Source organism: Arvicola amphibius, chromosome 1, assembly GCF_903992535.2.
Source record: "Arvicola amphibius chromosome 1, mArvAmp1.2, whole genome shotgun sequence".
Taxonomy (NCBI): Eukaryota; Metazoa; Chordata; class Mammalia; order Rodentia; family Cricetidae; genus Arvicola; species Arvicola amphibius.
Genome location: NC_052047.1, coordinates 111,374,722 through 111,518,580, shown reverse-complemented (window position 1 = coordinate 111,518,580; position 143,859 = coordinate 111,374,722). Strand labels below are relative to the sequence as shown.

The window sequence follows — 143,859 nt, the reverse complement described above, 5'->3', positions numbered from 1 at the left end:
CTCCTGATTCCTGGGAGTATATGTATATGTACAACCACTGCCTGGCTGATTTGTGTCTTTTGAGTCACGTTCTCTTAAATTCTTGCTGGACTTGAATTTAAGATCCTTCTGCCTCTGCTTCTTGAGTATTTGGGTTGCAGAAGTTTCCCACCATGCCCAGTAAGGAGATTTTTATATTGTGACTCTGTCTACTTGTGATTTCTCTTTCAATGTATGTTTTACATTTTCTGTAAGAGCTGAGAGTGTATGTATATGTATGTATACAAGTTTTTGAAGCAGAATTCAAGTTTTTATTAAAGACATTTTAAACAGATTTTACACACAAGATTAATAGAGGCTCTCAGGAAGAAAATGACATACCCACGTGGGATTCTCAAAGGAGAATTGCCTGTCTTTTTTATATTGTTAAGCAAATACTAAGTCTTATTTTTTTTTTTTGAGACAGAATATCCATCCATCCATCCATCCATTCATCTATCTATGTAGTCCTGGTTCTGGAACTCACCATATACTCCAGGCTGCTCTAAGGCTAACAGAGGTCCTCCTCTTTCTGCTTCCTGAAATGAATTTGATTTTAGATCCTTTCTGGCTTTTTATAGAGGAATAGGAAATAAAGAGGTGATTTCAAGTAATTTTTGCGTCCAATCTGTGTAGTAACATACTTACAGAAAATAATGTAGCTAGGTGCCTTTTCTAGTCTGCTCTTTTTCTGTATATTTGTGTATACATGTGTACACACTTCTAGAGTCTTTCTAGTTTTAAATTTCATCAGCAAGGAGCCGTTTTAATTGGGTATTTTTATAGTACTTAAGAAAGGTAGCATGCAGTTAGGTTGGTGGTATTAATTTGTAGTCCCAGCAAGCTAGCTACTCAGTCTGAACCGGAGGGAGCATCAGTTGATCCAAAAGCCCTAGATTAGCTTGAACATTGAAAAATAGGAGAAAAATAAGAAAGTAGCATTCTGCCATTATCCTGCAATGGAAATGAACATAAAAGTACATTAAATTCAAAGGTAACTCTAATTTTATTATTTATTTAATGATTGTTTGTTCTTTTGAGTTAGGGTCTCACTATGTAGCCTTGACTGCCCTGGAACTCACTAAGTAGACCAGGGTGACATTAAACTCACAGAGATCCATCTGCCTCAGCCTCTGGAGAGCTGATTAAAGGTGTGTGCCATCACCTTCTAGTTTAACTCTTTTTTCTGAGACAGTTTACTATGTAATCCTGGCTGCCCTGGAATTGTGCTGACCCTAGCTAGACTCTTACTTTGCCTCCCTCTGCCTCCTAGTGCTGGGATTAAAGGCATGTACTACTACATCCTTCTTACCCCATTTGGAGACAGTGTCTTCTAATGAAAACCAAACTGTCTTCCAACCCCTGCCTCAGCCTACCACTAATTGGGGTTATCTAGTAGCTGGTGTTATGGTCATGTTCCACCTCCCCTCGCCTTTTACTTTTCCTTGCTATTTTGTTTTCTATCTGCCTTCTTATTAAGAAGTAAATGATTTCTTACAAAAATTTCAACTGGGCGTTTGAGGTCAGCCTGGTCTATGTAGGGAATGGTAGGCCAACTAAGCCTACATGATGAAGCCCTGGATCAGAAGAGGTAGAAGGTTAACTTTCTGCCCTTTTCTTTTTGGTGGTTTGAGACAGGGTTTCTCCTTATAGTCCTGACTGCCCTGGAACTTTTCCGTAGGTCAGGCTAATCTAGAACTCACAGTGATCCGCCTGCCTTTCCCTGAGTGCTGGGATTAAAGGCGTGCACCACCACTGCCCGGCAAGTATGTTTTTAATATGTTAATACCCATGGCTCATTTCTTAATGTTTAAATTAAAATTAAAGCCAATAGTGAAAGAGATGTTTTTAATCTTTGGTTTGTATCATTTTGAATTTTAATTTGTATGTGTGTATGTTTATAGATTATTAAATCTAAAAAATGTGAATTTGTTCTTATTACGGATCAATTGCATTGCATCATTTTGGTTTAAAACTCCATGTTTTAAATTTGGCTTTGATTTTTTTTATCATGGAATTATGGCTTTTAAATTTTGTACATTGTTTTCTTTAGAGAAGAAAGAGTGAATATGAAGGTCCCAAGAGATATGGATGATGCCAAGGCTCTAGGAAAGGTCCTCTCTAAGTACAAGGATACCTTTTACGTACAAGTATTGATCGCTTACTTTGCTACATATATTTTGTATCCTTTTACCTGAAAAATGTTTTCTAATTTGCTTAAGATGAGGTTCTAAAGGTCTCCTGTTTAAGTAATGACTGTTTTCCTTTAAAATGTTAATTCAAGGGCAGTGAGATGGCTCAGCGGGGAAAGGCGCTTGCTACCAACCAAGCAAATCCTGGATTTGATTCCTAGAACAACATGGCAGGAGAGAACCGGCTCCCGAAAGTCGTCCTCTGACCTCCATACATCCCACTGTGGTCAACAACTACACACACAAATAATTTAATTTGATACTCAAAAATAAATAAAGCTGGGTTTGTTTTTGCTTTTGAGGCAGGGTCTTACTGTGTAGCCCTTGCTTACCTGAGCTGTAGAGCAGGAGTTCCAGGACAACCAGGACTATTACATAGATAAATGCTATCTCGAAACAAACAAATAAGAATTTGGGTGTGTCTCTTTTTGTTTGTTTTGCTTATTTAAAACAGGTCCACATGTAACCCAGGCTGCCCTTAAGCTTGAAATGTAGCCAGTAATGACAGTGAACCCCTTATCCTTCTTGAATCTACCTCCTAGATGGTAGGATTCCATGTATTTGCTACCATGCTTGGCTATTCTTTTTATTTTATTTTATTCTCTTTTTGGATATAATTTTTAAAGTTTCTTATTTTAATCCTAGTGTTCATTCATTTAACCATTTTTTTTGTTTGTTTGTTTTTGTTTTTTGAGACACGGTTTCTCTGTAGCTTTGGTGCCTGTCCTGGAACTAGCTCTTGTAGACCAGGCTGGCCTCAAACTCACAGAGATCCACCTCCCTCTGCCTCCCAAGTGCTGGGATTAAAGGCTTGTGCCACCACCACCCTGCTTACCCAGTTTTTTTAAAAAGCAATAAGTCTATACTAAATATATGTTTTACGTTTGAATATTGAGTATTAAAAAGCAACATTACTAAGCAGCTGAAAGTTCCAGGCCAGCCAGGGGCTACACAATGAGATTTGTCTCAAAAACAGCAAAACAAAAGCATCACAGAAGACTTTGGCTGCTGTCTGATTTGTTTTTTCCCAGTGTCTGTTGGGTGTTTGTTCTGGAGTTCCTCTTAGCATACTCTTACCAACATTGCATTTATTTGCTTGCTGAAGTTTAGTATTATTAGTCAGTGGGTAGCTTGCTTAGAGCTGGAGGCATCCATTATCCTTTACTACAAGTCCCCAAACCAATATCCAGAGTCTCCAAAGTATGCACCTTGTTTTAGTGTGGATATGATACCACAGGTAGAGAAATCCACCTGAACTCCTGGGGCAGGTTTCAGTCCAACACAAAGTAATAATACTACATAAGATTACTTTGGGGTTATTGACATAATTTCTGTATTGTAATTTTCCCCAGATGTTGAGTTTGTCTTGTGAAAATTCCACTTCCTGATGTTTTGATCCTTAACTTAGAAGTTAACAGTCTGCAAACATTTGCTATTCCAGGCTCCATTTTCCTCAGCATACTCTCGGGGTTCCTTTACCCATTCCCACTAGCCTTGTTCCTTGTTTGCTTGGTAAGTATGAGCAGTGAATTGGGGTGAGGGTGATAATGGCATTTTAGCCCCACCAGTCTGTCTCATTCATCAAATTTAGAGGAGTTATTGGTAGTTAACTTGTTAATTAACAGGAATGTGGTTCCTGTTAAGTCTCTCATAAGGAACTGTTAAGAGTTTGGTTTTTTTGACAGGCAGTGGTGGCGCATACCTTTAATCCCAGCACTCCAGAGGCAGAGGCAGGTGGATCTCTGTGAGTTTGAGACCAGCCTGGTCTACAAGAGCTAGTTCCAGGACAGGATCCAAAGCTACAGAGAAACACTGTCTCAAAAAAACAGAAAAAATAAATAAATAGATAAAAATAAAAATAATTTGGTTTTCTTAGAATGGGATACTATAGACTTACTTGTAATTACGTAGCCTTTCGTTCCTGTTGTTTTTTGCAGTTCATATGGAAGTGTCTTTATGCATAGGTATAGGGGAGGATGGAAAGGACAACTTATTCTTTTGTTTTTTTGAGACAGGGTTTCTCTAAGTAACAGCCCTGCTGTCCTGGGATTTGCTTTGCAGACCAGGCTGGCCTCATACTCACAGGGATCTGCCTGCCTCTGCCTTCTGAGTGGAATGCTGTGCCACCACACCCGGCTAAGGTCCTTATTCTTTTTTTTGTTTGTTTTTGTTTTTGTTTTTGTTTTTCGAGACAGGGTTTCCCTGTAGTTTCTAGAGCCTGTCCTGGAACTAGCTCTTGTAGACCAGGCTGGCCTCGAACTCACAGAGATCTGCCTGCCTCTGCCTCCCGCGTGCTGGGATTAAAGGCGTGCGCCACCACCACCCGGCTAAGGTCCTTATTCTTAAACTAAGCAGTAATTACTGGATATGGTCACAAAGTTTCGTTGCAGGTACCAAGTTATTTTATCTGATCCTGTATTTAGTTAGAACTTGAGAAAGGACTAGATCAAATGGGTTCTTCTCCTCTAAATAAGAGATGTTATTTAGACTGTTCTGCCTGGCCCTGAGAGAGGTCAACTAAGTAAATACATCTGCAGGAATGAGATGGGAGGATACAAAGTACATTACATTTTGTTTGTTTGTTTTGTTTTCCAGTGTTCTGGACTTGGTGCCTCATTCTGCTACATGCTCTCCTATTTAGTTGGAAGACCTGTTGTATACAAATACCTAACAGAGAAGGCAGTAAAATGGTCGCAGCAGGTAGGCATGTACTTTTGGTTTTGTTCCTTTTTGATTTTTTTGGTTTTGTCATCATGTGATAAGAAATTTTTAAAACATATTTTTGTTCTTTGAGAATTTCATACAGTGTATTTTGATTATATTCACACATGCCTAATTTCTCACTATGTAGCCCTGGAGGGCCTAGATCTCAGTTTGTAGACCAGGCTAGCCTCAGATTCACCTTTAATATCTGCCCTCCTTTGCTTCTAAAGTGCAGGGATTAAATATTTCCTACAAGAAGTTTATTTTAAAGCATGTTATGGTTAGCTTAAGTTGTTGACAGAGTAAATTAACTTGGGAAGAGAGACTCAATGAGGAATTATCTAGATTGGATTGGTCTGTGGGATTTTTCTTAGGCATTATTTGAGATGGGAAGCCACCCTGTTAGTGGTCAGCACCATTTCAGGGGCCGAGTCCTGAACTGTATGAAAAGGAGAGCAAGCTAAGCAGTAGCTATCCATTCATTCATTGCCTGTCTTCGAAGTGTATCTTGATTATATTCAACCCCAATCTGACTTTACTCTCCCCATTCCTTCAGTACTTCCCCTCCTATAATATCTATCTCCAATCTACTAAGTCTAATTAATGTTGCCTGCATGCTCATGGGATAGGCGCATCCACTGGAACATAGTAATCTACCACCTCAGCAAAATGACCCCCTCTCCTAGCAGCTACCAAACTACCAGTAGTTAGTAACTAGGGGTAGAACCTCATAAGTCCCTCTTCGTCCATGCTGGAATGTTTATTGTGCAATTAAACATTGCTTAATCTTGTGTAAGTAGCCATAGCTGCTGTAATTCATGAGTGAAGTGGCCGTGTTATTTCCGACATCATTTCACGGTGTTCCTTCCCATCTTCCAGCTCTTAAATTCTTTCCGTTCCTTGCTGTGATGTTTCTTGAGACCCACTTAGGTCTGGCACTCAACAGTCACTTACTGCCAGCACTTTGGCCAGTTATGACTCTGCATTGCTGCCCACTGCAAAAGAAGCTTTTCTGAAAGCAGCACTAATTTACAGATAGAAACATGAAAATTTGGAAGGCTTTGACAGCATACACATTTAGCAAGACAGCAGTAGTGGGTTCCTTTCTAGCCACAGGCTTTGGTCAGATTTACAGTGCCACAGTTTGAGTTTTTTGGTTTTTTTTTTTTTGGTTTTTCGAGACAGGGTTTCTCTGTGGCTTTGGAGCCTGTCCTGGAACTAGCTCTTGTAGACCAGGCTGGTCTCGAACTCACAGAGATCCGCCTGCCTCTGCCTCCCGGAGTGCTGGGATTAAAGGCGTGCGCCACCACCGCCCGGCTCACAGTTTGAGTTTTTTGAGATACAACTTTGTTATGTGATATTTCATACATGTGTACATTGTATTTTGTTCATCTCCGCCCCCTATTTCTTCTTAATTCCCTCTAGATTCACTTCCCAACACATCCCCTCCCCAGTTCCCAGTTACATGACCGTATTTTCTTTCTGTCTGTCTGTCCTTCCTCCCTTTTTTCTTCTTCCTTCTTCTTTTTTTTTTTTTTTTTTTTTTTTTTTTTTTTTTTTTTTTTTTTTTTTTGAGACAGGTTTTCTCTGTATAACAACCCTAGCTGTCCTGGAACTCACTTTGTAGACTAGGCTAGCCTTGAGCCCACAGAGATTCTACCTGCCTCTACCTCCCAAGTGTTGTGAAAGGCATGCTCTACTACCGCCAGGGCTAAACAATTTTTTTCCTTTTTCTTAATATATTGCACTGAGTCCAGTTGATGCTGTTCATATGCCCATGGATGTGGAGAACCCTGGTTTATTTTTAAATTGTGGATTATAGCTTGAATCATAAGTAGGTCGTTCCTGTGAAAACAATTTGTACAGACTATACATTTATGTATAATTTTTACATATGAAATTAACTTAATTTATCTTTTGACAAGGATAATACTAGTGGGATGCAAATATGAGTGTTTATGCTTGTCATGATTATGTTCTTCTCTTTTGTTGGTGTTGCTGAGGATCTAGATCCTCCCTCATTTGAAACAAGCACTCTGCAACTCCTGACTTTGGTTTTGATTTTTGTTGTTTTGTTTGTTGGTTGGTCTATTTGTTTTGAGAAAAGGTCTCACTCTATAGCCTGGCTGGCCAGAAACTCACAGAGATCTGCCTGCCCTTGACTCCCAATGTTAGGCTTAAAGGAGTATGCCACTCTGCTAACTATTATTTTACTTTTTACATTTTTTTCAAATTTTAATTTTATTTATGTATATATGTGTGTCATGTGTGTATTTCAGTATCTGTGGAGACCAGAATAATGTCAGATCCCCTGGAGCTTGAGATACAGGTAGTTAGTTGTGAGCCACCTGATGTGGGTACTTTGGTCTGAACTCAGGTCCTCTGGATGAACAGCAGGTGCTCTTGACTATTGATCTGTTTCTTTAGCCCCTTTGATTTTACTTTTGAGACAGGTTGTCCATGTAATCCATGCTGGCCTTGAATTCCTGATCCTCCTGTGTAGAAGGCAGAACTTTTCTGTTCCAACCAACCAGTCCCAAATAATCACACAAAAGCTTTTATATTAATTATATAATGCCTTGGCCTAGAGCTTAGACTTATTACTAACTAGCTTTACAACTAAAATGAACCCATTTTTATTAATATATACTTTCCCACATGGTTTGTGGCTTATCTAGCATGTTTTGTTCTTCTTGCAGCTGGCTCACATCTCTCCCTGACTGCCCTTCTTCCTCACTGTGATCTTAGTCTCACTTCCCCACCTAGCCTTATTCTGCCTTGCTATAGGCTATATCAGATTTATTATCAACCAATGAGAATAATATATATTCGCAACATACAGAAGGATTATCCCCAACACTCCTATGTCTCCAACTTTTTTGTTTATTTTGTTTTGTTTTATTTGCTTGCTTGTTTTGTGAAATCAGTTAGCAGAAGTCAATGTCACTATGAAAGCATCCCAGAATTAGGCACTTCATGTTTTTGTGTGAATGTATGTAGCATATTGTCAGTGGGTAACTGAAAACCTTAACCTGACTGCTCTTAGGCATTTTAGTAGGAAAACTTCTGTTTCAATCAGGATCTCTGAAAAGACTAACAATGCTTAATACACTGTACACAGAAAAAAACTACCATAATCTTTGTGGTATATTAGACTCTCTTGTGACAAATGCTGGAGAAAACAGGCATGATTTTTCTGCAGGGCTCAGTTTTTCGTCTCTCTCTCTGTTAACTCCAGCCAGTGGTGGGACACAGCATTAGGCAGAGGGAGTTTGTTCCAGTGTTTCTTCACCTGTGGCAGACAGGAACACAACAGAGGGTCCTGGATGGAACCCTCTTCAACCAGGGTGTGGTGGCATTTAATCCCAAGCACTTAATAGGCAGAGGCGGTGACTGGCTTTGAGTTAGAGTTTGAGGCTAGCCTGGTCTATGTACATATTGAGTTCCAGGACAGCCAGGACTACACAGAGAAACTCTGTCTTTAAACAAATTAACGAACAAAAGAACACACTTCAAGTAGCCTGGTTCCTCCAGCTGGGCACCACCACCACCCAGTTTCCATAACCTTTGATAGTTCCACCAGCTAGAGACCTAGGCTTCAGCACATGTGACAGTTGATAGGGGACATATTACTTCTAAATCATAACAGGAGGAGAACTCTACTTTTATACAAAGATCAGAAGAAATAATTGCATCTTATAGGAAATAGAGAGATCATCCTTCTTTGGCCTCTTGTTTTAGATAAATGAAAGTTTTATATTTTACTTTTAAATTGTGATCACATTTGTAAAACATCTGAAATCTATTGGCTAGACTTTTAATTTACACTTTAAATTTAGTTCCTTTTTATTATGTGTACTGATTATGAATTTTTACATATATATTTTTATTTAGAATAGCTGTTTGTATAAGTGATATTACTAGTTATATAGGAATATAAGTAATTATTATTTATAGTTAATGAAAATGTTTTATTTATTTAATTTATGTGTTATAATACCATAAGATAAAGATTATGTGAATTTTTTAAATAATTAAGCTGGAGGCTAGCAGGAATGAGTTCCTAGGATCACCCATAACTGTAAAAACTAAAATAAGGGCTGGTAAGATGCCTCAGTCCTATAAGGTCATGGCCCGAAAAGCCTAACAACTGAGTTTGGTCCCTGGGAACCCATGTTAAGGTGAAAGGAAATTTTTTTTTTTAACTGTGCATGTCTGTGTTTTTCTGGTTATTTAACCCTGGGCTTTACACATGGTAGGCAGATGCTGTATACACATTGTTTTCTGTTGGGTAAACTGAGATGTATCAGGATGAGAATTTTAAGGTATTTTATATTAGCAGCTTACTTTCAATATTGGTCTTAACTTACACTGGTTCTTTTCTTACAACAGGTAGAGCGTCATAGAGAACATCTCATTAACTACATTATCTTTTTGAGAATCACACCATTTCTGCCTAATTGGTTTATTAATATAACATTCTCCTGTGATAAATGTGCCATTGAAAGTGTTTTTTATTGGCACTTTTTCTAGGTAAGACCTCTGGTTCCACACTGTGTAACAGCTCATCGTGTGCGTGTCCAGCTGTCTAGCTGGCCTAGATTGCCTGCTGTGTGCAAAATCACCAGTATCATATATAACCTTAAACACAAAGCCTGGCCTAGATCAGCAAGCTTTTCAGTGTGTTGTAATGTGTTACCTTTGTAAAGAATGAGCACTTTCTATTATGTGTTATTTTAATAATCTAAGATTAAGCAGAACCCTCACCACCTCTTTTTTTGTATCCTTTTTTGTTTGTTTGTTTTGTTTTGGTGATACTAGGGTTCAAACCTGGGGAATGTTTTATTTCCACCCCCAACTCTGGCCCATTAGCCCTTTTTTCCTTTGCCAGCTAGAGCCAGTTAGATCAAAGATCACAGGCTCTTGGGGACACAAACTCTATTGGTTGAGAACTCTTCTCATGAGCCTGGACTGCATGTTGAGCATCACAGGCTCCAGGTGCCCTCTGGGCCTTCCAAAGGACTTGGTAGGTGATGACTAGTAACTGGCCAAAGACAGCTTTTTCTTAGTACTTTCTCAGCTGCACAACTTCACTGTGTCCCCAGCCTGAACCTTTCTTTACTTTTCTTTTCTTTTCCTCTCCTCTCCTCCCCTCCCCTCCCCTCTCCTCTCTTTTCCTTTCCTTTTCTTTTTGGTTTTTTCGAGACAGGGTTTTGCTTGTAGTTTTAGAGCCTGTCCTGGAACTAGCTCTGTAGACCAGGCTGGCCTCAAACTCAGAGATCTGCCTGCCTCTGCCTCACGAGTGCTGGGATTCAAGGCGTGCGTCACGACCACACCTGGCTTCTTTCTTTTTTTGTGTTTTTGTTTTTGTTTTTCCAGATGGGTTTTCTCTGTGTAACAGCCCTGGCTGCTGGCTGTCTTGCAAACTCCTGTGGATCAGTGGATCAGGCTGGCTGTAAACACACAGAGATCTGTCTGCCTCTGCCTCCAGAGTGCTGTGATTAAAGACGTTGCACCTCCACCACCTGGAATGTTTTTTTTTTAAACACTCCACTGTCTCCCTCAGTAGATAGAAAACATTTAATTTCTGTTTTTGAAACTGTTTTTTGTATTTTAGTCAAATATTGAAATCCAATTAATGCAGATATCACCAGAAGTCTAGGAAAGTGAGATCAATAGGCATCAAGAAAATTTGATACCAAATTTTGAAGTTAATAAGTGGATACAACAATTATTAGTGGAGTTGAGTTCTTGCCTAACTACCATACACAAGGGCATGGGCTTGATCCCCAGAACTGAAAAACTAACTCCTCCCCATAAAAAAACCCACAAAACCTTAATTTTGAGAATTCCGCCCTTTATTTAGAAAGGACTGTTGCTTTTATTTGCAGTTTAAATTGCTTGGATTCCGCATGTGTGGATTTCATGTATTGAATATTTGCTAAAGTTTGACTTACGAGTTCTGATTTTATTTTTAAATATGTGTCTGAGTGAGAAATATGTGTGTGAGTGTAGGTACCTGTGGAGATCAGAGGCATCAGCTATCACTGGAGCTGGAGTTTCTAGGCATTTGTGGACCACCAACATAGGTGTTAGGAATTGACCCCTGACCTTCTGCAAGAGCCAGCAAGCATTCTTAACCACTAAGCAATCTTTCCAGCCCCCCTGCTTTACTTCATATCATAAACTGCTGTGTCTACTTAGACTTTGAGTATCTTCCCTCCTTCTACTTTTTTTTTTTTTTTTTTTTTTTGTGTGTGTGTGTGTGTGGTGTGGTTTGATTTGGAGATAGAGCTTGAACCTAGGACCTTTTTAAATACCTTGGATGGCATTCTATCACTGAGTTACGTTTCTAACCTTACCATTTTGATTTTAAAGTCTGTTCTACACACTATATTCAACCTAGTTTTTGTGGGTTTTTGGGGGGGTACTGGCAGTATGTGGGCTTGAACCTAGGGCTTCATACATGCTAGGCAAACATTGCCATTGAGTTAGCTTCCCAGCCCCCCCCCCCCTTTTTCACTTTTACTTTGAGACATTGCTTAAGCCAAAGCTTGGTCTCTAAAGACTTTCCTTGCCTCACCTCCCTAGTAGTAGTTGGAATTATGGGACTCACTGACATTAAAACATACTAAAGTTGTGTAAGTATTCTCTAGATGACATTGCTTTTTTTGTTTTCATTTGCCTTCTCAAGTTTTTCTGGCTTGTAAAATTTCATTATCCTGCGTCTGGAGAGATTAACTCAGGAGTTAAGAGCACTGGCTGCTCTTCCAAACGGTTCTGATTCCAAAGGTCAATTCCCAACATCCACATAGTGGTTCACAACCATCTGTAATGAGATCTAATGCCTTCTGTCCTGCAGGCATTCATGAAGGCAGAACACTGTATGCATAATAAATAAATCTTTAAAAAATGTTTTTCATAATCCTTAGGAGGTGACTGAAAAACTGAATTTTTTTTTAGGGGGTCTATACTTATGGGGCTTGAAGTTTTCTACCCCACTGAGCCATCTTGCTAGCTCTTCTTGTACTTTGGAATATTAAACTCTCTATGAAAAGGCATACTTGTAAATTGAGTGAACAACTGGGAGAGATTTGATCTTGGTGCATATAACAAAAGATTTTATTTTACTAGCACAGGGCTATTAGGACTGGGTGAGCAATCTAAGAACATCAAAAAAAAGGAACAACTGAAATTAAATTTTATTTCCATGTTATATTTGAGTCTGTGTCAGATAATTTTATCATTTCAAAATGTAATCCAATGAATCTGATAATCTGCTGGTGTGTGCTGGATTGATCCAGGGCCCCTCCTGTATGCTAAATTCTTGCATTAACCTTCTTAATCCTTGGTTCGCAATGCAATTGGCTGTGTTCCTAAAAGACTAATGCACATAGAATTTAACTTTAAAATATGATTTGGGGGTTCTGGAGTGATGACTCAGTGGCTGATAGTACTTGTGCTTATAGAGGACCTAGGTGCAGTTCCCAGTACATATATGGAGGCTTATACCTGTCTCGTGTTATTTCTTGTTCTAGGGATTGATGCCCCCTTTTGATCTTCATGGGCATGCCTGCACATAGTGCACTACTACATACATGTGAACCAAACATGCATACATATGAAAAATGGTGGTTTTTACTTTATTTGATTGCCATTGCTACTCACTGTTTTTTGTTTTTTATTTTAGGTGTTGCACCTCCCTCTTTGTAGCAATTAAGGCAGAACAACTCTATATCAACTTTACGACAGCAGGGGAAGCTGTTTCCTGGAACTCAGTATTTATTCTGATGATTTTGGCTCTTCTTTCTATTCTGCCAGCCATCTCCAAAAAAACTAAAACAGAAATTTGAGTAAAAATTGTGGGCTTTTGTTTACACTACCAACGTCACTACCACCACCACCATCATCTCAGGAATAGCAGGTGTATCCATTTATGTTTTGAAATCAGCTCTCCAGTAACTGAAAGAAGGATTTGTAAAGTAAACTGTCCTACAAGTTTTGTCAGACTATGAGAAGTGCTGTCATCAGATTTGTGGGTGTAACTTAAACATTCATTGTTCCAAGCAATAGCTCTGAGATAGCATCCGTGTGCCTGTCTTGGGATTCTTACATGAAATGATTCATTGAATTGAGTGGTTTTGTGTTTTGTTTTGTTTTTTTTTCTTTTCTGTGTGACTAATAACTAAAGTAGTGAACCGGGTACAGTGGCACATACATGTAATCCCACCTGCTCAGGAGACTAAGGCCAGAGGATTGCTCATTTGAGACCAGCTTGAGCAATGCCAACAAGACCCTATATTAATGTAAAATAAGGAACAGTGAAATTAAAATAAAAGTTTAGAGCAAAACTGAAATACTTGATGCAAATGGGAGGTTTTATTTTCTCTTTCAGACAGCACTTTCCATAGGCCAGAGAATGTAGCAGGGATAAGTATTTAAGTTTATAGAGGTTTATCATGAATAGTTTGATAATTTAAATTCTTGGCAGTCTGTTTTCATCCCTTTTACAGTATTTCTACCATACATATGTAAAATGAGACTTCTACTGCCTGTATCATATGGTGGTGTCGATAATGTATTTCAGATAATATTTGTTACAGTGTCTTATTATCTCCAAAAAGTTCTGAAAGTAAGTACTCGAAACAGTTTTTAGACCATTAATTATTTTTATAATGAAACATCTGGTAGAAGCATTAGTGTTTAAATCTAGTTTATTGTTTCAAAGCTATAATTTTGCCACACATTAATAATCTTGCTCATTAAAGAGTGTCTATTGTGTAATTACCTTTCATGCACGCTACATCTGTGAGATTGCTTGTTGCTTTTCTCTGATGACTCTTTGTTTTTTTTTATTTTTGTTTTGTTTAGTGAGACAGGGTTTTTCTGTAGTTTTGGAGACTGTCCTGGAATTCTCCTTGCAGACCAGGCTGGTCTCGAACTCACAAAGACTGCCTGTCTCTGCCTCCAGAGTGCTGGGATTAGAGGCGTGCGCCACCACCGCCCGGCTTGACTTTCTTTTGGGACAGCACTTGATTGGGTACAGTTTCCCAGCTGTAGAGCTTTTATTTTCTCACCTCACAAAGTGAAACAATTTCTACATGGTGATTATCGTCTCTACCATTTCTTGGGAGAGACTCCTTTTGACTTTATCCTTGCCAGGACAGAGTGATCTAAAGCACTCTAAGATCCAGTTGGTGTGTTGAACAATCGTTTTAGCAGTGTGCAAACCCTGTGTTTTTATTCATAGTCTGATCATCGAAGTCTGTTTCTCCTTCATAATCTTTTTCTGTCACAGTATTACATGTGGATGTATTATAAATATAGGAAAATAATATTGATTGATAGTGTAGTCTTGTGTCCTTTGTGTGAAATCATTGTTAGCAAAGGTCTTGCTGAGTGATCAAGCTTTGTTATTTTTACAAAATGAACTTAAACACATAGCTGTTTAGGACGAAGTTTACTAATATTATGTATAACTACCATGAAGCTGGACATGGGTAACATGCTTGCAATCCCAAGACTCTTAAGAAGTAGAAGTTCAGAGTTACCCTTGATGCCTAGTTTGAGGCCAACCTGGTCTACACATCGTGTGTGGTGGTGTGCTGGTGTGTGTGTGTGTGTGTGTGTGTGTTTTATCGGACCTTTAAGGGAAAGACCCTGCTGCTTATTTTGGCTTATATATGGTGCATAGTCTATGCTGAGAATATTCTCTCCATCCTCTATCATGTAAATTCTTTCCCTTTGCTATATTTTTCCCTACATACAACAGAGCTGCCACTTAGTTGGATATACTTTTTTCTCCCTAGAGAGAATAACCATGTTTTAACATTTCACCCTGACTGTCAAGAAAGGAATTGGGGAAGACTGGTGAGATAGCTCTGACTGCTCTCTCCAAAGGTCTGAGTTCAATCCCAGCAACCACATGGTGGCTCAAACCATCTATAATGGTATCTGTTGCCCCCCTTCAGGTATGCAGGTGTAATGCAGACAGAGCACTCATACATAAAAAATTATATAAATAAGTAAAAAAATTAAAGAAAAAATTCTTGGGAGTGGAGAGATATGGCTCAGAGGTTAAGAACACTGGTTGCTCTTCCAGATGTCCTGAGTTCAACCACTATGAGATTTGGTTGCCCCTCTTCTGGCTTTCAAGGCAGAACACTATATAGATAATAAATAAATCTAAGAAAGAAAGGAAGGAAGAAAAAAGGGGGCTAGAAAGATGGCTCAGCAGATTAGATCACTGGCTGCTCTTTCAAAGTCCTGAGTTCAATTCCTAGCAACCAAAGCACTGTCTCCTTTCTCTTTGGGTCAGGGACTGAACTCAGGGCCTTGCCCATGCTTAAGTATGCACCCTATGTCTGAGGTATGACAGTAGCTACATCTTTAAGAGATTTCCTAACCATAAAAGAGCATATTATTGGAACAGAGAGACAAGTAGGCTAACTAGGCCGTCTACATACTTAAAACTGTTTCCTTCTTAGTTCTGGCTCTTTAATGGTGTTTTGTTACTTCGAGTATTACATATCTATGATGCTTAATAAGTGTAAAACTAAAGTGTAGATTACACTGGAGAAAACATCATTGTCATGCTTTGGATTCATTTCATCAGAGTACGTGTGTGTGTGTGTATGTATTTTTTAACATTTTTTGATTAAAAGGATTTTGATTTTTGTTTTTTCAAACAGGCTTCTCTGTTGTAACAGCCTAGCTGTCCTGGAACTCACCCCTGTAGACCAGGCTGGCCTTCAGCCAAGATCCTCCTGCCCTCTGCCTTCCAAGTGCGGGATCAAAACATGCAGCACTACTGCCTGACTTTTATTTTAGCTTGGGACTTGAATTAACTTGCATGGCAGGCAAGAATTCCATCACTGAGCTATACTTGTGGTTCCCTCAAAGATTCTAAATACATTTTACATACATTTTGGAACAAAGAGCATAAGGGCTGGGATGTAGCTTAGTTGGTACTTACCTCGTATATTTTGAAGCTCTAGGTTCAACATTGCCATCCCCACCCTAGCTAGCATCTCATAAATTCTGGCACAGTGGTGCAAACCTGTAACCTAGGCAACTATAAGTTCAGCAAAAGGATCAGAAGTTCTTTGGCTTCACATCACGTTCTAGGTTAATGAGTTAGCCTTTATCTCAAAAAACAACAAAATATATGACTCTTAATATAAATCTAATATAAATCAAAATATAAGAATTTATATTAATTCTTCATGAAGCCTTGAGGAATAAGGACCAGGAGGGCTAGACTGCTCTAGGTCTTGGTATGGTGTCAGTATCTTGGTGGTGATGTACATATCTTTACAAGAAGTGTGCCTCTGAGTGAAATTGGGTACATAGGATTTCTCTATTTCTTAGAACATATAAATATTAAAATTGTCTCAAATAAAGATTGATTAGGGTGTGGTTACATAATATTAATACCCATCACCCAAGAGGCAGTAGATCTCTTTGAGTTCTAAGCTAATTAAAAGCAAATTTGGGGTTGAAGGGATGGATCAATGGTTAAGAACACTGGCCTGTTCTTCCAGAGAACCCAGGTTTAGTTCCCAGCACCCACCTGGCAGCTCATATCCGTGGGACAGTCTGTCAGTCTGTTGTGTGATATTTTGGAGTTGATTTTTGAAACAACTGTATTCAGATCTATTAAGAAAAAAAAGGACTTAAGGTTAGTAATATCGGGGTTGGGGAAATTACTCATACGTTAGGAGCACTTGTTTTCTATTGCAGAGGACCAAGGTTGATTCCCAGCACTCACATGGTGGGCCACAACTATCTGTAACTTCAGTCCAGAGGACCCCAATGCCTTCTTGTGATCTCAGTGGGCGCCAGACATGCATGTTGCATATACATACACAAAAGGCAAAATATACACATAAAATAAGTCTTAAATCATTGTGAGAACTAGCCAGAGTTTGGATTCCAGCAGCTATGTCCTGCAAACACCTGTAATTACAGCTCCAAGGGACACCTACCTAGACACAAAAAACACAAGAAAGTAAGTCTTTAAAACAATTATACATGACTGCAATCCTGAAAACTGATGGCAGCGGGTTTGGAGTTTCAGACCAACGCGACTACAAAATAACATCCTGTCTGAAGAATAAATAGGGGCTGTGGAGAAGTATAGTGAGCTGGATCCCTGGGTGGTGTAAGGAAACTGGGTGAGCCGTGGGGGTAGAGAGTGGTATCCTACACCTTTAATTCAATCTCTAAGGACCACAGGCATGTGAACTAAGGCTACCAAGTCCATAGCACCATGGCTACAAAGTGAGACCTTTTCCCAAACACAGTCTTCTATAACCCAGACTAGCACTGAGCTTACTTTTGCTGAGAATAACCTTTGAACTTGTAATTCTCTTATCTGTACCTCCTAATATACCAACAATCTCTTTTAAGTAATACTGAATAAGGAAGTATTAAATAAGAACTAAAGAGTCACACAGTAACTGAAGTGTTGGATTGTGGCTCAGTTGGTAGAGTGCTTGCTTGGCATACACAGAACCATGGGTTTAGTTTTCAGCTACAAAAATCTGTCGTGATGGTACCTGCCTGCTATCCTAGCATTTAGGATGTGTAGGCAGGAGAATTCAGAAGTTGAAGGTCATCCTCAGTTCCATTGTAAATTTGAGCTAAACCTATCTATATTGTGCCAAGGGGCTATGACCCAGCCCTTAACAGACTGGCAGACATTTCTTGTCGGATGTTCAATACTTTTTTGGGGGAGCAGTTGAGGATGTGGTTGCTCATCCTATACTGACCTTGTGTCCTCTGAACTTACACATATCATACTGGTGCTGGAATTCTCAAGATAGTTTTAAGAATGTTGTAAAGGAATGAAAGCAGAAAGAGTAGACACTTGGGGCTCACAGAGCTTCAGTTTCTATGTACAAGTCTTCTCATATTAATGTTTTTTTTGAAAGATTAGCATTTAAGATAGCATTACAACACCAAAGTGTGGCTGTAGATGGATTTTTCTTTTGGCCACTAGCTTACTAATAATGACACAGAGACTGATATATGGAAACTTGGCCTTAGTTTAGGCTTTTTCCTAACTAGTTCTTAGGAACTGAAATTAAATCCATATCTTTTCATCTATGTTCCCTTTACGTGGCCTTGGTACTTTTACTCTGAACTGTCCATCGTCATTCCTCTGCACCTGCGGTTGACTCTGCCTTTCTTCTTTCCAGAGTCCTCTATGTCCCCAGAAGTTCCACTTCTCTCTGTCTAGCTATTGGCCATTCAGCTCTTTATTATCTTCAAAGTGGAAACAATATGCTGCAGCATTCCCCCTTTTTGTCTAAATAAAAATGAAAGGGTTTTTAAATCGACATAGTAAAACTATAAGAACATCTATCAGGTAAGAATTACACATACAATAATTAGTTGCATTGCCAAATTCAAAAAAAAAACTACTTCATTATGCTATTATCTTGGTGAGCCAAAAATTTCATAGCTAATTTTGCTTCCTACCCTAACTTATCAACCCAAAACTTTATTTTTGGACCTCAAAACATTACTTAAACAATTTAACTTTTATGCCTCTCAACCTACACACCGTATACCCTCTTTTGTGAGTTTCTTTTCTGAAATTGGTAACAAAACTGACTATCTAGTCTTCAACCTCATCAAAGACCTGAGAAGAGTCTATAATATTATCTGAGTAACCAGGAAGTACAAAATAAACAACTTCAAAACTCTAAGAAATGACAGAGACATCTAATTGCCTGAACCCAAGGTTCCTCTGTAATGTGGGGCATCTATTTTTGTCTATTGGCCTAGAATATCTGACACATTTTTTGTGAAGGCAAATTTTTGACAGAACTGTCCTACCTTGTCTTGGCTAAGTTTAGCAGTCACCTTTTTTTGTGCACTGTTTATCCAATTTGGGGCAACATACTGTCAGCAGTTGAGGCAAGGGAATTTCTTACTAGTGGCCAACTTTCCTATAGTGAAAGCAAACTCCATGTGGAGATTCTTCAATGTCTGTCATCTTTTTTAAGGGAAATTGGTGCTGCCAGGAGCAGAATGTCTCACTGTCATAAAAAACCTTATGTATTAAAACATTTTAAATGTCCGATTCTGTAGTCTCTGAAGTGTTTGAAGAACATCTATATAAAACATCTGTTTAACTTAAAAGTATACCTAAGTGGACTACAAGTTTTATTGTTATAGATGACTAACCTACATTTTTAATTATTCTACACAGTTTGTAATAATAGCCTTTAAGGACTAGAACTGTACATTACATTTTTAAATGTTCTGTATAGGTACAATACCTTAAACAAGTAGAAACATATACAGTATTGATGGAGAAGTGTCTGTGTTGATTTCATTGGTTAATAAAGAAACTGCCTCTGCCCTTTAATAGGACAGAAAATAGGTGGCGGAGTAGTAGTAAATAGAACAGAATGCTAGGTAGAAGGCCAGTGAGGCAGACGCTTCAGGCAGTCGCCATAGTGAGTTGCCATGCCTCTCCTCTCCGGATGGATGCAGGTTAAGATCTCTCCTGGTAGCCGGGCAGTGGTGGCGCACGCCTTTAATCCCAGCACTCGGGAGGCAGAGGGAGGCAGGCGGATCTCTGTGAGTTCGAGACCAGCCTGGTCTACAAGAGCTAGTTCCAGGGAACAGGCTCCAAAGCTACAGAGAAACCCTGTCTCGAAAAAAACAAAAAACAAAAAACAACAACAAAAAAAGATCTCTACCTGGTAACGTGACCACCTCGTGGTGCTACCGGATTACTACATATGGTTAGTCAAGATGTGAGTAAGAGGCTGAAATTAATGGGCCCAGGCAGTGTTTAAAAGAATACAATTTCCGTGTAATTATTTTGGATGTAAAGCTAGCTGGGTGGGTGGGACGCAGCCCCACTGCATCCTTCTACACATATAACAAAAATAACATTAAATTTGTGTCAGTATACAAAAATCTATACAATGTAAAATATTTTTAGATTAATAGTTGCTTTTTAGCTTGAAAGTAGATCCAATACTCTACCCTTTTTATCATATCATTTCTCTATACCCCTTTTTCTTTTTAGAACAAGATCCTTGAATCTATCTAATCTCTTTTGCTTAGTTTTTCTCCCTGACTTTGACCAATAACAACAACCCTTCTAAACAATGATAAACATCCATAGTCCATCAAATGATTCAAACATCACCCACCCCACCTTTTGAGAATGTGAACATTGTATTCTTTAGAAATTGTTCCGTTGTCTGGGGGTGGTTGGTAACAGCATCTTTGCAGGACCCTGAAAAAATGACGATAATGGTCAATCCAGAAAAGAGATCGCTGCATTATTTTTTATTTAGTCTCTTTGTGATGGGAGAAATGTAGGGCTTATCTGAAGTCCTGGCTGGAGTAGTCTGTGAGACCTGACCATCTAAACTAGCAGCTTTGAAATTGTTCTGGATGCAGAATTATGAGAAAAATGCAACAGAGATATTTTAAAAGGATCACCTGGGATATTTGTCTTTATTAGTGTCTGGTTCTTTTGTTCTGAAAACAAACTTTTAACGGTAACATGTATATTTGCATTAACACAAGTATGGAATGTGTGGTGTGCACAAGTTAGTTAAAGATTTGTTTTATGGCCGGGCGGTGGTGGCGCACGCCTTTAATCCCAGCACTCAGGAGGCAGAGGCAGGCGGATCTCTGAGTTCGAGGCCAGCCTTGTCTACAAGAGCTAGTTCCAGGACAGGCTCTAGAAACTACAGGGAAACCCTGTCTCAAAAAACCAAAAAAAAAAAAAAAAAAAAAAAAAAACACACACAAAGGGTTGTTTTATGTTTGAGCAGGTAAAAGGCATCTGCTAACTTTGTAAGTTTGTTTGAACTGTATAACCAAACCTATCCATGACAGATGAAAGGATAGCATGTAATAATAAGTCATGAGGACTTTGTAGTCAAGAAGATTTATCAGTCTTAAAGCTGTTGCCATAGTAGAGGAATCAGTATATATATATATGCGTGTGTGTGTGTGTGTGTGTGTGTGTGTGTGTATCACCTGCCCTGTAGTCTTTCTTGTTCTTTTGGGGGTTTTTTTTTTGGGGGGGGCGGGGGTTGAGACAGGGTTTCTCTCTGTAGCTTTGGAGCCTGTTCAGGAACTCACTCTGTAGACCAGGCTGGCCTCAAACTCAGAGATGGCCTTCCTTTGCCTCCTGAGTGCTGGGCCCGGCAAGACAAATATTAAACTGCCGTAATAGCCACTGTGTGGCTCAAGTTTAGCCCATGGCTCTGTCAGTTGACTCAAGCCCGTAGGCAGCAGTCGGTTGCTATGACCCTGTACACTGAGCACCAGCCCACCTGAGAGTCTGCAGGACTAGGAAGTCATTCAACTTGTCTACAATTTTTCTTAACTTTCTCAGGCCTGATGTTTGAATATTCGAGTCTCCACACTGGATGCCATGTATAGATGAACTTTTCTTTTAGCCACAAATAATGACACAGAAACATTAATTGTAATAGCTCAGTCTTAGCTTAGTCTTGTTCCTAACTAGTTTTTAGAACCGAAAAATTAACCCATATATTTATCTGCATTCTTTTTTTGAAGCTCGGTTACCTTTACTCTGTACTGCCCATCCTGCCTCCTCTGAGTCTGGCAGGCAACTCCCCCTTTCTTCTTTCCAGAATCCTCTCTGTCCCAGAAGTCCCACCTAATTCTCTTCCTGCCTAGCTGTTGCCTTTCAGCTCTTTATTAAACCCATCAGAAGGCACCTTAGCAAAGACCCATTTTTACAGGTGTAAAAAAATAATTCCACGAACATTGTGGCCTCTTCTGAGGGCAGTGATGAGTGGAGTGGTTGTTGCAGGTGATCTTGGGCATAGAAGAAAGAGATAGACACTGCCTTCCCACTGACCTAAACAGCACTGGCCTGCAACCAGATGACGAGGGCCAAAGGTGAGAGAAGGGAGCAGAAAGCACAAAGAAAAGCCATGGTGGAAGAGCACAACTGATGTTGACGTTTTTAGCTCCGCAAACCTGTACTCTGCTGTTACCAGCCTCTGTAACTCTGCTGTTACCAGTCACTGTACTCTGCTGTTACCAGTCACTGTCCTCTGCTGTTACCAGTCACTGTAACTCTGCTGTTACCAGTCACTGTTACTCTGCTGTTACCAGCCACTGTACTCTGCTGTTACCAGTCACCCTGCTAGCAAATATCCAGCAGCCCTGCTAGTCGCGCAGATTGTGTATGGAAAAGATGCCTCTTCAGACACTTTACTGCCACCTATTGGAAGACTGTCAATAACTATTGCAAATTAAATGGTGCCCACAATGAGATCTATCTGATGGAACAATCTGTTACAAAAAGTAGTAGTGCAGCCTTCAGCGTGTTAGGAGCCGAGTCACAAATAATAATTTACATGAGTTGAGTTGAAGCCAGCCTAAGCAATATAAAACCCTGTCTCAAAAGACAAAACAAGCTGGGCAGTTATGACACACGCCTTTAATTCCCAGCACTCTGAGAGGCAAAGGCAGGAGGATCTCTGTGAGTTTGAGGCCAGCCAGGTCTACAAAGCAAGTTCCAGTACAGCCAAGGGCTACATAGAGAAACCCTGTCTCGAAAAGACAAAACAAAACAAAAAACAAACAAACAAAATCCTAAAATAGTCACTTAATAAATTGTATATGAAAAGGTGGTTTTTTGTGTTTTTTTTTTTTTTTTTTTTTTTTTTTTTTTTTTTTTTTTTTTTTTTTTTTTTTTTTTTTTTTTTTTTGCCAGGCAGTGGTGGTGCACGCCTTTAATCCCAGCACTTGGGAGGCAGAGGCAGGTGAATCTCTGTGAGTTCGAGGCCAGCCTGGTCTACAAGCGCTAGTTCCAGGATAGGCTCCAAAGCACAGAGAAACCCTGTCTCGAAAAAAACCAAAAAAAAGAAAAAAGAAAGAAAAGTTTTTGTGCCCTGATAAAATCTCTCAATAATCCCAAATCAGACCATATCAAACTGAATTAGACAAAGCTCAGATTTAATGGATACCAGCACTCCCAGATGGTATTGCACTCCCCAGAAAGGAGACAGGAAGGAAGACAGAAAAACATGTGCTTCTCTGGGGGGCAGTTTAAATACCCTGTGGGAGTGGCCTTGAACATCTCTTGGGAGGGATTTGGTGGGCTTCCGAAGGTGGGAGTCTGGACTGAGGCAACTCCCAGGGGAGGGGGCTTGGATGGAACTTCCAAACATTCCAGGCTCTTTGGATATATGGATGTCAGGGGCTGGGGTAAAACCTTAACCCAAACAGTATGTACTTCCATATAGTGAAATTAACTATTTTTAATAGGTAGTTCTCAATTTTGCCTATCATGAACCATAATGTAACCACCTCATAATGAAGATAAACCAATTCTAGCACCCCTGTCTCAAAAACTTTCAGAAGTGAGATGTGGTGCCATGTCTTTAAATCCCAGCACTCTGGAGCCAGAGACAAGTAGATAGCTATGAGTTTTAAACCAGCCTGGGTTATATAGAGAGTTTGAGGCTAGGCCAATCAAAAATAAATAGTGAGACCCTGTCTCAAAACAAAACAAAAATTTTTTCAGTGCTCAGCTACAGCTAAATATATCTCCCATTTGGGATCCGGTCCAGGGCCTCTCATTTCTTCCTCACTAGACCATACCGGCCTTTCCCAGGGAAGCTCTTGGCCCCAGGCTGATGAGAATAACAGTGCCACTGTTTTCACAGTCTAAGGAAAAAGCTGGTGCAGCACACAAGGGGCCATCTGGTCTGATTCTTGCGAAAGCTTTCTAGTCCATTGGGACATGGAGGAGGGGAGAGGGGCTAAGAGAAGCAACAATTCAATGTCTCCTGGGCTTGGAGAGCCAAAGATACTCGTCTGCCTTTTGGGTCTGATCACCCCACCTTACCATTAGTTACAACACACCACACACACACCACACACAACTATCAACATCTGATACTAGGCATTTTACCATACAAGGAATATTTAGGTCCTGAGCACCTGAATATTCACTCCACACAGAAAAAAACTCAGACGTACACTTATATAAACAATTCACATGTTCACACACTACTTTAGGGAAAGTTGCAACACTTGGGGATATTGTCAATATTTACTTCTGTTCCTCAACTTCATCCTTCCTCATTTGCAGCATCAGATACGGGTTGAGGCTGCCTGGGTTTTGGAGGCTTCTTTGTTTGCTGTCGGTATGTGACTAAAGGTGATGTCTGTTAATATAGCTGGAGCAGAGGTGGTTGCTGCTTCTGAAAAGCAGCTGACACATAATTGCCCTCCAGGAATCGCTTGTTAAGGGGGAAGCATCTCCACTTAGACTGTGCCAGGCTGTGGGGTGGGAACCATTAGAAAAAAAAAAAAAACAGCGCTAAAGATATGACTCATCATTTAGGAGTGCTTTCTGCTCTTTCAAGGACTTGGGCTTCTAGTCAGTAGCGCTAAGGTGGCTCAGAACTCCAGCTCCAGGCTTCTACACACACACACACACACACACACACACACACACACACCATATCAGAATTGTAGCATGACTGATAAAAACCCAGAGACAGATATTGGGGTTCAACCTGAAGAGCAGAAAAGCAAAGCAGCCAACAACTAGAGAGCTCTTTCCTCTGAAATCTTCATATTGAAGGAGACCAAGTTCCGTCTCATCCTGCCTATATTCCTCTCTACTGCTGGGATAAAGGTGTGCACCGCTACTGCCCAGCCTCTATGGCTAACTAATGTGGCTTCTGGGATTAAAGGTGTATGCCACCCAGTGCCCTGGTCTGTACGGTTGACTAGTGTGGCCTGTTTTGTGTTCTGATCTTCAGGCAAGTTTTATTTATTAAAATACAAATGAAATACTCACTACAGAAAAGCTTAACAGAGACTTCAAAGTTTCTCTTGAAACTGTCCTTAAAGTGGGAGAGGCGGCCAAGCATGGTGGTGCACCCCTTTAATCCCATCAGGAGGCAAAAGCAGGCAGATCTCAGAGTGTAACGCCAGTCTGGTCTACATAACTAGTTCCAGGCAAGTCAGAGCTACAACTATCATTCCAGTTCCAAAGATTCCAAACACCCTCTTCTGACCTCTACAGGTATCATAACATGTAGCACACCTATATGCAGACAAAACACTCATAAAATAAGTCTTTTAGAAAGACTCGAGAGGAGACTCACTAAGAGGCTTAGTTCAGAGTAAGGAATAAAAGTGACACTAAACAGAGCGGTCATCATCAGGGTGACAGAGAAAGGCTCCCCCAAAAGGCTTCCTAGAAGTCAGTGAACAAATGAAAATATCTGGCTGTGTACATCTGGGGCTCACAGGAAGTTTTCCGTCATGAGAGTTAGTCTGGAATTATATCTGACAAAAGAACATGGAGGATCCAGGCCCTGGCTAAAGCCATCAATTAGAGACATAAAACCATAACAAACATAGCTGCTTAACTTGTTCTGAGAGTTTTGGGAGTGTGGCCTGATTTCAAATCTTTCAGAACGGTGTGTTTGTGTTGAGAGACAGGAGGGCTGCTTTATAAGTCAAGGTGGGACAGAACGGTGTGAGAACGTCAAACAGGTACGGCTTCTTAGGTGGAAATCAGTCGGAGATGGCTAGGATTATTGAGCATGATGACACAGGCTTATAACCCAACGTTTTAGAAAACTGTTGCCTGCCAGTCTGGGCTACATAGTGAGACTCTGTCTCAATAAGGGAAAGAAAACACCACACTGTATTGGTGAAGGGTCAATGGAGTCCTTTGTTTACACAGTAGTAACTTTTCATTGAGCAAAGCAAATACTTTTTTTTTTTTAAAGACAGAGGTTCTTGGGTCTGGAGAGATGGCTCAGTGGTTAAGAGCACTGACTGCTCTTCCAGAGGACCTGGGTTCAATTCCCAGCACCCACGTGGCAGCTCACAACTGTCTGAAAAATGGAGTTTCCACGAGATCTGACACCTTCAACCCAATGCACATAAAATGAAGTTAAATAAGTCATTAAGATATTAAAAAAATAAAAGACAGAGGTTCTTTATGTAACCGCTCTGACTGTCCTGGAACTTGCTTTGTAGACTAGGCTGGCCTCAAACTAACTGCGATCTGCCTGTCTCTGCCCTCATAAGTGCTGGGATTAAAGGTGTGCACCACCATACCTGGCCAACAAATATTTTTTATTTTTTTAAATTAAAAAAATTGATTTTTAAACCGGGAGGTCAGTAGGCACATGCCTTTAATGGAAATACTCGGTAGGTAGAGGCAGGTAGATCTCTAAGTTCAACGCCAGCCTGATCTACAGAGTTAGTTCCAGGACATCAAGGACTACACTGAGAAACCCTGTCTTGAAAAATCAAAAACAGACATATAAATATAAGTAAATAAATCTGAACACTGAGCTCACATCTCAAAATGTCAACTCAATAGAAATGTACGTTTTAAACAATGACTTCCTTACTGGAATTAATGTTTGCTTGTCTTCTGTTTTGCAAGATACATAACAGTAACATTCTAGTTCACCGCCCTATTTCACTGAAAGCACTAATTTAGTAGCAACGTACTTAAAATTAGGCTTGAAAGAAAATAAGGCAAAGTCCTTCCTCTAACACTATTACCTGATTACAATGAGCTTTCTGCTAGTGCATCAATAAGTGAAGAAAAGATGGACCTTACTAGTAGACTCGTAGGGATTGTGAACATTTGTACTACACTGGCAGGGCAGTGATGGTGCACACATTTAATCCCAGCCACTGGGGAGGCAGAGGTAGGCGGATCTCTGAGTTTAAGGACAACCTGGTGTACAGAGTGAATTTCAGGACAGCTAGGGCTACACAAAGAACCCTGTCTGAAAAACTAAATATATATATTTTTATTTTATGTGTATGGGTGTGTACTGTCTAGTTTTATGTCACTTTGACACAAGCTAAATCATCTTAGAGGCACAAAAACTTTCTTTTTTTTCGGGCACAGGGTTTCTCTGTAGCTTTGGAGCCTATCCTGAAACTAGCTCTTGTAGACAGGCTGGCCTCGAACTCACAGAGATATGCCTGCCTTTGCCTCCCAAGTGTTGGGAATTAAAGGTGTGTGCTACCACACCTTGAACTCACAGAGGTCTGCCTGCCTCTGTCTTCCAAGTGTTGGGATTAAGATGTGTGCACATCTTTCTTTTTATTTTTAAGGACTTTAACCTTTTTACTTCTCTCCCAAGCCTGCATATATTTTTTAAACACACTATAACACCTGTTAGAGGCTTTTTCTTCTGAAACTATCTTTACTGGTATATCTCTTTCTGACCACATGAGTCTTTAATTTGCAAAATGATATGGCTAGGATTTAAAGCCTTGGCTTGATGGCTGGATCCAGCCCATTCTTTAGCTTTCTGAGATTCCAGCCCCATGGTGGCGGTACCAGCTGTAGCCATGTTTATTGCCACAACTCTATGATGTTTCAAGGTCCCCCACCGGCACGCAAGCTGCAGCAGTCTGCTCACAGACCACACTCAAATGCTCCGTAGTCGGACCCTCCTGCATGAAAGAGTCAGAGTTTGCGCTGGCAGGATGGCCCAGAGAAGCCGACATTTCAAAATGGTGCGGCTTTTTTCCTGCTATGGCTGAAAACAAAAAGCATGCGTTCAGCTTTTCATCAACATATTTAAGTGTTCATGGCAAGGTTTTACAACTAAAGCTGAGTCAGGACGCCTCTCTTAAATGAGAGCACTGCCTCTAGCAAGCAGAGCCCACCTGAGAAAATGCTGCTATCAATAAGCCGTGCTTCTAACTCTACTTTTTTCTGTCTAGAATAACTCCCCAAGCTCTCTTAGGCCTTAGTGGATGCAGTGTCCACGTGGGCACCATTTGTTGCTGAGGTTTTTGTCCTGCCCGGTCCATGCGTTTTGGTTTTCAGCTGTACCACATATGAGCCAATCTCCTAGAACTGGAGTTACAAACAGTTATGAGCTCCATGTGGCTGCTGGGAACTGAGCTCTTCCTCTACAAGAGCAGCAAGTGTACTTAACTGCAGAGGTCATCTCTTCAGTCCCTGGGTTTTTTGTTTGTTTGTTTGTTTTTAATTATAAATGTATGTGTATGGGCTGGCGAGATGGCCCAGAGGTTAAGAGCATTGGATGCTCTTCCAGAGATCCTGAGTTCAATTCCCAGCAACCACATGGTGGCTCACAACCATCTGTAATGAGATCTGGCGCCCTCCTCTGGATGGGGCATAACAGAGGCAGAATGTTGATACATAATAAATAATAAACCTAAAAAAATTAAAAATGTATGTGTATATGTGTATGTCTGGGTGAGTTGTAGTTATATGCCATGTGCACACAGGTATCCCTGAAGACAGAGGTCATTAGATACCCTGTAATGAGTTATGGGCTGTGGTTTGATGAAATGTCCCTCATAGGCAGGCTTAAATGTCCCCAGAAGGTAGAAGTCTTTGGGAAGGATTAGGAGGTGAGTAGATGCCTCACTGGAGCAGCCTTTGAGGTTTCAGAAGACTGGTGCCCTTCCCAGAGTACCTCACTCTGCCTTTTTATTTTGCAGATCAAGATGTGAGTTCTTAACTGTTCCTACCACTATGCCTTTGCTTGCCATCACGGACTCTGACCCTCTGAAACCATAAACCCAATTAAATGTATTGATTCTTGGTCACAATGTTTTTGTGACAGCAATAGAAAACTAACTAAGACACAGGTGGCTGTGAGCCACCTGATTCGTCTGCTCAGCCTAAACTCAGCTTCTCTGGGCACTCTTAACCACTGAGCATCTCTCTGGGCCCCCGTTTGGTTGTTGTTTTGTTTTTGCTGTTATTTATTTATTTCATATGGGATTCTATGTAGCCTAACTTGCCTAGCTTGTTTTCATTAATTAATATTTTTGTACTGATATGTTCCACATTAGTACATATTGGAATCTCTCTTCTCCCTTTATTTTTCTTTCTCTTCTTTGCTTGTGTTCCTATCTGTATAATATTCCCATGTTTGCATCAACTAGTTTTCTTTAACCTGTCTAGTGTAGCTGAGTAATTTGGGTTATTTTCAGTTTTTGCTTTTAGAATCTTTTCTGCAGTGCAATATGTAACTATACAGCTAGTTTTGATGCAAAATATGTCAGTAACTTCATTTTGGCTCACAAAAGCACTGTTTAGCTCTGAGTGGACCTGTAGAGCTTTCCTGTTAGTTCATTTTCCCTCTGCTCTTGACCACGTTTCTTCCTCCCCTCTCTTTTAGAGGTGCTCTTGCAAAAGTGTACCCATGCTGTTCTTTTATATCCCAGAGAAGATGTGAGACCGGAGATGATGTGAGGACCGAGAGGGGATAAGAGAAGCAATATCATTGTCCTTTGAACTGATATTGCGAAAGTATTTATCAAATATAGAAAGTCAGGGTCATCACTGAGCTACATCTCCAATCTTGGAATTAAAAAAATAATCTTGGGGCTGGAAAAATGGTTCTGGGGCTGGAGAGATGGCTCAGCGGTTAAGAGCATTGCCTGCTATTCCAAAGGTCCTGAGTTCAATTCCCAGCAACCACATGGTTGCTCACAACCATCTGTAATGAGGTCGGGTGCCATCTTCTGGCCTGAAGGCATATATTGTATACTAAATAAATAAATATTTAAAAAAGTCTTCTAGTTACCTTCTCATGCCCCCCCACCTTAAAAAAAGAAAGATTGTTCTGTAGTTAAGAGCACCAGTTACTCTTCCAGAGGACCTGGGTTCGATTCCATGACATGGACATGACCATGACATGACATAACATCAGAGCTCACAGTCGTCTGCAATTCCAGTTCCAGGGCGTCTCCGACGTCCTCACACATCCATACGTGCAAACAAACACCCAGTTTAATAAATAAATACATAATTTGAAAAGCTTATTTATTTATTAAAGATAGATCTCACTGTGTATCCCTGGCTGACCTTGAATTTACAAAGACCCACCTGACGTTCTCCCTGCAGAGTTAAGATCAAAGGGGAGCCTTACCACTAAGAAGTTCTCCTTTCTTAACTGTCCTGATCTAGGAGCTATAGGCAAACACTTCTATAAATTTTCCATTGGCTCGAACTAGCCGTGTGGAATCAGGAAAAGAGAAAATGTGTTCCTGTGCAGGCATTGTCTACACACAATGGGAGGAGAAATGTGCTTTTTATTGTGAAGTGCAAGCATGCTGACTATCTTCTCCCAGACTCAGTCCTCTCCAGCCACCCTTGCCTCCCTATTGCCCCCATGAACACTCCAGACACACTCTGCTTCACACCCTTATGTAATCATGTCCCCTTAGATAGCCACTTGCTTCATGCTGGGTTTGGGCACCCCAGATTGTCGTTAATAAAAAAAAAAAAACATTATTTTTGGGGGGCTGGTGAAATGGCTCAGTGGGTCAAGGTGCTTGCCATTAAGTCTGACAATTAGAGATTCATCCTGTGAACCCATATCATTGAAGACGAGAATGGATTCCCCTAGGGGGGGTCCTGAACTTCCACATGCTTATTATTGTTTGTACACACACTCTCTCTTTCAGGATATAAATAAATGTAACGAAGATAATATTATATATAAAAAGAGTATATTATAATCAAGCATGGAGGTCCATGTCCATAATCCTAGCACTTGGGAAGCTAAGGTAGAGCTTATAAAGGCCAGCCTGGGCTTATAGGCAATTTCCAGGTCAGTTGGGGGATATAGAGAGAGCCTGTCTCAAACAAAATAATACAAGTATACAATGCTCTCAGTATTTAAAGTTCCATTGTTCTTCAATAATTTCTGAATCTGCACTGTAATCTGCTGAGTGGTAAGATGACGGATGACTGTTCTTGGGGTCAGAGAGGGGCTCAGCGGGTGAGAGCACCCGCATGGCAGCACACACCTGCCTGGGACTCCAGCTCCAGGGGTTCTACAACCCTCACACAGAACATACATTCAGGCAAAACAAAGAATGACAGATCTTGCCCAGGAGGGGTTAACTGATGGGCCTCCTTTACCCAGGTATTAAGAGGAGTGGGGGGCAGAGATTGATCACTAACCAGTGACTTCTGACTCACTAAGAAACAATTATTCTCCCAAGCATATTTCCTACCGGGAAGGCAATCACTTTACAGTTGAGTATTCTGGGCCTCTGAGCAGCTACCATTTCTCAAGGTAAATGAATATAGTCATGGATTTGACTTGAGTCTTGTGGGTTTGAATTAGTGCTAGAGAGGTCTTCTAGGAGCTGGCTAGTCTGGATAAAATATTTCTGGACTTTTAAACTGAGGTCGTTTATTTTTTTTCCAAATCTCTTCTTTATTTGAATGGACCCCCGTCTCCCCTATATCACCCCTAAGCGATCCTTAATTTTACCTGCTCTGTACTCCTTCTAGGGCCAGTTTTATACCTGGCACTTGAAGTCTGTCTATTTGCCTGGCCTCCAGAATGCTGGGTTGCAGAGTTGCTCCATCATACCTGGCTTTCCCACCTTCCCTATTAGTGCATTCCTTGATGCCGCCTAAATGTACGGTCTTCCCACTCTTGTTGTGGCACATGTTATGTACTAAGAATTTCCTGTTGATCTGGAAATCCGGAAGCCTTTCCCTGACCGTGACCCAACATCAACAGACTTCCTTTTCCTTGCTCTGTTCAGCTCTCTGAGCTCCCTGCAGTCTGGGTCCCAGGTCAGCATGTGGGATAAAGTGGCATTACCACAGATGGACTTTATAAAGTTGCCCTCTCCTCTCCAGTTTTCTTCCAGCTGTTCAGGTAGGTTAGATCCACAGAGCAAATACTATGGTTTCCCAGTGATGTTGGTTGTGACCCTCTTGGTCATGCTCCCGAAGGGATCCAGTCCTTGAGAGAAATACCAGAGACAGAACCCAGGAGAGAGCCTAGGTTTCAGCCCTTGGGAATGCCAACTGCCTTCTATAGTCCTTACTTGGCTGCCTGCCAGAGCCAACTGAGCACACCGTTCTGCAACAACAAGGATGATGTGTGGTATTTCTGGAGTTCTTCTTCTATGTTCTGGATATTAATCTTCACCACTTTACCTATACATGGCGTTTGTTTTAGGTTTCACAAATACACACACACACACACACACAAATCTACAGATTACATAAATAGCTTGCCAACATCACACTGTAAATTATAAAAGCAGGGATTCAAACCGGAGAATTGCTTCTAGTGCCATGCTAGCAACCACTACAGTGTATCGCTTTCTTGGCCTCTGATGTTCCAGTAAAGACCCTCCAGAGCCTGGTGGTGTCGGTGCAGGCCCGTAAGCCAGCACGGAGGAGGCAGAAGTAAGAGAATCACTACACGTCTGTACAAGCACATAGCGAGTTCTGAGTTAGTCGGGGTTACACAGTGAGACCCCGTCAAAAAACAAAGAAATGACACATCTGTCTAGCTTCTGGGGAAAATAAAACCGAAGGGTCTGTTGTTGAGGTGAGAGACAAGGATCAGGAGGTTTCAGTCTGATCCACCGTTCTCCTCCGACACTGGAAGGCCCCGCTGGAAGGAGAAAGGAAGGAACCAGAAAGGAAAGGAGGAAAGGAAGAAAGGAAGGAAGGAAGAAAAGAAGGAAGGAGAATTCTGACACTGTGAAAAGAAAGTACTTCTAAGTGGCAGGGGCCTCTTTGAAGGTGTATAAACAGTTTGGTGCATGGACAAAGCCAGGCTTGTGGGGTGCGGGGCGGTGAGCTGTCTGCGAACACGGGGTTCTAAAGTAGTTTTTTTTTTTTTACTAAAGTAGGGTTTGTCTCTTGCTTTTCTTGAACCCCAGTTTCCCTATCTGCAAATTAAGGGTAAATTTATAAACTGATCCATCCTCTCCAAAGAACAGGGTTTCCTCAGATCACTGACACTGAGGAGCGGGGACAAGGAGAAGCTGCTGTATGGTGACATTAGGAGCAGGATCCGGTGGGCTTCACAGCTCAGTCGTGAAGCTCTATCCCAGTGACACCGCCAGCACGGGCCAGGGTCTCACTCTACCCCCATGGCCCACGCTTCCGCACACTCCCAGTCTTCCAACCGGCGTCGCAATCCCGTGAGGAGGCAGCAGTCGCGGGATCCCGCAGCCGGCCGCTGCCTACACTGCGGACACCGCTCTGGAAGCCCGGGCCCCCGGGGCCCAAAGAGCATCACGTCATCCTTTGCGCTCGGCGCCCCGCCCCTCCCCGACCGCGCCTGCGCACGGGGCGGCGGCGGGTGGGGGGGGCCCGCGGTGGGGCGGGGAGCTGACTCTCCGCCCTTCCTCAGGCTGCTCGGGCCCGCGGCGGCGGGCAGGGCAGCAGTCCAGGATGCGGCGCGGGGGGCCTCAGCGCCCCCCGCCCCCGGGCATAACGGCAGCGGAGGCCGCTGGGACACCGGCCCAGGCCCAGGGGACAGGCGGCCTGAGCCTCGGTAGCTGGGCCGGCACGGCGGGGAAGCGGCGGCCGAGGGCGGGGCGGTGCGGCCGGGGCGGCGGGCTCGGCCTGCCGCGCGGCTCGCCCGGCTCGGCCCGGCCGCCATGAGCGGCGGTGGTCGAGGGGGCTCGGCGCCCAGTCGCTTCGCCGACTACTTTGTCATCTGCGGGCTGGACACCGAGACCGGGCTGGAGCCGGACGAGTTGTCGGGTGAGTGCGCGCCGAGCCCGGGCCGGTGCCCACGGGCCCCGCTTTGTCCCGGGAGCCCTGCGAGGGTCGGGCCAGGGGACGGGACGCGGGGCCCGCGGGCCTGCTGCCCCACGCGCGGTGGGTACGGCGTCGGCGACCCGCGGAGACGCGAACACTGGTGTGCGCCCAAGGAGGTCGAGCGGTTTAGTGCAGAGTGAAGGGGAGCGTGCCTTCCAGCCCCCCTTTTCGCGAGGGTAGAAGTTAGGTCACGTCCTAGGGAGAGTTAGTCCTACCCAGACTTCATAGGAGCAAAAACAAAACTTGGTGAGCTTTTTCTGGCCTCTTCCCAAGAGCCCGTGTATACCAGTTCCTCAAAAACCGTTATAACTCCTGAGCAGGCCATACTTTCCCTCCACAGCTCTGCCCCTCTGGATAAGACACGAAGGGACACATTGAACTTTGAGTTACACCGAGAATGATTTCTCCCTTGGCGCTGGAAAAGAACTTGTATCTGGGGGTCATGCCTTTTTATCAAAGTTATGTCCTTTACCAGGAGGAGGGGTCATTCGTGAATAAAGGGCGACGTCTCAATTAGACAGGTTGTGCTGTATTGTGATGCCTCTCGTGTTTATCTTTTCAAAGGGGAAGTGGTGGAGGAGTGACTGTGAGGCCCTGACGAGATTTGGCACCCATTGCTTGAAGGTGCAAGAATTATAAAACCCCCGGTGAATTCCTCCGCGCCCGCACCGAAACCTTGAAGGTGCAACAGTTTTGAAAAGTTTTTGTATGGAGTGGCCAGTAAGCAGGTTTCAGTGTGTGGAGGCTTGTTGTGTCAGACTTTAAAGTTATGTCATGCCGATTTGATGAGGGAAACCCCTTTCCCCAGCTGTCACGATGTGGTCACAGCACCATACAGTTTCTCTTTGAAAGTGACTATCCTGTTGACTAATTTCACTCAGCTTAAGAGATGCTAAGACAGTTTTGCAATTTTTTTTGTCACCATAAAAATTCCGGTATTGCTTCTGAAAAACAAACCCACAAAGACCAAGTGCACACTTCAGATGACAAAAATGGCTTGTCTTTTTAAATACGAGAACTGATGCTCTATTAAAAATTATGAAGTAGTAATGGATTGATGCTAGCTGAGGCCTCCTGTTGGGGCAACTTTAGTATTCCAAGCTCACCTTTTCCTGTCATCTAATTCTTACTTACAGATGGATGTTGTCATCTGTTTCATATGTATCAACTTTAACCTTGGGATGATGTAGTTGTTGGAATTCAGTTCTAGGTTTTGATTGCCAGAGGACCTGCGAGGAAAATGAGGCCCAGAAGGAGAGCAGGGCTTATATTTCTTGATGCTTGGACCATTGCTCTTTTTGGTAACATTATGTGTATACAGTAGCCCCTCTGGAGGTCTTTAGAAAACAGTAACGTGGTCACCATTGTTGGTGTGCTTCTGTAATCCCGGCACTTGGGAGGCAGAAGCAGGAGTGCCACAAGTTTAGGGTCAGCAGGGCTGAGTAGTGAGACCCTGGCCAAAAAGAAAAGCAAACTAACATGTTGAGAAGAGCAAAAGAACAGTTTTCTGGATGTCTGAGAATAACAGTTTTCCGGATGAAGGATGAAGCTCAAAGACAGAATAACTATTGTTATTTCTATGTTGTACTATGGATGTCTGTTTAAATTGTGGAGATACTTGGTTTTAGAAAATAAACACAGCCTTAAGGGGTGGTGTAACTTGTGAGATTCCTGCACTTGGGAGGTGGAAACGGGATCTGGAGTTCCAGGTCATTCTCAGGTCCAAAAAAAAAAAAAAAGAAAGAAAAAGAAAAAAGAAAAGAAAGAAAAAGAAAAGAAACTAGAAAAGGAAAATATTTGTGCTAGGAGGCAAATTAAATAACTAGCACTGTAACTAAAATGTTTTTACTGAAACTTAAACTGAAGTTCAAAAGACCATTGTCTTTCACTAAAGAAATATTCTCTCTTTATGAATACCTGTTAATTATCTGGCTTCTCAGCAAGCTAAAATTATATCCCTGTGCAGGCTTATTGGGAGAATAAAGAAAGAGGCCTGAGTTGAGAAAATGTGTAAGAAGGGAATCTTGTGTATTTTTAAACTGGTTACAGTGCTGTAATGCCAAGACCATTTATCCGGTAGCTTGCCTTTGTTAGAGCAGACACTGATTGAGGATTTTTTTTTTTCACGCTTTTCATTTCTGGTGGTGTTGATTGGGAATCTGGATGACCCACAGGGACTCTTGGAGCACAGCCAAACAGAATACAAATAACTCCGCAGTCCATGCTGAGACTCCCTAGGGTGCATTTTCTCTCCTTTAACTTGCTTGATTGCTCCCCAAATGGTGATGTCATAGTCCGTGAAACTATATGAAATTAGGAATTGCGCTCAGATTCTCTGGGTAGGCACTGAGAGGAACCTGTGTTCTTTTTTTTCCAACCCAATTAAATTGTATTATTTCTCTGGTAGTTCTCAAATACTCAAACAAAACAAAGAAGCTGTTTCCAGAAAAAGCAAATCAAAGATGCATAGACAGGCCAGGTGTGGTGGTCCACATTTGTAATCCTAGCATGGGGGAGGTTCAGGAGAGCTAGAAATTTAAGGACATCCTTCTCTACTTAGCCAGTTTGAGTTAATCCTGGGCTACTTGGGACTTCTGTCTCAAAAAAAAAAAAAATGGCCGGGCGGTGGTGGCGCACACCTTTAATCCCAGTACTCGGGAGGCAGAGGCAGGCGGATCTCTGTGAGTTCGAGACCAGCCTGGTCTACAAGAGCTAGTTCCAGGACAGGCTCCAAAGCCACAGAGAAACCCTGTCTCGAAAAACCAAAAAAAAAAAAAAAAAAAATGGAAACTAAAATTAAAAATGCTTCCAAGTAATTCTGTCATCTGGGAGGTAGAGACAGGTGGGTGTGAATTCTAGACCAGCCTGGCTGCATAGTGAAAACCTGTTTTAAAAGCAGAAGTAAAAATGAAAATTAGAGACAAAAAGTCATTTCACATTCCTTTCTACGCTGATCAGTCAAGGATCATAGACGTCTGGAGATGCAGTGAGGAGTTGCTCTGACAGGAAAGGTCAGTGTGGGCTGACAAGGTTAGTCGTGTTAAAAAAAAAAAAAGGTGGTGGTGGCGCACACTTTTAATCCCAGCACTTGGGAAGCAGAGGCAGATAGATCTCTGTGAGTTCGAGGCCAGCCTGGTCTAGAGAGCAAGTTCTAAGACAGCCAGGGTGTTACACAGAGAAACCCCCGTCTCAGGTTAAAACAAAACAAACAAACAAAAACCCCCAAAACCCCTCCAAAAAAAAAATACAAAAAAGGCACCACATTGAAAGAACACACTGAAATAATCTCTGAATGTCACCTTTTTAAAAGTAATTTATTTTATGTGCATTGGTGTTTTGCCTACGTACGTATATATGAGGATGCTGGATTCCCTGGAACTGGAGTTAAAGACAGTTGTGAGCTGCGATGTGGGTGCTGGGAATTGAACTCAGGACCCTCTGGAAGAGTAGCTGTGCTCTTAACCATTGAGCTATCTCTCCAGCACCCTCAATTCCACCTTTTGAAGACAGGGACAAGTCTGCCTAGAAAGTCTAGAGCAGAGGACTTTTCAGGTGATAGATAATTCTTACATGTACCAAGAAGTGAGATTAGAATTGTTTTTGTTTTTGAAAATGAGGTCTTTGCCACTCGACTTCCTATGTAGGAAGCTCAGGCCATTCTTGAACTAGGATTTATGTGTGTGCCACTGCACCTGGATAAAATTGGAACTTTAAGGACACAGAATGTCATACAGAAGCATACTCAGAGACCATATAACCTGATTTTTTTTTTCTTCGAGACAGTGTTTCTCTGTTAGCTTTGGAACCTGTCCTGAAACTAGCTGTTATAGACCAAGTTGGCCTCAAACTCACAGAGATCTTTCTGCCTCTGCCTCCCAAGTGCTGGGATCAAAGGTGTACGCCACTGCCCGGCAATTTTTTTTTCAATATAACCTGATTTTACAGATGAGAAACCAGGGTCCAGAGAAAGGAGAGAGTAGTATTTGTTTTCCAAGCCACATTCCGTTCTCTCCTCTGCTACTTGAGTGGCTGTCTGTGTGCTCTGCTGTAGTCCAGTGAGGGTTGTGAGAAGTAAGGATTTGTTATGGTGGGAGAGAAGTAGCAGCCATTATGGCCTCTTATGCACGCTCAGATTCCTGTTAGCTCATGTAACCAAGGCTGGCCTTGAATTTTGATCCCTCTGCCTCTACCCCTTGCCTCCATCTGCTTGTGCACCACCACACCTGGCTCTGCTTTTTTTTTTTTGTGGCTGATTGATATTCTGTGTCATAAAACATACAGTTAGTGGATTAATATTTGAGTTTTTTAAAATTATTGTGAAATAATGTTGGTATGAACATTTCATACATGGTTTTTGGTTGGCATGTGGATCAGTTTCCTTTGGCTTCCATATGGAAACTTTGTTTAACCTTTTGAGCAACTGTTTGCTAACTTGTTTTCCAAAATTGCCCCACCAGCTAATATTTCCACCAGCATCCATGTCTTCCCAAAGGTAACAGTCTTTCTGTCTTGCTTACTTTGTTCTGAGACAAGAGTTTTACTATGTAGCACAGACCGACTGTCTTGGGACATAAGATATATTTAGCTCAGGCTGGCCTTGACCTTATGGTTATCCTCCTGCCTCAGCCTCCTGAGGTTAGGATTATAGGTGTGACCACCAGGCCTGGCTAAATATTTTTTTTGGTTGTAAGTCACCCCATCCTGGGTGTGCGATGTGGGTTTTGATTTCCTATTCCTGACTGCTAAAGAAGGACATCTTATTTAAAAGAAACAGTTTCTCATTTTATAGAGATGAAGCTTGAGACCTGAGTGTGGGGGTGCATGCTTGTAATCTCAGCACTGGAGGCAGAGGCAGTGCATCCCAAGTTCCAGCCCAGCCTGAGCCATAGAGAGACTAGCTCTGCCCCTATTCCCACTCTCCATCTTATCCCTGCCTCCCCTTTTCTTTCCCCCAAATTGATGAGCTGACTGGGGCAGTGAAGCAGTGGTAGAATGCTTGTTTAGCATACATGGAATCTGGGTTCAATCCCCAGAAAGTCCACCACCACAACAGAAAATGTTTGGTGAGTTTCTTCAAATTGGAGTCAATATGAATGAAAAGTATTTTGATCTTCCTCTACTAGTCTGTGGGTTCCAGATCAATTCTCTTATATTAATTCTTAGTGTCTCTGCCCTGAAGCCTAGCTGATTAGCTACAGGAAACTCCAATCTTGATGGTTCATCTCAGGCTTCTGATTGCCCAAAGTCAAGGCTGCTGTAATCGGGGGAGTTCTCCCAAGTAAGGTGTTGTACTTCTTTTGTAAGGTCGAACAAGGAAGAAGTCTGGAGAAGGCTAGCACTTAGGAAATAATGAAGAAGCAGCCCAAGGCAGTTTCAGGACACATACCAGATTTGTTTGGAGACAGAATTGGTACAACACAAGAGAGCCTTACTTGACTTCCTCAGGTGGTGAGGATCATATGGAAAATGAGTGGATTTCACTTTAATGATGGGGCTCTGCTCCTCTTGTGAGGACATCCTGAGTCAGTGTTGGTGCGTAAATCAAATTCTCCTTTCTTCTGTTCAGCCCCCTCCTTCTCATAGGTTAAAAATAGTTCTTTGCCTAAGGCCTCCTTGGTAAAATCCTTTTCCAGGCCATTTCTTTTAGAAATTTACATTTCACTTTTTGGTGAAGTCTGTAGAAGGTGTTAGTTGGGCTTTGCTTGGCTCCCTTGACTGATGCTTCTCCTGTAATTATGAGTGTTGAGCCCCCTGAGGACTTAGAAGGAACCCTGTGCCTTTAGTCCCTGAGGGTGTGGAACAGTGTTGTGAAAGGCTTGTCTTTCAGAAGCTGCTTACTTCTTGTGGAATTCAGTGATAAAATTTCGTTTGTCGTTCCTGAACTTTCAGGTTACATCTTCAAAGTTAGTGAGGTAGATATTAGAAGAATGTCCATACTCCAGGGTATTTTGTGATATTGATTTAAAAGTGTTTATTGCGTTTATTTTTGTATGTAATGGGTATACATGTATCACAGCATATATGTGGAAATCAGAGAACAACTTTTGGTAGTTGGTTCTTCTACCATGTAAATTTCTAGGGATCAAATTCAGATCATCAGAATTGGCAGCAAGCATCTTCACATGCTAATCCACCTTGCTGATCCACTTTTTAATTTAACTTATTTACACTTATTTATTTATTTATTTATTTATTTATTTATTTATTTATTTATTTATTTATTGTGAGATGGGTCTTACTATGTATCCTTGGCTGGGCTAGAGCTCAATATGTAGAACAGGCTAGTCTCTAATTTACAGAGATCCGCCTGCCTCGGGCTCTCGAGAAAAGCAAGCACCACTTTGCCCGGCCAGTTGTGATTTTATGTTTGGAGTATTTGAGATTGGGAGCCCCAGAACCTGGCATGGTGGACAGTAAGAGTATATGCCAGATCTCAAACTGGTTTTTTTTTTTTTTTTTTTTTTTTTGTTGTTGTTTGTTTTTTGGTTTTTCGGAGACAGGGTTTCTCTGTAGCTTTGGAGTCTGTCCTGGAACTAGCTCTTGTAGACCAGGCTGGCCTCAAACTCACAAGAGATCCACCTTGCCCCTGCCTCCCGAGCTGCTGGATGATTAAAGGCATGTTCCACCAAGCCCGGCCTTCAAACTCTTCAGTATGTTCTTTTTTTCTTTTTTTTTTTTTTTTTTTTTTTTTTTCCTTGGTTTTCGAGGACAGGGTTTCTCTGCCAGCTTTAGAGCCTGTCCTGGAGCTAGCTCTTGTAGACCAGGCTGGTCTCGAACTCACAGAGATCTGCCTGCCTCTGCCTCCTGAGTGCTGGGATTAAAGGCGTGCGCCACCACCGCCCGGCTCTTCTTGGGGGAAGGTAAGTATGCTTAAGATACTTGCTTGAAAAGCAGCTGAAGGAAAGAGTTTGTCTTGGCTCAGTCTGGGGCGATGCTGTCTATCATGGCAGGGAGGTTGTTAAGGTGGAAGCACAAGGCAGCTGGCCACCTCATCTGTAGCCAGGAAGCAGAGAGAGATGGTGCTGGTGCTCAGCTCACTTTCTCCCTCTGTGTTATACTCCGTCTGGGACCTGAGCTGAGGGGTGGTTCCACCTGCATTTAGGGTAGGTCTCCCCACCTCAGTGAAACCTCACTGGAAACATTCTCGAAGACATACGCATCTTTGTGTCCTAGGTGATTCTACATCCAGTTAATGAAGATAAGTACTGTAGTCAGGTCAGAACGTTGCTAGGCTAGGACAGGCGTGGTGATACCTGCCTGAAACAGAGGAAGAGAGATCTATGATTTCAAGATAGCCTGGTCTACATAGTGAATGCCAGACCCAGTCAGGGCCACATTATGAGACCACGACCTAAAAACAAACAAACAGAAAAAGATTGCTAGCAGCCAGGTAGTGGCAGTGAACATCTTTAGTCCCAGCACTGGAGGCAGAGGCAGGCGAATCTCTGTGAGTTGGAGGCCAGCCTGGTCAACAGAGCAAGTTCCAGAACAGCCAGGGTTACACAGAGACCCTGACCCGAAAAGCCAATACACCACACACACACACACACCACACACACACATGCTACTTTAGTCTGAATACTTCTGTGACTGCTGAGCGGCATAAGTAGTGATAAGGCAGCGGAGGACGCTGTCATTTTGCATACTTTGAGTTCTAAACTTCTCAGCGTGCAAAACATGATCATGCATTTGTGTATATTGGCCACAAAAGCAAAAAAAAATAGTCAAAAGTTAAGAACTAGAAGTCAGAGACTCCAGTCACCACTTTGGATAGACGGTAAAATGATTAATATTTCTAAATGATCTTATAGTTTCCAGTGTACTTTTAAACAGTTTTAATATTTTTAGTTTCACTTGAAGAAAAAAACGTCTTGTGCGGTGGTGGCGCACACCTTTATCCCAGCACTCGGGAGCAGAGGCAGGCAGATTCTCTGTGACTTTGAGGGCAGCCTGGTCTAACAGAGCAAGTTCGAGGACAGACTCCAAAGCTACACAGAGAAACCTTGCCTCAAAAACTGGAAAAGGAAAAAGTGCTTAGCTCGGGCAGTGGTGGCGCACACCTTTAATCTCAGCACTTGGGAAGTAGAGGACAGGTAGATATCTGTGAGTTCTGGACCAGCCTAGTCTACAAAGTGAATTTCAGGACAGCCTGGGCTGTACACAGAGAAACCCTATTTCAAAAAGCAAAACAAAACAAAAAAGAAAAAGAGGGGCTGGAGAGGGTGACATGACATGTGGGATTTGGTGGTTCAGTCTCTGGCTCATATCTGAGCAGATGGCCTGCTCCCTTCAGGCAGTTAGTGAGACGGCTTGTAGGGTGTCTTCTCACCCTCTCTTATTTCAGTGTTGGAAATCTTAGATCGGAAAGTGCGTAGACCTTTGCTTCTAAGAAGGCTAATGCTCCCTCCTCCCGAAGTCTCTCTGTGTTTTCAGGATGTTTCAGGCTTTTTGCATGTGGTCTCTTTTCTTTGGAAGAAGAAAAGGACAAGATTTGCATCTTTTAACCTCAGAAGTCCCTTGGTGTAGTGTGCAGTTTTCATTTTCTGTGTTGTTCGTCAGGGATTCTTGTGATTTCTGTGGTCTTATAATGAAATGATATAGAAATAATCAAGAAACTTTGAGGATATTTTAAGTCACGGAAACAAAAGAAAATGACTTAGAAATAATAATCACAGGCCAAGGTTCATAAGGTAGATGAATTTGCTAAGTTCACATGGCAAATTCTACTCATTTTAATTATAATACAGGAAAGTCTAGAGAATTAGTTCTGTTGGGGTGGAACAAATGGCTCAGTGGTTAAGAGCACTGGCTGGTCTTTCAGAGGACCCCTGTTTCTATCCCCAGCACTCAAATGACAGTTCACAAACCAGTTGTAACTCCAGTTCCAGGGCTTGTGATGCCCTTTGGCCTTTGAGCACACTATACAACATACATCACACAAAATTAAAGGAACCAATAGCTTTCTTATTTGAATGACAAATATACTGAACAAAGAAATCAGTGAAACTACCAAAAAAAAGAAAGAGGTTTAGTTTTATGCTGTGTATGTGTCTGCTTTTATGTTTGTGTACCTGCTTGTTATGTGCACCAAGTGTATGCCATATCTCCTGAGGCCAGAAGGGGCGTTAGATTCCCCAGAGCAGTAGTAATAGGTGCTTTTGAGCTGCATGATGGGAACCCAGATCCTTTGCAAGTGCCCTTAACACTGAGCCTTCTGTAAGCCTTGAGTTTATTCTTTTCTTGAGGTCAGAGTATCATCTCTGTTGTGGTTTGTTTTTTTGTTTTGTTTTGCTTTGTTTTGAGATAGGGTTTCTCTGTGTAACAACAGCTCAGGCTACTTCTAAAAGTAGCTGGTATTAAAGTCGAGCACCACCACTGCTGGACAAGACTCTGTTTTTGTGATTTGCAAATTATAACTATAATGTTGCTTTAGCCTAGTTATGTAGATAGGGATTAATTTTGTTATATACTGTTACATTTCTTAAAAAAAGACTAGAGATTTAATTTTTTGGAAAGTGTCTTTTCCCCATGCTTTTTCTACTTTTTATTTAACATGACCATTAGAAAGTTTTCAGTTTTTGCTGGACCAGTGGGAAAGTAAAAGTGCTTGCTGCCAAAGCTGATGCCAAGAGACCCACATTGTGGAGGAAAAGAATCAATTCCTAAAGTTGTTTGTTCTATGAGCCCCCCATAATAAATAAGTGCAATAAACTATTAAAAGAAGTTTAATTTTTCTCTTGATTGTAAAATCCTGATCATTATATAACTTCAAACATTAGAGAACTATGTTAGAAATTTCTCTTGACCCAGAGTCAGGTAGGCAGAGATCTTTACTTTGCTGGAGGTGGTGGTTTATATAGTAAGTGCTTGATGACAGTTTGTTGTGTTATTATGAAAAGACATTAGGTTCTTTTCCTATCTTAACCGGTTTCTGATGTAAGGTATAATACTTACCATCTTGGAACTTAATCAGCCGAACTTTAAACTTTCTTAAGTGCTGAAGTGAATGTAAGAAAGGTTTTGAGAGAGTAGCAAGACTGTGATGAAGTTCCTGAATGTCTAGAAGTCTGAAGGCCAGGGTCCAAACTTGAAACTGAGATGTTGATGGGAGGGATATTTTGTTTTAGAGTCTGATTATTTCATAATGTATATATTAAGGAGATGAATATGTATTTATCTTGCTACATAGCTCAGGGTTTACACTTTTCAAAAAAATTTATTTATTTATTTATTTATTTATTATGTATACAATATTCTGTGTGTCTGCCTGCAGGCCAGAAGAGGGCACCAGCTCTCATTACAGATGGTTGTTGAGCCACCATTTGGTTGCTGGGAATTGAACTCAGGACCTTTGGAAGAACAGGCAATGTTCTTAACCCCACTGAGCCATCTCTCCAGCCCCCCCTCAGGGTTTACTCTTAACTCTTCTATTTTCCTACCTTGGACACCAGAGTGCTGGGATTACAGGCATGCTCCATAAGGCCGGCTTTATTTTTTATGATTCTATTAGCCAGTTCAATTGACTCAATTACGTCTTCCACTCCCCCTGTTTGTGTACCACATCCCTAGCCCCATTCTGTTTTCTTGCTGAGAACTGTATAGCCTTTGGCATCTTGTCTACTCATTGGTACTGCTTAAGAGAATACTACAGAGGGAAGCGTTAAGAAGTGCACAGGATGCTTTACTTAGAACCGGCTAACTGGTGGAGGAGGAAGGGAAAGGGAGAGAGAGAGAGAGAGAGAGAGAGAGAGAGCGAGGAAAAAGAAAAAAGGAGAAAGGAAAGAGAAAAGGAAAAAGAAAAAAAAAGAGGAGGAAAGAAAGGAGAGAAAGAGAGAAAAGGAAGAAAGGAAAAAAAAGAGAGGAAAAGAGAAAGAGAGAAAGAGAGGACAAGAAGAAAGAAAAAAAAAGCAGGACCCTCTCCCTCTCTTCCCTCTCGCACCCTTCCTCCTCCCCCTCCCGCCCCCCCCCCTCTCTCCCCGAGACAAGGTTTCTCTGTAGTTTTGGTGCCTGTCCTGGAACTAGCTCTTGTAGATCAGGCTGGCCTCGAACTCACAGAGATCCCACCTGTCTCTGCCCCCGAGTGCTGGGATTAAAGGCGTGCGTCACGACCACCTGGCTTTGGGCATGGCTTTCTTGTTGCATTTTCTTGTGGAAGAAGGACAGAAGGACAAATGAGCTAATGCTAACTAAAGCCTCTTTTTTTTTTTTTGCATTAATCATATTAAAGAGAATGGCCCTCCTGGCCCAATTACTACCCATGTGTCTGTCTGTCTGTCTGTCTATATGTCTGCCTGCCTGCCTGCCTATCTATCTATCTATCTATCTATCTATCTATCTATCTATCTATCTATCTATCTATCTATCTATCTTTTCCTTTTCAAAATAGGGTTTCTCTGTGTAGCCCTGACGTGGAACTTGCTTTATATACCAGGGTGGCCTTGAATTCAAGAGATTCACCTGCCTCTGCCACATGACTGCTGGGATTAAAGGTGTGTATCACTACTGCCTGGTCATTATAATTTTTTTCTCGTTTTTTAAATTTTTTGTTTGTTGAGACAGGATTTCTCTGTGTGACAGCCCTGGCTGTCCTGGAATTCACTTTGTGGACCAGGCTGGCTTTGAACTCACAGAGACATTCCTGCCTTTGCCTCCTGAATGTTGGGATTACAGGCATGTACCACTGCTGCCTGACTGTTTTTAAATTTAAAAAAAAATTAAGAGATAATCTCATGTAGGTCAGGTGCATTGTGATGACCTTAAACTTCCGATCTTCCTGTCTGTTTCTTCCAAGAGTGGGGATTCCTAATCACCTGTTAATGGTCCTAGTTCTTTTGTTTGTTTGTTTGTTTTTTGAGATAGGATTTCTCTGTGTAACAGCCCTAGTTGTCTTGGAACTTGTTCTGTAGATCAGGCTGGCCTCACATTCAGACATCTGACATTCCCCCTCCCCCAAGCTAGACCTAAAAGTGTTTGTAGGCAAACTTTCTGGGCCACCAGCTCACAAAAATGACACAGAAACATATTATTAATTATGAAAGCGTGGCCTTAGCTTAGGCTTGTCTCATTAGCTCTTATAACTTAAATTAACCCATATCTTTTAATCTGTGTTCTTTTACATGGCTCAGTTACCTTTTCTTTGTATCGCCCAGCCCCTCCTGCTTCTTCAATATCTTTCTTCTTCCCTGAGCTCTCTCTGTCCAGAAGTCCCTTCTATACCACCTGCCTAGCTGTTGGCCATTTAGCTTTTTATTAAACCAATCACAGTGACATATCTTTACACAGTATGATCAATATCTCACAACAAACCATAGCAAACGTGATGCCATTTCTAGAGATACCATCTGTGAACTGACAGTAATTTGCTAAGCCCTGAAGTTCTGTACATCTAAATAGTATTCAATGCCTTTCTTTCCTAATACTTAGTCTGGTAACTGTCCACTTCTCCCCCATTTCTACTGATGTTTGTGAAGCATGCTCTTTCCCTTGAGATTCTATCTTTTGAAAAGCAGTGCACTTGTGACTCTATATGGAAGCATGTTTGTGTTTTGTGGAGGATTGTTGGTTGGCTGTGTTCCTTAGTTATGAGTGTGTGGTGCATTTAATAAGGGCAAGGCCGTTGCATTAGTTTCCGTAACAATTTTTGTTCAAGCCTCACTTGACCATTCTGCTCATGAGTGGACTGTAGATCCTAGGGTAATGAGAAAGTGAGGCTAACCACCTTGTTATCACAAGTAATTGACAGTGATTCTTATTGATCAGATGCCATCCATCCCCATGTTGAGGCCAGGAAAAGACAGGGAAGCAAATTCAAGCAAGCTGAGTTCACACAGAATTAGAAACGTGTACTGGTCTCTAAAATCTGCTGTCACAAACATTTGTGTTATTGAAATGCTAGCTTAGTGATGGAGCACTTGTTTGCAAAGCTGTGTGTGACACAGCCATGCTATTGTTTTTTTATGGGGGGGTGGAGTTTTGTGGGGTGTTGGTAGGAGTTTATAGTGTTCTTTTTTCCCTAACTCTAACCCTAAAACCCTAACCCTAACCCTAGTCCTAACCCTAACCACAACCACGTATTCTGAGGAGTTAGACATATTAACCAATAATTGCATGCAGTAATAGTAATGAAGATGTTGTCTTAGTTACTTTTCTGTTGCTGTGCTAAAACATCCATGACCAAGACAACTCACAGGAAAAGGAGTTTATTTGGAGCTTACAGTTCTGGAAGGTTAGAGTCCATGACTGCAGATCTGAGGTAGCAGCTGAGAGCTCACATCTTGAACTACAGACAAGCGGAGAGCTAGCTAGCCATGGCGTGAGACTTTTGAAACCTCAAAGGCCGTCTGAAGTGACACACTTCCTCCAACAAGGCTGTAATGCCTACCCCTTTCCAACCAGTCACTGCCTGGGGACCCGGTGGTCAAATGCCTGGGACTTATGGGGGGCATCTCATTCAAACAACCACAGATGTATTTCTGATTTAGAGTATCTTGTAGGCAGTGATTATCTAGAAGACCTCAAAGTTGGGCTATGGATATGTTGTTCACTAGTAGAGTATTTGCTTAGCATGCATAAAGCCCTAGGTTAATCTCCAGCACATGTCTGGGAATAACAGAGAACCTCAAAGTTAGTCATAATTTTGATTTTCGTTCCCTCGTTTAGCTGACACTTGTTGTAGTCTCTACTTGTAGGCATATATGGCTTGGCCAGCGAGTGAAATTCTCTCCGTGGAGCTCTTTTTTAAAAATTTATTTTATTTATATATATAATGTTCTGTCTACTTGTTTGCCTGAACGTCAGAAGAGGGCACCAGATCTCATTACAGATGGTTGTGAGGCACCATGTGGTTGCTGGGAGTTGAACTCATGACCTCTGGAAGAGCAGTTAATGCTTGTAACCTCTGAGCCACCTCTCCAGCCCCTGTGGAGCTCTTTTAATTGGAGACAGACATTAAAAATTAAACATAGTGGGGTATATGCCCTTAATCCAGCCAAGGCAGGAAGATCCAGGCTAGCCTGGCCTACAGAGAGTTCCAGGACAACCACGACTACATAAGAGAAACTCTGTGTCAAAAAACCAAATAAATAATAAATAAAATGAAAAATAACATAAATTTTAGGCCAGCCCAGGTTTCATAGTAAGTTCTAGTCTGGCCTCAGACTAAGAGTTTGTTTTGAAAAACAAAGTTCTAATTAATTAGAGTGTGTGTAAGTTGGGGAGGGGATAACAGGACCAAGGACCTTCGGCAAGGTGGTATGGGTATTCTACACTTCGTTTTGGTTTTTTCAAGAATGGGTTGTTCTCTGTAGCCTTGGTTGTCCTGGAACTTACTCTGCAGACCAGGCTGGATTTGAACTCAGAGATCCATCTGCCTCTGCCTCCTGATTTCTGGATCATCAGTACTGCCTGACCACACTTGTTTTATTTTGAAAAGGGGGTTGTGCAATCCAGGCTAGTACGGACTCTTGACCATCTCATATTGCATCCCCGAGAGTGCAGGCAGATGTTAACTTAACACTCCTCTCCCCCAAGACAGGATTTCTCTGTGTAGCCCTGGCTGTTCTGAATTTCACTCTGTAGACCAATCTGACCTTGAACTAAAAAGATTCACCTGCCTCTGCCCTCCTGCGTGCTGGGATGAAGTGCACCAGGCTTAATGTTACATTCTTCAACAGAACTGTTCATAAGGTTAATGAGGTTAGAGCTAGTAAATGAGATTAATAATGTGATAGGGGTTGCTGAGTGTTGTAGACCAATGTTCTTCAATGTGGGTGCTTTGGATCGGTGGTTACAATATCTCCTAGAACTTACTAAAAAATAAATATTAGTCCGTGACATGTCAGATTATGTATCTATCTACTACCCTTCCCCAACTTTTTTGGGGTGTGTGGGAGAGAGATGAGGCCACATGTTTCTCTGGCTACTGTCTTTGAACTGGAGACAATCACTGTGTTACCCTCCTGAGTTCCAGGATTACAGAGGTATGCCATTTATCTGGCCAGGTCATAATTTTTGCCTTTAGGATCAGAAATTCTGGGGGTTGGGCCTAGAAACTTGTATTTTATCAAACTAGCCTATCCCTGATGCATACTATACTAAATATTGAGAGTGCTCCCCCCCTTCAGTGTTAGGAGTTGAGCCCAGTACATTGTACATGCTAAGTAAGCACTCTGCCACAGTTTGGGCAACAGAGGGATTGAAGCTCCACATTTGCTAAGCAGCACGTTCTTCAGCAAGCCCTGGACAGAGCGAAGGCAGCACCGAGTAACTGCAGAGCTGGACTTTTGAGTGGTCACTCTGGCTTCAACTTGCAGTTATGGGGCCTTGGAGGATTGCATGACGGAGAAAATATAAGCAGATGCACACACACATACACACAGAATTGGGACAAGGGAGGCTGTGCTAAGTGAGCTCTATTCCAGCCTTAATTTTTTTCTTTTATTGTTTGAAATTAATGAATCATTCAACACCCATCCTACTTCCTGCCTTCCTCCATCAGCCTCTTCTGTGAATCTTAGCTCATCAGGTTCTGTGTTGAGAGCAGGAAAGAGAATGGAAGGTGCATTGTGAAACAAAGCAAAAAAGAGCCAGACAGGAGGATCTCTGAGTATCTGAGTATCACAGTACTCTGCTGTGCGTAGTGAATTCCAGTGCAGTGAATTCCAGGATAGCCAGAGCTACATATGAGACCCTGTCTTTGGGGTTGTGGGGAAGGGGAGTCATCATTGAATGAAATAACCTCTCTCTCTCTCTCTCTCTCTCTCTCTCTCTCTCTCTCTGGCACTCTCTCTCTCTCTCTCTCTCGCTCTCTCTCTCGCTCTCTCACGTTGTTGTGAATGCTTTGTTTTTGGAGACCTGGTTTCTCCGTGTAGCCCTGGCTGTCCTGAAATTCGCTCTGTAGACCAGGCGGAACTCAAAGATCTGTCTGCCTCTACCTCTGCCTTCAGAGTGCTGTGATTAAAGGTGTATACCACCACTACCTGGAGGGTAACACCTTTTTGATGGATTTTTTTTTTTTTTATTTTTAAGCAGAATCTTACTGTGTAGCCCAGGCTGGCCTTCAATTTGTAGCAGTTTCATGCTGAGATATTTCAGGCATTTACTATTAGGCCTATCTTATGTATCTTAAAAGGCTATTCCATTATCAATAAAAATATCTTCCTGAACTCTTGGAGTATTTACTTTTTAAAATATTCCTTTAAAGGTTTGACCAGTGATTTTTTTCAAAAAAATTTATTTATTTATTTATTTATTATTACATATACAGTGTTCTGCCTGAATGTATGCCTGCACTGCAGACCAGAAGAAGACATTGGAACATATTACAGATGGTTGTGAGCCACAGTGTGGTTTCTGAGAATTGAACTCAGGACATCCAGAAGGTGCTCTTGACCTCTGAACATCTCTTCATCCCTTAAAATATTTCTATACATTTATTTTTGCACAGTTGGAGTCTTTCTTTAGCATAAATTGCTAAAGTTGGTATTTGTTGAGTCAAGAAATATATATTTATATATTTTCAGGGTTTTTTATTTTATTATTTATTTTTTCGAGACAGGGTTTCTCTGTAGCCTTGTAGACCAGGCTGGCCTTGAACTCACAATTGCTGTTTTCTCTATGCTTGTTCTGGCTAGTTTTTTGTCAGCTTTACACAAATTAAGAGTCAGTGGAGAAGAGGGGTCTCAATTGAGAAAATGCCTCCATAACACCTGGCTTGTAGGTAAGCCTTTAGGGCATTTTCTTAATTAGTGATTGATCTGGGAGGGCCCAGCCTATTATGGGTGGGGCTGCCCTTCAGCTGGTGGTCCTGGGTTCTGGAAGAAAGCATGTTGAGCAAGCCCTGGGGGAGCAAGCCAACGATCAGCAGCCCTCCCTGACCTTACATCAGTTCCGGCCTCCAGGCTTCTGCCAACTTCAATGATGAACAGTGAAGTGGAAGTGGAAGCCCAATAACACTTCCCAAGTTGCTTTTGATCCTGTGTTTCATCACAGGAATAGTAACCCTAACCAGGACAACGCCTTTAATATGTATGCTTTTGAAGATCATTTCCAAGCTTGGGGAAGAAAATTGTCTGAATTTGGTCATTAGTGAAGTTGAACATTTTTGCTTGAATTCCATTACCATTTTTACATTTCTTTGTTAATACCTGTCCAGGTATTTTGTTCATATTTCTTTCTATTGTGGTTTTGATTTTTTCTGATTGATTTATGTAAAGTCTTTGCTAGGAATATTTTTCCTATGTTTTAAATATATTTCTACATGTTAAGAATGATGGCTGTTGGGTTCACAGAAGTCACGTAAAGATGGGGGACTGACCCACCCAAGTCTATTAAACCTGAAGCAAATTTTATTCCAGGAAAAAAAAAATAAAAATAAAAAAAAATAACAAAAAGCTTATTATCTATCTGAGACCCACAAGCCAGAGATGGACTTGTAAGGTCATGGCAATGGCTGTTTCTGAAGCCTCCCCCCCTTTTTTTGTTTTTCAAGACAGTGTTTCTCTGTGGCTTTGGAGCCTGTCCTGGAACTAGCTCTTGTAGACCAGGCTGGCCTCGAACTCACAGAGATCCGCCTGCCTCTGCCTCCTGAGTGCTGGGATTAAAGGCGTGCATCACCACCAACCGGCTCCAAAACCCCCCTTTTTATAGCAATAAGCAAACATCAGGCATGAACAAAAGAATTTTTACAACAACCTCAAGGTAAAATTCAGATACAGAAAAAAATTGCTTCCTTTTTTTTTTTTTTTTTTTTTTTTTTACAATTTCCATTAACGGGTTTTTAGCTACACTAGTATTTGTATTTAAGTCATTGTTCTGGCAGTTTCTGATGGTGTTTACTGAACGAAGCTCTACATTCCCCTGATTCTGCCACTTTTCCATAGCAGGGAAGGGTATGGGACAATGCAAAACCAAAGCGTCACGTACATCCCGTCATTTAAAAGTTAGCTCAGCTCACATTAGTTGCTGGTCACGAGTGGCGGGTATCTAAAAGCTGACCCTCAGTTTGCAGATAAAGCTGTCGGTGGTGCTAGAGCAGAGTAACCCACTGTTAACAGTTAATCCTTAAACTGCTGAGAAAGCTGCTGGCAGCCCACTCCCATTCTCCTAGGTTTACAACTTTGTATTTCTTTATTTCTGTATTCTTACTCTTGGACTCTCCAGTGACCTTAGGGTAAAGGCACTTTAGGCACTTGTTTTCACCTGCGTTTGAGCCTCAGGATCTGTGTAATGGGAAGAGAAAATCAACTTCAAGTCCACTCCCCCTGCTTATCCCCACTCCAGCACACACACACATACAGAGCTGAGCCTGGTGATACTTTCTTGTAGTCTTAGCAATTTGGGAGACTGAGGCAGGAAGCTTGTGAATTTGAGCCACGTTTGGGTAACAGTGAGATACTTGGCATTTTTATTGTGAATTGTCTATATATGCTTATTATAATTCCTCCTATTGCTCATGAAGAAGACTGAGTTGGTATGCAATTGAAGGGTAATTAAAGATCTCCCTTAGTTAGGAAGGCTCTTGAATTTGTTTTGGAAGTGGGGAGGGTAAAGGAATGTGGTTTGGAAGTCATACTAGTTTCCCATGGGCTGCCGCATCAAATGACCACAAATGGCATGATTTAAAACAATACAGTCATTGGGTTTGTTCCTACCTCCCCTACTCGAGGCTGCAGGTTCATGATGAAAGTGTCAGTGGGCCACCGTCCTCGGAGGCTCTTGGAGAGAAAGATTCCTACTGCTTCTAGGTTCCTTGACCTCTGATCACACCCCTCCAATCCCTTCCTCTGCCTTATTTTACCCTCTGAGCAATCTCTCCAGTTTCCCTGGGGTCCCTTACCTCTCTAGTCCTCTTGGGGTCCCGTAACTCTTAAATGACCCCCCCCCCATGATATAATGTGTAAATCTGTTTAAACTGTTAGAGAATTGCACTAAACATATCTTTATTCCTTCAAAGCTGAAGTCCCTCCTGGGATCTGAAGGAGACGTTATATCCTGGAACTTAGATCTGTCACCTGAGTTTGTGAGTTGGAAACTCAGCTCCTCCTGTTACTATTTGGGTGACCTTGGGCATTTTGCTTGCTTGTGTGTGTGTGTGTGTGTTTCCAGTTGCTTAATTTGTTTCTCTATGTTTCTCATAGAGTTTTTAAAAAATATTTATTATGTAAACAGTATTCTGTCTGTGTGTATGTCTGGCCAGAAGAGGGCACCAGACCCCATTACAGATGGTTGTGAGCCACCATGTGGTTGCTGGGAATTGAACTCAGGACCTTTGGAAGAGCAGGCAATGCTCTTAACCTCTGAGCCATCTCTCCAACCCCTCTCATAGAGTTTTGAGGATTAAAAGGAATCAATACACTAAATGGTTTGAAACAGTATCTGGCACATAGTATCTGTTAAATGATCACAGCTGATAACATTTTTATTTTCCATCCTTAACTTTAAGCCATTTTTTTAAAAAAAACTGCATTATGTACATATGTACATGTTTGCACACATGTCATGGTGTTTGTATGGCAGTCAGAAAATGCTCGCAGGAATCAGTTCTCTATAGGTTAAGATGGCATTGTTAAGTAACTTGCCTAAGTTTGCACAACTATGGTGGGGAAGAATGGGGTTTCAGATACAGACAGTAGAGAAACCGGAGTTGACTCTTACTTAAATTAAAAAGTCATTGAAATGGATACAGATTAAATGTACATTCTGGTAGTATTTTTGCAACCTGAGTAAAGCCAAGTTGCTAACCTTAGAATCTTAAACTGTGCACTCTTTTATGTTTGAAGTTTCTGAAACAAGGTCTCTTTTTATAGCTCTATTTGGCCTTGAACTTGTTTTATGTTTGTAGCCCACTGGACCTCAACCTTGATATTATTTTGCCTAGCTCCCTGGGTGCTGGGGTTAGAGGGCGTGTACCACCACACCCAGCTCTGTGTCTTGGATTCTTTTTTCTTTCTGGTCCTTGCTTTATTTCTAAATTGTCATGGACCTTTTCCCATTTTCTGGCAGTACCAGGGATTGAACCTAGGGCTTCCAGCATGCCAGGCAAGTGCTTGCTCTACACTTCAGTCCTTGTGATTTTATTTTTTTGTTTTTTTCAAGACAGAGTTTCTCTGTAGCTCTGCAGCCTGTCTTGGAACTAGCTCTTGTAGACCAGGCTGGCTTTGAACTCCAAGAATTCCCCTGTCTCTTCCTCCTGAGTGCTGGGATTAAAGGAGTGTGCCACCACTGCCCGCCTCCCTCTCCTCCCCCTCTTTTTTTTTTTTTTTTTTTTGATGATGTTGGCTGTTGTTTGGTGTTCTACACAAAGCTTTGATCTGACCAGTGCAGTGCTTTAAAGGAACATTTTGTAAAACAAGGCTGGTTTTTGTTTGATCACACCAATTCATAAAATTTAGTGGTTAGAAAACTCTGCTTTAAAAAATTATTATGAATTATTATAAAAGATGGTAAGGGTAAAGAAGGGCACATTAGCACCAGACCCTCATGTTCTTCTGGTTTTGTTGTTTTGAGACAAGGTTTCTCTGTGTAGCCCTGGCTGTTCTGGAACTCAGAGATCTGCCTGCCTCTGCCTCTCAAGTGCTGGGATCAGAGGTGTGCACCAACACATATAAATAAGATGTTGGCGACTTTGGGTTCTGCTTTGCTGTATGTTCTGTGAAGTGGATGTGTGTTGCCATGTTCATACCGTGGAGGTTTCTTTCTTGGGAAGTTTTTGGGAATTCCAAGAGCATCCCTGCTCTTTGTTTTCAGGCCTGCAGATGTGGCAGGGACATATCTTTGGGTGCTTTGCTTACTCTTACTCGTTTATTCTAGAGATATGATTGAGAAACAGCCAAGGAGAGCTGCAAAAGGCAGGGCAGAGGGAGGGCATGGAGCCTCCAGTCTTTTTCCAGGGCTGTCTCTAGCCCTCTTCTGTTTTCAGAGACTTGTTTTGTTGTTGTCATGTTGGATCACAGCTCTGGAGCTGTAGCTCATTTTAGGATAAACTGGCCAATGTGGCTCCTGCTGCCTTAAGAAAATTTGCATTGTTAAAATCTGTGCAGTTTTTTAGATTTGTTTTCATGAACCTAAAAGGAGAGGAAAAAAAACTTTATTATTCTGTTCAGTATTTCTTTAAGAAGTATATTTATGCTAGATGGCACTAAATGTGAAATCTCAGTCATGTTTGAAATCAGGGTTGTGGCAAATGCCTGCAGTTGCAGTCTTTGGGAGGTAAAAGCCGGAAGATCAGAAATTTAAGGTCATCTTTGACTATATAACAGATTTGAGGCCAGTCTGGGCAGGATACATAAGTCCCTCCCTCAAAAACAACACCATAAAACATATTTGAAAAAAAAGAAATCAAATCCGAAACTGCAATTTTTTCCCATTGTCAGGATAAGTTATATATATTTTGGAAAGAATGAATTGCTAAGAAAAGACTAACACTGAGATCTCTAAACACCAGAAACATTAAATTTTGCTATGAACGAATGGCAGTCTCTGACCCAGACATTGCTCCTTAGAATTCCAGAGTATTTGGGGATAAGATAATTGACTCACTGTTAGAAACCTCTAATGAACCAGAATAACCAGGAAAAAAGACATATTTTTAAGAACAAGAACAAAGTAAGCTTGAAGTATTTCTACTTAACATTTAGAATGGAACCCTTCTCTCTCTTCCTGTCTTACTTGGGGCCTGAAAAATTGCTCCTGCAATGTAGAGTGGTCAGAAGAACCATCGCGCTTAGAGGGAGGCAATGCGAGCATGTCCTGTTGATCCCAAGTGCATCTGTGGAGGGAGCTGCAGGAAGTGTGCCCAGGCTGGCTTCAAACAGCCTCCCAAGTGCAGGGTTGCAGGCATGAGCCACCATGTCTGGCTTATTTATAGTCAGTTTTCTCAAAGAGAGGAGGGTTTGTGTAGAGATGTGTGTGGGTAATTACGGAAAATGTGGTGTGACAGTGCCATGCTGACAGGAGGAAGAGTGCTTTACATATCTGACACGTAGAGTAGACAGAGGAAAGAAAGACTCTAAGCGTGACGTTTGAAAATCTTAGCAAAACACAGAAAATGCACAGTGGGTGAGAAAATCTGGGAAGGAAGGAATTGTTACTGTTAACTTTTGTTAATGGGCAGGGTGCAGTGGGTGAAAACTGACCTGAGTTTAATCTCATGTAAAAGTGGAAATAGAAAACAGAATCCACAAAGCTCTTCTCTGATTTCTACATGTATGTCATGGTATGTACATGCCAGCATAAGAACATACATCATACACACATTTTAAATATTTATTTATTATTGTTATATTTGTGTGTCTGTGTCTGAGCCTGTATGAATATATGTATGCATTGTGTGTGGAGACCAGAAGAGGCCTCAGGTCCTTTGTCATTAGAACTGTGATCTGCCCTGGGAGTGCTGAGATCCCAGTCTCACAGTTGCTAATGCTCTTAGCCATTGAACCGTTTCTCCAGCCGCCCACACTAATAAAAAAAAAAAAAAAAAAAAAAAAACTTAAATTTTACTTTTTTTTTGGTTTTTTTCAAGACAGGGTTTCTCTGTGGCTTTGGAGCCTGTCATGGAACTAGCTCTTGTAGACCAGGCTGGCCTTGAACTCACAAAGATCCACCTGCCTCTGCCTCCCGAGTGCTGGGATTAAAGGCGTGCGCCACCACCGCCCAGCAAATTTCACTTATTAAAGGACCCTGTTTTCCTCATTTCCTCATGGTGGTCTTGGAAGGGAGACTAGTACTGGCTCAGTTGGAAATGTAAGCCAGTTCTGGTAGACTTTATCTTATTTATTTGCTTATTATGTAGCCCTGGCAGGTCTGAATTTACAGATCTCTACCTGCCTTTTTCTCTCAAGTCCTTGGATTAAAGGCATGCGCCACCCGCACCTGGCCCCCACATGCTTTTATAGTACTAAATTAACTAAGTTTTTATAGTATAGAAATGAGGAATTAGTTTAATATTCTAAATCTTAGATGAAATATCCTTACACTAGGTTAGTCAAATTGAGCTAGGCACGGTAACACATGTCTGCATTCATTGCTCATGAGACTGGGGCACGAGGACCACCAATTTGAGGCTAGCCTGTGCTACATAAGCAAGACCCTGTCTCATAGGAAAAACACTAAATAAATTCTTATTATTTTCTTTGCCACAGAGATTAAGCACAAAACTTGTGAATTTAGTGTTAGTAGTAAGTAAAGTATAAAGAAAAATACCCTTGCCTTTCAAAGGTAATAGACTATTTTATTATTTCTGTTACAGCTGTGACAGAGTGAGCTGTGATGGGAACAGCTGAGGGAGAGTGCATCTGGCTTACCGTTTTATGGTGCTGTCCATTAAGACAGAGAGAGGGAGGTCATGGCAGGAGGAGCCTGAGGCAGCTGGTCACAGTGACACACACTCAGAAAGCAGAGCTGTGGAGGCTGGTGTTAGACTTGTTTGCTTTCTTAGATTCAGTCCAAGCACTTTGAATGGTGTCACCCTGCTTTAGTAGGGTTCTATTGCTGTGAAGAGACACCATGACCACAGCAACTCTTATAAAGAAAACATTTAACTGGGGATGGCTTACAGTTCAGAGGTTTAGTCCATTATCATGGAGGGGAGCATAGTGGCACACAGGCAGACATGGTAGCTGAGAGGTCTACTTCCTGATTCACAGGCAGCAGGAAGAGAGCTACGCTGGGCTCCTGACTTGAGCATTTGAAACCCTAAAGCACACCCCATTGACACACTTCCTCCAGCAAGGCTACACCTCCTAATCACTGTCAAGTAGTTCCATTCCTTAATGATCAAACATACAAATATATGAGCCTGTGGGGGCCGTTCCTGTCCAAACCACCTCACCTCATTTATGGTGAGTCCTTTTGCCTCAGTTTCCCTAGATGATGCAATTTCCAATCTCTTCAAGTATCAGTGTTTAACAGTTGTTGTTTCAGGACTATGGACACAGCACAGTGGCAGAATACTTGCTGATGTATAGAAGGCCAGTTTTACCCTCAAACCGAGAAAAGTTTGTTGGGGCCAATTGGCTAAGAACAGTAGGCACTCCTAAAGGCTGAGCCACCTCTCCAGCCCATGTCAAATTATGTAAAAATATGACATGTTGCAGGAAAATGCCACCCAGCACTTTTAAGAAAGGATAGGGGCCCAAAAGACATTCACTGAATTGTGACTCTTTGAAGCTGTCAGCTGTCAGCATCGAAATCTTCTCATCTTTTGTCCTCTTGTTTGTCCCCCCTCATTCTCTTCTGAAGTGAGTTGTAGACTCCAGAGTTCCTCAAGGCGAATCAAAAAAACCAAGGGGTCCATGCCCCCCCACCACCACCCCCATGAACTCTTGAAAACCTTGAAGGGCAACTCTTGCCTTTCTCCTTTTTCCCTGGCCTGGAAGAAAGGAGCACTGCATGGGAAGCCTTAGCACAGTCCTAACAGATGGGCCTCTCATCTGACGACACCCTTTCAGCCAGTTCCATTTCTGTGTGGCTTAAGCATAAAGGCAGACATTTTCTCCTGTGTTTCCTAAGGCTCCATGTCACAGGAAATTTGTTTAAATGTATGTGTGATGCTTTCAGGCTACAGAGATGGCTCAGCTGTCAAGAGTATATACTGCTTTTCCGAGTTCAGTGCCTAGTGCCTATGTCAGATGGCTTACAACTGCCAATAATCCCAGCTCCAGGGGACCTTACATTGCCTTCTGGACTCTGTGGGTACCTACACTCACATGTGCACAGATACACACATACAATAAAAATAAACTTTTTTTTTTTTTTTTTTTTTTTTTTTTTTTGGTCTGTGTAGCCCTAGCTATCCTGGAACTCTGTAGATCAGGCTGTACTTGAGCTCACAGAGATCTGTTTACCTCTGCATCCCCTGTGCTGGGATTAAAGCCATTCGCACCATGCCTGGCAAGCCTCGAATCTTTGTGCTAGCCCCATCAGTCTTGGGTTATTTGTTATGGCTTGCCAGGCTTACTGCACCAAAATCTTGGAATATCCTGCTTTAGAGACCATAACTTTGACAGCTTATCATATTATCTATTAAACATAGCAAATTCTCTGAACCTGAGATGCTTCCTCGTTGGATGTGTGTTCACTCTATGATATTTAGTTTTGATAAAAGGAAACAGTGTAGTCTTGCTAGTCAAGCTTTGTCCTAGAGGAGCATAGAGGAGCCTAGAGGAGCATAGAGGAGCACACCTATAGTCTCAGCATTTAGGACAGTGGCTCTCAACCCGTGGCTCTCGACCCCTGGGAGGTGCTGACCAACTCTTTCACAGGGGTCACTATTGGAAACGCAAACGTTTACATTATGATTCATAACAGAAAACAATCCAAAGAATCAATGAAACAAGAAGCTGGTTCTTGGAGAAAATCAACAAGATTGACAAACCCTTAGCCAATCTAATCAAACGGCAGAGGGAGAACACGCAAATTAACAAGATCAGAAATGAAAAGGGGGACATAACCACAGACACAGAGGAAATTCAGAAAATCATTAGATCTTACTACAAAAGCCTGTATGCCACAAAATTGGAAAATGTAAAAGAAATGGACAGTTTTTAGATAAATACCATATACCAAAGTTAAACCAGGACCAGGTAAATGCTCTAAATCGTCCTGTTAGTCGCGAAGAATTAGAAACTGTTATCAGAAACCTCCCTACCAAAAAGAGCCCAGGACCAGATGGTTTCAATGCGGAATTCTACCAGAACTTCCAAGAAGACCTAATACCTATACTCCTTAAGGTATTTCATAATATAGAAACACAAGAGTCACTGCCAAATTCCTTCTATGAAGCTACAGTTACCCTGATACCTAAACCACACAAAGACTCAACCAAGAAAGAGAATTACAGGCCAATCTCACTCATGAACATGGACGCAAAAATTCTCAATAAAATACTGGCAAACCGAATCCAAGAACACATTAGAAAAATTATCCATTACGATCAAGTAGGCTTCATCCCAGAGATGCAGGGCTGGTTCAACATACGAAAATCTATTAATGTAATCCATCATATAAACAAACTGAAGGAAAAAAACCATATGGTCATCTCATTAGATGCTGAAAAAGCATTTGACAAAATTCAGCACCCTTTTATGATAAAGGTCTTGGAGAGATTAGGGATACAAGGGTCATTCCTAAATATAATAAAAGCTATTTACAGCAAACCGACAGCTAACATCAAATTAAACGGAGAGAAACTCAAGGCTATCCCACTAAATTCAGGAACACGACAAGGCTGTCCACTCTCTCCTTATCTCTTCAATATAGTGCTTGAAGTTCTAGCAATAGCAATAAGACAACATAAGGGAATCAAGGGGATCCAATTTGGAAAGGAAGAAGTTAAACTTTCATTATTTGCAGATGATATGATAGTATACATAAGCGACCCCAAAAACTCCACCAAAGAACTCCTACAGCTGATAAACTCCTTCAGTAACGTGGCAGGATACAAGATCAACTCCAAAAAATCAGTCGCCCTCCTATACACAAAGGATAAGGAAGCAGAGAGGGAAATCAGAGAAGTATCACCTTTCACAATAGCCACAAATAGCATAAGATATCTGGGAGTATCGCTAACCAAGGAAGTGAAGGATTTATATGACAAGAACTTTAAGTCTTTGAAGAAAGAAATTGAAGAGGATACCAGAAAATGGAAGGATCTCCCCTGCTCGTGGATTGGGAGGATCAACATAGTAAAAATGGCAATTCTACCAAAAGCAATCTATAGATTCAATGCAATCCCAATCAAGGTCCCATTAAAATTCTTCACAGAGATTGAGAAGACAATAATCAACTTTATATGGAAAAACAAGAAACCCAGGATAGCCAAAAAAATCTTATACAATAAAGGTACTTCTGGAGGCATTACCATCCCTGACTTCAAACTCTATTACAGAGCTACAGTATTGAAAACGGCTTGGTATTGGCATAAGAACAGAGAAGTTGACCAATGGAATCGTATAGAAGACCCGGATCTTAAACCACAAACCTATGAACACCTGATTTTTGATAAAGGAGCCAAAAGTACACAATGGAAAAAAGAGGGCATCTTCAACAAATGGTGCTGGCATAACTGGATGTCAACCTGTAGAAGAATGAAAGTAGATCCATATCTATCACCATGCACAAAACTCAAGTCCAAATGGATTAAAGACCTCAATATTAATTTGAACACATTGAGATTGATAGAGGAGAAAGTGGGAAGTACTCTACAACAAATGGGCACAGGGAACCGTTTCCTATGCATAACCCCAGCTGCACAGACTTTAAGGGCAACATTGAATAAATGGGACCTCCTGAAGTTGAGCAGCTTCTGTAAAGCAAAGGACATTGTCACTAAGACACAAAGGCAGCCTACTGACTGGGAAAAGATCTTCACCAACCCTGCAACTGACAAAGGTCTGATCTCTAAAATATATAAGGAACTCAAGAGACTAGACGATAAAATGCCAATTAACCCAATTAAAAAATGGGGCGATGAACTGAACAGAGAATTCTCAACAGAAGAAGTTCGAATGGCCAAAAGACACTTAAGGTCATGCTCAACCTCCCTAGCTATCAGGGAAATGCAAATCAAAACAACTTTGAGATATCATCTCACACCTGTCAGATTGGCTAAAATCCAAAACACCAATAATAACCTTTGCTGGAGAGGTTGTGGGGTAAGGGGCACACTCATCCATTGCTGGTGGGAATGCAAACTTGTGCAACCACTTTGGAAAGCAGTGTGGCGGTTTCTCAGGAAATTCGGGATCAACCTACCCCAGGACCCAGCAATTCCACTATTGGGAATCTACCCAAGAGATGCCCAATCATACAACAAAAGCATATGCTCATCTATGTTCATAGCAGCATTATTTGTAATAGCCAGATCCTGGAGACAGCCTAGATGCCCTTCAGTGGAAGAATGGATGAAGAAACTGTGGAATATATACATGCTAGAATACTACTCAGCGGTAAAAAACAATGACATCTTGAATTTTGCAGGCAAATGGATGGAAATAGAAAACACTATTCTGAGTGAGGTAACCCAGACCCATAAAGATGAACATGGGATGTACTCACTCATATTCGGTTTCTAGCCATGATTATAGGACATCGAGCCTATAAGTTTGGGATCCTTGAGAAGATAATAAGAAGGTGAACTCCCAAAAAAGATATAGTAATCCTCCTGGATATTGGAAGTAGACACGATCGCCAGGCAAAATTGGGAACTTGAGGGTTGGGCAAGACTGGGCCAAGGGAAGATGGGGAGAGAAAAGTGTGAAGGGGAGAGCGGGGGGAGCTCGGAGGAATGGGGTGCTTGGGATATAGGAAGGGTGGATATGAGAGCAGTGAAGCATATATCTGAATTTAAGGAGCTACCTGAGGGTTGTCAAGAGACTTGACCCTAGAGGGGTTCCCAGGTTTCCAGGGAGACGCCCCCAGTTAGTTCCTTGGGCAGCTGAGGAGAGGGAGCCTGAAAAGGCCAGTTCCTATAGCCATACTGATGAATTTCTTGCATATCACCATAGAACCTCCACCTGACGATAGATGAAGAAAATGACAGAGCCCCACCTTGGAGCACTGGACTGAGCTCCCAAGGTCCTGATGAGGAGCAGAAGGAGAGAGAACATGAGAAAGAAAGTCAGGACCGTGAGGGAACCTCCAGCTGGCGACAGATGGGGAAGGTGACTGAGCCCCACATTGGAGCACTGGACTGAGCTCCCAAGGTCCCGATGAGGAGCAGAAGGAGCGAGAACATGAGGGAGAAAGTCAGGAACGAGAGGGGTGCGTTCACTCATGGAGACGGTGGGACAGAACTAATGGGAGATCACCAACTCCAGTTGGAATGGGACTGATGGATCATGCGACCAAACCCGTCTCTCTGAGTGTGGCCAACAGCGGGGGCTGACTGAGAAGCAAAGGAAAATGGCTCTGGGCTCTGATTCTTCTTCATGGACGGGCTCTGTGGGAGCCTTCTCAGCTTGGTCGATCACCTTCCTGGACCTGGGGGGAGTTGGGAGGACCTTGGTCTTAGCATAGAGTGGGGAACCCTGATGGCTCCTTGGCCTTGAGAGGGAGGGAGGGGAGGTATGGGTGGAGGGGAGGGGAGGGAAGGGGGAGAAGGAGGGGAGAGAAAGGGGAGAAGGAGGGGAGGGAGGGGGGAGGAGGAGGGAAGGAGATGGAAATTTTTAAATATAAAAAAAAAATAAACCATGAGAAAAAAAAAAAAAAATAAAAAAAAAAAAAAAAAAAAGCTGATAGAAGGTTTTGGAGGGATTCCAGATGTTTGATCAACTTTTTTCCCAAATAATCAGAACATTACTAAGTTAACTATAAGATGTCCTTTCTCTGCATTTAAGAAGTAGCTCAAAGATGTTAAAACATAAAAAAAAAAAAAAAAAAAAAAAATAAAATCTGATAGATTAGAGGTCTATGAATTGGCTTAAATCTGGAGCCTATAAGAAGTTAAACAGGCAAAGCCTCAACACAAGAAGTTACGTGACAAAGAAAACATACCGAGAGAGGAAGTGAACAAATCTGCCTTCAGGGGAAAACACAGGAGGAAACTTCAGGAGGAAAACACAGGAAAACACAGGCCTCTTGATTTTCCTTGGAAAGGCTTGGTGAGAGTGACCTTCTTGGGTTAGTGCCTGGGAAGGGGCCTCTGTGGGCTTTCTGGAGTAGGGGGTGGTTTACTGCCTGCTTCTGGGTATTCTTGAATGACCCCTGCGCACACAGCTGATGATGTAGACTGAGGTACAGGCTCTCTCTACAAGAAACAGCTTCACTTTATGTTATTACAAATACGCTTCAGTTTCATGTGAAGAGGAGATAAGGGAGAGGGAAAGTTTCCAAAACTCATAACCCTTATTGTGTGTGGCTTTTGTTGGTTGTTGTTTTCTTGGGACCCAGTCATGCTTTATAAAGCACAGGCTATCTTCACACTTGAGACCAATCCTGCTTCTGCCCTAAAGTGATGGATATACAGTTGGGCACCACCATGCTTGGCTTGGATATATGTTTTTAAGGTGTTATTACTTTAAAAGATATCTAATAGTAATCTCTAGGTTAATTTTCATTTAACTAATAATTTCCATTTCTTTCTAGTCTACACTGTGTCCCATTACACACAGATGATAGGATATGCTATTTGGTTTGTCTTGGGGTTCCCAAATTATTTGGAAGACAGGTACAATTGAAATACAGGGAACAGACATGTTGAAAACAAAAAAAAAAAAGCTGGTTCTTTAATGTGTCAAATTAACCAGACCCAAACTGTACATCTCAACGAACTTCTACTTTGTTATTACATTTATTTGGTTTGTATGTGTGCACGTATGTATATGTGTGTGTGCCTACATGTGAAGGTTAGAGGACAATTTGGAGAAACTTTTTTTTATTGCATCCATGTGGATTCTGGGCCTCCGACTCAGATCATCACTCTTAGCAACAAGTGATTTTATCTCCTGGGCCATTTTGCTGACCCCCTAAATATGGAATGCTTCATCAATTCCCACGTTATCCTTGAATTCAGTCTTCTCTCTGTTCTCCATGTTGGATAATAGCCTTATTGTTTCCAAGTTTGCTGCTTTGTCATTCTGCTGTCAAGCATGGTCACAATGATTTTGTCTGTTCCTCAGTTGAGACCTGTGTTTCATTCATTGTGACTATAACTGTTGTAAAAATCTTTCCTATTTCCTTAGGTCAACTCAAGGTTATCTGTTGGCTGATTCTTCTTTTGAGAATGGGTTATAGTTTCCTCTTTCTTTATATCCTGAGCATTTTTTTCTTTCTTTTTTTTTCTCATCTGAGCATTTTTTGTTTTTGAGATAGGGTCTCACTGTATAGCCTACCTGGCCTAGAATTTGCTGTGTAGACCAGGCTGTTCTTGATCTTGCAGGGGTTTTCTTGTCTCTGCCTCTCAGAATGCTGAGATTGCAGAAATACATGGACTTTTGAGTTTAATGTATTGGCAGACCGTATTCTGTTACCTTCCTTCAAAGGGCATTGCTTTAGTGTTTGTTAACTTTCCCTGAATCTTCATTTCTTTTAGTTTGACTGTGTGGTGTATATTCCATGTATATACAGTTCAGGGGCTGGCCAGGAATGTGGGCAGATTTTATGCATAGGTTTTAGATCCCCCTCTCTAGTTCTTAGAATTTCCTGTCTTGGCTTTCTAGCTGCTATTACAGCCTTCAGATTCGCCCTCTGGTGAAGATTGTAAGACTGGTGTGGGTTTTGTTAGAAATATGGATGCTTCTAAGGCACAATGGGACATGTTGGCTGGAAGCCATAGACAAAGAGAAATTTACCAGACTAATTCTCTTTTTTTGAAATGTTAGTTCTTTCCCTGTCAGCCCTGCCTGCTTTTCATTCTTCAGTGTTTTTAAATGGTTCCTGTTTGTTTTTCAATTAAATTTTGTCAAGTTCATGGTTATTTATAGAAAAATTGATGTGGTGATATGAGCTACTCTGTCATGTCTTAAGCAAAACCTCTCTAGAGGGTCTGGGGCCAGGAGGAAGGGCTGACAAAGGAGGCAGACCAGAGTCTCAGGCCAACTGTATTCAGAGCATCAGCCAGTTTATACTCTGAGGGCTAAGAGGAGTCACCTGAGTAAAGTACAGTCACTGCACATGCAGCACATGGCAAAAGTTTTTTCCATAGAGACGCATGAACACACAGCAGTAGGTAGTTGTAATCGCACCTCTCTCTGCTGCACTTGGGAGAAGGAAGCACAAAGGAAAATCCAATATTGGTTCTGTGTTTTTGAAGAAACTGAGGTCACAAGACTCTTGTTTTGGTTTCTTGGAGTTTTCTCACAAGCACTCAGAAATCTCCAACACTGTCTCTTCCCTCTCTCTCTTTCTTCCTTCCCATCCTCTCCTCCTCTCTCTTCTTTCTCTCTCCCTTCCTTTCTTTTTTCTTTCTTTTTTTTCTCTCTGTTTTTGGACAGGGTTCCATGTACTCCAATCTAGACTTTAGCTTATAGTGTAGCTGATGACCTTGAACTTCTGATCCTCCCCACCCCTACTTCCCAAGTACTGGGTTACAAGCATATGCTACTATACTTGGCTTCAATGTAGGCATCTAATGAAAGAAAAGAAGGGCTCAGAGGTAAATAGCACTGGCTGCTCTTCCAGAGGACTGAGGTTCAGTTCCCAGCACTGCACCTACTTGGCAGCTCACAGCTGTCTGTAACTCCAGTTCTAGGGGATCTGACACATACATGCAGACAAAACACCAGTGCACATAAAAAAATAAATAAATAAAAAGGAATCCCTAAAAATAAATTTTAAAAAAAAGGAAAGAAAATAATATTGCTCTAATTTGGGTCAGCACCAGCCTGGAAAGCGTTAGTTATGTAGTGGTGCATGTGTTTAGCATGTGTTTAGCATGCCCACCGAGGCTGTGTATGGTGGGATATTTCGTTCCCAAATTAAGAGAAATATTTGTAGCCGTGATTCATGGCTTTTTTGAGTTCTGGAACTTAGAATCTGATAGAAATTGTGGTTCCCTTCTCATGTCTTCATAAAACCACTGTAGAGAACTCAGGGATTCTTTGACACTTTCAACATAAGCCTCCCTTCCCCAATTTAGGGTGATTTGATCACGTTAATACCGACAGATCAATAGCAATACAAATATTATTTTGTTATTTGGCTTGGCCAAAGCAGAAAAAGTATACAACTCAGTAGATGTCCTAAGGCATGTAAGATTTTAAAAAAATTAAGGTTTCCTGAAATGTATCTCTGTAGCTTCACAGAGATAAAGGAGCACCACACCTAACATTTAAATTGTTGTTAGAAATGGAATTTAGTTCTTAAATCTGTCGCTATTATGGGCTTTTTGTTTGTTTGCATTTTGGTTTTGTTGAAACCCTTTGAAACAGAGTCTCAGACGTGGCTCTGGCTGTCCTCCAAGTCAATGTGTAGACCAGTCTGGTATCAAAATCATAGAGATCTGCCTGCCTCTACCTCTCGAGTGCTGGGATTAAAGGTGTGCTCCACTATACCTTAATTAAAAATTAAGGTTTTTAAATTTTTTTTGTACTTTATGTGTTTGAATGTTTTGCCTGCCTGCTTGTGTTTATGTGTACCATCTGCATGCAATACCAGCAAATGCTGGAAGAGGGAGCCGGATCCCCTGGTTAGCCTCCATGTAGGTGCTAGGTCTTAAATCTGGGTCTGTGGAAGAACAGCCAGTGCTCTTAACAGCTGAGCCATCATCTCTCGAGCCCCCTGTTTATGTTTGCTATATATATGTTGGGCAAAGAACTATCTGCCATTTCTAGAACAGCAGGAATTTATGGTGTGATGTCACATTCCTAGTATTGTTTGAGTTTCTAGAGGTTATATAGTAGAGTGACTAAGTGCACAACGGCTTCAGACAGTGATCTCTGTAAGGTTTCAGTTACTATTTTCTTACTGCCGCTTTTAAAAATGCAGCCCTCTATAAACAATAAAGGATTGAATCATATCAACAAAAATACCTCAGGTTTGTGAACTCCTTTTTTCTCTTATTTTACACTAAAAAAAAGGATTTACATAAAATATATAAAGAGGTTTGTTTATATAAGTTAAAAACTGTATATGAAATACTAAAAAATTATGTGTTTAAGTGTTTTGTCTGCATGTATGTATGTGTACCTTGTGGGTACCTGGTGCCCGAGAAGGCCCCTAGAATTGGAGTTATAGATGGTTATGAGCTGCTATGTAAGTGTAAGAACCAAACCCATGCCCATTACGAGACCAGTCAGTGCTTTTAGACTCTCAGCCCTCTCTCCAGCCTCTGGTTCCACTCTTTACCACTTAGGCTGCTGTTTTTCCATATTCTGTCTTTTAAAATTCTGTTATCTGAGTGCTCATCTTGTCTTAGGGAAGCTTCATAGCCATCTTAGGATAACTTTCTCCAGAAGTTTTTAGTTAGAACAGTGGTAGCCACCCTGATCTCTATGTATGTTCAGGTATTTTGTAGATTTCACTCTGGATTTTTTAGGTAAGCTAGGAAGAAATGAACTAACATAGCAAGTTTTGGAAGCTTAGAAAGAAGAAATAGTTATCTCCTTTCAGAACTGAGGTGGTTTAAAAATACCATCTGAGAATTTTGACTGTAGTCAGGATCATGATGTCAGCTACTTGCTGCTTGATTACTTAATGCCCTGAGTTCAGGCCTCCATGGGTGGATCTCAGCAGGTGCTGCTGAGAGCAGGGACTAGCTCTGCATAAGCTACAGTCCTTTCTTGTAGCTGTCGCCAGCTGCCTGCTGATTGTGACAGTCTTCCTGAGTGAAGATTAAGTATATTTTGAGAGATGAAGTACACTAAAAAAGAAAGTTTCAGAGGGATCTATTGGGAAGAAGGAGTAGGAAGATGAGAGAAATTGAAAGTGTGGTTGGTACTTGCTTTACTAACAGAAGGAAAGTTGTGTCTTGGCAGAAGTTGAAAATTACAGACTTGGACAAAACTCAGAGTGGATGAAAAAGATTTTAATTAGAAAACAATATGTCTAAGTAGAGTTTTTAGTTTTCTAAATAGGTGCCTTAGGATCCCCCACCCCCACCCCAAGGGTTTCTTGTAGCTTGGACTGTCCTCAAACTCTGTCGGCAAGATGACCTTATACTTAAAGTTTTTAAATTTATTTGTATGTATGTATGTATGTATGTATGTATGTATGTATGTATATATGTGTTATTATTTGTATGTGTACCATATGCATGCAGTGCCAGAAAGGGACATCAGATCCCCCGGAACTGGAGTTAGAGGTGCTTGTGAACACACTGTTGAGTCCTGACCTTGAACTTTGATCTTGCCTTTACCTCCAATGTACTGGGATAAAAGATGTGTAGTATCATAGCTGGTTTATATGGTGTTTTGTACATGCTAAGCAAACACTACCAACTGAGCTACATCTCCAGCTCTAAGAAAGAAACCTGTGACATGCCTGTGGGGTGATTTTTGGTGAGGAGCTTTCTATCCTTAGGTCTGTGTCATCCAGTAATGATGAGCAGTGCATTTCCCTTAATAATTTCTAGCCCCATGGGTGTGGTGCACACACCTTTAATCCCAGCACTTGGGAGGCAAAGGCAGGTGGATCTCTGTGAGTTTGAGGCCAGCCTGGTCTACCTAGTGAGTTCAAGGACAGCCAGGGCTATCAAAGAGACAATGTGTATGTGTGACACATGCAGACTAGCTAGTATGCACACACAGGCTCCCATGCCACTTTAGTCTCCCGAGCTCTGAGATTACAGGTATGACCTATAACACTCAGCCAGTCTGTGTTAGAATAGAATATCATATAAAGTAAAGGTAAGTATTATTTTGTGGATTTTTTGTTTTAAGCAAATATGTGTGTGTGTGTGTGTATACACACACATTTATACACATGTGTATGCATTTTTGGCTTTGTGACATAAAATGTGTCTTGTTCTGGAGTCATGGTCAAAAAGTTTGAATAATACTGCTTTATTGTAATACTCTGTTATTTCATTTATTATATAGCATTATGCCAGTACATTCAGGCTTCTAAAGCCAGGGATGGTGCCAGCCCTTTCATTTCAAGTACGACTGAAGGTAAAAACAAAACAAAATTGAGCACACCCAGAGTTTTCCGGTTCTCGGTCTTTCTAGTGGTGTTTAGACTCTTTGGCCTTTTAACCATCTTGTGCCTTTTTAAGCAGTAGATTTCTCAGATTTGTGTCTCTCTAGATGGCAGGTTTTTTGGCTCTTTCACTCCTCACTTTAATGCTATTACTTCAGCAGATGCTAGTGTTTTTATGAGGAAGCAGAAACTAAGAATTCTAGCAATTTCGGATGATTCTGAACTGATAAAATAACCCATTAATAGCATTCCTGAAGTCTTAATGTCTTTGTATTTTTATTATCACAGAAGTATATAACTTACTCTTAAAATGGTATGCTTCTGCAATGTTTCCAGTTGATTTTAGGCAAATTAAATGTGACTTTGGGGGAGTGAGGGATGGGCAATCCAGTTTGATTCCTTGTGCTTTCTCCCTCTTTTACAAGAAAATTAACCACTGGGCTTAAAGCAGTGATTTCATTTTGAGGGTAGTAGTGTCCACTATTAACTACACTATACTTTTTCAGCTTCTTATTGACATAGTAACTTTCGATGCCTTTCTTACTTAGGTGGCTGGCATACTAACCCTTTGCATTCATTTCTGTTCCTTGCTGGACTGCCACACTTTGTGTTCCTAACCCTGTGATTTAAGGGACTTTGAGGAAATGATTTGCTTCATTCTTCTTACAGGAGAAAACTTTGAGCAGACGCCATTGAGACGAACATTCAAGTCTAAGGTCCTTGCCCGATACCCTGAGAATGTAGACTGGAACCCCTTTGACCAGGATGCAGTGGGAATGGTTAGTGTATTTATTAGCCATGTAATTATGCACAGTAGTTTATGGTAGGGTTATGAATCCTGGGTGTCGTAGCAGTGCTTCTTCGTCGAGTACTTGTTTTATTTTATTTTTGGGGGGTGTTGTGGCTTAGTAGACTCATGGCCTTATTTATGTTGGACAAGCACATCATTGAGGTATACCCCAACAGTAGTAGTTCTTGAGGAAAGGATTATAGAACACATTTCTCATGGTTCTGTATTTGATTAATGTATTAAATTGGTAAAAAATTGTGTTTCTATTGTGTCAGACAAATATATAATAGTGAGTCAGTGTGTGTATTGTATTACTGTGGGAGAGCTTTTGGTAGATGGTGTCCAACACAGTAGATTCTTGCTAACTGATACGTGTTCTGAAGAGGACAAGGAATGCTCTCACTACTTGTTTTCCTGTTGTCTTTTGCAGCTGTGCATGCCCAAAGGGCTGTCATTCAAGACCCAGGCTGATCCCAGGGAGCCACAGTTCCATGCCTTTATTATCACAAGGGAGGATGGCTCTCGGACATTTGGGTTTGCCCTCACCTTTTATGAAGAAGTGACCAGCAAGCAGATCTGCAGTGCAATGCAGACCCTCTACCACATGCACAACGCTGAATATGATGTCCTTCATGCTCCACTTGCTGATGGTGGAGACCAGAGTGGTATGGAAGATGGTGAAGGCATTCCTGGAACCAAGCTGCAGCGCTTCAACTCCTATGACATTAGCCGGGACACGCTCTATGTTTCTAAATGCATCTGCCTCATCACACCTATGTCCTTCATGAAGGCATGTCGGAGTGTGCTGCAGCAGCTCCACCAGGCGGTCACATCACCTCAGCCCCCTCCTCTGCCCCTTGAGAGCTACATATACAATGTACTCTATGAGGTGCCACTTCCACCTCCTGGCCGCTCGCTAAAGTTTTCTGGGGTCTATGGGCCAATAATCTGCCAGAGACCAAGTACCAATGAACTTCCTCTGTTTGACTTCCCTGTCAAAGAGGTTTTTGAACTGCTTGGGGTGGAGAATGTGTTTCAGCTTTTTACTTGTGCCCTTCTGGAGTTTCAGATCCTGCTTTATTCACAGCGTAAGTTAGTGCTCCACACACGCGGGGTTCCCATTTTCTTTGTCCACATACAGTGGGCCTGACTGTGAATGTCAGGGGCAGATGCAGGCTTTACAGGTAGGAGGAGAATGGTTGGAACCCCTAGAAGCTATCTCCTGATTGGCTATCATCATGGTCTTTGGTAGGAATAGATCTAATTTGGGAGGGGAACACTGTCTCCACACAACCTGCTGATTGACGCTAAAACGGGTTAGGAGGTAATGGCCACCAGTAGTGATATGTTCTGTCATTCTGTCTCCTCCTCAGCCTGACAGTAAGATCAAGGATTTCCTAAAGGATGATTCTCTTATATTGAGAAGATGAATTGTTGCTTCTTTCTGTTGTTTGTTATCTGAATTGTTTCTCTAAGTGAGAGTTAAATGTGAACAGCAGATTTAGAAAGAATACTAAGGTAGATGAGAAAGAACAGTTGCTTACTGTGTGAGTCAGACTGGTATCATAAATTTCAGTACATACTTATTGAGAGTGCACAGTGTTCCAGGCATTGTTTCAAGGGTGCTGGATAAAAGTGATAGAAAAAAAATAGAAAAATATTCTTTCTGTAGTAGAATTTATAATTTAATGAGACAAGAAGAGTTAATAAATAATGCAGAATGTAAGGGAGTTCAAGACTTTGGAAAAAGATAAGCTAGAAGGATGATATTTGGGGAAGAAAAGTTCTGGTTGTTTTAAAATTTTTATTTCATTTTAAGTTTGTGTAGATGTGTGTGTTTGCGTGTGGGTATGTGCATGTGCGGGCAGGTGCTTGCAGCGGCTAGAGGCATCAAATCTCCCTTGAGCTGGAGTTATAGACATCTGTGAGGCACCTGATATGTCTGGGAGCAGAATTTGGGCCTCTGGAAAAGCAGCAAGTATTTTTAACCACTAAGCCGTCATTCCAGCCCAAGTTCCAGTCGCCCCTTCTCTCCCCACATGGTTTCTCTGTGTAACAGCTCTGACTGTCTTGGAACTCGCTCTGTAGACCAGGCTGGCCTTGAATGCACAGAAATCCACCTGCCTCTGCATCCCCGAGTGCTGGGATTAAAGGTGTGCACCACCGCTGCCTGGCAATAGAATGATTTTTTACAACAAATTTTATTTTCATTTTGGATTACAAATAGAGTCTTTTTTAACCCACAAAGATTTATTTTGTTTTTATTTATTTGTATGTTTGTGTGGGTGTGTGCATATGTATAGATGCCCATGGAGGCCAGAGACTTCAAGTTTTCTGGAGCTGTGGTAACAGGCAGTGTGAGTCTGATGTGGGTGCTGGAAATCACGCTTGGGTGCCCTGGACTAGCAGTATACTCTCTTACACTGAGCTGTTCCCAGCCTCCTGTTTGTTTGTTTGATCAAGATCTCACTGTTTCCCTGTCTGTTCTAGAACTTAGTATGTAGCCAGACTGACCCAGAACTTATGTGCAACTTAGTCTTCCTATCTTTGCTTCCCTAGTGCTGGGATTACAGGCACGATCCGTCACAGGTTGTAGAATATTTGAATTGAAGAGCACATACCCATCTAAAATAAACAGTCACTAGTTTCAGTTAATTTCTTGAGGTGCTGCTGGCCTGATGTTAGTAAATCTTCCAGTTTTTCATATGAACCCAGGCTTTCTTAGATGAAATCTCTAAATTTTAAATGATGGCAACAATGCTGTTAAGAAACAGTATAGGCCAAACAAAAGCATCTGTTGATGAATGGTTCCTAAGGCTTCCTTCTGTAATTTCTGATGAAAAGTACAGTCCTGCTGTGCAGTGGTGGCACACACCTTTAGTTCCAGCACTTGGGAGGCAGAGGCAGGTGAATCTTTGAGTTCGAGGCCAGCGTGGTCTACAGAGCAAGTTCCAGGACAGCCAGGACTACACAGAGAAACTCTGTCTTGAAAAATCAAAAAACAGCTTTCCGGTCTGTGGCAGACTGCTCACGTGGTCCAGTGGTGGTCCCACAAAATTGTCACCGTCACAGCTTTCCTACTTTGTGCATATATACTGTGTGGTGTGTCCTTGGGTTGCATTTCTTAGAACAAGTTACAAAGATGTGTTCATTTTTTTTTAGTGTCTCTAGTTCCAGTGGCTTTGAGTTATCTCCTTTATTAGAAGTAACTGCTCATTATAGTTACCTGGAGTTCAAGTGTTAATAGTTGAGGCATATAGGATACTATGGCAAAGGAGGTGCTGATCTTATTGTTGGTACTAGTGTACAGAAGAGGGTTTGTGTTCATGACTCCTGGAGTAGCTTATGTAGGCTTCACACTCTGGCTAGGGCAAGGGAGGGGAAGCTGTTGTTTTGTCTTCAACACAGTGGTTTCTCCTTAATCTACTGCTATTTCAGCCAGAAACTACAACTCTGCAGTTACTCGGTTGCTTCTCCAGTAGCAGCCAGGCCAGTCATACTGCAGTGTGGTGGGAATTCTGTTCCCACAGGGACAGCTCTGTCACTGGCTGTAGTGATCGGGAGCGGTGGGCTGCATTCCCGCCTGGCTCCCAGCTGCCTGGCTAGCTTATGCCCCGAAATAACAACACACAAACTGTATTTATTTAAACACTGCCTAGCCCATTAGTTTCAGCCTCTTACTCACATCTTGATTAACCCATATCTAATAATCTGTGTAGCACCACAAAGTGGTGCCTTACCGGGAAGATTCTAGCGTATGTCCATCTTGGGCCGGAACTTCATCACGTCTGGCTCAGAAAGGAGAGGCAGGGCAATTGTCTAAGCCATCTACCTTACTTCCTTCTTCCTGTTCTGTCTACTCCACCCACCGATGTTCTAACCTATTAGGCCAAGCAGTTTCTTTATTAATTAACCAATGAAATCATCAGATAGATAGAAGACACACCTACATCAACTGGCCTGACTCTTTTGCTGCCACTAAATCTCTATCGTTCTATTTATAAATAAGACTTGAGATTCAAAGGCTTGGGTGAAAAACTGCCAGCTCAGAGTGATTGACTAGCAACTAGCTAACCTTCTCTCTTTGTTAGTGTCTCCTGAAAGCACATTCTTCCTCTCCGCCACTCAGAATCCCTCTAGCTCTTCCAGATGCTCTCTGATGCTCTGATTACTTTCTGTCAACTAGTTGCTAACTCAGCGTCCTGACCCATGGCTCATTTTATTTAACACAAATACTAACTTGGGGTTCACAGTGTGATTGAATATTTCCAACCAAAGCTCTTTGATTTTCTTGTTAAAAAAAAAGGAAAGGCCCGCTGGGCGGTGGTGGTGCACGCCATTAATCCTAGCACTTGGGAGGCAGAGGCAAGCAGATCTCTGTGAGTTTGAGGCCAGTCTGCTCTACAGAGCTAGTTCCAGGACTGGCTCCATAGCTACTGATAAACCCTGTCTCAAAAAAAAAAAAAAAAAAAAAAAAGAGGAAAGGCCCCTGCTTGCTCCCTTCTCTCCTTTCTTCCCTCCCTCCCTCTGCTCCATTCCATATACCATATACCCAATCTTGATATGGTGTGTAGAATATTTATTCAGAATATATGTTTCAATACCAGTATTGGCAATAGTAGGACTGAATTTAAATAATCATCTAAAGGTTTTCTCCTATGTTTTAATATTCTTTTGATTCATCTTTTGGATTTTTTAAAAACTTAAAAAATGTGTGTTTTGCATCCGTGTATGTATGTTCCATGTGCATTTCTGGTGCCCTCAGAATACAGAAGAGGTGTTTGTTACCCTGGAACTGGAGTTAGGGATGGCTGTGAGCTACCATGTGGGTGCTGGTAACCAAACCTGGGTCCTCTGCAAGAACAACCAGTGCTTTTATGTACTGAGTCACCTCCCAGCCCTTTATCGTTTGGATTTTAGAATACATTTTTTAGATGTCTGAGAATCATTAAGACTATAGCTTTTATTTGTAGATGTTTGAAAGCAAGTACTAAATATTAAAATATTGAAAATATAAGAATGACCATCATCTGGAGAATTATTAGACTTTTTATTAGTAATACTTACTGGTAGTAGAGGACTGGACTTCATGGTACTTGTCTTAAATTCCAACACTCAGGAGACAAAAGCAAGTGGATCTTTGTGAGTTTGAGGACAACCTGGTCTACATAGCAAGTTTCAGGTCAGCCAGAGTTACATAATAATACCCTTAAAAAAATGTACCAGAGTAAGGGATGAATAATCTGGAGTTAGCTCAAACTGACAGATCAGGCCCAGTCACTCTTTAGATACTGATGGCCAGCCTGGACTCTCTGTATTTTGTGTAACTTTAAGATTCTCACAACTCCCTCTTCATATTGATAAACTTCTAGAGTAGATTATTATTTATTAGAAAAGATACAATTGAGACTGGTGTACTAGAACTGCATGGTGCACCCATGGCCCTTCTTTGGGTGTGCCTGACTCCAGTGTCTCTGTGTATACTAGCCCAGAAGGTCTTTGGATCTACTTTTTGATTTTATTTTTTTTAATTGCTACACAAGCCTTGTGCATTGGTGATTAACTTAAGTTTCTAGCATCTCTCCCCTCTGCCCTCCCTGGGAACCCGGCCTCTCCTCATGCCTTTCTGGTGATGAGCGCTCACTGTGAACGCTGTCCAGGCCTATCCTCAGTCACCTGTCATCTCAGTCCAAAAACATCCAGAATCCTTAGGACCTGTGTGCCGGGAACTGGGGATGAGACAAATGTATCAAACTGAAGATAAGTGTGACCTATAATTAATTTGCTATTAGTGAGTCTCACAGGCAAGCTTAAAGCTCATGGCAGTCTTTTGCTTCAGCCTCAGTGTCAGCATGAGCCCACCATGCCTAGCTAAACTTGCAAAGTTGTATTAGTGTGCAGAAGTGTCTGAGCGGTAAATGATCTTGTTTTGCTGTTTGGTGAACAGAATATCCTGACCACTGTTCTTTTTGTTCTAGCCTTCCTCACCCCAACTTCAGAGAGTATGCTTAACATATTCCAGAGTAGTAGCTAGAGAAAGATGCCATTTATTGTTTCTATTATTAAATTTTATTACTAGCTGAACCTGTGTGTGTGAGGGGGTTGTTTCAGCTGTGGTCTTCCAAGGTCAGAGTCACATGGCCCCTGGGTCAGATGGATTTTATTGGAAGTTTGAGCTTTCTCTGTAAGAAGCAAGTGTTCATTTGACTGCTTTGCTGAGTGTGCTTCTTTTTTCCTGACCTAGATTACCAGAGACTGATGACCGTGGCGGAGACGATTACAGCTCTCATGTTTCCTTTCCAGTGGCAGCATGTCTACGTCCCCATCCTCCCAGCTTCTCTCCTGCATTTCTTAGATGCTCCAGTTCCGTACCTGATGGGCTTGCATTCCAATGGCCTCGATGACCGGTCAAAGCTGGAGCTGCCTCAGGAGGTGAGAAGAGACGCTGAATTTTAGGTCACTGGAGGGACACGAATTCTGGGGGGTGAAGACAGGGGACATGAATAACTTTTTAGGAAAAAGTACAGTGAACCTTTTGTATCATATTTAGAGGTTCTTCATATCTGACATGTTCATTGTGTTTGTATATCTTATTTTTTTAATTGCCTTATTTAATAACATTTTTTCAAACATTGTGTTCCCAGTTTTATTGCCATCTTTGGCTTCTTGTGTACATGGGACAAGTTCTGTTCCATTTAGGACTCCTTATCATCATTCTCTGTTGGTTTCCGGTATGTGAGTGTATGAAGAAGTTCCTGGGAAGCCAGCAGTTTTCTTACTGGGACTGTTTGAGGAATTGCAGTTTGTGTGAGAGACTTCAGCATTCTTTGTTCTGGCTTCTCCATCGCTAGAACAGCCTTTGCTTCTGTGTCCAGCCTCTCGCTGTGGTCTGCTTAGATAGTGGGATTGAAGAGTACCAACGTGTCCTTCCTAAGCAGTCTGTGCTCTCAGAGTCTCATTCACCCAGGCTTGCCCTCTGAAGGGCATTTATTTTTGAGGGCAGTTACCTCGTTGGGTGTTTTCAGCCCCGATTTATAGCAGATAACCTCTGTGGAGGTGAAGAGCTGTGAGTTGCTCACATGATGAGGTCGGAGTAATGGTGTCCTTGAAACACAGTATTTCTTGTTTTCCCATAATGTGTGCCCATAGTTTTGTTTTATTTTGTTTTTATGAAAACTAAGAAGAATTAGCTCACGTTTTATTACCCAGAGATAATGTAATTTAGGTTTTTAGTTGGCGGTCTTTATACTATAAGACATCTTTAAACTCTGCTGTTAGAAGGAAGCATTGAGGCAGATGAGGGACATTGATGTGGGTCTGTGCGAGGTGGCATCAGGACATTGAGGTGGGGTAAGCTTGGTGTATAAAAGGGACTTTCTGTAGAAGGACAGAGAGTGTTCATTTCTTAGACCCTCAAATTAGAATTCATCAGTTGCAGCCGTATCTTTGGCTGTCAGAAGTCTGTAAAAAGCCCTTTGTTCTTTTTTGCACCAACACATGATCTCAGCTGGCCGTGAGCAAACGAGAGCCCAAGCTGCTCTTGTGAGGCGTCTTTTGTTCTGGCTTCTCTTTGGGGTTTCATTGTCTGAAGCCACAGCCATGCCAGAAAAGTAAGCTTGAGAGCATTGGAGCAAAGAAGGGGCTGTTACTCTTTGCTTGTCCCCTTTCTTTCCTCTCCTTCTGTCTTTCCCCCCAGGATCCCGTGTGCTGAAGTCCCCTCAGTGATGAACTCAAAGATGCACTGAGGGGCAGCTGACTGGGATTGGGCCTGGGAACTCAGGTTAGCAAAGGGCTTTGTGACCCTCCAAAGGAAGAGTTTGGAGAGTATTTGGGATGTGGAGGACTTGTGAGTTTACTTCCTTAGACAGTAGCTAAGTCTTCCCATGACCCCTTTAAACAAGGCAGGGTAAGTGGAGGAGGAGAATGGGTCGTAGAGCCTTCAGTGTTTCTTTTCTTTCTTTCTTTCTTCTTTCCTTCCTTCCTTCCTTCCTTCCTTCCTCTCTCTCTCTCTCTCTCTCTCTCTCTCTCTCTTTCTTTTTGGTTTTTCGAGACAGGGTTTCTCTGTGGCTTTGGTGCATGTCCTGTAACTAGCTCTTGTAGACCAGGCTGGCCTCGAACTCACAGAGATCCACCTGCCTCTGCCTCCAGAGTGCTGGGATTAAAGGCGTGCACTGCCACCGCCCGGCTGAGCCTTCAGTGTTTCTGACAGTCCTTTTATCTTCACAAAGCTGTCACACAGGTGGCAGCCCTTTAGGGATGCTAGAGTAGTTGGTCATAGGTTTATGAATTGTTTCGGTTGGCAGCCCCACTGTGTGCTGAGAGGAGACAGCGTAAGCCTGTTTTATGAGCCTAGAAATGAAATGGCCTTTTTCATTTTTTCTTCTCATCCTGAAGAGTCCAGAGCAGAGAGCAAAAGCAGCAGACTTGGAATGGCCAGGGCTGGGGAAGCGGGATTGGGAGAATAGTGCTTTATGAGGAGGACGAGGAGCAGTGGGAGGGAAGCCTGCCAGCTAGAGTAGGCCTAAGCATCTAGGGTGGGGGTGAGGAGGTCCAGGGGGCTAATGTGGAGATTTTGTAATGTGTAGTGGGTACATGTGAATGGGAACTGAAGGAGCCTGGAGGCTAGCGTGAACTTTGATACGCTAGTAGCCATAGGTATGTGTCAGTGGAGAGCTATATGTCCCTTCTGTCAGAGGTAAGGGAAATGACTCCTTTTGGTTGATGAGAACCTGTTTCAAAAGTTCCTGAGGAATGTTGACTTTTATTTAACCACCAGATATTCTTCTATAGTAGCTTGAATTGGGCCAAGACTCTCATTTCTGGATTTATATACTGCCTGAGACCTAACACAGGCAAAGCACCCATACAAATAAGTAAATAAAAAAAATACTTAGGGATCCTCTCTATTTGACTCACAGCATTGAGAGAGAAGCCACCAACCTTATTGGGTAAATCTAGTTATTTTTGTTGCCTGTGAAGATACTGCTTTCCCCCTCTTTCTTTTAAAGGAGTAAGAGGTGAAAATGCGTGCCTCTCATTCTGTCAGCTGTGTGCAAGGGCTCTTGACTAAATTGGTTTTTTTTTTATTTTCTTTTTTGATGGCTTAGCCGAATAGCATTTATTTATTTTTTTCTATTTTTGGTTTTTCAAGACAGAGTTTCTCTGTGTAGCCCTGGATATCCTGGAATTCACTCTGTAGACCAGACTGGCTGTAAACTCGGAGATCTGCCTGACTCTGCCTCCCTCGTGCTATGTTTAAAGGTGTGCGCCACTACCACCCAACTGTGTAATAACATTCGTAATGTTAAAATCTTAAAAGGACAAGTAAAAAGTAGTCTATTTTTAGGTTATAAACAGTTATTGGCCTTTTAAACAGGCAGGTACCAACGTTGTTATCTAGGAGAGAAACTGAGAGGTGTAGTTTAAAGTGACCCTTCTGTTTTTGAGGGTTTGAGATGGGGAAGCTTGCTTCCTTCCTTCCTTTCTTTGTTTCTTTCTTTCTCTCTCTCTCTTTTTTAAAGATTTCTTTAATATGTATACAGTGTTCTGCCTGCATATATGCCTATAGGCCAGAAGAGGGTACCAGATCTTATTACAGATGGTTGTGAGCCACCATGTGGGTGCTGGGAATTGAACTCAGGACCTCTGGAAGAGCAGGCAGTGCTCCTAACCGCTGAGCCACCTCTCCAGCCTGGGTAGCTTCCTTTTTATAGATATGAGTTGATAGGGCAACTTATGAACTCAGCATAAATGATACAGGAAGTGTTCAAAACATAGTTGTAATAGATTTAAGTTTATGAGATGGCTGTGTTAGCCAGCTGATCATGTTATCCCCTGGCTGCTTCTTCCAGAACATAAAGGTTATTGAGCTAAGGATAAATTTGTAGATCACTGGGTCAGCCTTTGGGCGTACAGTATCAGTGCCTTGCTAAAGAAGGACTCTTCCCTTTTGCCATAAGGTAAACTATTTCAGGTAGATTAAAAAGTTAAATGGAGGGAATATTGAAGTGGCTCAGTGGGTAAAGCCTTTGCCTGTACATCTGACAACCCGAGTTAAATCCCCAGAATCCATGTGATAGAAGGAAAGAGCCTACTCCTGAATATTGTTTTCTAACTTTGCTTGTGCATACACATTCACTCACACACATGTGAATGTACTATAAAAAACTTTGACATTATAAATCTCAAAACAACTTTGTAACATGTATTTCTTTTGTATAAATGAGACACACATACCCTGAGCCCCTTAGTAATCTGTTAGAGTAAAGGCAGTGTTACTTGTCTTGTGAGGACAGGTTAATAAGCACATGAACAGCTCTTAAATAGTGTAAGAAAATGAGCAGGAACAATTAAGTTGAAGAAGAATTGTATAAGACCTCTCAGGATCAATAGTGGTGTTAGTGAGCAGTTTAAGTATATGACTGAGTTCAAATCCCAGCTCTATCAAGTAGTGATTTTAGGTATGTTACTTAGTCTTAAAGTCGTAAAAAAAACCTGTATCAGGTTTTTAAAATTAATTAATTATTTAATTTAGTGAGTATGGGTGTTTTGCCTGCATGTATTGTATGTCTTTGGGCTGGTGACCATGGAGACCAGAAGAGGACAATGGGTCTGCTGGATCTGGAGTTAACAGACGGTTGTGAGCTGCCATATGGGTGCTGAAGATTGAACTTGGGTCCTCTGGCAGAGCTGGCAGTGCAACCAGTGTTTTTGACTGCTGAGCCGCCATCTCTCCAGCTCCTGTGTTGTGTCCTGTCCCCCTCTTTATTTTAAGTTTATCTTTTTAGGTTAGTCCAGGGTGGCCTGGACCTATGTATCCCCATGTTGATCTGGAACTCTTAGTGGTCCTCCTGCCTCAGCTTCCCCAAGTGCTGGGATTATAAACTCCTTCACCCTGCATGGCTTTTTGTCAATTTCACCTGTAAACTGAGACTAGCTAGATGTGTTGCTGACCGTTTGGCTTTGTGTGAGTGCTGGCTCCACTTCCTCTCTGAGGCAGTTGTAAAGTCAGAGGGAAGCCTAGGGAAGGACTGTGGCAATCAGATCTCACCAATTAGGAGTGACGCTGAGGAGGGGATGCTACTGGATGCACTCCATGCAGTCAGGGTCACACTGAAGAGGTCAGTACTGGGGCCTGGACTTCCTTACTCCTCTCACTGACTGTGGAGCTCACTCATGCGTCAGACCAGCATTCACTCTAAAGCTCTTGTGTGCTTAACGGTGATACCATCATGGTTTCCGTACTACTTTTAGCTATTTCCCTAGCATTTTACTTCTGAGGAAAGTGTCAGAGGTCATGTCACATTGCTAAGGCTTTAATCAGAAAGGGGAGGCTCTGAGCATAGGGCTGTCTCATTGCCTTGCTCTGTCTTCTTTGCGCCATGTCTAATATATATCATTTAGATGTATCCATTGTCCTTTCTAAAACTTCTCTCATGCCCCTTCTTGTTTTGATTTCCAGGCTAACCTCTGCTTTGTGGATGTTGACAACCACTTCATTGAGTTGCCAGAGGACTTGCCTCAATTTCCCAACAAACTGGAGTTTGTCCAGGAGGTCTCTGAGATCCTCATGGCTTTTGGGATTCCCCCTGAAGGAAATCTCCATTGCAGCGAGAGTGCCTCAAAGCTGAAGAGGATCCGAGTCTCTGAGCTTGTGTCTGACAAGAGGAATGGAAATATTGCAGGCTCCCCTTTGCATTCCTATGAGCTCCTCAAGGAGAATGAAACTATTGCCCGGTTGCAAGCATTGGTCAAGAGGACAGGAGTGAGTTTAGAAAAAGTAAGAAGCTGGAAATAAGTTTGTGACAGATTGGATCTTTGTTAGAGTGCTGTCCTTGGGAAGATGGATTTAGATGAGAAGGTACCCAGGTCAGGACAGTGCATACTCGTGAGCCTTGAAGGAAATGTTCCATATGGGAAATTGAGTTAGTGCTAGCCGCTAGTCTAGCACATGTTACTTGGTTGAGCCTGGGTGGCTTCTTGTACAGCTCAGGGAGAGTCTGTTGCCATTCTGTGTGACACTCCGCAGAGTGGTCAGGAAGGATGGTGATGGTAAGCCCCAAGTTTAGACCTTTCATATCCACTGTCCTGTGATGTCACAGCAGCCTGATAGAGATACATCTTGACGCTGAGGCTTAGAGACCTTTCAGCCTTAGATTCAGAGCCTTGCCTGGAGTTCAGCTGCAGCTTAGAACAGATTCTGTAATGCTGACTTCTCCAGGGATGCACTTGGCTTTCCAGTTTCTGGTTTTGATGAAATTAAGCTTTCTGTGCTTATTTGCCTATCTTTCTACCTTTCCCATTCCCATTGCTAAACAACTTTGGTTAGTTATATGTAAGTGTTAGGACAGTGTAATGATTTTGTTGGACTTCTCATTTTTAGTAGTGAGCAATTTCTTTTCTCTATTTTATTTTGTAAAGTACAGCAGATTAAAAAAAAAGCTATACCAGTTGATCAGAGAAATACTTAGGAAGATAAAATATATATCTCCTTTAAAAAAAAAGGATGATCTTTGAAAGGTAAGAAAAGTGACAACCCAATCCCACCACTACCCCCGCCCCCCCCCCCCCAAAAAAAAGAAAGATGATACCAAGAGGAGATCAGTGCCAGAGTTTGATCCACTGCTCTGACTTTAGCTCCCTCGTGCCCTTTGCCCAGGAGTGATTCTGCCCTTTCCTTCCTTGGCTGGACTGCACGCAGCTCACAGTGACTGCACCTCATCTTAGTGAGTTGCTGGATACCTTCAGACTGAGCTCTGTCTTTTCTTCACAGAATCTCCTCCCCTCCCCTATCTTTGCTCTCTACCTGCTTGCTAGGCAAGATTCTACCAGTAAGGTCAATCTCTAACTTCTAGAATTCCTTCCTTTTATATTTCTTCTCATTTTTCTTCCTTTTGTTCAGACCTCCTCACCATTTGCTGCTGAGTCCAAAATGAAAACAGACGAGTTGCATTTCTTTGGCATGAAAGTATAACTTTCATATTTCATATTTTCATCTTCTCTCTCTTTCTCTCCCTCTTTTTAGCTGGAAGTTCGTGAAGACCCCAGTAGCAATAAAGATTTCAAAGTTCAGTGTGATGAAGAAGAACTCAGGATTTACCAGCTAAACATTCAGATCAGGGAAGTTTTTGCTAATCGCTTTACTCAGATGTTTGCTGATTATGAAGTGTTTGTCATCCAGCCCAGCCAGGATAAGGAGTCCTGGTTCACCAACAGGGAGCAGATGCAGAACTTTGATAAAGTGAGTGAGTCCCTGGGGGCCGCGATTCAGAGCTATTTAACAGTGTGAAAGAAGAGAAGTCAAGTGGAGAAGCAGGCCTGCAGATGACTACAGTGATTCACTTCTAGACAGCTCCCTCCTTTGTTTCTGTTCTGCTTTGCAGTGCTGGGAAGGACTCTTTCTCTAGGCAAAGGTTTTATGAGAGTTAAGGAAGGGGAGAAGAGTTGTAGTTTTGGTTTTCATAATGACCTAGGAGGCTTCATAGAATTGTCCCACTTCAGCCCTTGGGGGTATTGCTGTTTTTGGTCAGGGCTGTCATGTTCTCGTCCCTGCTGATTGCTTCCTTTTGGTCGCACTAGGCATCCTTCCTGTCAGATCAGCCTGAGCCCTACCTGCCCTTCCTCTCAAGATTCCTCGAGACCCAGATGTTTGCATCTTTTATTGACAACAAGATCATGTGTCATGATGATGACGATAAAGACCCCGTTCTCCGGGTCTTTGACTCGAGGGTTGACAAGATCAGACTGTTGAATGTTCGGACACCTACTCTTCGGACATCCATGTACCAGAAGTGTACCACTGTGGATGAAGCAGGTGAGATGTCTTTCCTCTAGGGCTCCATCGCTAATGTGTCCCTTTTCCTAAACGAGTCTGCTGCTTTCTCTGTTTTTGCCTTTGAGTATGTTAGCACATGACCTGTGATGCTCTTCTTTATTATTTTATTTTATTTTATTTTTGTTCTTTTGAGACAAGACTTCTGTAGTCCTGGCTGTCCTAGAATTCACTATATAGACAAGGCTGGCCTCAACTCACAGAGCAACGCCTGTCTCTGCTTCTCAGCACAGAGACTAACGGTGTGTGACACCACTCTTTGCTTTCTTCCTTTTGTTTTGTTTGTTTTCTTTTGGCCTGGAAATCTTTTTTGTTTGTTTGTTTGTTTGTTTTTGGGACTGAGCCTTGACTGGCCTCGAACTGCTCTGTAAACCAGAGCTGGCCTTGAATTCCTAGAGATCCACCTGCCTCTCAAAATCATTTTTGTTTCTGGGTTTTTTTTTGTTGTTGTTGTTTTGAGACGGTTTCTATGTGTACCTCTGACTGCCTTGGAACTCACTCTGTCGACCAGGCTGGCCTTGAACTCAGAGATCTTCCTGCCTCTGCCTCCCTGTTGGGATTAAAAGGATGTGCCACCACAGCCTGGCTTCAAAGTCGTTTTTAAAGTCAGGATTCCTGTCCGGTGGTGGCATATGCCTTTAATTTCAGCATTCAAGAGGCAGAGGCAGGGGGACCTCTGTGAGTTCGAGGTCTACAGAGTGAGTTCCAGGTCAGCCAGAGATACACAGAGAAACCCTGTCTCAACAAACCAAAAGCCAAAAACAAAAGCAAAACAAAAGAACAAATGAGGATGCCCAGTCCTTTTCATCTTGCATTGTACTTGAAAATGGCCGTATTCAAACAGCCAGGGGCTGTGAAGGCTCTGCTTGTCTGCCCTTCAGCTCTCAGCCCATCTGTAGTCCGGGTGCTGCATTTGCAGTGTTCTGAGTCACTCTTGTCTGATATGTAGTCTCATGAGTCTATTAGAATACAGTGTTTAAGCTGTGGGATAAAGAGCTAACTAGCCCTCATTTTTAAGGTTTTTTCAGAAAAAGAGATGTCATAGTGTCACTTGAGGCAGTTTGCAGAGCCCAGAAATCCCTACAGATGTTCTAGAACAAACTCTTTGCCACTGTCCATATTGCCAGCCTTTGGGACTGAACCAGACTCTAAGGTTCCCCTTAGTGTGTCCCAACAGAAAATACTCAGGTCAGTTAGCTGAGCCATTAGTAAGAATTACCTCATTTATTTCTAAATTTTAGGGACTACTGTCCCTCATTGCCTGATGGCAAGTGTTTTGAAATCATATGTCTGTTTTCCTGCTTGTGTATATTTCAGGAAAGAAGGTAAAAATCATTTTTTTTCACTCTTATCTTGGCTAGAATTGAAGAGTAGTCACTTTTAAAAAAAAGTTTGACAGAGCCGGGCGGTGGTGGCGCATGCCTTTAATCCCAGCACTTGGGAGGCAGAGGCAGGCGGATCTCTGTGAGTTCGAGACCAGCCTGGTCTACAAGAGCTAGTTCCAGGACAGGCTCTAAAAGAGCTGCAGAGAAACCCTGTCTCGAAAAACCAAAAAAAAAAAAAAAAAAAAAAGTTTGACTTATTTATTTATTTTTTTAAAAATCTCATTCAGAAAAAGCAATTGAACTACGTCTGGCAAAAATAGATCACACTGCGGTTCACCCACATCTTCTTGATATGAAAATTGGACAAGGAAAATATGAGCCTGGCTTTTTCCCTAAGTTGCAGTCTGATGTCCTTTGCACTGGGCCAGCTAGCAACAAGTGAGTAAACCCTAGAGGTCCTCCAACCTCACTACCAAGCGGAGTAATCGGTGGCATCCAGAGTCTAAGCTAGTGTGGTTACTCAAGACCTCAGAAATTTTAAAAACAAATACGGACAAAACCCAAACTATTTAGGTGCCAAGAGTGTCTGTCAGTGTTTGTCTCCACTGTACAAATTTAAGATAACTATTCCCAGAACTCGGAGGCAGCCAGGATGCAGGTAGGTTAAAACAGCCTCATACCTGAACCCCATATAAATTGGAGATAAAATGGGTAACGTGGCCTGATGGTTCTTTTCTTTTGGAGATGAGTATATGTAGCCCAGACAGCTTTGTATCTGCATGTGAAGTTTGGTAGATATTTCAAGACAAATTCTCTCAGTCTTTGGAGCGTGCTCTCTCTTTGTAGCTGCTTATCCCTAAGGACTTCATATTGCTTCCAGTGGCTTTCTGTGCTTACCATCAACTGCTCAGACATTCTCATTCTCTTTTGTCAGTTGGCTTTACTTTTTAGTGGCTTTTTTTTTCTATTTTGAGACAGGGTCTCTCACTGTGTAGACTAGGTTGGCTTAGAACTCATAGAGTAGAAGATATTCTTAATGGCCTCTTTGATATTGTCAGGTGGACAAAAAGGAACGCCCCTGCCCAGTGGAGGCGGAAAGACCGGCAAAAGCAGCACACAGAACACCTGCGCTTGGACAATGACCAGAGAGAGGTATGGCACCTTGTGAATGGCAAGGACTCCTGCTCTCATGCTCCACTGATCTTTTGTGTGCTCTACCAGCAGTGACCTTTCTCCACAGAGAAGAGCTTAAGTGTGGACCTTGTATGTTCTCTCTCTGCTAACCCCCTGCTGAGTGTAATACAAACCTCAGAAGATGGCAAGCTGAAACTTCAGAGAAATGCCTTTAAGATTAGGACTTCTTGTATGTTAGGAAAGGAGCTAATTTTATTAAAATATAATGGAGGAAAGTGAACTGGGGTAAGTTCTGTGACACTGAGTCTGAAGGTGGAGGACTTCTCCCTGTGTCTTAGTTCTCTGGCTGACTTGACACAGTCCAGAATGGGCGGGGGGAGTCAATGTCTAGATTAGGTTGGCCTGTACGCATGTCTGTGGGGGATTATCTTGATTACCTTAATTGATGTGGGAAGATCCTTTTGCTGTGGGTGACACCATTCCCTGGGTTAGGGATCCTGAATCGTATAAAAGTAGAGAGAGCAAACCAAAGACCAGCCTGCATGCATCCTTGCTCTCTGCTGATTGTGGATATGATGAGATCAGCTCCCTCAGGTCCTGCTGCTGGGACCTCCTGTGTGATAAACTGTGATGCACATCTGTGAGCCTCAATCAACACTTTGTACCTAAGTTGCTCTTGTCAGGATATTTTATTGCAGCAATAGAGAAGAATGGAGATTGTGGACCTGGCTTTATTTTTGCCCCCTATGTGGATAAGGAGATGTAGTGGCATTTCAATTGTATTTTAATAATTAAAGACTACCTGAAGATCTGAGAGTAAAACAGTCACACTGGTCAGCCTTACAGACCAGGTAATAGTAACACACACCTTTAGTCCCAGTAGCCACAATGACACGACATGCACCTTTAATTCCAGTAGCCACACTAGTTGCCGTAGAAACCAGGCGGTACGTGCCTTTAATCCCCACACTAGAGAGGATTATAAAACAGGAGGAAACAGCTCTCAACACGCAGTCTCATTCTGAGGTTCCTGGAGGCAGGATTGCCACTTTCAGACTAAGGTTGAGTAAGAACCAGTAGCTGGTTGCTTTGCTTTTCAGATCTTTAGGTTGAATCCCAGTTTCTCTCTCTGAGCTTTTATTAATCATGCTTCAAGGAGAGGGAGGGATAGTGTCTTGCTTTGTTATTGTTCTGCTTTGAAGAGATGTCACAACTAAGGCAGCTCTTATGAAAGAAAGCTTTTAATTGTGGACTTGTGTACAGTTTCAGAGGGTTGATCCATCGTGGTGAGGGCCATGGTGGTAGGTAGGCAGGTATGGTGCTGGAGCGATAGCTGAGAGTTTACATCCTGATCTTCAGAGAAAGAAAAAGGGGGTGGGGAGAGAGCCTGGATTGGGCTTTTGAAACCTCAAAGCCCACCGCCAGTGACATTCTTCCTCCAACAGGGCCCTACTACCTAACCCATGGTTCTTAAACTGTGGGTCGTGACCTCTTTGGGTTGGGGGTTGCACATCAGATATCTTGCATATCAGATATTTACATTATGATTCCTAACAGTAGCAAAATTACAATTATGAAGTAGCAACAAAAATAATCTTATGTTTGGGGGTCAGTACAACATGAGGAGCTGTATTAAAGGGCCACAGCGTTAGGAAGGTTGGGAACCCTGTCCTGACCCCTCTCAAACAGCTCCACTGATTAGGAACCAAGCATTCAAATATAGGAGCCTATGGGGTCATCTTCATTCAAACCATCACAGTGGTATTGCAGATTATTGGATTTATTTCCTGAATCCTCTCTGCTGCAAGCTGAGTTACTGCTTCTTAGCATAGTCTCTAGTTTTAAACTAGCTGAAGACCATGCTTTAGATTTGTTGCAAAGCCTTTCAGGAACTTAAAAGACATTGTGATTTTTCATCTTAACCAATGAAATTCAGTCAGGAAGACTGTTTTCATGTGTGTCTAGCACCTCAGTAAGTTTGAAAATAGCTTGTTTCCTTGACTTTTTTTAAACTTTCTTTTTTATTCTTTGTGTCTTTCACATGATACATCTCTGTTCCATTAATTTTCCTGTCCCTTCATATCTGCCCTCTGCCTTTGCAGCCTTTCCCCCAAAATAAAATAAACTAAAATTTAAGAGAGGAGGAAAAAAAAAAGAAAAACCAATCTTATCATGGAAGTTATAGTATGACATAGTGAGTCATGCATTAAACCCTTTTATCCATACATTTTTACTTTTTTTTTTAACTTATTTTTACTCTTTGCAAGTGTTCATTGCAGAGTTCATTGGTCTGGTTCGAGGCCTCTGGTTTCTGCTACACTATCAGTGGTGGGCCCTCTCTGAGACTCTTTTTGGATATCCTGTTCTTGCCCTGTTTGTGGAGATCTTGGAGCCTGCAGCTTTGGGTCTGCAGGACTGGTCCTTTCACATGCTCCTTCAGATCACAGATGAGTGAATGTTGGGGTGGGACAACTTGTAACACACTGGTTCTGAGCCTGAGTAGTTAGTTGCAGGGTTTGTCAGCCCTCCAGGGTGAGCTCTCTTGCATTGCCCTGGCTAGTTCACTTCTTGCAGTCATGAGCAAGGGGCAACACTAGTTCCCCTGCTTCCATGTCCTCAGGGTCGGTTCTTCCACATCTACACCTTCAGGGCCAGCTCTACTAGGCATGGCGTAGGGGCCACATTTCCAAAGTGCTGCAGCTGCTGAGGGAAGGGACAGCTCTCCTGCTCTTATGACCTCAGTGGCAGCTCTTTCACATGCCTCAGCCATTGATGAACCGGGGGGGTGGGGGGAGGAATCTCCCCTACCCATGCTGCCACCTGACAGATGAGTAATAGGGACAGCTCTCCCATGCTCACAACTTCTGGGCTGGCTCATCCACACCTCCATCAACAGGACTGGCTCTATTGTGCTGCCCAGACAAGGTGTGGGGCCTGCTCTCCTGGTGGGGAGCAGGGACAGCTCTCCCACTTGCCTCAGATGTTGGTGGCTGTGCTGCTGTGTGACAGATGAGTAATGGGCACGACTCTCCCATGCTTAAAGCTCTGGGGCTGACTCACTCTTGGCTGTTTTTTAAAGAAGTAAGTGAAAACTTGAAAGGCTGGTTGTAGCTCAGTGCTAAGAACACTTGTCTTATAGGGGTAGGCCACTAGAGTTTCACCCCAGCACCACAAAATAATTTGTTAAAAAATTTAAGGTATAGTTATGAAATTTTTACTACTGGTCTATAAATTATGTTTAGACTTTTGTGCTGTTGGGATAGGTTAATTGATACTGGTGTTCTAAATCTCTCACCCCATCTTCTCCTGTTTTTAGCTGCGTTTGTTGTACTGTTGGTCAGAATCACTGACTGGGTGAGCATCTGAAATACTAAGATGACAAGGAGGCAGCCGTTTCCTCAGAGTATGTGTATTAGGGAGTTGAGACAGGCACACAAGTAATCAAGTAGAAAAATCTTTTGAAGGAGCCATGCGAAGGGCAGATCCTCTCACAATCATTGGTGAGAGAATGTGAAGATCATTTTTAGTGGGATAATCAACAAACAACTATTTAGAGGAGGAGTCAGTGTTTGTTGAGGCCTTAGGGCTCAATAGTTTTGTTACAGAGAACAACACTTCCAAGTAGAGGACAGGATCTAAAGCTGCGTGTTATATAAATCAGGCTGTGGAAGACTTTTGGAGGAGAGAAACAGAGAGAGAGGGATAGATAGCCAGTTAGGAGGCAGATAGCAGTTGGCAGTAGGGGTAGATTAATGGGTCAGAACATAAAATGGACAGTGTTGTAGTACTAGAGATAATATGGAGGGGGGCGCAATAGTAGGATAAAATGCTGGTCATAAACCTGAGATGTCAAGAATGCCCATATAGTATATGAAATTGATGTGGACTCTGTATTAAACAGCATACAAAGAAATAGCAATATGCTGTAGAAGAGTAGAAAGTATGGTTGTTTCCTTAGTTCCTGATTTAGCAAGATTAAGGCAAATAAATCCTTTTTATGTGGTGAGACTAGTTCAGTTTCTTTCATCATGGTGGATGAAATGATTATCACAGTCACATTGCGGTTTGATTGGATTTGTTCAGTGAGCTGTGTATGCAGTAGCAGGCATGTCCAACCTGTGGACTTCTGACTACATGCGCCCTGGGATGCAGCCTAACATAAAACATTGTGGGATCAGTTTGTTTACTTATTGTGATTTGTGACTCCACTGCAGGATTCTTAGGTACAAACTTTGTAGAGGACAATATCATGTCATAATGTCAAAAAGTTGAATATGCCTGCTAGTATGTATGCGTGCACTGTGCACAAGAACACATGTATAATAAGTCCCTCTTGTGACTTTAAATCAAAGGTAATTTATTATACCTGGTCAGCAAAACCAGAAATCGTATTATTTTGGTTTTTTCCCTTTAGTGCAAGAATGGTTTCTGTACACGGACATAAAAGGTCTTTGTTTTTTCTGTTTGATGTAGAAGTACATCCAGGAAGCCAGGAATATGGGCAGCACCATCCGTCAGCCCAAACTGTCCAACCTCTCTCCATCAGTCATCGCCCAGACCAACTGGAAGTTTGTAGAAGGCCTGCTGAAGGAATGCCGCAACAAGGTGGGCTGTGGACACCTGAGTGCTACTGCACCCTTGGCAGTGAAAAGGAGGTCATTGCTTGGCCCCAAGCACTCCTTTTTTAGTTAAAAAGTGTGTGTGTGTGTGTGTGTGTGTGTGTGTGTGTGTTTTGAGACAGGGTTTCTCTGTGTATCCCTGGAACTCTCTCTGTAGTCCAGGCTGGCCTCAAACTCACATAAAACTGCCTGCCTCTGCCTCCTGAGTGCTAGGATTAAAGGTGTGCACCACTACCGCCCAACTAAAGTCAGGACAGCTTTGTAAGTCACTTCTCTCCTTCCCTCTTCATGTGGTTTCTGATGCTCGAACTCCTATGATCAGGTTTGCTTGGCAAACCTTGCTCTACTCCTTATATAATGGGATAATACTAACCTTAAAATCTTGTGGCCTTATTAATTATTACAGATTGCTTTGCATATGTGGAAATGTTTTTGTGTCTCTATTGTGATCTGATAGCAATCACTTTTCATGTCTGAAAATAATAGTTTGTGGGATTCTTATTCCATGTTAACTCAATGTTTGTTGTTATTCAGTTTAAGCTTTAGTGGTTTGGATGTTTTTGTCAATACCAAAAGAAAGATTAATTTTTAATATTTAAGTTATAAATGTAATATAGTTGGGGGAAGATGCTTTTTCATTCCCAGCCACTTAGACCCGAAATAATCACTCAGAAACTTTATTATTTGCAATACTGTTTGGCCAATAGCTTAAGTATATTGCTAGCTAGCTCTTACATCCTAAACTAACCCATCTCCATTAATCTGTGCATCACCATGAGGTCATGACCTACTGGCAAAGTTTCAGTGTGCTCCAACAGAGGCATCTGTCTCCAGCGGCTACATGGCTTCTCTGAATGATTCTGCCTACTCTCTCTCTATATATCTCTTTCAGCCTGGTTTTACTCTGTTAAGCCATTGGCTGAAAGCAGCTTCTTTATTAACCAATGGCAATAAAATATATTCACAGCATACATCATGTCCCATATCACCTCCCTTTTTCTGTCTAAATAAAAAGGAAGGTTTTAACTTTAACATAGCAAGATTACATATAACAAAACAGGTATCAAGCAAGAATTATAGTTAAATCTTATATCTACAATATTTATATCTACTTTTTTTTATCATAACTAAGGAAAGCTATATCTATTCTTCAACTCTATGAAAGACTCCAGAAAGATATAGTATATTACCTAAGTAAACAGGAAGTGCATTGTAAGCAACTTCTAAAACTCTAGAATTGACAGAGACATATTACTGCCTGAATAGTCACCCAAAGTTCTTCTGTACCATTGGGGCACCCATCTTCAGCCTACAGGCCCATGATATCTGGCAGACTTTTCCATTAAGCAGGAAATTTTGAAGACAGTTCAACCTCTATTGGCAGTTTGTCGGTCACTTTCTACAGGATGTCATGCAGACTCTTTCATGAAGCAGGAACCCAAAGGACTGTCTTACCTTCTTTAGGCAGCTTCAGCACTCATTTTTCTATGGGTCCTGCAAGTCTAGTCAAACAGTTCAGGCAAGAGAAGTTTCTTGCCCAAATGGCTAACAAACTCTATGAGGAGCCTCTTCGATACCCATCATCCTCTTGAAGTAGATTGGTGCTGCCAGGAGCAGATATGTCTTATTGTCATGAAAAGTTCTAAGTTCTTTTTTTTTTTTCTTCTGTTTGTTTTTTGCTTTTGGAAACAAGGTTTCTCTGTAGCTTTGGGGCCAGGCTGGCCTCGAACTCACAGAGATCTGCCTGCCTCTGCCCCCTGAGTACTGGGATTAAAGGCGTGTGACACCACCTCCCGGCTTCCTAAGTTCTTAAAACATTTTAAATGCCATATTTTGTAGTCTTTGAAAGGTTTGAAGATTAACTGATATATATCTATATCTAGATATATATCTAGAAAACCTAAACTGATATATATCTAGAAAACCTAACATGGACTACAAGCTTGACTGTTATAGATGACTATTAACCTATATTTCTTTTTTTTTATTTTTTTAAAATTTATTTATTTATTTATTTGTTTGTTTATTTGTTTATTTATTATGTATACAATATTCTGTCTGTGTGTATGCCTGCAGGCCAGAAGAGGGCACCAGACCCCATTACAGATGGTTGTGAGCCACCATGTGGTTGCTGGGAATTGAACTCAGGACCTGTGGAAGAGCAGGCAGTGCTCTTAACCTCTGAGCCATCTCTCCAGCCCCTTAACCTATATTTCTTAATTTTACATTTTTTTTTTTTTTGGTTTTTCGAGACAGGGTTTCTCTGCAGCTTTTTTAAAGCCTGCCCTGGAACTAGCTCTTGTAGACCAGGCTGGCCTCGAACTCAGAGATCCGCCTGCCTCTGCCTCCCGAGTGCTGGGATTAAAGGCGTGCGCCACCACCGCCCGGCCTTAATTTTACATTTTTAAATGAGCTGTACAAACACAATATCTTAATTAAGAGCAGAAGTATACATATAACAAAATTATATTGATAAATGAAATTTCTTTCTCTTTTTTTGTATTTAAAAAAAATTTAAGATAGGGTTTCTCTGTGTATCCCTCACTGTCCTGGAACTCACTCTTTAGACCAGGATGGCCTCAAACTCAGAGATTTTTTGTGTCTGCCTCCTGAGTGCTAGAATTAAAGGCATGTGCCACCACTGCCTGGTCCATAAATGTCATTTATAATAAAAAAAAAATTCTTTTTTTTTTTTTTAGTATCATAATTTTTAGGACAACTCAGATGTTTATCTCTGCTGCATCCTGATAGTTATTAGTGAAATTAGAAGAAATTCTTACTTTAAGAAAGTTGGGCTGGAGAGATAGCTCAGTGGTTTTTAATTCCACTGAACAAGAGTCCAGATTTTTGGACCAAATTAAGCAAGCTTTATTTTTCTGTCACACAGGGCTATCTCCCTAAAGCAGGGTACAAGAAAATAGCATTGAACATAGGAGAAAGTGGTGTTTATATTAGCCCCCAAACTGCAAGACTATGGGGTTTTCAAGGGTTTTGGTTACATAGAATTTGGCAGAACATTTTAAAAATTTTGGTATAACATCTTATCAGGGTGGAGATTAGGGCATAGGGTGGGGAATATGTCAAATTTCAGAAAATTGGTCAAAATATGGTTTACTCCAAGTTTCATAGAAAGCAAGAATGAACTTATTTTAACCTTGTAACAAGATTTCTTTTAATCTTAGATGGAGTCAGGCTGGTTCATCAGGTGAAGACACACTGCCAAGCCATCTGATTTCACACATGTACCTTGGCACTTGTGCGCGCGCTCTCTCTCTCCTCTCTTACACACACACACACACACACACCACTAAAAACTTAAAAACAAACAAACCTAGAATAAGCAGGGCATGGTGGTGTGCAACCTTTATTTTAGTCTTAGCATCTGAGCCCTGAAGAGGTAGAGGCAGGCAGATCTCTGAGTTTGAGGCCAGTCTAGTTTACATAGATCCTGTTTCAAAAACAAATACAAAAAGCTAGTTTATCAGAATTGACATTTTAAATTCAGACTTTTTAATTTCAAGATTTTATTTATTTATTTATTTTTAGGTTTATTCTATTTTGTATGAGTGCTTTGCCTGCATTTATCTGTGCACCACATGCACACATGGTGCCTAAAGAAGTGGTGAGCCTCCGTGTGGGTGCTAGGAATTGAACCTGGGTCCTTTGCAAGAACCAGCACTCTTCAGCACTAAGCCAGCTCTTTAGCCCAGGATGTTTTTTTTTTTTTTTTTAATTATGTGTGTGTCTCCGAGATTGTGTGTGCTTGAATACAGCTTCCCTCAGATGCCAGAATCGGATATCAGTTCTCCTGCAGCTTGAGCTACGGGCTGTTGTGATCTGTCCAGTGTAGGTTCTGGAACTGAGCCCGAGCCCCTGCCTTAGCCCTCTTACAGGAGCAGTATAGGCTCTTAACCCTGAGCTTTTTGTTTCCAGCCCCTAAGTTAAAAAAATTGTTTTAAACTGACAGTTGGTTCTGAGTTACTTGTGATTCTCCCATATGTTTCCTTTCCTGCCCTTGAGAACATTGTTGATACAGTTCTTGAAAGGGTTTCTCAATCATCTTTGACACTGATGATGTTGTTAAGTATTTACAATAAGCATTTATAGAGTTTTACCTGAAATTATACTCAATAACTTCTTGTCTCCTTGAGGGTTATTTCAGATATATTTCTAGGTTATATGTGTGCTTGAAGGTTTGTTCAGCACATTTATTCAAGCAGTGAGAATGGGAGAATATCAGATGTGGGAATGAATAAAGGATTTTATTCAACTCTTTTTATCTCATAAAGGCAAAGGCTTGACTCCAGAGTGATGAACTCCCTTGCTAGGGTTACATGCTGATAGCTGTGTTTTTTTTACCTCCTTTCCTGGACTTTGAAAGCTTGCACTCCCCATACCTGACCTATATGTCAGTAAGTACACTGTCCCTGGGGCTTCTTCATACTGTCCTTCACAGCCCAGCACATGTGCCTTGCAGGCTGCCATAGCCCTCTGCAACCGTGTGTGGTTCTACTCACTGTAGGGCTCTATTCTGCTTTCCCACTCCTAGACCAAGAGGATGCTGGTGGAGAAGATGGGCCGAGAGGCTGTGGAGCTGGGGCACGGAGAGGTGAACATCACTGGTGTGGAAGAGAACACCTTGATTGCCAGCCTCTGTGACCTTCTGGAAAGGATCTGGAGCCATGGGCTGCAAGTGAAACAGGTAATGGTCTAGTGTCTGGTTTCACTTACTAGTCTCCCCTTCCCAGTGCATCTTGAGCTTATTAACACTCTGTAGCCCTTTAGTACACCTTATGTGGTGACCCTCTGCCATAAAGGTTTTTTGCTACTTCATAACTGTGATTTTGCTACTTTTATGAGTCATAATATAAATATCTGATATGCAGAATCACTATTTGACCCCTGTGGAAAGGTTATTTGATTCTCCCCCTCAAGGGGTCTCGACCCACAGGTTGAGAACTGTTGCCCCTTACTATCTGTCTAGCTTGGCTGGCTTTAAAGGCAGAACAAAGTGCTTCGAGAATGAGCCATGAGACAGCTAAACAAATGTGAATTCAGCTTTTTTTCTTAAGAATAAACTTTGTACTTTAAACTTTATACTTAAACTTTATACTAAAGAATAAACTTTAAAGTTTTTAAAAACTTTAAAAATGTCGTCTTTCTTTGGAGTAAGCTGCAGGTCAGCTGGGTGTATTCTCTAGCTGTTGGTGTGTCTGAGGTAGGATGGGTGAGCCTAAGCTCAGGAAGCACCAGGCTCGCACTGGTTTTAGAGCCCGAGTAGAAACGAGGCTCTCACTGAAGGGTAAACATCTCCTTGAGGAGGAGCTGAGTGGGTTTTGTTTTTTTTGTTTTGTTTTGTTTTTTGCCACATAATACTCAGAGAATTTCCTTATTTCAGTGATATTTCAGTGATGTACTTTTAAGTGGGTGTCAAAGTAGCATCTTTGTTTAATGTATTTGTTTTGAAGCAGGGTCTCATGTAGTCCAGGCTGGCTTTGAACTCTGTACACATTCAAGAGTAACCTTGAACTCCTGATCCTCCCAAGTGCTATTACAGACGTGTACCACCCCTGGCTGGTGCAGTGCTAGGAATCATATCCAGGGTTTCATGTGTGCTAAGCAAGCACTCCAGCATTTGACCTGTATCCCCAGCCCTTTATATACTTAATTTTTTTTGGGGGGGGGTGTTGTTTCTTGAGAAAGTGTTTCTTTGTGTAGCCCTAGCTATCCTAGAACACACTCTGTACACCAGGCTGGCCTCAAACTCAGAGATCTGTCTGCCTCTGCTTCCCAAGTGCTGGGATTAAAGGTGTGTGCCGGGGGGGCTGGAGAGATGGCTTAGTGGTTAAGAACACTGCCTGCGCTTCCAAAGGTCCTGAGTTCAATTCCCAGCAACCACATGGTGGCTCCCAACCATCTGTAATGAGGTCTGGTGCCCTCTTCTGGCCTGCAGACATACACACAGACAGAATATTGTATACATAATAAATAAATATTTTTTAAAAAAAAAGGTGTGTGCCGCCACTGCTCAGCCTTTTTTATTTTCTTCTTGAGACAGTGTCTCTCTCTGTAGCCCTTGCTGTCCTTGGATATCTGATCCTTACGCCTCCACCTCTGGAGTGTAGAAATTGTAGGCATGGATTGCTACAATGGGGATTTATGTGGTACTGTCTTGGTGTCTGCTGGGCAAGCACTCTACCAACTGAGCCACATCTGTAGCACTGAGATAGTGCTATCCTAGTAGTAAGTGCTGAGATATGATAGCATCTATCATTATCACTTTCATTAAATACAAAATTGAAAGACTTTGTAAGAGTATTATAAATTCTGTTACTAACATAATACATACTATATTTTTTATCAACCACATAGGAACATGACCATGAATGTGAAATATTTGTCATCTGTGATAGTTATGAAGGCTGGGGAGATGGCTCAGTTGGTAAAATGCTTGCTGTACAAGCCTGATGACCTGAGTCCAGTCTCCAGAACTCATGTAAAAAAAGCTAATGGTGGTGAGTGCCCATGAGGAGGAGGAGAGGCAGGCTCACTGGACAGCCAGTACTTGATGAACTCCAGGTCAGTGAGAAACCTGTCTTAAAAAACAGGATGGGCTGGGCGGTGGTGGCGCATGCACTTGGGAGGCAGAGGCAAGCAGATATCTGTGAGTTTGAGGTCAGCCTGGTTTACAGAGTGAGTTCCAGGATGGCCAGGAGTGTTTCACAGAGAAACCTTGTCTCGAAAAACTAAAACCAAACCAAAACAGAACAACTCCCAAGATGGAATTGGGTGTGGTGGCACATAATTTAATTCCAGCGCTCAGGAGGCAGAGGCAAGAGAATCTCTGTGACTTTGAGGCCAGCCTGACTTATTCATCCCAACCTGCAACGAAGGGCAAGAATGCCTTTAAATATAATAGGAAGTTTAGAAGCTGTTTATAAACTTTCATAGGCTAGGCATCTGTTCTATGGGCAAGAGCTGACCTATCTCCACCAGAGCATTTAGAGGTTGTCTTTTACTTTCTTAATCATGGGTCCTTTCCATGCCTTTTGTATTTTAGTTGGGAACCATTTCAGCTTGATGTTCTCTTCTGTTCTGTCTTCCTGGATTTTAGTAGAAGATGATTTGTGTACATTGTGTGTGTTTGAGGGAATTGAAACCAGACGCAGCACTAATACTTGTAGCAAAAGCTGCTGTTTGCGTGCTGAACATCATAACAGCTGTTCATCCCTCCCATTGGTTCCAGGGGAAATCAGCCTTGTGGTCTCACCTGTTACATTATCAGGAAAACCGGCAGAGAAAACTCACATCGGGAAGCCTCAGTACCTCAGGTAAGGCCTTCTGTTCACCTGCCCCTCGCTGGAATGATCTCGATTTCCCTGTCCAGGCCAGTGATGCTTTGGCTTTGAATGTTTTCTGTTTTAAAGATAAAGTCACCTGGCTGGAGAGATCTCAGCTCAGTAGTTAAAGAGTGTTTGCTATGGTGTTGGAGAGAGGCGGCTCAGTGGTCAGAAGCACTTGCCACTCTTCCAGAGGACCTGGGTTGGGTTCCCAGCACCCACATGGTTGCTCACAGCATTTGCGGCTCCGGTTCTGGGGAACCTGCACCCTTTTTCCCGGGCATGAATGCAGTGTGCATATGTGCAGACATGCAGGCAAGGCACTTGTGCACATAAAAGAAAAATAAAATCTTTTTATAAAAAAAAAAGTGCTCATTGTTGTTGCAGAGAACTAGAGTTCAGTTCCCAGCACCCATGTTGGGTAGATCACAACCTGTAACTAGATTTCCAGGGGCTCAAACATCCTCTTCTGGTCTCCATGGATACTCAAACACAGTGTAACCCCCCCACCCATACACACAAATAAAAATAAAATAAATCGTTTTTAAAAAATGGAGCTCCCAGGCTAACCAAACGACTGTACCACTGCAAAACAGGTTTGCTTTCATTATCTATTAGTCGACCCCATTATTTTATTTTCTGTTTTTTTCTGAGATGGGGTATCTCTGTAACTTTGGAGCCTGTCCTGGAACTCACTCTGTACACCAGGCTGGCCTCAAACTCAGATCTGCCTGCCTCTGCCTCCCAAGTGCTGGGATTAAAAGTGTGTGCCGCCATTGTCCTGCTTTTTTTCTTAAGATTTATTTATATAACCAGGCAGTAGTGGCACACACCTTTAATCTCAGCACTCGGCAGGCAGAGGCAGGCAGATCTCTGTGAGTTCGAGGCCAGCCTGGTCTACAAGAGCTGGTTCCAGGACAGGCACCAAAGTTACAGAGAAACTCTGTCTTGAAAAACAAAAACAACCCCCCCCCCCAAAAAAAGGAAAAGAAAAATATTTATTTATTATGTATATAGTGTTCTGTCTGCATGTTTGCTTGAAAGGCATAAGAAGGCACCAGATCTTGCTACAGCTGGTTGTGAGCCACCATGTGGGTGCTGGGAATTGAACTCAGGACCTCTGGAAGAGCAGCCAGTGCTCTTAACCTCTGAGCCATCTCTCCAGCCAGTAGACCCTTTTGATCAGTAAAAGCATACTATTTTGGGTTTTACTATGGTCCTGGTGTTTACAGGAAGTGTGCTCTCTCTCTCTCTCTCTCTCTCTCTCTCTCTCTCTCTATATATATATATATATATATATATATATATATATATATATAAATTTTTTTAAACATCATTTATTTCTCTGAATGAGCATGGAAATTATTCTATTAGCTAATTCTGTGTCCTTCCTTGGAACTCAAGTCAAGAGCCCAGCATGAACAAACCTTTATATTTCCTTTCTGTTTCTAATTTAATAAAAATGTCGAACTGGGAGTGCTGCTCCGTGATAGAGCCTTGTCCTGGGTTCAGTCACCAGCAGAGTGAAAAATATTGGAGTTGATTTTTTTGTTGTTTTTCGAGACAGGGTTTCTCTGTAGCTTTGGAGCCTGTCCTGGAACTCAGTCACTTTGTAGACCAGGCTGGCCTCGAACTCACAGAGATCCACCTGCCTCTGCCTCCCGAGTGGTGGGATTAAAGGCATGCTTCACCACTGCCTGGCTGGAGTTGATTTTTAAAATCTTTTAATTAATTTATTTCTCTTATCACATGTATGAGTATTTTGCCTGCATATGTGTGTGTGCACCACGTACATGCCTAGTAACTATGGAGGTCAGAACAGGCATTGTGTTCCCTGGAACTGGCGTTATAGCCAGTTGTGAGCCACCATGTGGGTGCTGGGTAAACCTTTGGTCCTTGTTGCAGGATTATTTGATCACACCAGTGAGCCCTGAGATTGTGTTATTTACTGGAAAAACCTGTTTCTAGTTGTGGTAGCTCAGCCCTAGCACACACCTTTGATCTAAGAGCTTTCTTCTTGAATATTCTAAACAGGACTAAATAAAGTCAACCATAGGTCAAAAGTCAGAGCAAGCAAGCAATTGACAGGGAGTGAAGGTAGAATTGTTAAGAAACAGTCACAGAGTAAGGGGGGTGTTAGGAGGACGTAGAGACACAGAGAAGAGAGGTGTTGGAGATGGTGTGGGAGAAGGAGGAGGCTTCTGGGATTTGGCAGAGAAGGTCAGCAGGGTGCCCTCTTTGCTTCTCTGAGCTAGCAGGTTTTTACCCCAGCATCTGGCTCCTGAGTCTTTATTGGTAAATTCAAACAATTGAGATTTTGTTAAAAACAACAGATTCTCTAGGAGAGTAGTCAGTGCTCTTTATTAACTGCTTAGCTTTCTCTCTAGATCCATCTCCACCCTGCAAAACAAAACAAAAACAAATACAGCCTGTAGTTTGTAAGGGACTACTACAGGGACCATCTAGTCCAGCTGTTTTACTTTATGAGAAAAAAACCTGAAGTCCCAAAAGGAGCAGGATGATTATAAGATCATCAACTAAGTTAATACAAGTCTAGGTTGGGAGCAGTCTGTCTACTCATCTAGGGTCCTTCATGCCATCACGAAGCGTTTCTTCCCATATGTATACTGGTTCCTTTACAACTCTCTTTATGTCCTCCTTTCCTCCTCCTCGCCAGAGGGAGTTTAGGGCTTTTTTTCTTTTTTTCTTTCTTTCTCTTTTTTTCTTCTAATTTTGGCTCTTTGAGACAGGGCTCTGTGTAACCCTGGCTGTCCTGGAACTTGCTCTGTACCAGATTGGCCTTGAACTCAGAGATCTGCCTGCCTCTGAGATTAAAGGCAAGCACCACCACTACCTGGCTTTTATTTATTTATTTTTAAGCGACAAGATTTCATTGTGTTCCCCTGGCTGACCTGGAATTTGCTATGTAGACCAGATGGCCTCAAACTCACTGAGATCCATCTGCTTTTGCCTCCCCAGTGCGGGGACTAAAGTTGTGCACACCATGTCCAGTCAGCTATTCTTAGTGGTAAAGGTAAGTTAAGTGGAATTTTAAAAAATGGACATGACCTTCATGCCCTTGAACCGTTGACCTTCAGGTAGCTCTGGATATAGGTAGATAATTGGCCGAAGACCAAGGACAGACATTCTTGAAGTAGCCTCTGAGGTAGTTTGGTGTACTTTGTGGGTGCGTGAGTCTCAGAGTCTTCTCAGGAAGTCTGTGACAGTTACTGCTAAGCAATAAATTGCAGCACAATATTCTCAACAGCTTGGTGATGGAAATGCTAAGCTTTAAACATAGGGCCTGGCACCAGGTCAGAGGTGTGGCTTTCCTTCTGGAGGTCCTAAGTGTTCTGGAAGAGGTTCATTCTGGAACATTCTCTTGGCACTTTTGAAGGCAGAATTGGAAGTGAGTGGTAGCTCCAGGTGGAAGTCCTGCTTTCCTGGGTCATGTTTTAATTGCACACGATGAATTGAGAGCCAGATCTGTGCTCAAGTCCCTTCTGCCACAAAATCAACTTTGCTGTGACTCACTGTGTTAAGTGGAAAGACTGCACCCTTTTTTGGCTTTCTTGAAAATTATTCAAGAATTAAATAATATGCAAAAAATCTAATCTCTATTAGAAATTTAAGAATGTTTGTGAATGACTGATTAAGCTATTAATGATATACCCCACTGTTTGCTGTAGAATTTGCAGTTTGAAATGTGAGAGAGTTGGCTCTTTGGATGCTCAGGTCTCTTTGTTGTTCCAGGAATACTTCTTGATTCAGAACGGAGAAAGTCTGATGCCAGTGCCGTCATGTCTCCCCTGAGGATCTCCCTAATTCAGGATATGAGGTCTGTCTGTGCTCATCGTGAATTAGCCACTAAAGTCTTGTCTCAGCTGTTGCTTGGGTGTGACACTCAACCCACAAGATCTTGGGGCTGTAAAGCATTTCAACTAACCCAGCTAATTAGGAAGTCTTCATTATTGGTCTTTGTGTAGTTTATGAAAAGGTGGTTTCCATGGTATTTTGGTGAACTATACCAGGAGAGAAAGAGTACAGGAGAACATTTCACCACCTTAGGGTTTGGGATTAGCCTGGTTTGTTGAAACCTGTATTCTCTGATCTTTCTCCTAAATTGAGAGAAATCTGTCTGGCAAAGCCACATGGGAGAATGAGAGTGGCTCTCTCTCAGGGTGGTAGGGTTGTCTTGTCTACCTTCTTTGGCTCACAGGTGAGGCTATGACAGTGAGTTCATTTTCTACCCCACTCTACACTTTTTCCCTTAGGCACATCCAGAATATTGGGGAAATCAAAACTGATGTGGGAAAGGCCAGAGCATGGGTTCGACTGTCCATGGAAAAGAAGTTACTCTCCAGACACCTGAAGCAGCTTCTTTCAGACCACGAGCTCACCAAGTAAGACCACTCCACTTGGAGGAGAACAGGGTTCCAGGGTTGGCAGGGGATGAAAAGGGGGAGTGCATGTCACTGCAGCAGCGTGCGGCATGTCACTGCAGCAGCGTGCAGTCAGACCCAGGCTGTGGACAAAGTCCCTATATCAGCAGAGGTATACTGCTTTCTGATCCCTCTCCTCTTGGTCTGCATGCCTAAAACCAGTGGGTCCTCCTCTTCTTCCTGGTACCTTTTGGTCATGAGGCGTTTTTTTTTTTTCTTTCTGTTTCTTTCCTGTCTCAAGAAGCAAAGGGTTGGAAAATTAAAAGGAAACTTCCAAGTTTCATCCCCTTATCTCTTTTCTGAGTCTGCGGTCAACCCAGAACAGCAGTTTCATTTGTTTCTTCCTTGACTGAGCCTTCCCAGAACTTTCAGATTGCCCCCAGAATCTCTCCCTCCACACCTCCCACTAGGATAGGGAGGGAGTCCAAGGTGCTCACACTTCCCAGAGACTCCAAACCCAGGAATAAGAGGTCCTTCTTTCTCTGCCTCTCAGATGACTCCCCCGTGTCCTTTCAGATACAGAACATCTGACTTTTTTGTAGCTTGTTGTTGTTAGTGGTGATGGTGGTGGAGATTAAGGACCTTACACAAGCGAGGCAAATGTTGTAGTACTTAGCTAGTAAGTCTTCAGCCCCAATCTTGTTTTTTTTTTTAAGCTCTAGCCCTATTAAAGAGGACGTTAGTTTAAAATTCACTCAGTATACAGTACTTTCTTACTGATGTTCTGACCCTTAAAGTATTCCAGTGACTAGAAAATGAGATTTGCTTTCACAGATTGCACTTCGGAATATAGGAGAGAGAAAAGAGTACTACATCAGCAGAGTCCCCTGGTGTTAGCCCACATGGCATTGCTATAACAGAATACCCAATGTTGGATATTTTATAAAGAAAAAAAGATTTACTTATTTTACAATAAATGGGATGCTGGAAGTTCAAGATCAGGCAGCCATATCTATTCGACCTATGGCAAGGGCTTCCCTGGCTACATTGCAGCACAGAAAAGGTAATCCCCACATGCAGAAGGGACACAGTGCATGGAGTGGTCTCGGTTTATGTTAACCTTCTGCTCTCGTGGCCCTCGCTCCACAAGAAGACCACCGTTAACCCCTGCTGAGAGTGCTGCTCCTCTGGCCCAGGTGCTTACCTCAGTATCACCACACTCGGGCCAAGCTTCAGCACCTAGGCCTTTGAGGGAGTTCAGTCAAACCATGCCCATCCTGTATCTTTCTCTCCAGTCACTCAGGGCTTCAACAACGTGCCATACGTTCCTCCTTTGCAGGTGTCTTCCGTTGTTCTTGTTCACCTGTGTGACTCTAGTCTCATCCTCTCTCCGTCTACCAATTGCTTTAGGACCTGGTCAGAAGTTTTCTTTACCAGAGCTTTCTTGGATGCCTGGGCTGTTTGTCCTCATGAGGCATTTGTGATAGCATTTGTGTGGTCCCTCCCTTACCACTTAAATGCTACGTTATCTATTTGTTTGCTGATTGTTAAAGTCTGCCTACATTGAGAAGGTGAGCTGTGTGCCTTTCCCAGTGCTGTTCTGGCTGCTGCCGCGTGTCTAGAAGAGATCAAGCTGTGTCTGTGAAATGTGTGCCTGACTGCCCGCCCAGGCAGGAGCAGAACCATCTTGGAAGAGTCAGTCTTGATAGACTATTCTTTAACCTCTGGCATTTTCAGCTAGCTACTAAGACCGTTGGTAGCTTGGAGACTGAAGAAGGTGGAGGGGGCCTTATATTCATGAAATTCATTGAGCCACAAACTCTAGAGGAACAAAGTAACATCCCTGTTCTGAGTCCAGATCTCCTTGACTTCTCCGTGGTGGCTTCCTGCTGCTGTGTCGTGCTTCCTTTACCTTGAAACTGTTGTGTGATGTTGTATGGCTGCAATTGTCCTTCTGCTCTTTTATTTTTCCTCCTTAAAAAAATTACAATATTCATTTATTGTGCCAGTGTGTGTGTGTGTGTGTGTGTGTGTGTGTGTGTAGGTCAGAGGACAACTTCTTGGTGTTCTGTTCTTTCACCGTGTAGGTGTCAGGGTGGAACTCAGATTTCAGACTTGGCAACAGGCCCTTTTACTCACCGAGCCATCTCACCACCCTGCCTCCTGTTTTCTTTCTCCCCCTGCTCTTTGAAGAACGTTGGCTTCAACAGTCTTCCATTCTCTGCATATGTGCCATTTCTTTGTCTCTGTCTTACTTGCTTTCTCTCACTTGATCTCACCCACTCATGCCTTTAGTCACCTCTGAGCAGGTGACTTCCATCTCTGCAGCTTGTAGCCCTGCCCATTCTTCTGAGCTCCAGTCCTGTATTTATTTCCATTAGACCATAGGAATAACTTGGAGAGAATAAGGCAGGCTTCACATCCCATGGTTAACTTCCTTCCCGGTTTGCAATGTCATTACTGTTCTCTATGAACATCTGCCATCTTCCCCACTCTCTCCCAACATCCACAGTCCAGAGTAAAGTCAGTTTTGATGCCACTGTTCTGTGCCCTCTAGAGAGGCCGAGTCCTTAGCTCCCACCTTCCCTGGCTCCTTGCCTTCCTTGCTGCTCTGTTTTATTTTAGTCATCATCCTCTTTTCAACCTCCCACCACACCAACTAAAGTTCCTAAAATTGGCCGTACTTCTCCTTTACTTCTAAGGCACAATGTAGAAACCCATTACTTAACAAAGCAAATTGCAAGTCATTAGCCTGAGGATGTAGGGCCTTCCTTTGTTTTGTTCTAGCCTAACTTTCCAGCCTTATTGCTACTTGATCATTTCTGGGCTCTCGGCTCTAACCACTCTGATTTCTACACTTCTTTTCCCTGTGATTTAGAACATCTGTCTGGTGCTGTTCTCTAGACCCCTCTTGATCTGAAAACATTGCGAGACTAAGCTCACTGTTTTTTAAATTCCTAGAAAGATTCTTTGATCTAGTAACTTATTATATGTATTGGCATTTACCCAATAGAGGGCAAGCACTTCCCTTCTTAGGGACCTTTGGGTGAGGTATTTCATAAACTTCTGTAGCTGGTGGTGATTGTAGTGTGGACAACTAGAATAGTTATCTCCCTTTTTCTCTGTATTTCTCTTTGACAAGGGCCTGAACACTATGCTCTCAGCATCTCCCTTTTTATGGAAGGTACCATTGTTGTCAAACCCCAAAGGGCCTAGAATTAGGCAAAGGAGTTGGCCTTTGGTGTGCTGTCTCTTACCTGTAAGCTGGGTCTGAGGTAGGAGCAGGACCCTACCCTGCACCACCTCTGGAAGGCAGTATTCTGACTCATACTTTCAGGTCTGGAAGGCTTGAGATGTAGCCTGGTAATGAATGAACACCACAGACCTTGTGCCAACAGTGTTGTGTTACCTCCGATGGACTGCAGACCAAAGGAGACTCCATGGCCTGCTCCATGTGACAGTCTAGTAACATCAGCATGTGATTTCGTTGGACCTGCTGCAGCTTAAGCTCTTTTCTTCTAGCCCCAGCCGTGTGAACTGGCTGGTCTCAGCCTTTACACAGTGATCCCGAGAAGCTTGAGACTTGACATCTCCTGCTTCCTCCCCCATCTGCTTGTAGAAATGAGCACGCTTAGCTTCTCTCCTCTCCCTGGCTGGGATTGATGTGTGGATGTCTTGCCTCTAACAGGAAGCTTTACAAGCGTTATGCCTTCCTGCGCTGCGATGATGAGAAGGAGCAGTTCCTCTATCACCTGCTCTCCTTCAACGCGGTGGACTACTTCTGCTTCACCAACGTCTTCACCACCGTCTGTGAGTAGCTCTGCTCCACTCCCACTGCCTGCGCTAGCCAGGTTTGCTGTCTTTGTACTTTATTTCCTTTTTTTTTTTTTTTTTTTTTTTTGAAAAAGAGTCTCACTGTGTAGCCAAGACTGGCATCAAAACCAAATTCATGACAATCCTCCTGCCTCTGCCTCCCGAATACTTATATGCACCTTCGCACCTGGCTTCCCTTGTATTTTCTGTTTGCTTGTGTGTCTGCGGGAGGAGTAAGGGGTGTAGCTCCTGGATGACTATTTTCTCTGAACTTTTGCTTCTCACATCAGTGTTGTTCCAGACTCTGCTCTTGGAGCTGAAGGAATGAAAGTGTGCCAGGGAGCTACATTTACCTCCTGCCCTACACACTAAAGAGTGGTGTCTCAGCATCACAGATTTGTGGTAGCCTCAAAAAGAAAGATCTCTTCCTTAAGTAGCAGGAAGAGCTCCAGTGGCAATAGGTGACTTTACTAGCCCTGCCCCTAACTCATTGTATTCCTGTGAGCATTATGTGTTCCTGCTGGGGCCTGACTCTCCATTCTTCCAGAGGAGGAGAGTTCAGAATATTCTAAGGTCTTTGACCCTCATCCTTGTCTGTTGCCAAAATTCTTTCTGTACTTGGTAGCCTTTAGGTTTGCTTCCCAGCTTGGCTGCCGTAACTCATGCTCTTGTTTCTGCCTTTGCCGATCTTCCCTCGCAGACACTGGGGCTGTGGGCTTGATAGGATTAGCACTGAACTGGAATCAGAAGACCACTTCCCTCTCTGTGGCCTGCGAAAGAGAAGTGGAAGCTGTGTAAACACTAAGATCATTATTGGTGTGTTATTAGGGTTCATGAGGCAGGAGACTGCAAAGTACTCTGAGATGGAATTCAGTTAGAAGTTGGTCACATTTAAAACTGAAATGGGCTTGCTTTTTTATTGGACAATAACCCTGGGAATAGTGAGAGCAAGGCTGACATTTGAAGCAGCCAGGGGCTGTGCAGTGCATAGCAGGTACTGCACTCATGCCAGTACACCTGGAGCGGGCCAGGGTCCCTCCCATCAGGTGGGAGATTCCCAATCCCCACCAGTACCTCTGTGACTTCTCTAAACAGTGATTCCGTACCACATTTTGATCGTACCAAGCAAGAAGCTGGGGGGCTCCATGTTCACTGCCAACCCATGGATCTGTATATCAGGAGAACTGGGGGAGACACAGATTCTGCAGATCCCCAGGAATGTGCTAGAGATGACTTTTGAGGTATGTGATATCTGGGGGTCCCAACCCAAGACTGTGGGGACCCAAGTTTGTAACACCTGAGGTGGGAGATTTCTACAGGACTTTGTGGAGGCCTTGTTTCACAGCCTGTGTGACAGCACAGGACCTGTTCTGAGACAGTCTGAGGCCAGGACCAGGCCTCAGGTTGACCTGAGGGAAGAGTCTGAATCTTGTAGTAGTCACTGGCTAGAAGGAGTTTGTGGGAACTCAAGTACTTCCTTGTTCTGGGACACATACTGGGGTGGACTGGGTGTTGTGAAATTCCCCAGAGTTCTTTCAGCTGTTACACACAGGTATTTGTTAAGCCTCAGGACCATGCTCTTGAGTGGCTTGACCCCAAACCCTGGTCTTCCTCTAAGGTTAGCATCTTCTTTCTCAGCCATGAGCTGCCTAGGAGACAAACCTGGCAGTATATGGAGCTGTGAGCTTTGCTCCTGCAGTTGCTGAGCCTGCCCCTGATGGGTAGCAAGCAGCCAGTCAGATTTGTGCCGCCAAGGATTGCCACTCTCCCCTCCTGCTTTTCTGACCCAGCTTCTTTTTTTTTATCCCCTCAGTGCCAGAACCTAGGGAAGCTCACCACTGTCCAGATTGGCCACGATAATTCTGGGCTGTATGCCAAATGGCTTGTGGAGTATGTGATGGTCAGGAATGAGATCACAGGACACACCTACAAGTGAGTGACTCTGAGTGCACCCAGGGCTGTCTTGTGTGAGCGAGGAGAAACTTCTCAAGGAAGCTCTTGAGGGTTGACTCTGCCTTGTGTACTTGAAAGGTACAAGATGGTTTCCAACTGAATAAACATTTGTAACATCTCTGGACACATGTTCCCAAGTCACCCAAGTGACTCAGGTAGTTCCAGTGATAACACACTGTGGGACAGAGAGTCTGGGGAGCCCTTAGTCTGATTTTGTAACATGCCTCTATGAATTGGCTTTGTTGATGGCACTGCTGAGCATCTAGGGAGGATCCTGGAGAAATGAGCAACTCTCATGGGCCATTGTTTTACTTCCAGGTTCCCCTGTGGCCGATGGCTGGGGAAGGGTATGGATGATGGAAGCCTGGAGCGAGTGCTGGTTGGGGAGCTCCTCACCTCCCTCCCTGAGGTGGATGAGAGGCCTTGTCGGACTCCGCCCCTGCAGCAGTCCCCCAGTGTCATCCGGAGACTTGTAACCATCTCGCCTAACAACAAGCCCAGTAAGTAGAGGAGAGTCTGGGAATGGGCAGATGTCCGCGAGTCCCAGTCCCAGCTGTGCAGCAGCCCCAGGAGCTACCACTACTGATAACACCACCTCCTCTCTTGATCATCATGTGTATGTGGCTCTTGCCTTGGAGACCTGGAAGAAGAATCTGATGTGCTCCTTTTCTTCATGTGCCTGTTGGGGAGCAGGTGTCTTTTTCTGGCCTCCCCTTCCTGGTGATCGTTCACAGCCAAGTCATGGCTCTCTTAAGGAAGCCAAGAATTCCAGAGTAAAATGGAAAGTAAACCTGGCCAACATCGCATGGGGAGATAGAGTTCTCTTAGTTATGACTTTGCCCCTAAGATTTTGGGAAGAGCTCTCTCTGCAGAAGTAGGTGGGCAAGAGTCTCTTCTTTCTAAGTTCCCACTGTCCTGCTTATCCATCCCATGGGCCTATCCCCTGTGTCCTCAGTCTCCTTCTTGGTAACCTCTGAGACTACTTAAGGATGTCTGCTTGATTTTCTCAGAGCTGAACACTGGGCAGATTCAGGAGTCCATTGGGGAGGCAGTCAATGGCATTGTGAAGCACTTCCATAAACCTGAGAAAGAGGTGAGCCTTCCTGTCCTCCAGCCCAGAGCCTTCTGAGTAACAGGGAGTCATCCTGATATTGCAGTTACCTTGTTAGGCTCTTCAAGGTCCATGTGCTGTGGTTAGTCCAGAGTCATCAACAAGGTCTTCTGGGATCCTGGAGTTCATTATGTAGCCCATCCTGACCTCAAAGTTGGGACCATCCTCCTGCCTCCACTTCCTGAGTGCTGGGATTATAGGCGTGTATTATTACCATGCCCAGCCAGAGTCCAATACAAAATTTGCCTTACCTTCTCAGGGATGGGGCAGACACCTTCCTTCCTCAGGAGCCTTCGCCTCAGTTGTTCTGTTTTTCCCTCCATGTTGATGACTGAGAGGAGTCTGTAGGGCTCCCCAGTAAGCACAGCCTCTTTCTGTCTTTTCTGTATCTATCCAAAAGACGACTACACTGGCTTTGTGCACTGTTGGGCCATGTCTTGTGTGTTACCCCACTCCATCACATGCCCTTCAGGGGGTCCTCACCAAGAGTATGCTGGCCACTATGGTCAGTGCTGGACAACAGACAAGAGTCTTGTGGTCTTTTGCTTCATCCTGGCCTGGCTGTGGTTTAGGTAGCAGTGGAGGGAGGGCAGCTCAGTTTAAGTCTGCCTGTTACTCACCCTGTTTTCTCTCTTAGCGTGGCAGTCTGACGCTGTTGCTTTGTGGAGAGTGTGGTCTTGTTTCAGCCCTGGAACAAGCTTTCCAGCATGGATTTAAATCACCCCGGCTCTTCAAAAATGTCTTCATTTGGGATTTCCTGGGTGAGCTGATCTAGTATCCAATAATGGGAAAAGCATGGAGATATGGAGGTCTTATCTGTAGCATGTAGTCTAGCTGTAGAAGCCAAGTTAGGCAGCCCTCAGCTCTGTTCTTTGTTAGCCCTGGTTTTCTTGGAGGGATTGCTGGGAGCACCCCAACTCCGTGCTCATCCTTTATGAGCTCTCGACAGAAGAGATTCTAAGCACCCTTCATCTAAAACTGGCTTTTTCCCAAGTCTCTCTGTCCCTGTAGGTCCAAAAGAACAGTAGAGAGTATTGAATCCCAAGTTCTGTGTGGTTCCCACTAAATAATTTTTTTATCCAGGACACAGTCCTTAGAGCTTTCTAATCTCTTCAGACTAGGGAAAAATACCATATTTATGCCAAGGGCTACATAAATAAATTTTAAAAACTAGAAACATTATTTTTAAATATGCACATTGACATCAGAATACTTGTTTTAGTCTCTTGAAGCTGACTGTATTGCCTTGGAGAGTCCCACAACACGTGACCTGTAGAACAGGTTTTGGGGAGCCATTGTCACAACTTTTCTATTCTTCACAGAGAAAGCACAAACCTATTATGAGACGTTGGAGCAGAATGACGTAGTTCCCGAGGAAAACTGGCACACAAGGGCCCGCAACTTCTGCCGCTTTGTCACTGCGATCAACAACACTCCCCGAAACATCGGCAAGGATGGCAAGTTTCAGATGCTGGTGTGCCTGGGAGCCAGGTACTGCAGGGACTGGAGTATTCTGCAGCCAGTCCTGAGATCACAGCGGCAGGTCTGCCGTGCGTGCAGGGTGGGCACTGAGGCACCTGGGAGGGCTCTGCTAGGCTGTTACTTCTGTCTGTATCCTGTGTGTTTGTGGGGCTCTCTGAAGGAGAATGTGGATAATTAGGGACAGTGGAGGGCTTATTTTGATGGAAGATTTAAAACCACTCCCTTGGGAGAATTAGAAGTAAATACAAGTAGTTATTTTTTTCAATAAACATTTGAGTGTCCCAGGCCGTATGGAAGTGGTAGGAAGAAAGTAGAACTGGGAAATTTACTTGATGTTAAAAAGCTAAAGGTAGGTGGCACATGCCTTTAATTTCAGCAGAGGCAGAAAGATCTTTGTGAGTTCCAGGCCTGCCTGGTCTACAGAGAAACCATGTCTCAAAAAAGTGGTGGTGGTGGGGGGGCAGGAATCCATGAGTGAAACCCTGCTAGAGAGGAGCTCCAGGGAGTGCAGGGAGGAGGTGGGATTGATGAGGCTCTCGTGGAAGGAAATGACAAGTAGGATGAGGGAAGGGCAGATTAGGAAGCACATTTCAAAGAAAGTTAAGGGCCTTCAAGGCCTGAGATGGAGAACATCCCTCCTGTATCAGGACCGCAGTGGTAATGAGGCCATGGGTAATGTGTGTCGCAGTGGACAGCACTGAGAGAGCAGGATGGCCAGGGGGACTGGGGGCTGTGGGTGTCGTGGTTAAACACAGACTCTCAGCTGAGCCCTGTGCTACACGGCTGTAACCCCAGCTACTGGGAAGCTAAGACAGGACGATTGCTTGAGCCTAGAAATACAAGGTCATCATGAGCAACAAATTGAGACCACTATCTCTACAGCACAAAAGTAAAATAAGATGCTGGAGAGATGGCTCAGTGGTTAAGAGCACCTTTTGCTCTTGGAGAGTTCCCAAGTTGGGTTACCAGTACCCACATGGGCACTTAACAAAAGTTCTAGGAGGATCCAAGACCCTTTTCTTTCCTTCCTGGCATTGTATACAGGGGGCACACAGATGTACATGCAGGCAAAATACCCATACACACATAGAAGAAAGTAAAAATAAAAAGTAGATTCTAGAGCCAGAGTTACCAGGTTCGTGTCTTACTTTTCTCTGACCTTGAACAAGCTATTCACTGTGTCTACGAGGTAGAGATGATAATATCCTTGGCTAGCCTGGCGGTGGTGGCGCACGCCCTTAATCCCAGCACTTGGGAGGCAGAGGCCAGAGGATCTCTGTGAGCTTGAGACCAGCTTGGTCTACAAGTGCTAGTTCCAGGACAGGCTCCAAAGCTACAGAAAAACCCTGTCTCGAAAAACCAAAAAAAAAAAAAAAAAAAAAAAAAAAAAAAATCCTGGGCTATCATAAAAACTAAACCTTACCAGGTGGTGGTGACAAAAAACCCTTAATCCCAGCAGTCAAGAGACAGAGGCAGATGGATCTTGGAGTTCGAGGCCAGTCTGGTCTACACAGAAAAAAATCCTGTCTTAAAATATTTACAAACCAACCAGCTAAACACCCACCAAACAAACAAACAAGTGCAAAAAAGCCCTAAACCTCTTGCAACTGTCCTGGCACATGAGAAATGTGTCTTAGCATTTCTTTCTGGTGGTGTTAGCTGGAGGGACAGAGGTGCTCTGGGACTTGTGTTTGATGGAGGGAAGGAACACTCACTTCAGCCTAGTAACTGGTATGTGCTAAGGTTGTCTAGGGAGAGTTAGGTGACATGGATAGCTGAGTTGGGTTGTTCCCAGGTTGTGCAGCTCCCAGCGGAAAGCAAGCTTCTTTAGGCGGGGGGATGTGGGGCTATGGGGAAGTGCTAGCTTCTTCATCTTCAGACTTAGCTCAAGGATCCCCCTTGGCCTTGTCCTGTTTCTCTTTTCTCTTGCTTTGGCCTGTCTGGACCACCTCACCCTTCCAGAGATCACCTCCTGCACCACTGGATTGCGTTGCTGGCCGACTGCCCCATCACTGCACACATGTATGAGGATGTGGCCCTGATCAAAGACCACACACTTGTCAATTCCTTGATCCGAGTGCTGCAGACCCTGCAAGAATTCAACATCACACTGGAGACGTCCCTCGTTAAGGGCATTGACATCTGACCTCCCAGCACCAGCCAGCAGCAGGACCCAGAAAGACTCCCTGCAGCTCTGCCTCTTCATCCCAAAGGAACCTAAGCATTTATAAGGGACAAGAAGAGATGTATACTTACTGTAAAAAGAAAACTAGAGGATTTTTGGAAAAAAAATAATCTATTTTAGAGTTTATTTGCTGATCTGCTTTTTACACACTTTCATGAGAAAGAGTGACAGGAAGAGGGAGCGAGGTTGGCACTGCTTATTTTGAAGCGGGTGCCCTCCCTTGCATGGCCACGCACTGGGAGCCTGTGGCCTCCTGGACTGAGCCTGCACACACGTGTGGGACTGTTCCACATGCTGCCCTGTCCCGTCGATGAGGCCATTCCACATGGTTTTTAAACTAATGTTTTCTATATTCACATTATTCTGAATATCTGGCTTTCATGGGCCATGCACAGGTGTGAGCGGGAAACTCTGTGCTCCAGTCAAAGGGAGTCAGCCCCACATCTGTTCCTCTGCCTTCCCCCTTTTTTTGGTCAGTATTATTTGGGAAGGAGACATACCAGGACATGCCATTGTGCCGCTGTCATGCAGAAAATCATGTTTCCTGTTGGCACAAAGTTGCACAGAAGTAAACATGAGCATGTTTTAACAAGTTTGTCTTTTCTTCATCTATCTTATTTATTTAACCTGCCATTATGTGTTTTAAGTATTTGTTTTTCTTTTTTTTCCTCTTTAAGAAAAGGAAAAGCTTGTCACAGTCTAACTGACTATGTTATTACTGTTAAATTTATGTTGTTTTGCAACTTAGAAACCAGCTACAGTATGGCCCACTTAATAAAACACCTGAGACAAACCTCACTGGTCACTGACTTTTGGGGGGGCTGTGGCCTGCCTGAGAACCAAACTCTGCATCTGGCTGGGGTCTGTGGACTGCCTAGGAGCCCCCTGAGGACCTGTGTCCTTGGACCTTCCTTCCCTCTGAGGTGTCTTAGGCTCTCAGCTAATTCAGTGAGCTGATGAAGGGGGATGTGGGAGGATTGTTTTCCCACTGCACAGAGGAGGAGACTTGGCCAACCTTACCAAATTGTCATGTGATTGAGTATGAGAGACTGAGTGGGAACAGAGAACACGGGTGGCTTTGTGTGCCCTCCGGTGTGTGTGTGTGTGTGTGTGTGTGTGTTTGTGTGCAAAAGCTCTTTCTCTAGTGAAGGGTTTGCTGTGTCAAGTGCGACAGTGGGAGAGCCTTAGGACCCTACTAACCAGCTAAATTTTTCTTTTTAAGTAGGGCTTCTTTGTCAGGATGTTCCAGAAGCATGGCCGGAGCACATACAGTTCTCATGGTTCTGCACATATGCTCTGCATTCCCTTTGCTGTCGTAGCCACACGTTGGGGCAGCATCTGTCAGTTCCTGCGTTCCAGGGTAGGGGTGTGTGGGTTAGAAAGGTCAGACAGAACAGACAGAGATACGAAAGAGATACAGAGACGTAGGACAGTACCGGGAGGGCAGTCCAGTGAATAGTGAATGCGCCACGCTAATTACAGTCTTTTTTTAAAAAAAAAATTATTTATTTATGTATTATGTATACAATATTCTGTCTGTGTGTATGCCTGCAGGCCAGAAGGGGGCACCGGACCCTATTACAGATGGTTGTGAGCCACCATGTGGTTGCTGGGAATTGAACTCAGGACCTTTGGAAGAGCAGGCAATGCTCTTAACCTCTGAGCCATCTCTCCAGCCCCCTTACAGTCTTTAAGTACCCCAGGAGGGGAAGAAAGCTAAGGACTTATTATGATACAATGAACACACAAAATGGTTGCCATCTTAATACCCTAAAACACCTACACCCTAGGTCAAGATATCCTGTTAGTAGCCACACCGTAAGTCAGATCCCCTGCCAATAACCTTGAAGGAGTAAGAGTAGGCTTGAACTCTGACCTTTGGTCCAGGTGGAGCGGACCCACTTCTGTGGGCTCCCACACTTTGCCACCACCTGTACATTGTGCAGTGTTTACTTTAGGAAGCACCTGCTATGATGTCATCTTCAGACTGTGGCAGACCCTAGGGCCATTCCTGGACTGAGCGCCTGCAAGGCAGAGGGTTCTCCAGCACCTCTTCACCTTCTGCCTGGCAGCTGAGATAAGGAAAGAGGAGACTTAGGAGAGCCACGCTGTGGTATCTTGCCAGCAGGGGGCATGAGCAGGCTACATATTGAGACTTCAGTTCTTTTGCACCTTAGGGAAGGAAAAGAGGAGAAGCTGTGTCTTTGGAGTGCAGAATTTCTGGCCCCCTAAAAAGGGTAGCATGAGGCTCAGATATGTGTGTGCATGCTGTGACCAGGCACACTCTGTAAAGCAAGTGTAAATTATTCCAGGTTTGGGAGGAAACCAAGGCCTGGAAAAGCTGAATTTCTTGCCCAAGGCCATTTAGTCCAGAAGTAGTTTGAGATTGTTAGAGCAGTTTTAACCTAGCTCGTGGTCATCCCCCCCCAACTACTCTCGTCTGAGCGAGCGCTCCATGCTTTATACTTTAGAAAAACCTACCCTAACTGGCCCCATCAGCCATTTCATTTTTCCTTCCTTTGCGTACAAGCATTACACTAATCATTTGCTTCTGAGTGTCAGCTTTATGAAGGTGAGACTTGATTTGCTTTGCTCACCAAATTGTGCCTGCTTATGGTAGGAACCCAGTAAGTGTCATTGGTCATAGGATTCAGACCAAGGGTAGGCTTCATTACTTCCCCAAACCTCAGAAGCAGAAATAGGCCAGTAATAGCGTCTGCATTCTAAGAATGCTGTAAAGTTTGAATATGTCAGGCATGGGCCAGTGACACGGCTCAGCAGTAAAGGTGCTTGCTGGTGGTGACCTGAGTTCAGTCCTGGGGTAGAAGGAGAGAACTGACTTCCGCTAATCACATACATGCCCTGTGGCATGCATCTGTATACGCGTGCACACACACAAGTAAATGTAATAAAAAACTGTGAGGTGTGTGCCAGTGTCTGCTCTTGCTGTTTCTTTGTGTTACATCCTGTCTTTTCCTGGTATAGAGATGACTGAAACTCAGGCGAGTGGTGGTGGGAATGTGACTCTGGGGAGAATCGGAACTCACTGTGGCATCTTCTCTGGGCAGCAGGTATCTGGGGAGTAGTCCTTACGTGCTGTGTGAGCAGTAGGAGCCAAGGGGTAAGGGAGCACCAGTGGCTGGAAGCTTGTAGCAGTTCAGAGGTCAGTCTGAGCAGGAGAGGGGTGCAGGTTCGTGGGCTCCCTCCCTGTCCACAAGGTCAGGGAAGGGGCCTGCAGGTATGGATGCTCAGGATCTGGGGACTGATGTGGAATTTCCACATGCTCCAGACCAGACACAATGCAAGGAGCAGCGTTCTCAGCACGTGTTTCCACCGTGAATGGTCCTGCTCTTGGCCCTCCTTGTTTCACACAGAAGCTAGAAATGGTAGCATGTGAAGGTGAACGTGTGGCTGCAGATCACAGACACACTTGTAACTGAAAGCTCTGGCTGAACACTGCCTATCAGGAAAGAAGCAACTTAGGGGGAAAGGTTTATTTAGTTCAGGTTATAGTTATGGTGGGGGAGGTACAGCAACAGGAGCTTGAAGCAACTGGTTATCCACAATAAAGAGCAGAGAGGGTTAGGTGGATAGATGGACGGACGGACAGACGGCAGGCACAGCAACCAGAACTCAGCCGTGAGTTTCAGTGAGGGAGTCGGTGGCCTGGGTCAGCCCCAAGCAGAGAGAGTTGCTGAGAAGGTGGGTGTGAAGGTTTCCTGAGTTAGGACGTTGCACTTCTTCTAAGAGCTGGTTCTGCTGTGTCGTACTGTGCTTTCATCATCCCTGGAATGAGCAGCTAGGTAACAGAGCAGCCACACCCAGTAGCTCAGGATTTCAAGGACGCTTGAGTTACTTGTCTCCTTCAGGGGCTGTCAGGCCCTGTAGCGGCCCTGGGTAAGCATGGATCCCATTTCCTAGCACGCAGCCCTGCCTGCCTGCGCATCTGCACCTGGTCATCCCATGCTTCCCTTCCCACATGCCAGGATTTCTGGGTAAGAAAACAAGCAGATGAGCTCAGTGAAGTACTAAAAGGCACCTTGTAATTACACACAGCCCCAGACTACATGCCCGCCGCTCCTACTGCTCTCCCTCTTTACAACTGGTAGACTTTTTTTTTTTAAATTTTAGCATTTTTAAATTAAATATTAGGGGCTGGAGAGGTGGCTTAGAAATTAAGAGCACTTGTTGCTCTGGCAGAGGACCCAGGTTCAGTTTCCAGCACCCACATGGTGGCTTACCACCATCCAGTTTCATGGGATTCTATGCCCTCTTCTGACCTCCACAAGCAGCAGGCTTGCCTTTCGTGCTTGTACATAATGCAGGCAAGCAAAACATGCACTACATAAAAAAAATCCTTAAAAAACGAATTTTGTGTGTGTGTGAGGTATATATGCTGCTGTGCATGTGGAAGGCAGATGGTGGCAGCTGTGAGTGGATGGGCTTTGGTCCCTCCACCTCCCGTCCCCAGTGCTCAGTGCACCTGCTCCAGGATGGCTGGTCTGCTCAGCTTTTAATTTTCCTTTGTGGCCCTGACTTCCGGTGAATGTTAATGTATGAAACAGAAATCTCCATGTTCTATGCCCTATTAATTATCGTCCCCCTGCATCCAAGTGCCTCTACTAGGTCTTGTTGGAAATCTTCCAGACCTTTTCCCTCCCGACGCCTGACTGTTCTGGGATCTGAAAGCCATAACCCATGTTCAAAGTCAGGATCATGGAGCTCACCTGACCCAGGATTGCGAAGTCTCCTGTGTGCACACAGCAGCTCTGTCTTCTCTCGTCTTTCAAGATGACCCTTCAGGGTGCTGGTCATGTAGCCACTGTCATGTGGCCACTGTCTGTCTGTCATGTAGCTGCTGTCTTGTCATGTTGCCGCTGTCTGTCATGTAGCAGCTGTTTGTCTGTCATGTGGCCACTGCCTGTCTGTCATGTGGCCACTGTGTCTGTCATGTGGCCGCTGCCTGTCTGTCATGTGGCCGCTGTCTGTCTTGTGGCCACTGTCTGTCTGTCATGTGGCCGCTGCCTGTCTGTCATGTGGCCGCTGCCTGTCTGTCATGTGGCCGCTGTCTGTCATGTGGCCACTGTGTCTGTCATGTGGCCGCTGCCTGTCTGTCATGTGGCCGCTGTCTGTTTTGTGGCCACTGTCTGTCTGTCATGTGGCTGTTGCCTGTCTGTCATGTGGCCGCTGTCTGTCTGACATGTGGCCACTGTCTGACCACTGTCTGTCATGCCATGTGGCCGCTGTCCATTTTGGGCCCTCTACTTAGCCCATCAGCAAACAGGCTGGGCACCATTTCTACCTTGGCAGTTCATAACAGGCAATTCTGGATGTCCTGACACTTTATAGTTAAGATGTTAAAAGGAGGGCCTAGTCATGTGATGAGAGCAGTTTCTTAAAAATCTCCTGCTGCAGATGGCCCAGCTTCTCTAGATCCCAGGGACTTTGCTAGTGGCTTTTGCTGGGGTGTACAGAGAGAGAGGGATCCATGTTGTATCATATTTCCTACTTCCAGCACATAGGGCTTGTTACATCTTAAGAGCCCAGTGCCAAGCCATTTACCCAGCCACCTGTGGCTCCAGGAGAGGCCTCACTGCAAGCTGACAGGTTTCTATGACCCCACAGAATTCTTAGTGGGATGTGCCCTCCAGAATGCAAGGAGGCATGCTTCCTTTCTAAAAGATGCAAGAGAATTCAGTTTACCTTTTGCTTCTCTTGATTTTTTGAACCAGGGGTCTAAACTCTAGGGTATGACCAGGGCATCTCTACCAGTTTCACCTTTCACTATGACTCTTACTTTGAAGGGGTGTTCTGGCAGAGGGTGAGCACTGGATGCCTGGAACTTCCATATGTGTTCTTATCTACTCTAATGGAAGAAGTTTGGACACATCTGGCATTCATGTGGAAAAGACAACAGTCTTTAATTTGGCACTAGAGCTGTGGTAACTCTCTTGGCTTCGGGCATTATTCAGAGAGATTGTGGCCATTTGGATGGCCTGTAGAACACCAGACATACATCATATTGACTACATCATGTGACTGGACAGGAAAGGCAAGTGGTACCCAATTTCTCAGAGCTGTTTTCAAGACATGTGTTTCCTGTGAAGTTGCAGGGACCTGCTGATTCTGCAAAGCTTCATAGTTGAGAGGCGACACCCAAGAGAACTACATCTTCCCCTTAGAGCCTGAAAAGTCACAGGGGGTTCCTGGAGAAGAGCGACGGGTTCAGGTTAGCACTTTGAGGAAGGATTGAGCATTCCAGGTAGTGCTCAAAGAGGGTGCGTGTCACCTGGGGGGTGGGGGGTGGGGGGTGGAATGGACTCCATAGTTGCTTAGAGGCAGAGGCTTTGTTGGATTGGATGTGGGGGTAAGTGGACAAGTACCCTGCTGGTGTATTGTCAAGATGTGTTAAACTTCAATTCTCATACTCTCAAAAGGAAGGTTGACTGGCTGACTTTGGAGAAGCTCCAGGAACTCGGGGCAGGTCCTTCCCTTTCACTGGTCCTGAAAGTGAAGCTGGCAGTTTCTGAAGTTTCCTTCCGGGAGGAACAAGCAGGCCCTGAAAACTTCCCCCTGGCCCTCTGGGGTCCCAGCGATCTCAGCTTCCTGAAGGCTTATTATAGGGTCTGACCTTTAACTCAGGCCACACAGGCTGCTCAGTTGCAGCAGCCTTGGAACTTCAGGATTAATTCCCCTGACCCCGGCACAAAGTTCTCAGCCACATCCTGGCTGCTGCTCCCAGCCCTACAGCTGGCCCAACCTGTCCCTTGACCAAACTTACTGTCTTGCTTCAAACTTTCCTTCCTGATCCACTGTCCTCAGGAAGTAGCTCTATCTTCCCCACCTGTTGGTTCCCTTTGGCTGTCAGCTCTTCATGCTCTTAGTGAGAATCTAAGCCAAGAATGCAGTAGGTCAGGCCTTCCAGTAAGCTGTTAGAGACTGGGGAGACAGCCCTTGGGTAAAGTACTTGCTGTCCAAACATGAGGACTTGAGCTCAGATCACCAGGACATGCTTAGGCTGGATATGGTGGTGTGTGTCTGTAATTCCAGGGCAGTGCCCCTAAAGTGAGATGTGCCGTAGGAGCTTTGGGGCCAGCTAGCCTGGCATAGCCTGTGATCAAGAGACCCTTGCAAACTGGTGGTTTGACTGACCTCCCCCTTAGGCTCATGTGTTTGATCCTTAGTGGAACTATTTGGGAATGATCCTTATTGGAGGAAGTGTTTCACTGGGGGTGGGCTTTGGAGTTTCAGATGTGAGCTCTCAGAAACTGTGTGCCTGCCTGCTACCATTCTTTCCACCATAATGATCATGGACTAACCCTTAAAAACTGTGAGTAAGACTCAATAAAATGCTGTCTTTTGTGAGTTGCCTTGGTCATGGTGTCCCTTCACAGCACAGTAACTGTAACTAAGACACGGAGCAAACAGAAGGCAGGGACCTATGCCGGATAGCGTCCTCTGGCTCCTATACATTTACACTCACACATGCACATTAAAACAAAACAGCCAGGCATGGTGGCACACGTCTTTGATTCCAGCACTCAAGTGGCAGAGGCAGGCATATCTCTGTGAGTTCAAGGCCAGCCTGGTCTACAGAGTGAGTTTCAGGACAGGTTCCAAAGCTACACAGAGAAACCGTGTCTCAAAAAACCAACCAAATACCGCTTAAAAAGACTACTTGTAAGATTGTAAAAAAACACACCATTCTTTGCTGGCCTTGTATCTGTGCCTCTTTTTTTTGCATTTGGGAGTTTGGGGGTCCCTCTGGGGAGACTGGAAATTGAGTGGCCTGGGCTGCAGTTGAGGTGCTGGCCGTGCACCTTGCAAAGCTCAAGCTTAAGCCACCCTGAGACTGGGTTTGTCCAACTTCATTAGCAAAAAGCCATGAGAAGGCTCAGTGAACACTGCTGCTCTGTTTGGTTCACAGAAAACCATGCTGGTTTTCCAACTGTGGGTCTTTGAGGGTGCTTTGAATTTACCAATGTTGATGAACCTCAAGGGCGGGCACTAATCTGAGACACTGAGTCAGTCAAGTTTTAGTCCTTGCCTATCGTAGAACCCACACAGCCTGGCCTGACTGTTCTCCATTTTCCATTGCTTTTTATGTATGGAGAAGCTCTTCAGCCCAAAGAAAAAAGGAACTAGCCAGTAAATGGCCTCTGTCTTCGTTAGGGTATCGATTGTTACGAAGAAACATAGCAACTTGAGGAAGAAAGGATTTATTTAGCTCACAGTTCCGTATAGCAGTAGTGAGGACAGAAACTCAAACAGGGCAGGAACCTGGAGGCAGGAGCGGATGCAGAGGCAGTGGAGGGGTGCTGCTCACTGGCTTGCTCCCCATGGCTTGCTCAGCCTGTTCGGACAACCAGCTAAAGGGTAGACCCACTCACAATGGGGCGGCCCCTCCCGCATCCATCACTATTAAGAAAGCGCCCTACAGACTTGCCAACAGCCCAGCCTTATGGAGCCATTTTCTCAGCTGAGGTTCCCTCCTCTCAGGTGACTTTTGCTTATATCAAGTTGACATAAAACTAGCCTGTACAGTCTCCAAAAATAAGCAAAGCAAATTAGGTAAGAAAATTAAATACAGGCTGGAGAGTTGATTCAGCAGTGAGGAGCTCTGCTATTCCTTCAGGAAACCCAGGCTGAGTTCTCAACACCCATGTGGTGATGCACAACCATCTGAAACTCCACCTCTAGGAGATCTGACTTCCTTTGCTGGCCTCTGTGGCCACCAAGCATACACATGGTTCACACACATGTAGGTAAAACACCCATATACCTAAAATTTAAAAAAAAAAACTCTAAAGAAAAAAGACACCTGTCATGGTATTTTGTTTGTAATCTAACAGTCTGCCTGATGATCAGAGTGCAGAGCTAAACTACTAGTTAATCATAGAGGCTGGGCAGTGGTGGCACACACCTTTAATCCCAGCATTTGGAAGACAGAAACAGATGGATCTCTGTGAATTCAAGGCCACCCTGGACTACATAAAATCAACCCAGTCTAAAAGAGAATTAGAGCCAGGCGATAGTGGCTCACTTTTAATCCCAGTACTTGGGAGTCACACACCTTTAATCCCAGCACTAGGGAGGTGGAGTCAGGAAGGAATATGGCAGAGTGGAGAGAGGAATATAAGGCGGGAGAAGACAAGAGCTCAGTTACAGTCTGAAATGCAGTCTGAGGATTGGTAGAGACAGGATTGCCCCTTCAGTCTGAGGATTTGGTAAAAGGTCTCTCTAGTGGCTGGCTGCACTGCTTCTCTGATCTCTCAGCTTTCACCCCCGAATATCTGACTCTGGGTTTTTGTTATTAATACCAATTAGAATTCATGCTACAGACACCACACCCAGATAATAAAAGAATTAAAAATATCTATTCGCAGATCCTGTGATTTGTGGTTGTTTAGTTCTGGTTTTCTGAGACAGAATCCCATGGAACCTGGTGTGGCCTCAAATGAGCTGGGTTACAGATGTGCACCATCACAGCTGGAGAAATGGCTCAAAAGTTAAGAGCATTTAACTGCATTTTCAGGGGACCCTGCTTTGGTTCCCAGCACCTACATTGGGCAGCTCACAACCTCCTGTGCCTCCAGTTCCAAGTAATCTGATGTCCTCTCTGGTCTCTGTGGGTACTACATGCACAGTGTACATAAACACATGGAAGCACACACATAGTAATCCCAAACTGGTGTGCAATACCACAGCCAGCTTTATGATGTGATCTTATATGTAGAAAATTCCAGATGATCTACTAAAGACTATTATTAGGACAAATAAGAGAGCGTAAGGTTGCAAGATTAGTACACAAAAATATACTTTCACACAATAGCAATAAATATACTGCAAATTAAGTTCCATTTACAATAGCATCCAAAATAAAGTGCTTAGGGAATGTAGCAAAAGCAAATGAAAAATGTGTACTGTGAAAATCACAAAAGATCATGGAGAGATAGGAAAAGGCCTTGGTAATATCTCATGTTCATGAATCAGAAGACTTAGGATTGGTAAAATATTACCCAACTGAGCCATAGAGTCAAGGCAGTCTCTTTTACAGTCCCACCCAGGGGCCGGCAGAGGGATCAGGAGGGGAAAGCATTAGATATGCAAGCCCACTAAGCCGATTCTGAGCCCCAGAACACACATTAAAGACTGGCTGTGGCACTGTGCATCTGTAACCCCAGCACTCCTTGGTGAGAGGGGAAGAGGACACAGGAGACTTGCCCAGTGAGGCTGGAACATAGCCCAGGAGCAGCAGACAGAGAGTGAGCGTCCACTCCTGAGAGGTGTCCTCTGACTTCAGCATGCACTTCATGGCACCAGTGCTCCCAAATACAACCCAGTCTGACTTCTTTGTATGCATCATAAACCAGTCTTGGGCACTGGAGAGATGGCTCAGCGGTTAAGAGCACTGGCTGTGCTGGGTGGTGATGGCACACACCTTTAATCCCGGTACTCAGGAGGCAGAGGTAGGTGGATCTCTGTGAGTCTGAGGCCAGCCTGGTCTACAAAATAAGTTCCAGGACAGTTAAGACTGTTTCACAGAGAAACCCTGTTTTGAAAAACAACAACAACAAAAGAAGGAGAAGAAGAAGAAAAAAGAAAGAAAGAAAGAAAGGAAGGAAAGAAAGAAGACTAAAGTTGAAATACTTGAATTTCCTCATTCTAAAACTTACTACAGTAATCAAGTTAGTGTAGTATTGGCATAAGGACAGACATATAGATCTGTGAAATAAAACTGAGTCTAGAAATAAATTGTCATGTTAATGGTCTGTCAATTTTTGGCAAAGGCGTCGAGACAGTACAATGGGGGAAGATAGAGTTTATCACAATGGGAGCCTAGACAGCTGGTTGGTTATCTCCATGCAAAGAGTGAAGTTGAATCCTAGCTCACAACACCTATAAAAAACAACTCAAGATGGATTGAAGATCTACATGTAATAGCTAGTGCTATAAAATTCCTGGAGAAAATTTAGTTACAAAATTTTGTGACCTAGGATTCGGCAATAGTCTTTTAGTTATGATATCCAAAACACAAGCAAAAATTTCATCCTTCAATGGATTGTTAAGTAAAAGGAACAACATAAAAATATTTGTAAATCATATATCTGACATAGGACCAATATCCATAATATGTAAAGATCTTATACAACTTAATAAGAAGACAATCCAGTTTGAAAATGGGTAAAGAAGCATTTCTAAGCTGGCATTCTGTTAGGACGAGGCCATGTTCAGCTTGAGCACCGAGGCTGTGAAGCCCAATGGCGGGAAGCTGGATGGGTTCGAATCTGGTGTCTCTCAGATCTGAAGGCACAGGTGCGGCAACTCAGCATCACTATGATGAAGGACCCTGAAGTTGGTGATCGGAAAGCTATCGTAATTTTTGTACCAGTTTCTCAGCTGAACTCTTTCTAGAGAACCCAAGTCTAGCTAGTTTGGAGAAAAAGCATGGTGAGAAGCACATAGTCTTATAGCTCAGAGCAAGGGTTCTGCCCAAGCCAACTTGGAAAAGCCGCAGGAAAAATAAGCAAAAGTGCCCAGAAGCCACACCCTGGCAGCAATGCATGATGCCATCCTTGAGGGCTTGGTCTTCCCAAGTGAGGCTGTGAGGAAGAGGATCCGTGTGAAGATGGATGGCAGCCGGCTCCTGGAGCTTCATTTAGGCAAAGCTCACCGGAGCAAGTGGGATGCAAGGTTGGAACTTTTTCTGGTGTGTGTGAGAAGCTCACAGGCTGCTGAGGACACAGCTCGGTGGTAGACTGTTTGTCTAGCATGAGCAAAGCCCCAATACAGCAAAGCCAAAACCCATAAAGAGACAAAAAAAATCCAGCCTATCTGTTGTTTAGATTATACCAGAACGATCTAACATGATCCAGGTGTGGTGCGGGTCTTTAGTCTCAACATTTGCATCTCTGTGAGTTCGAGGCCAGCCTGGGCTACACAGAGAGTTCCAGCCTGGGCTACATAGTGGGACCAGGTCTTTATTTTTTTTAAAAAATACATCTCTCATTTATGTATGGGCTGAAGAGATGGCTCAGTGGTTAAGAGCACTGACTGCTCTTCGAGAAGACTCAGCTTTAATTCCCAGCACACACATGGCAGCTCACAACTGTTTGTAACTCCAAGATCTGACATGCTTACACAGACATACACACAGGCAAAACACCAATGCACATAAAATAAAAATGAATTATTTAAAAAATGAAGACATGCCGGGGTCATGGTGGTGCATGCCTTTAATCCCAGCACTTGGGAGGAAGAGGTAGGCAGATCTCTGTGAGTTCAAGGCCAGCCTGGTCTACAAGAGTTAGTTCCAGGACAGTCTCCAAAGCCACAGAGAAACCCTGTCTCAAAAAACAAAAAACACCAAAAACAATGAAGAAACTTGCAGGCAAGGATGTTAATTTTGAACTCCCAGAGTTCAGTTGTAAAGAATAAAGTGTCATTCATAGAAAAAAAAAAGTAAAGAAGGCTTGGAGAGACGGCTCGGTGGTGAAATCGGCCACTGCTTGTTCAGAAGACCCGGGTACAGTTCCCAGCACCCTCATGGCGTCTCCCAACCATCTGTAACTCTAGTTCCAGAGGACCTGATGGCCCTGTAGTCACAGCTACTGGGGAAGCAAAGGCAGGACTGCTTAAGCCTGAGAGTTGAGGGCAGCTAACAGTGACTGTTGCTCAGTGGGAGAGCATGTACTTAGCATTCTCATGGCCCTGGGTTTGAGTCCTAGCTCTCCCTCCCCCCAACAAAAAAAAAAAGAAAAAGAAAAATGAAGCAGCAAAGAAAGCTAAATGTGTTCTTGGCCAGAGCACAGAGAAACAGGAGCCCTCGGTGTATATGGGTGCAGCCATCAGAAGGTTAAACGTTAAGCATTAGTAAATGGCCCAGCAGTGCTACCCTTAGGAGGCCATCTAGGAGAAATGAAGGTATGAAACTGGACATGAACGCTGACAGCAGTGTTCCAAAGGCGGAAACAGTCCAGACGTCCGTCAACTGAGGATGCTTCAACTGCTGTTTAACCACTCGTTAGCACACACCGCTGTGTGTTAAACGTTGCACAGTGAATGGCACTCAGCTGTAGAGAGAATGTGTGTATCGTGACTGCATTAGTCAGAAATGTCCAAACTAGACACATCTGCAGGGTCAGAAAGTAAGAGCTGTGTGAGGCTGAGAACGACCCGGCACAGGGTTCTTTGGGGGATAGTGAAAGTGTCCTAAAGTCACTCTTGACAGTTGGCACGACTCTACAAATGTTCTCAGACTGCTGAGTTCCAGCCTGAGTGGGGAGTTCTATGGTGTGTGGATCGTCTCAGTGAAGCTGTTATTTATTTATTTTGTTTAAGTCAGGAGCTAGAGCCACAGCTCAGTGGCAGAGCACATGTCTAACATATGTGGAGCCTGGCTTTAATCCTCAGCACTGCAATAAAGCAAAACAAATGCCATCAATTCCCAAATCCAAATCCAAATCAGTCTTACAGCCTGAAGTACAGTTCATCCACTATAGTAGGGTATCGTTCTGAGACGGGTCTTCAAGGTCCCAACAATCTGTACTGAAGCCCACAAACTCCAGAACAAATTGGGATGAGCTGGACACCTTCCTCTAGGGAACATCCCTCCTTTAGGATGGGACCCAGCATCCGCCTGGCCCGAGCATGGTGCAGAGACTGTCGTGTTCCCAACCCTGTTCTTGGAGGGAAACAGAGCAGTGGAAACATTCTCCTTTCCCTCCAGGCAGTAAGACAAGCCTGATGATTAAAACACAGAAACAAACCAGAAACAAAACCTCGGAGAGAATGTTCCACCATGCTTCCAATTGTCTCCACAGCTCCATTGTCACACGACGGTACGACTAATGTCTCATGCAGGGAGGACTTAAACTCACTGAGTAGATCCTTGTACCTTTATTCCCCCCCTCCCAACCCCGCATCCTCCAAGCTAGGCAGGGTCATGTGATCATGATCCAGTGCAACAGGCAGGCCTCTGATGGCTCTTGAAAGTCCTCATTGGTTTTCCCCTTAGCATACTTTAGCTCCGTTTCCTAGGTACCAACCCTTCTGATGTGCAGGCTGCAGGACCACCGCCATGCAAAAGGCAGCTGAGTGACCGACCATGCGTGGCCTGACTTTTCTGATGAATTACTCACAGTGGGTCTACATCGCTATTCCACCTCGTGCTGCACAGAGCCTCTGGAGAGTTGGCTGTGCCCTGGTCTAAGGTGCTGTGTCTCTGCTATTCTCCAGGCCTCTAGCTCTGACTCAGGGTGCTGCAGGGAGGGGATTGCAAAGGCCAGAGTGGCTGGAGGAGTAAGGATCTATGGGCTCTCCTGGGACAACATGGGAAAGCCATTCAGCCACAGAGTGTGATCTTCCCAGGTGGTACATACAGGTCTAGGTGCTCACCTATACTATAGTCCGGGAGCAAGATATTTCCCAGTTTGGTGTTTGCTGAGGACGCAGTTCTATTCAAAGATGAATCATCTTTTGGTCACGTCCTCACATAATTGAGAAAGGAAGCAAGCTCTCTTGGGTCCTAAGGATGTGCATCCCATTTACGAGGGCTTCGCTTCATGACCTCATCTAATACTGATGTCTTAGTTACTTTTCTATTGCTGTGATAAGACACCAGGACTTCCGGACAGTGGTGACACATGCCTTGAATCTCTCAGCACTTGGAGGCAGAAACAGGTAGATCTCAGTGAGTTCAAGGCCAGCCTAGTCTACAGAGAGAGTTCTAAGACAGGCTCCAAAGAAACCCTGTCTCAACAAAACAAAAAAAGGTTTGCTTTTTTTCCATGCTGGAGATCCAACCCAAGAAGCCCTCTCCCGTTTTTACAGCCGTTCCTGTTCTCACAGAGAGCAGTCAGCCCTGGCGTCTCTCCTCCGGCTGCTTTTTCCTCTTACGTTTCTATGAAGCATAGCTGCTAATTTTCTTAGGAGGTCTTAGAAAGGACTAGTAGAGGAAGGAAACCAACGAGTCTAAGAAGGGAACGGAGGAGCTGGCTAGGGTGTCAGGAGAGATATGCCATGTGGTTTCTTTCTTTTTTTTTTTAAGATTTATTTATTTATTATGTATACAGTGTTCTGTCTGCATATATACCTACAGACCAGAAGAGGGCGCCAGATCTCATTACAGATGACTGAACCACCATGTGGGTGCTGGGAATTGAACTCAGGACCTCTGGAAGAACAGCCAGTGCTATCAACCACTGAGCCATCTCTCCAGCCCACCATGTGGTTTCTTAAAGGGCCCATTGCTTCACACCAAAGCCTTCATCCAGTCAGGTAGGTGTCGAGCACAAGCTCCTTGCTGGCTCTGCTGATCGGGATAGAAACAGAAATAAACAGCACTGGGCCCTGTACACAATGGCACAGCGCGAAGGCACGATAGGTGGACATTGTAGCGGTGCTGACAGCAATGACTGACGTGGTTGTGCTGGCGGTTTTTGTCAGCTTGACGCACACTCGGGTCGTTTAGAAAGAGGGAACCTCTGCAGAGAAAATGTCTCCCTCAGAATAGCCTGTAGGCAAACCTATGGAACGTTTGTTTTCTTAATTAACAATTGATGTGAGAGGGCCAGCCCGCTGTGAGTGGTTCTGCCCCTGGACAGGTGGTCCTGGATTATATAAGAAACCAAATCATGTCGGGCATGGTGGTGCATACCTTAAAACCCAGCACTCAGGAAGCAAAGGCAGAGAGACCTCGGAGTTCAAGGCTGACCTGGTTTACAAATCTAGTTCCAGGACAGCTAGGACTGTTTCACAGAGACACCCTGTCTCAAAAAACAACAAACAAACAAACAAACAAACAAAAAATGAAAGCAAGCAAGTAAATTGAAGCTAGGCAGTGGTGACCCACATCTTTAATCCCAGCACTCAGGAGGCAGAGGCAGGAGGATTTTGAGGTCAGCCTGGAATGAGTTCCAGGACAGCCAGGGCTACACAGAGAAACCCTGTCTCAAAAACCAAAAGGGGAAAAAAAAAGAAAGAAAGAAAAAGAAAAGAAAAGCAAGCAAACAAATCCACTAAGCAGTGTTCTTCTTCCATGGCCTCTGCTTTAGTTCCTGTTTCCAGGTTCCTGCCTTGAGTTCCTGCACCGACTTCCCTTTCTGATGGACTATAGCTGTAACTGGAAATAAACCCTTTCCGACCCAGGTTACATTTGGTCACAGTATTTATCCTAACAACAGGAAGCAAGCTAGGACCTTGCTGGAGCGGTAATGTGTAAGTGACAAGTACTCACTCGCTTCTTCCAACTATTATCCTTGCTTTGTAGATGGGAAAACTCAGGCCGGGTGGGAAGAGAACGGACTTGCCACCATGCTGCTGACAAAGGGCGGAGCTAGTGAGGGCGGAGCTAGTGAGGGCGGAGCTAGTGAGGGCGGAGCTAGTGAGGGCGGAGCTAGTGAGGGCGGAGCCTTTTGGGGGAGGCATCCAGTGAACTGTATGAATATCAACTTCCACGACACTGTAATGCAGTCATTCAGGGGATCACCGAGCTTTTGCTTTTCTTATTTATTTATTTAATTATTTTTATTGAGCTATATATTTTTCTCTGCTCTTCTCCCTTCCTCTCCCCTCCCCTTCTGCCCTCTCCCATAATCCCCATGCTCCCAATTTACTCAAGGGAATCTTTTTCTACTTCCCATGTAGATCAGATCCATGTATGTCTCTCTTAGAGACCCCTTTGTTGTTTAGGTTCTCTGGGATTATGAATTGTAGGCTGGTTTTTTTTTATGTCTAAAAGCCACTTATGAATGAGTTCATATTATATTTGTCTTTCTGGGTCTGGGTTGCCTCACTCAATATGGTGTTTTCTAGATCCATCCATTTGCCTAGCAAATTTCAAAATGTCATTATTTTTTTTTCTGGCGTGTAGTACTCCATTGTGTAAATGTACTACATTTTCCTTATTTATTCTTTGGCGGAGGGGCATTTAAGTTGTTTCCAGCTTCTAGTTATGACAAATAATGCTGTTATGAACATAGTTGAGCAAATGTCCTTGTGATATGTTTGAGCATCCTTTGGGTATATACACAAAAGTGGTATTGCTGGGTCTTGGGGTAGGTTGTTTCCTAGTTTTCTAAGAAATTGCCATTCTGATATCCAAAGCCGCGGTACCAGCTTGTATTCCCACCAGCAATGCAGAAGTGTTCCCTTTACCTCACATCCTCTCCAGCATAAGCTGTCATCAGTGTTTTTGATCTTGGCCATTCTGACAGGTGTAAAAGTTGTTTTGATTTACATTTCTCTGATGACTAAGGATGCTGAGCATTTTCTTAAGTGTCTTTCAGCCATTCATCTGTTGAGAGTTCTCTGTTTAGGTCTGTACCCCATTTTTTATTGGATTATTTGTTCTTTTGATGACCAATTTCTTGAGTTTCTTAACATAGACAAAAACTGAATGAACGTCTGGCCAAGACAGAAGAAAGGACTATCCTTCTTTTGGGCCTGGGCAGGTAATACCAACAGGGCGGCGTCCTGGTTAGCTGGGATATAGTCCTCCCTTGATTTCACTGGTCAGCTGTCCCTTTGCAGTCCCGTTGTTGATCTACCCAAGTTGGACTCAGCAGCCCATGGAATGCCAGGCCTGTGGTAGTCCCTATATCTGAAGTGGTCCCAGGGACTCTCCTCTAAGCCTGGGGGAAGAAGAGGGTAGCAGGGAGTCATGGTGTTGAAGGAGAATTAGTGGGAAGTCAGTAGAAAGTCCGTATCCTCAGAGTGTAGCTTCTTATCATGGAAAATATTGTGGGGAGAATTGTTAGGGGGGCCTCGGGCAAGCACCTGAATAGGATCAGTAAGAAAAAGGGGAGGACCCGCCCCAGGGCCCTAGAAAATACCCGAGCCAGCATCTGTTTGGTGGACCCTTCCCATCCCAAAGGGATAAAGTGGTTGGCTACTTTCCCTTTCCCTGGGGCTCGGTCTTGCCCTGTTCAGTTTTGGTTGTTCTTCCGTCCTGTGCTGGGGATGGGACTCAGCTCCTCAGTAAGACCCGCAGGGACCGCTAACTTGTGTAGAAGAAAACAAAGGATGTTTAAAACTGTGATAGTTGGGTGACACGCAGGGACCCGGTGGATGCAGGGTGGGTCCTTGGAGCAGAAGTGAGGGAACTGGTCTCCGGGAATGAGAGGCAGCTTTGAGAGAAGATCGTCCAGTGAGACACTTCCTGAAACGGCCGGCCGCTGCCAGGACATGCACCAGGAGCTCCTGCTGATTTTAAGTTGGCTACAGCACCGTGCCGAGCTGTGGCCTCTCAGTAGCACCCCGGGTAAGATGTTCTTTGGAGAGGGGATCCAGGAGAGGGGGCAGCATTCCACATTTGGGTTAACTGAGGATAAAGCGAACAGCTGCGCGAATGGGGTGCCAGGGAGAGGCAGGAAGAGGAAGGAGAAGCAAACTTGAGCGTCAACCAGGAAATTTACCGCAAGGCTGGGGGAGGGCCTTGGAATGTGCTCACTATATGGAATGAATGCTTGCCAGACAGAGGATGCTCTGAAAGTCTGGGGAACTTGAGGACGCAAGGACAGCAGACGAATGGACTACAGGGGAAGAAAGATTCCCCACATCTACCACAGGACAGCAACTCGGATAACTCCGAACATTCTAGAGTGTATTTTCTGCACACGTATTTGCCCTTGGGTTTGCTCCCTCTGGTTCTCTCTCCCACTCTTCTCCCTTCCTCTTCTCCCCACCCCCATAACTTGTATTTCTGAACCTCCTGCTTCTACCTCCCAAGTGCTAGGATTACAGGTGTGCACTACCATGCCCATGTAGTGCTGGGATCAAGCCCAGGACTCAGTGCATGCTAGGCAAGTCACATCCCTGGCCCCACCAGACTTTTTCCTATGTATACATATACTTCCACATCTAATTTAAAATTTTATTTGTGTGTGTGTGTGTGTGTGTGTGTGTGTGTGTGGTGTGAGGACCGGAGCATGGATGGGTGTCACAGTATTTTGGGAATCAGTTCTCTCCTTCCATGAGTTCTGGGGAATAAACACAGGTTATCAGGCTTGGCAAATGTTTAAAAAGTTTATGTGTTTGTGTTTATGTGCACATGTGTAGGGTGTCTTTGCAGAAAGAAGAAGGTGTCAGATCCCCAGAGCTGGAGTTATGGTCAGTTGTGAGCTGCCTGATACATGTGCTGGGAACTCTACCCCTGCCCTCACTGAGTGCTTTCAGCTGCTGACTCAGCTTTCCGGCTCCCTGGGCGTCTGGTTGTTGAGGTGAGATGTCATGGTACACGTTCACAGTTGCCTTTTTCTACTTCACATTCTATTATGAGCGCCTTCCACTTCAATAAATACTGACCCCTGGCCCTATTTTCAGGGGGTGCGCAGCAAAAACGTTATAGTTAAAAATCAAAATGAAAGAAATCCGCTTTACTGCCCCTTGCATGGGGAGCGAGCAGAAGTGTGGGTCCTCGCAGGCCTACAGGGTGGCGCTTGCCCTCCCAGGAGAGAACTGTTTCCCCACCATTTCTAGGCCAAAAGGAACTGGCAACTTTAATTCGATACCACAGCCTGTGCACAGAGCATGACTCACAAGGAAGATGCCTTCCCCAGATATTCCTGGACTGTCACTGTCACCTAGATCTTAGCACAGGTCCTAACTTTAGCTCAGCTGTGCCCAAGATGATCTGTCTACTTCCAGTTCTTTGAATCTTTCAATTATCCTACTTCCTAATTCTGTTAGATTGTGTGGTGTGTGTTTGTGTGTGTGTATGTGTGTGTTAGTGTGTGTGTTAGTGTGTGTGTGTTAGTCTGTGTGTGTGTTTGTGTGTATGTTAGTCTGTGTGTGTATGTGTGTGTGTTAGTCTGTGTGTGTGTTTGTGTGTATGTTAGTCTCTGTGTGTGTATGTGTGTGTGTTAGTGTGTGTGTGTTAGTCTCTGTGTGTGTATGTGTGTGTGTGTTAGTGTGTGTGTGTGTGTGCGCGCGCATGTACTTGTGGTTGTCAGGGAATAATTTATGGGAGTCAGATGGAACTTAGGTCATCAGGTTTGCTCAGCAAGTGTGTTTACCTGCTGAGCTATCTCCTGGGTCTGGGATGTCTTTTGTTGTGTTTGCTTTGGTTTGTGTTTTGAGATAAGGTCTCACTGTGTAGCTCTAGTTGGCCTGAACTTTTCTATGTACAGGCTGGCCTCAAATTCGCAGAGCTCTACCTGTCTCTGCCTCCCAAATGCTGAGGTGTGCACCACCACCCCCAACTTGTTGTTGTTGTTTTGTTTTGAGAGTCTTCTATGGTGTTGGAATGACCTGTTCTCCATAGGGTCCCCAGCGGCTGGTGCTGACTGGGAGGTCTAAGAGGACCAGCCTTCCCAGAGGAAGCACATCACTGGGAGTGGTTTTGTGCTTCCGGTTTGCCGTCTCTGCTTCCTGCTTGTGGTTGAGGATGTGAACGGTCAGCTTCTGTCTTGTCTTTCATGGCTTCCATCACTGTCACACTTCCCTGCCATGACGGACTCATCCCTCTGGATCTGTCAGCCCACATAAACTCTCTTCCATAAGTGGCCTTGGTCGTGGGGTTTATCACAGCAGCAGAAATGACTGATACAGCCTCACTCTCTAACTCAGGCTGGTGTCGAACTCATAGAAATTATCCAGCCTCAGCCTTTTGAGCACTTCCATTACAGGCTTGACCTCCTAGGCCCGGCTGTCCATGTGTGGGTTTCTATCTATTGTATATTCAGTGATGTGCAGGAGTCCGGGTATGGTCCGATGTAGGCTGGTTCTATTCTCTGAGATACTGGAGCTGCCCTCGCTGCAGACTTTGTCCTCAGGTTAGCTTCACTCATGATAGCAAGATGAAATCAGGGATTCACAGCAGGAGCGAGAGGGCTTAACATCAGCAGGACCAGCAAGATTCTCGAGGCTCATTGTGAGTCTTCTGATCTTGTTATCGTGTCTGTTCTTGGGCCACTTCTGTGGCTGGAAAGACAGAACACGCCGGTTTGTTCAGTGACCATGCTTGGAGTGCTTTTCCAAACCCAGAGCATTGCCAGAGAATCGACTGTGAGAAAGACAAGGGTATAAATGGAAACCTGTGTGTTTTTAGGAAGGAGAAGGGGTGGTGCATCCTTGCAAAGCAACCAGACACTCACTACTTCTCCACAAAGCACAGCTGGCTGAAGGTTTCCACTGGGGTTGGAGCCTTTCCAGCACAAACAAAATTGTCCGAGGCTTCCATGAGAGCTTGCTACTCAGCCTGGACTATAAGAACAGAGATGTCTTTCTGCACTGCAGAGCTTGAGAGGCAAAACCGCAGCATTTCCAGGCTCCCTTGCACCTCGGTTTCTGGGTGTGACTTCATTGCTACTGTGAAATGTACGTCACTTATGTGCGATGTGAAGGGTATGGCGTATGCTGCTTTCCAGATGTTTTGTTTGTTCCCTAGCGGGAATGTTGAGCCACTGTATGGGGGGAGTTAGAGAAGCAGTTGCTGGGACAAGGCTTAGGTCTTCAGAGGTTCACCCTCTGCCCCAACTTTTATTTCGTTTTAAGAAAGGGTCTATGTAGCCCTGTCTGGCATGGAACTTTTTTAATAGATCAGGCTAGCCTCTAACTTAGAGAACCTCCTGCTTCTGCCTCCCTGCTTGGATTGAAGGGCATGCACTACCACGCCTGGCCTAATATGACTGAGGCTGGCGAGGTCAAGCTTAGTGTTAGGCCTCATGGCTCCTGGTGAGTCCTTGAAGTCTGCCCACCGGCTGCTGATGCAGTGGTGGCTTCCACGGTGGGTTTAAGTCTGTATCTTTAGGAATTCTTCCAGGAGGTCCCGCCTACAGCTGCATCCTTCAGCTCTGCCCATCAGCATTCAGTTCTCTCTACCACGCCTGTCTGCTTTAAACATGGAGAGCCTTTTGGTTTCCTGTGCTGAGAGACCGCATGGGCAGATGCCTTCTGGGATCTGGTCAGAGCTGGCTAGCTCCCCAAGCCCTACGTTTCCTAATTACACTGTGCCATAGGGAGATTAATAATCATTTCTTCCCAACAGGTCAGGGCAAGTGTCTGTTCTCTGGCACAGTGTGATGGGGGACCGCGGTGGTGCAGGCTGGGCTGGCGGCTGCGGGTCCTGGCTCCACTGAGGTGGAGATTCCTTTGACTGTAGCCTTCTCAGTGCCAAAGCCCGCGTCCACCTCAGCCTCAGCCTCAGCCTCAGCTCACTGCAAACAAGGACGCTTAGCCTCATCTACATCTGGAGAAACTGAGTCTCAGAGAGGTTAAAGTAACCTACCCAAGATGTCCCAGATAATGAACACAGGATTAGAGTTAACATCCAGGTCTGTCTGCATCCTTAGCCTAAACTCATTTGCATTTAAAAACCTCTTCTCACTTTCGTTGTGGAGGCAATGCATATTCATTAGGGAAGGGCTGATAACCTGCCTTCGCTGTCAAGACTGCAAAATGGAAGAGAAGCAACATTTTTTTTCCCTTCTCATTTTTTATTTTACTCTCACATGAAGTGGAAATGGGAGCCACCCATTACAAAACTGTACTGTCTATGGTGAATCAAATAAATGTATGATCAAAGTTCAATAAGAAAAAAAGAAAAACTGCATTGGGCTGCGGGTCTTTAGAGGGAAGAAAACAGTTTCGGCTCTTTTCTTGAGGATCCGGGCCGTCACTAGAGACTGACCACCACTGTGGAGGCTGGGATCTCCTGGGACGGTGAGGAAGACATGAGGACCTGCTGGGGAGGGTTCATGTCTAAGGCCTCCCACCCAGGCACCAAAGGAGCCTCCTCCATGACCACCAGTTGGAGAACTGTAGCCCCTACCCTCCCCAGATGGATTGGGGTGCCACTGTCCAGGAGCTGGTACATCAGAGGTGCCTGGAACACCAGAAGCTGAGGATGTGCCATCAGAGGGAGGAGTGAAGTCCATGTCCTGGGGTCGCTGTCCCAGGGTCGCTGTCCCAGGATCCTTGCAGAGCCTCGCCAAAGGACAAAACATAGGCTCACTCCTTGCTAAGAGTCTGGTACCAATCCTGCAAGCTCTTCAGCACATAGGAGCATCTCCGGCTCTACTTCCTGCCCCTCTAATAGATACGCTCAGAACTAGCTTGAGACAACTGGTGTACGTCAGACGTCCCCCCAGGCTGACCATTTTCTGCTCCCAGTTTCCCAGTCAGGTCTAAGTAGAGGGCTGGAGGGCTTTCCAGGCTCCTGTTTCCCGGCCCTTCTCTTAGTGCCAGGTGTGTCTCAAGCTTCCAATCAGATGTGCTGTTGCCTCTTTTCGTCTCCCTCAGGAAGCGGCCTTCCTTAGTCCTGATGGGTCTAGCAGAGTCTAGAATGTGAGGGGTTTCTGGAAGTCTCTGAATCCTGTGCAATCTGCATTATAAGGGGCCTCTAGAAGTCTGTTGACAACTTAAAAGGGATTTATTTTAAATTGTGTGTGTGTGTGTGTCTGTGTGTGTGTGTGCACCAGAAGAGACTGATCACCTGGAGCTAGAGTTAAAGGTGGTTGTGAGCCATCTAACATGTGCTGGGAACCAAACTCTGGTCGCAAAGAGCACTAAGCATTTTTAATAACCCTCTAGCCATTCCTCCAACCCTGCAAACTACCCCACCCCATCACAGCTTCAAACTGACAACTTTGTTGAGGATGACCTTGAACTTCCTGCCTCCGCCTACTGAGTGGTGGGATTACAGGCAACCTTCACTACACTTGGGGTATGCAACCCTGGGGATGCAATCCAGAGCTTTTTGCCTGCTGAACAAGCACCCTAACAACTGAGCCACATCCCCAGATAGGGGGGCACCTTTTCTAATAAATACCTGTCCGTAATTGTGAAGACCCCGCTTTTCTGTTACACATTGTCAGTTTCTGAAAGAAGAATGTGAACTCTATTTTCCTTTTCCTTGAACACTGAGATAAACAATTGACACACTGGCTTTACATTCACCTATTAATAAATGAAAGGCACTGCCAGCGACCTGTAAAGAAATTGCAAAACAGATGGATAATTGCGAGGAACGGCAGCTCACGCCTTTCCTTGTTTGTTATCTTATTAATTGGCTCTGGGAGGTAATTAAAAAAAGATTGCACCATTTCTGTTACCAGTAATCTTATGTGATGATTTTTATCTCGTAAAAAATCACACTGACCAGGAGAAAGAGAGAGAGTTTTGATGCTTAATATTTTCCCACAAGCTGCAGGCAATATTTTCCATTCAGCCTTAATTGGTCCAGGAGGATACTTCACCACGGCTTCGTCAATAATTCTAAGACTACAGGAGAAAGTCAGTATGGAACTCTAGGGCTGTAAGTGAATCATGGCTGATTTGGTAAGATGACTGTCACCAAGCTGGACGACCTGAGTTCAGTTCCCTGGACTTACACGTTGAAAGGAGAGTGGATTCCTGCGAGTAGCCCTCTGATGGCCGTATGTTGGCACCAACCCCCACCCAAAATAAATACTTTTTAAAAAGAAAAGTCCACTGGGAAAAGCCCTGTGACTCTTGGGCTGGGAGCAGGGACCCACTCCATCCCAAGTTGCTTCGGGGCTTATGGACTGAAAAACACTACCAGTTCTGGTCTCCCTGCCCCTTCTCCTCCTCCTCATCTTTATTTTACCTTTTTGTGAACCAATGAGTTTACCAGGGTTACTTCAGGAACATGGATAAGAGATTGCTTACAAAAAGATGGGTGACCCCAAAACTGCTCCATCGCCACGAAATCCTGCACCCTCACAGATAGTGGCCTTGTGGGGGCTGCGTCAGTTAAATTTCCTTCTGCTTTTATGCTAATATAGTCAACTGAGAAGTGTAGAAAGATAATCACCCAGTTCCTTCTATCCTTGCCGGTCATTTCCCCAGCCCCGCCCCCTGCATCTCTGCTAATTGCCTTCTTTACATCTCACCGTCTTCCTTGAGTCTTCATGCAGATATGTGCAAGCAAGTACAAACACGGGCTTTTCTCCCGCCTCCTTCTGTTTGCAAAAGGTAACACAGTGCACATAACAGCGCACATAATGTTCTGTATCTTTTTCTGTTTATGGACACGAGAGCTCTCCATATTGGAACACAGAAAGTTTCTCTTTCCATTTGCGCAGCTGTATAATGAATGCTCTATGCTTTTCATGTTTCCTATATTTAATTATTGATCGGGAGGGCACATGTGCTGCAGTGTGCATGCTGTGGAGTACATGTGGAGGTCAGAGGCTGGCCTGTGGGAGCTGGTTCTCTCTTTCCATTGTGCTGTGCATCTGGGGTGGACCTCAGGTCACCAGGCCTGGCTGCAGGTGCTCTCAGCCTTCTCATTAGGCCATAATGCTCTGCTTTATGGATGTGTTGTATCATTTATGTCTTGTTATATGTGGTCCAGAAAATGACCTAGGATAGCCATAGATAGCTTTAAATGAGTGAATTTATTAAGCATACAGCAAGCTAAAGTAAAAGAATAAATAGCAAAGCATGAATAGATAGATAGGTAGATGATAGATAGATAGATAGATAGATAGATAGATAGATAGATGACAGACAGACAGATACATAGATACCATCAAATTTGGAAATCAAAACATTCAGCAAAAATCAATTGGGAAGCAAGGATATCATCAAATCAAATGCTCAAGACATCCAGAAAATTGGGTGCTCGACTTGCCATCTGGGGAAGTTGAGGCAGTCAACTGGTGTTCCTGACTGAGCTTTCAGCTGAGCTTCCCAACAGCAGAAGCCTTTAGATCGTGGGATAAACCACTGTAACCTCTGTTGAAGATGGTTCACCTTCTAGCTGTTCCCAAGGGCACAGTGATTTTACTCTTGGAATGTTTGCCTCTTCCCCTCCTCATCCAAGATGAGGGACCCTAGGGGACACTTTGAGACAAACGTGTGTCTGAACTGGGGGAGGACAACATCACTTCCAGAGCTGGCTTAGTGAGACAGTACATGACAGCTTGCTGGAGTAATGTATCAAGTTAACGGATACCGCTACCTAGGACTGAGGACCAACCCATACATACAGCCCTGGCTCAATCTCTGGGGTGAACTAGCAACAAATGGTAAGTTATGGAGGACCGTCATCTTTGTGATACTGAGCATTTGTATCTAAGAACATGTTCTATTGGGGTTTTGCTTTGGAAAGTTCCTTCACACAGGCCTTGAATATTATCTGCTTGGCTTATTTCCAGGTACTGAATATTATTTCTTATTTTTATACTTTTTAAAAAAAATCTATGGAGAGAATTCTGTAGTTTTCCCACTGAGACCTTTCTATGTATCATGATTCAATATTTTGAACCATCCTTGCACCCTGAAATATGCCACTTAGCATGATGCTGGATTTCCTCTGGTTTTTGAGGCAGTCTAGCCTAGTCTCAAGCTCACTATGTGACCAGAGAGTCAGAAATGTCTTTCTCCTGATCCTTTCACCTCTTCCTCCCCAGGGCTGTGATTACAGGAGTGTAGCAATATACCTGATTTGGTGCTGGATTCTGGGTGCTTTTTTTTTTTCCTGTAGGGTCTTACTTATTTACAGGGTCTAGCCTGGAACTTTCTGTGTAGACCAGGTTGACCTTCAACTCACAGAGACTTGCTTGCCTGGGATTAAAGGCAAATGCCACCATAACTGGATGGTTGCTTTAAAAAAAGATTTATTATTTTTATTTTGTGTGTGTGTGTGTGCCTGTGTGTGTGCACATGTGTGTGTGTGCACATGTGTGTGTGTGCACATGTGTGTCTATGTGTGTGTATGTGTGTCTGAGCATATGTATGTATGCTTGCAGGGCCAGAGGAAGCCAGAAGGTGGCCAGATTCTCTGGAACTGGGGTTACAGATGGTTGTGAGCTGCCTAATGTGTGTACTTGTAACTGAATCTGGGTCCTCTTCAAGAACAGGAAGTGCTCTTAACCACTGAGCCATCTCTCCTGCCCCTGGTTGTGAATTTTTATTAAGGACTTTAAATTAATGGTCATCAGTGACATTGATATGGCTTGCTTTTCTGTGTATAGTATCATTGAGTTGTGGTATAAATAGGAAAAATTTGGAGGTGCTGTATAAAGGTTCATTAGCTTCTCTGCTGCAGCTCTGGGTGGTTGCTTTTCCAGTGGGTACAGGAACGCTCAGAGCCTGTCTGCTTCTTCCATGCAGGCAGGCTGTCATCACTTCTCTCCTGAGACCAGTTTTGTGCATGTCGCTCTTTTGCTATTTAGAAATCTTGGCCTTTTCTTTTTGTGTTGTCTCATGAAAGCCTATGATTAATATATATATATATATATAAAATTAATATAACATATTATATATACACATACACATGTATCTCTGTGTGTATATATACATGTTAAAGTCAGAGTATAGAACCTGAGTGTGCACTCATGTGGACTGGTCTAAGAGTGCATCCTGGTGAGTCAGGTGTTACACCTTGTTCTGGCCATCTTGGAATTGCTAATAATTTCATCTTCAACAACTGAGGGTTTTGTTTTGTTTTAGATAGGGTATCATTATGAAACCCAGGCTGGTTGCAAAGCCACAATCCTGTTGCCTCGTCTCCCTGAGTACGGGGATTCCAGGAGGACACCGTGACACTTGGCCAGATTCCTGCTTTGTAAGTGAAGTCTGGTGGGATAAGAGTGCACAGGTGTGGACGTCTGAGACACCTGGACAAAGAGTGCACAGGTGTGGACGTCTGAGACACCTGGACAAAGAGTGCACAGGTGTGGATGTCTGAGACACCTGGACAACGTCGTCACTTGTGGGCTCCGTTGTGTCGTTAGCCTGGCACTTGCGTACGCCTTGGGATGAATGCACAGAACTGTGGGGCCCACGCTGTCTGATCCAGAGGCTGTGGAAATGGCAGCAGTGCCACAGAAGAAAGGGAACCTGAATGGGGTCAGCATGAAGCCTTCCCTCGATGTCTGCACTAAATGTTGCTAATAACTCATTACAGAACAAAGTAAACTCAGGGGCCAAGCTTAGGGCTGGTGGTGTCTACAGCTACCACAGCCCTGCAAAGCTAAATCTACACACTTAGAAGCCAAGGATGAGAAGTGTTACATTCTTAGCAGACAGCACATGGGACTCCTGAGAGTAAAAGCAAAGGAAACAGTTAACTGAGTGAGGATGCAGCTTATAGAACCGGAAGAATCTTTGCTAGCTTATACATCAGAAGCTCAACCTCTAAAATGGCCAAGGAACTAAAAAAAAGTGAAACAAGAAATAAAACAGCTTCATCAATGAGTGGACAGATCGTTCCAAAGAGATGAAATACATACTGAGAAAGCAATGAGCTCTTTTGAAGATTTTGGATCAGAGGGAATCACAGGCAGCTGAGGCGGGGATAGGATGCCATTTTGGCCAGCAGCTAAGGGGTACTTCAATCTGGAGATTTATGTTATGGAATTGAGGGAATGAATGAACGTTCCAGAGAGAGGATGTAGGAAGAGCATTCCAAGAAGACAGTAGAGAAGATTTCTCAGCTAGGTGAGAGGAAGTCAGGAGTCTAGGTTGTGAAAGCCCTGGGAGGGATCATCCCCTCAGAAACACTCTGTAACAGGAAGAAATGGGTGCTGAAGCTGCCCGTGATGCCACATTAGACCTAGTCATAGAACGCTGATGCTCTCTCTAGAAAGGCCAGAATCCTACATACTGGCTGGGCCACCTGTCCCTTCAGGTCTGATTCATGGCCTGTAGCTTCAGGTGACCAGGGAGAGTCTCAATTCAGACACAGTGACCGCCTGTGGGGACCTCAGCTAAACAACAAGTGGCAGAGAGCAGCCTGTGCAGGACCAATCAGGTCACTGGAGACAGCGACCAAGGTTACATTTAAACGTGTGTCCCCCCCCCCTTGCCCCCCCGCGCCTTTCCACTGTGGAAATCCACAGTCATAAACCATATTGACTTTAATCTCAAGTGCAGAAAGGTTGCCCAGGAATCTGGGAGCTGACCAACTAAGAACAGGTTTGTGTGGAAGCCAGAGCAAACAGAACCAGATCCAGAACAATTTTTGACATCTGAGCCAGTAGTGTGCTTTTCCAGGAACCATAACAAACAAACAAACAAGCACAAAGGACATTGAGGCAAAAAAAAAAAAAAAAAAAAAAAAAACCAAACTCGAGGCCTGGTCATTATGAATTTGCATTCCCGTTGGTACACAAACGTGGAGTAACTGAGCAGTACACAAACGGCAGCCCAGAGGCTGGAGAGGCTCCTCGGAGTTTAATGGTTGCCTTGTGTGTTGGTGTGCTTTGACTGGAGCTGCGGAGTGCTGTGCCGCACAATGGGAAGTTCTGAGTGGGATTTTCAGAAGAAATAACTTTGATCGTTTCAAAAGCAATGAAGCCTGAGGCGTCCAGAGAAAAGAAGGCAGTAATTTATGGCTACCATTAAAGACACGGAGACAAGGGCTGAAGGGAACGTCTCACTAAGTGAAGATTTACAAATGTGTTAAAACAAAACAAAACAAAACACCACCCTTCAAACTAGGGATAGCCAGTGTCTCTCTCGGCACCAAATACAAAAGGAATGGGAGGGAGGAGCCAGAGACAGAGGAAGGGACGGAACCTGACAGCCTGAACTGGAGAGGAAAGGTTAAAAGGGAAAACACGATTCTTTTCTCAGCGTCTCCATCCAGCAGCAGGAGAATATGTAAAATCCAGCCCAAAGAGACAGGCTGAGCCTGGGCCCTGAGCTGACACCAGGGCAGGGTAGCAGTCCTAGAGTTAAGGGGGGAGGCTGTAGGTGATAGCCAGAGCCCTGAGAAGACCTGTGTGCTCCTGTGTTTGAGCTAGGTGGGGCCTTCTGATGACGGTTTTTTTTTTCTATCAAGGAATTAGTGTGTGTAAATATACACATATACATGTGCAGTAGGTATACTTAGACATATGTCCACATACACATGAGGATGCGTGCAAATATTCCCAGGAGAAAATGGAGTCAGTACCATTCAGAGAAACCTAGATAAAAACATTCATATCTCTGCATGTGGCCATCTGTTTCATCTAGGGCAGTGGTTCTCAACCTTCCTAATGCTGCAGCCCTTTAATACAGCTCCTTATGTTGTGGTCACCCCAACCATAAAATTATTTTCGTTACTATTTCATAACTGTAATTTTGCTAGTTATGAATTGTAATATAAATAACTGCATTTTCCGATGGTCTTAGGCGATGCTTGTGAAAGGGTCACTTGAATCCCAAGGGGGACGGTTGAGAAACATTGATCTAAGGGTTCATTAAGTATTTGTTCCTGGAATGTTGCTGACTGGAAAAAGACCTGAGCCTGGCCTGGCTGGGAGGAACAGGTGGTAGGTAGGTATTGCTTCTGTCTGCAACTCCCCAAATCTGATGTTTTAAGGTTCCTGTGGTCATAGATGCCACCTATGCCCTGGACAAAGTTGGGTGTTCTACTACTGCCTGTGGTGGCCTACCCTTGACCTCTGTACCATTTTTTCTTTCACCTCCTTGCTGTTGAGATACACTTAACTAGAAGAATATTCAGAGAGAGAGAGAAGAGAGAGAAAGAGCGAGCGAGAGAGAGACAGAGAGACAGAGAAAGAGAGAGACAGAGACAGAGACAGAGAAAGAGAGAAGACAAGACAGACATACACACAGACAGACTGGGTTCTCACGGTGCCACCAGCTGGGGTATCAGAGAGCCTTGGCTATAGCCAGGCACAGCGGAGAATGTTGGACTGGGCAAAGCAGCTGGACTCACCGCCCCACTAAGATAGCCTTGTCCTGAATTCTCCCGACAAGGTTTGTGGAACCCCAAGAAGATGTTGTTGGGAGGGGTGCTGGGCCTGGGGTCCATTGTCCCGTTGTGTTGGGACTCAGCGGGAACACTTTCTGGGCGTCCCGTAACTATTTCAGGCTGGAAGGACC

The 143,859-nt window shown here is 43.5% G+C and overlaps 2 protein-coding genes and 1 pseudogene across 3 annotated transcripts in view; all 3 read left to right on the top strand.

Moving 5' to 3' along the window:
- The window catches only part of Tmem41b (transmembrane protein 41B), a 22,520-nt gene extending 9,279 nt beyond the window's left edge, over positions 1 to 13,241 (top strand). The window contains 7 exon segments of the mRNA XM_038314722.1: positions 2,072 to 2,200; positions 3,629 to 3,722; positions 4,806 to 4,910; positions 9,306 to 9,392; positions 9,394 to 9,446; positions 12,604 to 12,738; positions 12,740 to 13,241. Of these exon segments, the coding sequence (XP_038170650.1) occupies positions 2,072 to 2,200; positions 3,629 to 3,722; positions 4,806 to 4,910; positions 9,306 to 9,392; positions 9,394 to 9,446; positions 12,604 to 12,738; positions 12,740 to 12,770 (634 nt within the window). The 3' untranslated portion in view covers positions 12,771 to 13,241.
- A 20,076-nt stretch (positions 13,242 to 33,317) lies between these two features.
- Dennd5a (DENN domain containing 5A) lies at positions 33,318 to 113,845 on the top strand. 2 transcript variants are annotated; one of them, XM_038341029.2, is made up of 23 exons: positions 33,318 to 33,459; positions 68,988 to 69,059; positions 69,757 to 69,866; positions 70,308 to 70,965; positions 76,122 to 76,309; positions 81,339 to 81,656; positions 82,902 to 83,117; positions 83,456 to 83,690; positions 85,321 to 85,471; positions 86,092 to 86,185; positions 90,641 to 90,772; positions 95,336 to 95,488; positions 98,033 to 98,117; positions 101,880 to 101,964; positions 102,401 to 102,529; positions 106,197 to 106,318; positions 107,417 to 107,562; positions 108,135 to 108,253; positions 108,593 to 108,774; positions 109,285 to 109,367; positions 110,023 to 110,146; positions 110,708 to 110,842; positions 112,830 to 113,845. In XM_038341029.2, the coding sequence occupies exons 1-23, from the start codon at positions 33,354 to 33,356 to the stop codon at positions 112,907 to 112,909; spliced, it is 3,723 nt and encodes a 1,240-aa protein (XP_038196957.1). In that variant the 5' UTR covers positions 33,318 to 33,353; the 3' UTR covers positions 112,910 to 113,845. The 2 variants fall into 2 exon arrangements, with proteins under 2 accessions (XP_038196957.1, XP_038196952.1); XM_038341024.2 differs by having other exon boundaries at positions 110,708 to 110,876.
- Positions 113,846 to 124,279: 10,434 nt separating this feature from the next.
- Positions 124,280 to 125,490, top strand: LOC119824129 (annotated as a pseudogene).
- The last annotated feature ends 18,369 nt before the right edge of the window (positions 125,491 to 143,859 follow it).

Excerpts from the sequence above, each read along its gene's own strand:
- Dennd5a (XM_038341024.2), top strand. The coding sequence starts at position 33,354 with ATGAGCGGCGGTGGTCGAGGGGGCTCGGCGCCCAGTCGCTTCGCCGAC. Across the intron at positions 33,460-68,987 it reads GGAGCCGGACGAGTTGTCGG|CATTATGCCAGTACATTCAG; the intron begins GTGAGTGCGCGC and ends TTTATTATATAG. Across the intron at positions 109,368-110,022 it reads TCCATAAACCTGAGAAAGAG|CGTGGCAGTCTGACGCTGTT; the intron begins GTGAGCCTTCCT and ends TTTCTCTCTTAG.